This window comes from Hyaena hyaena, unplaced genomic scaffold (genome assembly GCF_003009895.1).
Source record: "Hyaena hyaena isolate Hyena2069 unplaced genomic scaffold, ASM300989v1 scaffold_579, whole genome shotgun sequence".
NCBI lineage: Eukaryota > Metazoa > Chordata > Mammalia > Carnivora > Hyaenidae > Hyaena > Hyaena hyaena.
This window is the reverse complement of record NW_024081207.1, coordinates 106,920-220,066: the sequence shown is the minus strand read 5'-3', so window position 1 is coordinate 220,066 and position 113,147 is coordinate 106,920. Positions and strand designations below refer to the sequence as shown.

General features: G+C 48.4%; 2 protein-coding genes across 11 annotated transcripts; one reads left to right on the top strand and one right to left on the bottom strand.

Annotated features, from left to right (window-relative positions):
* Nucleotides 1-4,059: 4,059 nt before the first annotated feature.
* Nucleotides 4,060-68,270, top strand: RRBP1 (ribosome binding protein 1). 8 transcript variants are annotated; one of them, XM_039256484.1, is made up of 24 exons: nt 4,060-4,306; nt 25,756-27,721; nt 41,906-42,054; nt 43,280-43,402; nt 46,894-47,046; nt 47,782-47,900; nt 50,459-50,612; nt 52,435-52,573; nt 54,177-54,355; nt 54,482-54,507; nt 57,534-57,624; nt 58,336-58,428; nt 60,306-60,398; nt 60,480-60,563; nt 60,715-60,804; nt 61,507-61,599; nt 62,035-62,106; nt 62,589-62,684; nt 63,261-63,344; nt 65,263-65,379; nt 66,113-66,196; nt 66,405-66,503; nt 66,979-67,122; nt 67,689-68,270. In XM_039256484.1, exons 2-24 carry the CDS (start codon nt 25,777-25,779, stop codon nt 67,722-67,724), a joined length of 4,263 nt encoding a protein of 1,420 aa, XP_039112415.1. In that variant the 5' UTR covers nt 4,060-4,306; nt 25,756-25,776; the 3' UTR covers nt 67,725-68,270. The 8 variants fall into 8 exon arrangements, with proteins under 8 accessions (XP_039112415.1, XP_039112419.1, XP_039112420.1 ...); XM_039256488.1 differs by lacking the exon at nt 4,060-4,306 and having other exon boundaries at nt 25,756-26,370; nt 26,521-27,721; XM_039256489.1 differs by lacking the exon at nt 4,060-4,306 and having other exon boundaries at nt 25,756-26,379; nt 26,680-27,721.
* Nucleotides 68,271-73,146: 4,876 nt separating this feature from the next.
* Nucleotides 73,147-107,637, bottom strand: DSTN (destrin, actin depolymerizing factor). 3 transcript variants are annotated; one of them, XM_039256515.1, is made up of 4 exons: nt 107,569-107,637; nt 80,116-80,423; nt 76,540-76,616; nt 73,147-74,383 (listed from the first exon to the last, which is right to left on the bottom strand). In XM_039256515.1, the coding sequence occupies exons 2-4, from the start codon at nt 80,373-80,375 to the stop codon at nt 74,274-74,276; spliced, it is 447 nt and encodes a 148-aa protein (XP_039112446.1). In that variant the 5' UTR covers nt 80,376-80,423; nt 107,569-107,637; the 3' UTR covers nt 73,147-74,273. The 3 variants fall into 3 exon arrangements, with proteins under 3 accessions (XP_039112446.1, XP_039112444.1, XP_039112443.1); XM_039256513.1 differs by lacking the exon at nt 107,569-107,637 and adding an exon at nt 107,111-107,249; XM_039256512.1 differs by lacking the exon at nt 107,569-107,637 and adding an exon at nt 106,849-107,042.
* Between the last annotated feature and the right edge of the window lie 5,510 nt (nt 107,638-113,147).

Here is a 113,147-nt window from a genome sequence, read left to right as displayed (position 1 = left end):
ACCTCTCTGTGCCTCAGTAAAATGGGCATAATATGGGGTGCCTGAGTGGCTATTTCAGTTAAGCCTCTGACTTTGGCTTAGGTCATGATCTCTCAGTTCATGGGTTTGAGCCCCATGTTGGGCTCTGTGCTGACAGCTCAGAGCCTGGAGCCTGCTTCAGATTCTGTGTCTCCCTTTCTCTGTGCCTCTTCCTGGCTTACACTCTGTCTCTCTCTCAAAAATAAACATTTAAAAAAATTAATAGAATGGAGATAATAACTGTACCACCTTTATTGAGTTGTTCCGAGGGTTAAATAATTTTACCTGCATGTAGGGCATCTCAAATAGTGTCTGGCACATGAGAAGATGTAAAAATGTGACGTATTGTCACAATGACTTTTTTTCCACATAGCATTTAATTGTTTGTCATTTATCATCCTTTCATAGATGTTGATAAAGCAAAAGCTCTTTTTTGCACTGAAAGATATTCTCATCTTTCTGTCTACTCATTTAAAATAATACTTGCAATTTAGTAATAGAAAGCCAAGAGCTGCCATGAGTTCATGGGCCATACTAGGTAATTATTCTTATATATTTAGGGTCTCCTATTAAGAGTGTTCTGTTTGTTTCTAACACACAACTAAAATCAATACATCCTCTTTTTGAGTCAGGTTGATTGAAATACAATTTTCCTTACAAACCAAATTCACCCTTTTCAAGAGCATATAATTTGATCATGTGACCATCACCATCACCAAGATATGAACCATTGACATCACCCAAAATGGTTCCCTTAGTGCTCGTTACGATCACATTTTGAGACTCATCTCTTCCTATTGTCATCCGCAAGCCTTGGGGCTTTGGCAAAACAAAACAGCTCAGAGTTGTCCCTAGTGCATCATGCTATCTTAGGTCACCAGGCCTGTGTCCTTTCTCTTCTCTCACCATGCAAACCCGTCACCCTCTTGCTGGCCTAGGTAACTGCCACTTCTCTTTCAAGCTCCTGCTGTCACCCGCTCTGCTTTCCTCAGTCTAGCTTACCGCCCTTGCCTGAGGGTCTTCCATTACCTTGGGCCTCTCTCACTGGCCCTTTCTTTTATAGGTGACAGCCCTCACTGCACTATCACCCAGGGGGATGGCAGGGACCTGTTTCCCAGGCTCCAGCCTCGTGCCTGGCACTGAGCAGACAGGACCTGGAGGCTGCACCGTGCCACGGGGTCTCTCTGCCGCCATGGAAGCTTGTGTGATTTGGCAGATAGAAGGCACAGCAGGGCCAGGGGCTCTGAGCCTGAGGGAAGCCCCTCCACCTCCCCACACGCACTTCTGCTACCTAATCCTGCTGTGGTTCCTCTTTTCCCCAGACACACCCCGGGAGAGCGCAAGGCCGAGATGCTGATGAGGCTGAGCCGGACCCTGGGGCCCCGTGGGCATGTGGTGGGAGTCAGGCTAGGCCAGGCAGCATGGGCTGTGTGGGACGGGGACTGCCCTGGCCTAAAGGAACCTGGCGGAGGGAGGACAAGGAGCAGGGAGGGAGGAAAGGCGAGGCTCAGGTCAGGACACCTCTCCACATTGAAACATACATTGGGTTGAAGCCAAAGCCAGCGTCAGATTAGAGGGAGGGAACAGAGAGCCCCTTTATGGTAAGTACCCCTCATTCGTAGGAACTTTGCAATCCTATAATTCACTTAACATATTTATGGAACATGTATTTACTGTGTAGGCGCTGTGTCAGGCTCTGCATCACAGCTGTATGGAAGACATAACGGTGACCCCTCCATACCCTACAGGCACGTGTCATTCAGCCAAGGGCTTCCTGTTGCAACCAGCTGCTTTTTTCTGCCAGAAGGCTTCTCTCTGGCTTCTCTGGGGCATGAGACCAAAGTCCTCCCAGAAGAAGCCCTCAATCAACGAGGAGTGGGAGTGGTGGGTAAATAACCCACTGCCTCAGTCTTCAGGTAGGACATCTCTGGGATGTGTTCCACACAGTTTCCTGGCATGTCCAGCAATATTGAGCCCTGGTTGCCTATTCCAGTCAGTAGCCTGATATGGTGCTACTTGCCTGATACAGCTCTCTCCCATTCTACTTCTCTACCAATGTGTCCTGTGATCACCCCTAAATGAGTCACTTGAATCCAAACCCCCCTGTCGGGATCTGCATCTGGGAAAACCTAAACAGTGAATAAGATGAAGGTCTCTGCCCACAGCAAGGTCCTCAAGGGCAGTTGAGTCTTCACTGGGTCTGCATATCACTCTCGGCTATGCCCAAAGTGGTATTCACTACCACTACCAGGCACTCAACAGACTCCAGTGAATGCATGCATGCATGAAGAATGAATGAATTTCTTCTCTAAAACTCAGATTGTCCTAGAGGGGTACAACCATGTTCAGAGAAGTTAACCAGTTTACCCATGGTCAGTTAGAACTAGTTGATGTGGGGCACTAGGGCGGCCCAGTCAAACATCTGACTCTTCATTTCAGCTTAGGTCATGATCTCACAGTCATAAGGTCGAGCCCTGCGTTGGGCTCTGGGCTGACATCCCAGAGCTTTCTTGGAATTCTCTCTCTCCCTCTCTCACTGCCCCTGCCCCACTCATGCTCTCTCTCTCTCTCATTCTTTCTCTCAAAACAAATAAACTTAAAAAAAGAAGAAGAAGAAGAAAGAGAACTACTTGATATGCTAGCCAGAGGCTGAGATTCTTGATTTTTATTTCAAGCGGGGGCTCACCACTGGAAAAAGACTGAGTGTTGAAAGTTAATCCAGGTTAATTCCCATGGATTAATCATTAATGTGTTAAGGAACTGCTGAGATTAAAAATAGGAATGAACGGTTTAATTTCAACTCCACCCCTCTATTCCCTTACCATGGCTTGTATTTTTCACATCTTTCTAACAACTAATACAGTACCAGTGACAGATCAAGGAGTAATGTGAAATTGTCCAACCAACAGATATTGGGAACAGGACTCTGGAGCCACAGGGGCCAGAGAAGTGGTATGTGGCAGATTACACTGCAGCAGCACTTTTGGGTTTTTGGAGACCTTAACTTAAAATAAGCTGGCTTTGGCTCACATTCAAAGAGTTGGCCTTAAAAGACCCTGATAGAATGGTTAAAAACCAGGCCTAAAATTATCTTAATTGAGAGACTTATTTGGTTATGAAGAGACAGTGTCAGCATATACTGAGGGGAGGAAAGTACATAATGAAGAAGTACTATTTGACCAGTTTTCAGAGAAATGGGTGAGTTTGCTTGGGTCAGACTCTCTCACTCTCTTCCTTACGTGGAGTAAAACGCCATAGGGTGGATTATATTTATTGCTCTGCCAGCTGTGCATTGTACGAGTAACTCAATTAGACTGTATTCAGTTGCACCACTCCTAAAAATGGGTGCAATCGCATCCATCCTGGATTCCTTGCACACCTTCTGGTCTTTCAATCCCAATTCCTCCATTTGCTCAAGAAAATCCTTTCCGGTACGGAATGCCATCTCTTTGAAGATTAGAACTTGTCCTCTCGGGGCTGACTCCCAGCTGAACTTGTCCTCACACCGTGGGCCCGGTGGAGCCGCTGCTTGGAGGAATTAGGTGGGTTTAAATAAGGCATTCCTCTCTGATGTTGGCGGGTTGCGCAACCGCGCTCAGGGAGACACCCACCGCCACCTCAGCCAGTGGAGATACAGGGACTGAGGCCTGGCATCTCCTGTATTCGAACCTTCTGCAGGACGCCAGGGCAGCGACCGCCCCAAGGCAGCGACTGCAAGAGGCGCCGCGGGCCTGGGGTGGGCGGGGCCGACCGGCGCCCCCTCCCCCTGTGGCGGGGCGTTTCGGCCCCGCCCCGCCCCAGCGCAGGGCAGAGCGCCGCACCGCACGACCCCGCCCCTCCCAGGCCCCGCCCCCGCGGCTCCCCGCAGCTCCTCCCCTCTCCCATTGGCCGAGGCAGAGACCCTCCTCTTTGCCCAATGGCCGCCGCCGCGGCTCGGCCGCCCGCGCTGTGACTGGCCAGTGACCCGCGGAGTGGCGGGGCGCGGACCAATGGGGAAAGGCGGCTCGATGAATGGCTGGCCCGGGTGGGGAAGGCAGGAGGCGGCGATCCCGGCGGAGGGGGCCGTTCGCCAGCTCCAAGGCAGAAAGTGCCACGACTCCACACGCGCGCACGCAGCCAGCGAGCGGCCGGAGCGGACGGCGGACGGGGCGGACGGTGTCGGGGTCGCGGCGCCTGCAGCTGCTTGGGGGCGGCTTCTTGGCGGAGGCTCAGCGGGCTCCTCTCTCCCGGTTCCGCGGCGGCGGCGGCTCCTGCCCTTTCGCTCTCCCTCCCGCGTCTCCGGCTGCAGGTAAGAAACTTGGCTGGGCCCTGCAGCGGCGGCGGCGGCGCGCGGGCCCGGCCGTCGGGGCGCCGGGGTTGGGGCCGGGGCCGGCCGCGCCGCGAGTGACACGTCTCCTTGGCGGCCCCTCCCCCGGCGGTGCCGCCCGCCGCCGGCCGTCGCTGCGGCCACCGACCCTCGGGGTCTTGGTCGGGCCCCGGGGGGGCGTGTGCCGTGCGAACCCCGTGCAGGGGCGGTGGCCGAGCGCGCCCCGCGGTGTGGACCCCACGCCCCTAAGCGGTCGGAGGGGACTTGCGGCCGCCTGGCGGCGCGACGTGGCGACCCCTCCCTCCCTGCGGGCCGTCGGGCCGGCCCGCACGCTCTGAAGTTGGGCGAAGAAAGTTGGCGGCGGGGCGGGGCGGCGCACAGCTGGCGGAGGAAGGGGTTAAGTTTCGGGAAGCGGCCGGATGACGTTGCCGGGCTGGAGTCCGGGCAGGAGGGGTGGGGGGGGCGGGCGGAAGGCGGCGGGGGCCGGCCGGGGGGGAGGAGGGCGGGATTGAATGGGGGGCTCGCGGGCCCAGCACGCCCGCCTGCCGGCTGCGGCCTGGAGGCGCTTGGCGGAAGGGGCGAGCGGCCCCCGACAGGGCGGGCCCGGGACGCGGGGCTGCAGGGGACGCCGTGAGAGCACCGGAGCCGTCCGGGGTCCGGACTCCCGGGCGGCCGCGATGGCAACTTCCCGGAGTCGGGCGGCGGCTCCCTGCTCCCCCTGGCGGCGGGGCCCGCGGCGCCGTTTTCCCGGCCGGGCCGCGCGGAGCCCAGCGCGAGGGCGCCCAGCGGGGTGACGGGGCCACCCGGGCCCTGCCCGGTCCGCCCCGCCCGCGCCACGATGAATGGCCCGGCGGTGCCATGCCCGGGCGGAAGCGGGCACCTCCGGCCCAGCCGGCCAAGCTCTCTGGCACCCGACCTGGCGCCCGCCCCGCGGGGCTCTCCAGTCCGCGCCCTGGGGCAAGGAAGACGGGCTGGGGTCCGCGCTTCCAGTAAGGCGTCCGGGAAGCGTCAAGGACCCTTCCCCAGCTTACAGAACATAAATTGTAGTTCATTGTGGTATAACGGTTAAGGGAATGGGCTTATGAAATCCCTGAAGCTCCGAGGGTGACTAGGGCCAGGCTCTCTCACTTCGGGTGTGCGGCTTTCCCGTCTGAGAAACGGGGCTGCCGGATCGTTTCTACTTTAGAGAAAAGCTGTGAAGACCCAGCACGCGCAGGGAATACCCAAGTGTTGCCTGTTAATGCTCGGATGAGTTTTTAGGGGGTTGCGGGGCACGAGAGGGAGGTGGAGTGTGGGGCTGCCTCCAGCCCGCCTGTCACGGATCGAGGGCTCGAAGAAGCCCCAGGATCCACCCCCACGCCTCGCTTACAGACCCTCTGCGTAAGCCGCTTAACCTCTCTGAACCCGGGTTTCCTTATCTGTAGCCTGGAAAGATACCACCTACTTACTCACCGCGTGGTCAGGGCCGTCTCCCCCGGCAAGTGCTGGGAAAAACTAGGACCTTGTGCAAACAGAAGGCGGTTTGGCAATACTCCTGGAGGTTGGAGGTCAGCAGAGACTGGGAAGCACCAAGGAAATGAAACTTGAAAGTGTGCTTGGGAGCTCCCACCACTGTTTGCTTATGTGCTGGAATCTGCAGGATGGGGGCATCTGGACTGTCTTTGGAGGTTGGGGAAGTGGGCCCACTAGGACCTTACATCCTAGGCTAGATACCTCCTTAGAAGTCTGGCTGCTGAGTGTTTCTGGGGACCCAGGTTTTAGGGACAGCTGCACAGTTGATGCCAGCTCTACACAGTTGGGGAGCGATCTACTGTCTCTGCCTCTCTCTTTGCACTTTCCTTCTGTGCTTGCTCTTCTTAACTTCCTCTGAATCTGACACCAGAGAGGTCTTGGTGATCCTGCAGCATGCTGCTTACGGTGGTGATGTCTCAATTACTTTATGAACTTTCTAAAGGTCAGCTCCACCATGGGCTGCCAACCTGTTTCCCTTCCAGAAAAGCAGCTTCCGGTTCTGAGGTCCTGGAGATGCCACTTCCTTTTCTATTTAAGCAAAGGAGAAAAAGTGGGGGCATACCTCCTACTAGGCTGAGTTTTCCCTTAACCAGGAGCAACACAAACGTGGCTTGTAGGGTGGCTGGGCTGGGGACAAGAGAGGTGTCTTGAGGTTCGGAAACAGGATGTCCAGTGGGTAGAGCCATAGGCACTATGCTATAACAGGACTCCTTTCTTTCATAGTTAGCAATCAGCCACTGAATGTCTATAAAGAGGTAAGAAGTTAGAGTGGAACCTTGGTGTATGAATATTTTTTTGGTGGTGGGAGAGTTTTAGATAAATCCTGAATCATTGAGTCACATTTGAGCAATTAAGATCTTTGCTGAAGAGCCAACAGGCTGCAATAATTATACAGTTCCAAATTCTAAGTGATTGAATGGGAATTATTTAATTGGAATATTGGCTTAGTATGTGACGGGGCACCTTTAAAAGTGTCAGGACCCCAGACTCTTCTTACTGTTCGTTTATCTCTGGGGACTTTAACTAATGAATGACACATAGGCAGAGGCTCAGAAGTTCTTTCCAGATAGCAGAGTTTTCTTTGCTAAAATCTTGTTTCAGGAGGGAAAAAATAACGGTCTAGTGGACTTCCAAAGGCAGTCTGTGCTATCCATCCATACATCCTGAGGCTACTGTAGTTAAGGCCTGGCCTGTAACATGATATATGTTGACCGGTAGACTGCCATACCTGTCAACATTCTCGTTAGTTATCCAACTACTTTATTGGGCGACTCAAGCTGAGCCCAGCTTGGTTTTTAAGGTTTACTGTTTAGAATCAGAGTCCACAACTTCAGCGTGTACCCAGGCCTTGCAGCAACCTCATACTATAGAAAAGGTGTCGTTCCCATTCTCTGGCTGGGAATGTGGAGGCCCAGCAGGTCAGTTGGTTGTCAGGCCAGTTCCTGTTGACCAGCTCCTGGGCAGTATGGGTGTGGCCTTTTGAATGTTCAGCCACAGGGCCCTATAATTCCATATTTACTGGGATAGTAACAACCCAAGGGAGGACATGGACCTAGAAGATCAGAATTAAGAACTTCAGAGGAAGACAAGCAGACAGCCAGTTGAAAATGTGGTCAGTGCAAGAAGGTATTTTTCATTCCTTTATCCAATGTCTCTTGTATGCTGGGCCTTTAAACGCTAAATGAGTGAGACCTGTTTCTTGTGTAAAGAAACTGTCATCTGAGGGCACCTGAGTGGCTCAGTCGGTTAAGCGTCCAGCATTAGCTCAGGTTATGATCTCGTGGTTAATGAGTTTAAGCCCCACATTGAGCTCCTTGCTGTCAGAGCAGAGCCCTCGTTGGATCCCCTGTCCCCCTCTCTCTGCCCCTCTCCTAGTGGTTCCTCTCTATCTCTCAAAATAAATAAACAACAAAAAAAAGAAAACTATTGTCTAAAACTGTGTCGTCCCATATAGTAGCCACTCAGAGTTGTTTAAGCTTAAAACAGTTGTAATCAGGCCAATAAACTATGGCTTAGTCACACTAGTCATATTTCAAATGTTTAGTAGCCAAACGTTTGCAATGCAGATTTAAATCCTTTCCATTATCATGCACAGTTCTCCTGGGCGGTGCTGTCTAGAGATAGCTGGAATTTTTTTTTAAGAGTTCAAGGTAGCTGGAATTCTTTAAACATTCAAATATTCTTGATCATTTAGGAATATTACCATGTCGAACCATATAAAATGCCCATTTTATACGTTAAAAACGATTGACTTAGTGGCAGTTCATGGGCTTCACCCTAATAAGATATCCCCTTTAGAAAACACTCATTCCCGCCTCCTTGTATGCATTGTAAATTGCATACCAAGAAAAAAACCAGGTGGGGGAGCAACACAGATAGTGGCCCTGCCCTGGGGAAACTCTTAACCTATTATCAGAAGCATCAAAATGGTCAAATGTACCAAGCCAAGTAGGCATTGGGCAGACAGCATATGGCTTGTAGGGAAAGTTAATATTTAATTCTAAGTGAGAGCCTGGGCAAGACGGCCATCAGCATTATAGAAAATTAACTCAGGGACTTCCTAGAAGTTTGTTCTTGGGCAGACAATTCCAATGAGTCTCCTGAAATTGGCACCCGGACTCCCACATCTTAAAAACCGGACACATCTAATATGTTTACCTTAAGTGCCTTGAGTGACATGTCTCCACCGTCTAGCAACGGGAAGCAACTTTGATTCGTGAAGAAAGTATTGTTAATTTCTAAGTTTGATTATTTTGGCAAGGTTGGAACAGCTGCTGGGTCCTGAACCTTCCACGTGACAGTGTATTGGTGCTTTAATAGTTGGCTGGCGTAAATTGTTTCCTGGGTCGTTTGCAGGGCTCTGTTATACTCTATATAACTTCAAAAGAATCTTTGGACAGTATTTGGGAAAACTTTGGAATTCTTGGCTGTATTAATGGGCTTGTCTTAGTGCTCCATGGAGAATAAGGTAAAGCCAAAGTTAAGAAAGAACCCAGAATGATGAGCATCTACGTATTCTCTTCTCAGTCTGATAGCAGGTCCACTGAGATTGGTTCAGAAGTTATCAGCTATTTATAGGGATAATGTGTGTCATCTGCTGGCTGAAAAGTTGGACCAAAAGACCATCTTAAATTGAAACCTTTAATTCCATGCCCTAACTCTGGTCAAGGTGTGAGTGAACCAGATCTGTTATAGGCTTCTTGAGACTGGTTCCAGGATGGTGCCCTGTGTGGACTGAACTTGGCCTGCACATGAGATTTGTTCGGCCAACCTCATGTTATTAAACAGCGGAGCCACCTTCTAAAGGGGACTTTTTTCATTAGAGTCTAGATTTTGGAGTTCTGGGAGAATGGGAATGTGTGAGCACAGCGGGTCTGCTCTCTTGCATGGCCACCGTGGGCTGTGGTCATTGTCTCTGGGCGGGGCATCTGGCTCTCCTTCACCAGCATCCTACCCTGGGTTACATTCCATGTGTGGTATTGGTGGTCTCGTAGGGGGTGCTGTCTACACTGCGTCATCTGGCTGTGACCCGAGTGGGCACTGCTGTCTCCTGCTGAGCTGCAGTGTAAGGCAGAGGGAGAAGTGCTATTTGGGTTTCTAGTCTAGGAATAAGCGACGTGAGCTTGAACATGACTTTGTGCTCCCCGGGCTTCCATTGCCTCTTCATGTAAAATGAAAGTAGGCCAGATGGCTCCATCTTTCAGGCCACAAACTTTGGTTTATCCTCAATTCCTTGCCTTCTCATTCTTGTATCCTATACAATAGCAAAGCTCCACCTTCGGAACAGAGCGGGAATGCATCCACCACCACCCCCCCTTTCTACAGGTACCATCCTGGTCCACACCCTTCCTCTCTTCCGTGGGTTACTTCACGAGCTTTCACCTCTGCCTTCTTACCACTTCTCTGCTGGAGACCCTCCTTGGCCAGAGTCTTTACCTCCGAGGGCCCTGCTTTCACTGTGGCTTCACTCCTGCCATCCCCCCGTGTCCTCTGCTCCAGTCACTGTTTATCCCATATGCTTTTGCCTCAGGGCCCTTCTGTGTGCCCTTGCCATCCACACAGCTGGCCACTGGCCAGCCACTGTTTCTTAGAAGGCCACGTGGCTTGCTCTCCCCCATCTTCTTCAGGTCTGTGAACTGTTACCTCCCTTACTACCCTCCTTAAGGTGACAGCCCCTAGTGATCACCACCCTCACCCCTGCTCCCTGGCCCACTTCTCCGTATTTCTTTCCCTTCATTATCACCAACCAGACACGGGACTGTCAAGCACGACACTGACTTTGTCTGCTCCTCCAGTGCCGGGATCTGGCTGCTTTCTTTCCCCAAGGTATCCCTAATGCCTGGGACAGTGACTGGCACCCAGTGGATGCCCATCCTTGGCGAGCTAATGGGGAGAGGGTTTTCTAGTGCTTGTGTTCTAGGAGTGTATTATTGTTTAGCCTGAAGTAGTCAGGATTCCTAGAGCATCAGATATAAAACACAAAAAACATAGAGCCAAGTGGTTTTCGGATTCCCTCCAGCCTGGCGGCAGTTGAAGGGTTGACAGTAACATTCATGGAGGAACACTTTTCGAGTGAGGATGCTGCTGCTCTGCCCGTAGAGCCCAGGGTTTTTTAAGTGACCCTTAGTGGAAGGCCTGGGCATTAGCTTTCTCCCAGGTGCCATAAGCTTCCAGGCCAGTTTTATATATACATATATATTTGTTCGTTTTGGTGTTAAGATTTTTTTTATGTTTATTTTTGAGAGAGAGAGAGAGCAAGTAGGGGAGGGGCAGAGAGCGAGAGAAACAACAGACTCTGAAGGAGGTTCCAGGCTCTCAGCCATCAGCACAGAGCCCGATGCAGGGCTCAAACCATGAACCGTGAGATCAGGACCTGAGCCAAGTTGGACGCCACCCAGGCACTCCCAGGCCAATTATATTAATCTCAGTACTCCCTGTGTCTCCATAGCCCAGCATCCATGTCAGGGTGCCTCACCAGCACTGGGTCCATCCCAGCTGCTCCGCAGTTCCAGGGGGAGGCTCCACAGTTCCGGGGGGAGAATCCGCAGCACAACCACCGTTGATTTGCTTCTGGAGCTGATGCGCATTGGTGGGGCTTTGGGGAGTAATGGAGTGTATTAGCGACAACACGGTCACCAGGAAAGAAAATGTTATTTTTGCTTTGAACAGCGTGCCGGTTCTGCTCTGAGAAGAGGTGGATTTTGTGTTTAGTGAGCAAGAATGTTCCTCAGTGGTAGGAGGAAAATTCTTTTCTTGTAGTTGGCATTTTATTCTCTCTTTTAGTCAGACTTCGAGGAGCACAGGAATTAATGAGGTTAACCTCCTGCCTGCTGCGTGGAGGTTACCAGCTTTGGAGGACTTGCACGTGGAAGCCAGGGGAGGTGGGAGAAGATGGTCTAGGCGGGTAGTCTGGTTGGTAAGAGTCTGTCCCAGGTCTACCCCCATCCTTTAGTTTCTCCCCTGCTCTTCTGCTTTTGCTTCTTGGCAAAGACAGGAAAAGTAGATCCTGGATTTCGTGCCCTTTCTTTTTTTAATGTTTGTTTGTTTTTGAGAGAGAGAGCATGTAAATGAGAGAGGGGGAGAGAGAGAAGGACCGAGTGGGCTGTCTGAAGTGGGCTCTGTGCTGACTCACGAATGTGAGATCATGACCTGAGCCAAAGTCTGACGCTTAACTGACTGAGCCCCCCAGGCGCCCCAGTTCCGCCCCCCCTTTTTTAAAAAAAATTTTAAATGTTTTCTTTATTTCTGAGAGAGAAAGAGAGAGAGATAGTGTGAGTAGGGGAGGGTCAGAGAGAGAGGGAGACACAGAATCCGAAACAGGCTCCAGGCTCTGAGCTGGCAGTCAGCACAGAGCCCGACGCGGGGCTCGAACCCACGAACCGTGAGATCATGACCTGAGCTGAAGCCGGACACTTAGCCGACTGAGCCACCCAGGCGCCCCAATTCCTCCCCCATTCTGATGGGAGCACCTGGACTACTCGTTTCACCTGGGACAGTGAAGGTGCTTGTTCTGCCCTAAGCCCAGGTGGGATGTGTTTCTGGAACACATTCAGTGGTTAAAATGTACCACTCAACTCCATCAAAACTGTTTTCTTTTCGATTAAGATTCAACCTGAGTAGGAATTCGATGTAGCCTTGATTTCTCTGCAGTACATATTCATTTCTTTCTGAGTTCTAGATGTTTGTAGTAAGGAGGAAAACAAACGAGTAATATTTGGAATTTAGTGGCAGTCCTCGTGATTGAGGAAAAGAAGGAGTCAGTGCTGAAGAATAAATGAATCATTGACACCTTTAATGAAGTCTTGCAAGGATGTGTCAACGGACATTGAAAAGGTCAACTTTCACTCCGGCTCTGAAGCCTAGCCACTGTTTTCTGTGTTAAGTTGCTTCCCTTGTAAGTTGGAAGCTTATTAAGTTGGAGACTTATTCTGAACAGTTTTATTTTATGTGTGTATTTATTTTTACATTTTTTTAAAATGTTTATCTTTGAGAGAGAATGTGCAGGTGAGCAGGGGAGAGCTGAGAGAGAGGAGGCCCGAGGATCCCAAGTGGGCTCTGCACTGACGGCAGAGAGCCTGATGTGGGGTTTGAACTCACGAACCGTGAGATCACAACCTGAGCCGAAACCAAGAGCCTGATGTTTAACCGACTGAGCCACCCCGGCACCCCTGAACAGTGTGATTTTTAGAAGTGGGTCTGGAGGCCTGCACGGTAGGCGTGGCCACAGACTAAGGTGACTGCCTTCCTGTCCCCTGGCCCCAGCCACCTGCTCCTTTGGTGGGAGCAACACCATCATGCCCGTGCGAGGGCTGGAGGTGGCAGCAGTGACAGTGTCACAGGTGCTCCAGGCACCAAGGATGCTCCTCCTTCAAGTTCCGGGTGATACAGTTGTTCCTACCAGAGTGGGCATATATATTTTTTAACTCTTTAGTAAAGCAAAATACCTACACAGAAAAGTGCTCTGTTGTGAGCCTACAGCCCAGTTTTAAACGTCCACAAACTGATCCCCCTGTTTAACCAGCAGATCAAGAAATACTATCCCCCAACACGTTCCTCTTCTGCCTCCCTCCAGCTGCTGCCGGTCCCCCAGGCTAGCTGTGCTGCTGGTTTCTGGCATGCAGATTCATTTCATCGAATTTGAACTCCAGGTAATCGGAATCACACAGCCCGTCCTGTGCTCTCTTGGGTCTTTCATTTGATGTGGTGTGTGGAAGTCCTCTGCACTGTCCTCCATGTAGTTCATTGTCATTGTTGTGTAGTACTCCAGCTTGCGAGTCTATCACCAGTGCCCATTTCATTCTGCATGGGTACTTGGACAGTTTCTAATTTGGGGGCTTAGAATATAGGAGAAATTATATTATGAAATACAAAGTCCTGTCCCTCACTGTGGTGACCGCTTATCTCCATAGCCATCAGGTCTGTTTCTAGGAGTGGGATTTTGAGCCACGAGGAGGCATATCTTCACCTTTAGAAGAGAGGCCAGACTTTTTCCCAAGGTGCAGGTATTCATTTATACTCCCACCAGAAGTACAGAGGGCTGGGAGTATATTATACAACGGCTGATTTTGAAAAGGAACCAGAATGAAGTTTGCTATTCCTAAGAGATAACTCGCTCATTCCGTACCTCCCCTTGGTCACAGAGATGGGAACATTTGGCCATGAAATTCGTTAATACACGATGGACCTTTGTAAAAGGCTTGTGGAAGGGGGTCATGTTTTGTTGCCAATGAGCAAGTGCTCTTAGCCACCAATCTGAGTGGAAAGGCAGCTCCTCTTGTCAGTAGTTAAATGAAGGGAGAGCCCTGAAGTGCGCTTGAGTTCTTTATCAGATCCACGCCCCCAGGTTAATGTAATGAGTGTTGGAGTATTAAGTGGATTTCTTAAAAACAAAAGAGCCACAGTTGAGTACCAGATGTCATTGGAGCCCTGATCCACACACATTTCTAATCTGAAAACCCTCCCAGCTTCTAGAATCTTTGGGCAGAGCCCTAGTTGGTGGTGGAAGTACACCCTTGAAGGCTCCCCTCTTCACAGAGTGGATGTCTGTCCGGCGCTGGATTTGGAAGTTTCTCTGGCACAACCAGCCCTCCTGTCCCGTAGCAGAGATGATCTCAGTTTTCTTTTAAGAGCCTGGTTGGCTGGGATTTCATTGGGTGAGGAGAGCCACATGTCAGTGTCTTTGGGTACAAGAGTACCAGGAGTCAGTAGCCCAAAGAAGTGAGGGATCCCTGTGCTCTGGCGATAGGGTGAACTGGGCAGAAGGGACCAGTCTAATGAACGGGGTGGGACAGGGCAGGTGCTACATAGCCAATAACAAACATCTTGTGAAAAGCAAGGAATGGCTTGGAAGATACTTTCTTTTTTTTTTGAGGTATAATCTACGATATTCTATTTCATGTGTACAGTAGTAATTTGTATACGTTGGGAATTTATCACCACGAGAAGTTTAATTCTGTCACCACACAAAGCTGATACTGTATTAATGGCTGACTGTATTCCCTGTGCTGTATATTACATCCCCATGACTTACTTACTTTACAACTGGAAGTTTGTACCTCTCGGTTCTCTTCACCCATTTCACCTCCTCCCACTTCCAGCCTCACTCCCCTCTGGTAACTACCACTCAGTTCTCCATAGCTGAACCTGGGTTTGGTTTGTTCATTTCTGGTTTTTAGATTACAACGTACAAGTGAAATCCTGTGGTATTATATAGGCTTTCTTTGACTTATTTCATTCAGTGTAATATCCTCAAGGTGCATCCATGTTGTGATAAATAGCAAGATTTCATTCTTTTCTTTGCCTGACTAATATTCCACTCTGTGTGTGTGTGCGAAATATACCACATCTTTTTTATCCATTCATCTAACGATGGACACTTAGGTTGTTTACTCTTAGAAGATAGTGAGGAGGCCAAAACCTCAATGAAAGGAGTAGCCTTGGACAGACGGTGAACACAGACAGCCCTGAGGGCATTTGGCAAATGGGGTAACCACTGAATTTTGTTGGCATCTCTGGGCACAGGAGGCAGTATGAGGGAGGACCCTGCCCCCTTAGAGCTGCAACCACAGAGGGCTGCTACACCTTCAGGGTGAAGGCAAACCCATTCCCCTCCTGAGGACTCCTCACGAGCGGTACCTCATGCATATCCCATGACCTAAGTGGGAGGAAATTCTCCAGCTGATTTTAAAATTCTTTATTTTAGAGTCGATGTAGACATAGTCCTCCTGGGCCATCCTGTGAGTGAGCAGATGAGCAGATCTTTGAAGGAGTGCCCCTTTATTCCAGCCTTAGTGAATCCCCATGTGTAATTTTCACAGGAAAGTGAGCAGTCCCTAGTTAAGAATAAGTAAACACAGAGAACGTGGAGCACCATGAAAGAGGACTGGCAGAAACAGATCTATGAAAATATGAGACAGTTGAGGGGTTGACTCAGATTTTGAACAAAGCCTCTCACAATACTTAAAGTAATAGACAAGATCAAAAATACCTACAAGGAAAGGAAACTATAAAACGACCTGGCAACTTTGAAAAAGGAATCAGGTACCACTTCTAGACATGAGCAGCTCAATAATTGTAATTAAAAACCCAGGACTGCTTTGGTGGCTCAGTCAGTTAAGCGTCCAACTTTGGCTCAGGTCACAATCTCGCAGTGGATGAGTTCGAGTCCCGCATCGGGCTCTGTGCTGCCAGCTCAGAGCCTGGAGCCTGCTTCAGATTCTGTGTTTCCCTCTCTCTCTCTCTCTCTCTGCCCTTCCCTCACTCATACTCTCTCTCTCTCTCATTAATAAGAAAAAACATTAAAAAATTGAAAAACAAACAGATTGAAGAGAATAAGTGAACTGAAAGGAGGTAAAGCGGAAGAAGATATATAGATTTCATCTTAGAGGACCAAATAGATGAATAATTTGTAAGACCAATTAATCGAGGAGGGTAGATGGAGACACGTGTCTAATTGGGATTCCAGGAGAGGAGAGAGATTGTGGGCCAGAGCAGTATTGGACGAGATACTGCCTGAGGGTTTTACAGAATGGATGAGGCACTCATCCAAAAAAGGAAAAAAAACACCCATACGTAGAGTGTAGTGATACAGGAACCAAAGGAACAAAAATAAAAAACTCAAGATAACTTTTAAGACAGAGACTCAGACAAGACAGGTGATTAGTGACAGGCCCTCACTGAAGGAGATTCTGGTGGATGTGCTTGGAAGGCAAGTAATGCCAAATGGAAAGAGTAAGCTGTACAAGCAAGGAAGAATAAAGAAGGTGGTAAATATTTGGGCCACTCTAAACAAACGTGGAAGAATAACAGTAACATTTGGCGTGGGGTTGGGGGGGTGGCTGAGAAAAGGATAGGATTAAATACAGGAAAACAGTAATACAGAAGACAAAAGGGGTAATGGAGTTAGCGGAGGGGTAAACTCATTTAACTTTGAACTTGATGAACCCTGCATGTTCTCTTTTAAAGGCGATTGCTAATAGAAACAGTGTATTCTATAATAGTAGAGGGGGGAAATAGAATGATTTAAAAACAAAAAGAACGGACAGGTGGGAAAATAGCACAGCATAAGATTATAGATTTAAACTCATATTATCAGCATTCATATTTAATATACGTTGATTAAATACTGCAGTTAAAACATAAAGATATCATACTGAATTTTTAAAGTCCACTGTCGTACTGTTTACAGGAGACAGGTTGAAAATAAAATAGAAGATACATTATAGAAATTCTATTAAAAGAAAGCTGGTGTTGGGGCACCTGGCTGGCTCAGACAGGTGAGCAAGGGACCGTTGGTTATGAGTTTGAGCATCATGTTTGGTGTAGAAATTCCTTAATACACACACACACACACACACACACACACAGGAAAACTGGTATTGTATTATTGGTATATAAAACAGACTTTAACACTCACAAAAAGTATTAAAGGGCACTTCATAATGATCAAAGTTTAATTCAGCTTAAAGCTATGGCCTGACTGGTTGTCAGTCACAGTAAGAATTTTGTCATGGGCCAGCACATCTTAACTGTTGTCACTTTGAGAAGTCAGGATTCTGGATTCCTACCTCGTAGGCATGCTGTCTTCATTGATGAGGTGAAACCTGTAGGCTTCCTGTGAGCTTTTGGAAGATTTAGGCCTTTTGAAGTACTTACTTTTCCAAAGACTGTTATTTCGGAGAAACACAAAAAGATGTCAATTCTTTATTTTTTCCTTAGGCATAGAAATTGAATCTGAAATAGCTGATGAATAAGCAAAGGCTTATAATAGAATACATTCCTATTTTTAGTGTTACATCTTTAAAACGAGTAACATTGTTTTTCTAAAGTGGGAATTCAGTTGTTTCCATTCTCTTAAAACATGAAATAAATTATTTCAGAATATTAGCAATCAAATTTTCTTTCTCTGGAAAAAAAATCAGAAATTACACTTAATATTTAGATGAGTTGATCTGAAAACCCTCTTCTCCAGACAGTTAGAAATGTTACAGTTAATAGGCATTCTCTGAAAAGCATAGCTGAGCTTACAAGGTAATAAAAGATATTGCCAGAGCTGTAAATCAAGGGTGAAGGGAATGGCTATCACCCAGAAGTAAACTGACCCTGGGATGTGGGTGGGGTCTTGTCAGCCAGAGTCACCTAGGTCTGTGGCTTTTGTGTCTAGGTGGGAATGGGGGTTCAGGCCTTCTACAGTTCTTCTGCTGTTGGGGAAGTGGCTGGAGACACTGGGGAAATCTGGTCAAGTATGTACGCTAGGAAAATGGAAGAATGAAAAACATTTTCATTAAAATTTCAGTACACATTAAAAAAAAATGGAAGTACCATGTATAACTTCTAAACACCATAGAGGAAAAGGAGATAAAACCTAAATAGTCCTATAGGATGCAGAAATAAAGAGAATGGGAGGAGAATAAGCAAAGAAGTATTATAAATAGGAATGACAAAATAAAGGTTTCAGTGAGTCCAATTATATAGGAAATCACAATAGGCGTTGACGAATTAAACCTACCAGTTAAAAAGACAAATTGCTACACTGGTCTTAAAATAAAATCCAGCTTTATGCTATTTTTAAGAGTTCTACTTAAAACATATGAACACAGAAAGGTTGAAAGTAAAGAGTAGAAAATGATTCTAGGCCAATATTAACCTCCCAGACATTGGTATAACCTTTTAAATAATCAGGCAAGCCAGACTTTAATGGTAAAAAAAAAAAAATTAATAGGGGTAAAGAAGGTCAGTATGTAATGGGAGAGGGTGGGGGAATAGCAGATACTTTATCAGGAAGATGTAACAATGCTGATCTGATGTTCACCTAATGAGATGGCCTTCAAATAAAGGCCAAATTGACAGATTCCCAGGAGAAACTGATAAATACATGATTGTGGTAGGAAATGTTAAAAGCTCTCAATAGCTGTTAGATTGAATTAGCCAGAAATGGTTCTATAGGTTACTAAGCAGAAACTAAGGATATACATAGAACCTCTCATAGAGTCTACATGTATTTATAAAAATTGACCACAGTCTAGCAAAACTCACTAAATATCATAATCTAAATCAGTAATTTAAAAATTTTAAATGTTTATTCTTACGGAGCAAGAGAGAGAGCATGAGCAGGGGAGGGACAGAGAGAGGAAGACACAGAATCTGAAGCAGGCTACAGGCTCTGATCTGTCAGCACAGAGGCCGACATGGGGCTCGAACTCGCGAGATCGTGACCTGACTGAAGTCAGACACTTAACTGAGGCACCCAGGCGCCCCTAAATTAGTATTTTTTAAAGTATAGGGCCCACACTCGAAAAACAAACAATCCAGTGAAGAAATGGGCAGAAGATATGAACAGACACTTCTCCAAAGAGGACATCCAGATAGCCAACAGACACATGAAACGATGCTCAGCATCCCTCCTCTTCAGGGAAATATAAATCAAAACCACACTGAGATACCACCTCACGCCAGTCAGAGTGGCTAAAATGAGCAAATCAGAGGACTCTGGATGCTGGCAAGGATGTGGAGAAACAGGCGCCCTCCTACACTGTTGGTGGGAATGTAAACTGGTGCAGCCCCTCTGGGAAACAGTGTGGAGATTCCTCAAAAAATTAACAGTAGAACTCCCCTATGACCCAGTAATAGCACTGCTAGGAATTTACCCAAGTGATATAGGAGTGCTGATGCATAGGGGCGCATGTATCCCAATGTTCATAGCAGCACTCTCAACAATAGCCAAAACATGGAAAGAGCCTAAGTGTCCATCAACTGACGAATGGACCAAGAAGATGTATATACAGTGGAATACTACATGGCAATGAGAAAGAATGAAATCTGGCCATGTGTAGCAACATGGATGGAACTTGAGGGTGTTATGCTGAGGGAAATAAGTCAGGCAGAGAAGGACAGATACCATGTTTGCGCATCTAGGAGAATTAGGAGGAACTTAACAGAGGACCATGGGTGAGAAGAAGGGGAAAAATAGTGGGGGAGAGGGAGGGAGGCAAACCATGAGAGACTCTTGAATGCGGAGAACAAACTGAGGGCAGATGGGGGGGAGGGGAAGAGGGGGTGATGGGCATGGAGGAGGGCAATTGTGGGGATGACCACTGGGTGTTACATGGAAACCAACTTGACAGTAAACTATTGAAAAATAAATAAAATAAAAATAAAGAATAGGCCCAACCTATTGTGAGCCTCAAAATCAATTTAATTTATTGTGAAAAACATTTCAAATGTTTTAATGGTATAGAAAATACTGATGCATCACATGTACTAGTATTGAGTTATTTCATGAAAGTTGTGTAGTTTATGTGTGTATATGTATATACTCCGTATGTTTCTTTGTCCTGGGTCATGTAAAAAGTTATTAATATCTCCAGATCCTGATTAAAAGTCGAAAAGCATTGTCCTATATCATTAAGAACAGATTCTCTGATGAAAGCACAGTTAAATAAGAACTATCAATGATAATTCAAAGCCCCCATGTGTTAGGGACATTAAAGACACTATCATCTCACGAGTCTAGGAGATCTTATGGGATTTAGAAAATACAACTAAACAATCATGAAAATTGTGTGCTGCAGCTACAACAGTAACTTAGAGGGAAATTTATTGCTTTAAATATTTGCTACAAGAAAAAATTAATAAATGTCCATGTTAGGAATTTAGAACAGAATAAACTGATAGAAATTAGAGGAAGGAATAATGAAAATTATGTATGCTGGGTCACAAACCCAAAAGCTGGTTCTGGAATCATCCTTGATACTGAATCAGCAATTTATAACAGCCAAGACATGGAAACAACCTAAGTGTCCATTGGCAGATGAGTGGATAAGGAAGTTTGTGCTACAGACACATACTCGCACACACAATAGATTATTACTCAGCTATAAAAGAGAAAACCTTGCCGTTAGCAACAACATGGATGGACCTTGAGGGCATTGTGCTAAGTGAAACAAGTCAGAGGAAGACACATTTTGTGTTATCTCACTTACATATGGAATCTAAAAACAACCCCAAACCAGTCTCCTAGAAAAAGGGATGACCTGTGGTCACCCAGGGCAAGGGTAGGAGGAATCTCACAGGCAGGTGGTCAGAAGGTGCAGACGCCCAGTTAACAACATAAGTGAGTGCTAGGGAGGTCCCAGACAGCTAATATCTATCTCTGTGTGGGACGTCTGAAAGTTGTTAAGAGAGTTAAGAGTTCTCCTCCCAAGGGATAAAATTGTTTTTCCTTTTTTTTCCCTCCTGCCTTGTTTTGGTCTCTGTATGAAATGATGGAGGTTCACTAAACTCAGTGTGGTAGCCATTTCACAATATATGCATAAGTCATTATGCTGTATACCTTCAGCTCACACTCTTCTGTATGGCAGTTCTATCTCCATAAAACTGAGTGGAAAAATGAAATTAAATTAGCAGTTAAAAATCAGCTGTCTACCCCCTCACCCCACCGCCAAGAACAGATCTGAAAACACCAGGTCTTGACAATTTTACAGGCAAGTTCTTCTAAACCCACAGAGAAGAGAGAGGAAAGGGACCATCCTTAGCTCATTTTGTAAGGCTTTGAGTGCCCTTGCTACTAAGATCACATAAAAAACAGGGTCATGAGAATGATCCCTAGGAGCACTCTTGCAAATCTCACATAAAAAAAGTGAACAAACCAAACTAGCGATACATTAAAAAAGAAAGGACCCAACATCAAGAAGCTTTTATACCATATGAACCATCTGTGAGTTAACATTAGAATATATATTATTGTGATTCAACCCATTTCAGATTAGAGAAAATGTCAAGGGATAAAGAAAAAGCATTTGCTAAAATTCAGTGCCCAATTGTTAAAAAAAGAAGAAAAGAAGAGGTGACTAGGAATACAAGAGAGCTTAACCTCATAAAATGTTTCTACTATAAACCTACAGTCAACACAGCATCTAATACAAGTGGAGACTCAGAGATGAGACCAGTCAGCCCCCCTCCCACCCTGCTCAGCACTGCTTCAGAGTCCCTGTGAGACAAGAGCGTGGGTGGGAGGAAATGAATGGTCACAGTATTTTTTACAATATTGAAACAAATTAGGAGATGGTGGTCCTGATGCAGCCATATCTGCTAGGGCCTCTGACTTATTGTCGTTCTGTTTTAGTTTTGTACCTCCCTGGCTGGTCCCCTTGTGCCCAGGAAGGGCATCTGGAGGCTTGATCTCTTTGACATTCGCCGGGCACATCCCTGCCCCACGTTTCTCTGTGCACCTGCACGTGGCCCACGGCAGAGCAGATGGTTAGTGATGAGATCCAGCCCCAGAGGTGCTGTTGAGGGTATCTTCACGAAACCTGCCCAAGTCCCACTTACCAAATTGACTTGAACTGACCAAACTGGACCGCATTGGTTGGGCCACATGAATTGGCAAATATGTTCCACGTCTAAAGAATTCAGGGCTTTCGCTGACTTTTGTTCCCTGAATCCTTACCCGCTAGGAACAGAAGAAAGGCCATTGTCTCTGGTCCCTCAAGGTGGGTCAGTGAGGTTCCGCCACCCAAGCCTGGTGGCGGTCTCCTGCTTCCTTATGGGGCCTTTATCTTTCTGCTCGACACACTCTCTCTCTCTCTCCCCCCCTCTCTCTCTTTTTTTTTTTTTTTTAATGTGAATTGATTTTAGAGATAGGTCAGGAGAGGAGAAGAGAGAGAGGGACAAAGGATGTAAAGTGGGCTCTTAGCTGATGGCACAGAGCTGGATACAGGGCTTGAATTCATGAACCAGAGCCAAAGTTGAGTCGGATGCTCCACCAACTGAGTCACCCAGATGTCCCTCTGCTCCACACTGTTAAGTGCACTAGTAATAGTAAGCAAAAGCACATATTTCACAGAAGTCTCTGGTATTGACAGAACACAGGTTCTTTGTGGTCAGTCCATACAAGACGTGGGTGGTCACACATCTGGCCTAATTCTTTGACCGCCTGGGCCTGGCCCCGTGGGAAAACCCAGGGGACATTCCTGCTGGGGGTCCTTTTAGGACAGTGGGGATTTCAGAAGCAAACCACCCAGAATGCTGGTCTTGAGAGCACAGTTGGGAGGCATCGCTGGCATTATCGCCCCTGTGAGTGGGGGATCTCCCCATGGCGGTTCTGCCGAGCTGCGGGCCCGGCTGGCTTTCACGGAGATTCCTTTGCCGTTCATGGCGATATGGCCTGAGCCATAAATGTTTCAGTGTATTACTTCTCAAGACTGGGGCTTTTCATTTTCCTGTGAAAGATTTCTTGTAAAGAAATTCTAACTCAGGAATTAGCGGTGGGGATGTAATTTCTTTTTAGAGCAACCCGTTCCGCACAACTTGGACGACACATTTGTGCTCCTCTCAAACACACATTTGTATGTGCCGCAGAGAGAAAATATTCTCCCCAGCTAGTGTTTCTCAAGTCTGTGCTCCCAACAGAGGGTATATTTTTGTATCCCCTGTTTGCCTAGCTTGAGTAAGATTCAAGGCACATTTTTCAACCCTGGCTTTTCTGCCTACACCGCAAGGCCGCCCTGATCCCACTGTGCTCAGCGGGGAACAGACCCGGCTTTGTGGGAGCCTGGTGACTGTGTTGGCGTGGTGACCCTGCAGCAGCTCCATGGCAGACTGTCCTTTGAGTGCACAGTTGTTGAGAAGCCACTTGGGGCTTCTGGAGTGACCCAGGCCCGGGCGGCCTAGGCCCCAGGTCTTGCGGTGCCTCAGAAGATGGAAAGTGTTTCAGAGGGTTTTTGTCATCTGAATAAAGTACAGTTGATGACAATGTGATTTTTGTACCTGAATGTGCCCATGTTGGCAAAGTTTTGAGAGCTCCTCGTGAGGACCTAAAGTTTTTGGTTGGTGGATGCCCACCAAGAAATGGAAGTTGATGGTGAAACGTTCCAAGCCTTCATGTCCCTGCCCTCCCACCCCGTGGATTCCCTCCAGGGCTGAGCAGGGTGCAGTTTCCTTTTTAATACCTTGCTTGCAAGTGTGTTCCTGGAAAGGCTAATTTGGGACAGTCTCTCTCGAGGGTGCCTGGCTGTGGCTCACACCGTCAGAACCCATGGCCAGAGGTCAGAATCCACTTGCCCAGGATTCCAAGGCTCCATGAGCCCACCTCAGACTTCACTTGTGGAGGTGACAGCTGTGATAGAGGTAATAGTCTGGGAGAAGTAAATGTCAGAGCTGCAGCTGGTGTGGTGACCATGGGGGGAGCACGTGCTGTGGAGTTTTTGTCATGAGGACCTTAAACCTTGCTCCTGCAAAGGGCGTATTTACATAAAGCCACAGTGGAATTGTGTGTGTGTTCGGTGATTCTTTTTTTTCCCCTCAAACTTGTGAGGCATTTAAAACAATCTCTCCTCAACCTCTTCTTTAATGGGGCGCCTGGGTGGCTTAGTCAGTTGAGCGTCCGACTTTCGCTTAGGTCATGATCTCACGGTTCGTGGGTTCGAGCCCCGCGTCGGGCTCTGTGCTGACTGCCAGCTCAGAGACTGGAGCCTGTTTCAGTCTGTGACTCCCTCTCTCTCTGACCCTCCCCTGCTCACGCTCGCTCGCTCTCTCCTAGAAATAAATAAAAAACATTTAAAAAAAAAAACAACTTTAAAAAAATAAATAAATAAAATAAAATGCTCTAATGTTGGGGTGCCTGGGTGGCTCAGTCAGTTAAGTGTCCGACTTCAGCTCAGGTCATTATCTCACAGTTTGTGGGTTCAGGCTCTGTGCTGACAGCTCAGAGTCTTGAGCCTGCTTCGGGTTCTGTGTCTCCCTCTCTCTCTCTCTCTCTGCCCCTCCCCCATTTGCCTGCCTTTGCTCTCACTGTCTGTCTGTCTGTCTCTCTCTCCCTCTCAAAAATAAACATTAAAAAACAATAAAATACCCTAATGTCAAAGTTTGGATTTCATGATTGTTGAGAAATCTCTTGTCCTCCCCTGCTCTCAGTGGAAGAGGAATCTCTACTTCTAAGCCCCTGGCAAGCCTGGACCCGGCCTACCCCCAAGGTCTAGAGACTTGGGGAGCAGAGGTCATGCCAAGGAGCAGGACCCACTGACCTCTCTCCTTCTGTTCCCTCCTTCCTCTTGTCCCACCTTCCCCAAGTTGCCTTTTTTTTTTTTAAGTTATTTATTTATCTTTGAGAGGTAGGGGAGGGATGAGAGAGGGGGGAGACAGAATTCCAAGCAGGCTCCATGCTGTCAGCTCAGAGCCCAAGCTCATAAACCGTGAGGTTGTGACCTGAACTGAGATCGAGTCGGACACTTAACTGACTGAGCCACCCAGGCGCCCTGTATCTGCCTGCCTTCTTATACTTGCATTCTGTTCACTGATTCCATTGCCGCTCCTCTGAAGGAGGGCTAGGACCTGTTCAGGGGACTGGGAATATGATAGTAGCATCAAAATTCATTGATAAAAGTTGAATGCATCCAAATAAGTAACTCTCTTGGGGTTCCCCACTGAAGTTGGACCCAGCCAGGGCTGGCAGCCAGAGAACCATGGACTCTAGTCCAGGGGCAACGAGAAGAAGTGGCTCATCCTCTCGGTTTGGAGAGTGTCATCAGGCAAAAGGCTGCCTCCCGGAGTGAGGATTGGGTCTGCTGACACCATTTCCCCCCATTCTTTGCAGCCTGCAGACGTGAATTCCAAACATGAGGTCCCTTATTTGGTGGGCTTTCCAAGACTTCCTGTTGTGCAAATGGCAAGTTCAGCAACTCTTTAGGAGCTTATTCTCAAGGCCATTTTTTCCTCAACAGTTTCTCGATCACTTTTCAGGAGCGTGAAGGCTTTCGTCTCTGACACTCGGTCATTGTGTCTGTCAGCACTGGGGAAGAGGGAAAGGAAGGCAGCAAAGCAGAGCTAGCGGGCCAGGGGGCTGCTGGCCAGAACACATGCAGCCGAAAGCCTGCAGAAGTAGTTGATTTGGTTCACATGGTACTTGTTTACATCAGTCGATTTCATTTTGAGAAAAAAATGATTTCTGGCCTAGTGTGATCTCTCAACACAGCACTCACATTTCTACACCAAATGGCCATGGCTGGGTGACACTGTCCCCCTAGTTGACTGTGGCATTCTTGCCCCAGTCCTCACCACTCCCCGTTGTCTCACACCTGGCCTGTGCTTGTGCTTATGTGCATCTTTGACCCCCGTGGTGGAGAATCTCTTGAGTTGTGATTGTGGCTTCTGAGTCTCCAGGGTATTATGTGTCCACACCTGCCTTCTGCCATTTCTGTGGTGCTTCCTATCCTAGCACTGGTAGGGGCTGCTCATATCTTACGTAGAAACTCACTTCTGAAGAGGAGCAGGAAGGGATGCATGACATCAGAGATTGCCTGGATTTGTTTCTTCGACTTTATCATAGTCTGAAGGATTAGCAAAAGCTTAAGTTTGGGTGAGGATGGAAACTGTCAAGTGCCTTTGTTCCTACAGAAAGTAACCTATGTGTATGTATTTGGCAGGTTAAAGGAAAGCAAGCCAGGATGGATATTTACGACACTCAGACCTTGGGGGTTATGGTCTTTGGTGGATTCATGGTTGTTTCTGCCATCGGCATCTTCCTGGTGTCCACCTTCTCCATGAAGGAAACGTCATATGAAGAAGCCCTAGCCAACCAGCGCAAGGAGATGGCGAAAACTCACCACCAGAAAGTGGAGAAGAAAAAGAAGGAGAAAACAGTGGAGAAGAAAGGAAAGACGAAGAAAAGGGAAGAGAAACCCAATGGGAAGATACCTGACCATGAGCCAGCCCCCAACGTGACCATCCTTCTCAAAGATCCTGTGCGGGCACCCGCAGTGGCCGTGGCTCCAACCCCAGTCCAGCCCCCCATGGTCATTGCCCCTGTAGCCCCAGTACCAGCTGTGCCCCAAGAGAAGCTGGCCTCCTCCCCTAAGGACAAAAAGAAAAAGGAGAAAAAAGTGGCAAAGGTGGAGCCAGCAGTTAGTTCTGTAGTGAATTCTGTCCAAGTTCTTACCTCCAAGGCTGCCATCTTGGAAACTGCTCCCAAGGAGGTACCCATGGTGGTCGTGCCCCCAGTGGGTGCCAAGACCAGTACTCCAGCCACTGGCACTGCACAGGGCAAAAAGGCAGAGGGAGCCCCTAACCAGGGCAGAAAAGCAGAAGGTGCTCCCAACCCAGGCAAAAAGCCAGAGGGGGCCCCCAACCAAGGCAGAAAGGCAGAGGGAGCCCAGAATCAGGGCAAAAAGGTAGAAGTGGTTCCAAACCAGGGCAAAAAGGCAGAGGGGGCCCAGAATCAGGGCAAAAAGGGAGAAGGAACCCCAAACCAAGGCAAAAAGACAGAAGCGGCCCCCAACCAGGGCAAAAAGACAGAAGCGGTTCCCAACCAGGGCAAAAAGACAGATGGGACCCCCAACCAGGGCAAAAAGGCAGAGGGGGCCCAGAATCAGAGCAAAAAGGCAGAGGGGGCCCAGAATCAGGGCAAAAAAGCAGAAGGGGGCTCCAGCCAGGGTAAAAAAGAGGAGGGGACCCCAAACCAGAGTAAAAAGGCAGAGGCGAGCTCCAATCAGGGAAAAAAGGTGGAAGTGGTTCAGAACCAGAGCAAAAAGGCAGAGGGAACCCCCAACCAGGGCAAAAAGGCAGAGGGGGCCCAGAGCCAGGGCAAAAAAGTAGAGGGGGCCCAGAACCAGGGCAAAAAGGCCGAGGGTGCCCCCAACCAGGGCAAAAAAGTAGAGGGGGCCCAGAACCAAGGCAAAAAGGTGGAAGGGGTCCCCAACCAGGGAAAAAAGGAGGGAACCCCAAACCAGGGGAAAAAGGCAGAGGGGGCCCCCAACCAGGGTAAAAAGGCTGAGGGGCCCCCCAACCAGGGCAGAAGGGCTGAGGGGACCCCCAACCAGGGCAAAAAGGCAGAGGGGGCCCCCAACCAGGGCAAAAAGGCAGAGGGGGCCCCCAACCAGGGCAAAAAGGCAGAGGGGACCCCCAACCAGGGCAAAAAAGCCGAAGGGGCTCCCAACCAGGGCAAAAAGGCCGAGGGGACTCCTAACCAGGGCAAAAAGGCCGAGGGGGCCCAGAATCAGGGCAAAAAGGCCGAGGGGCCCCAGAATCAGGGCAAAAAGGCTGAGGGGGCCCAGAATCAGGGCAAAAAGGCCGATGGGGCCCAGAATCAGGGCAAAAAGGCAGATTCGGTTGGTAATCAGAGCACAAAGGCAGAGGCTGTTGCAAACCAGGGGAAAAAAGCAGAGGGGGCCCCCAATCAAGGCAAAAAGGCAGAGGGAACCCCGAACCAGGGCAAAAAGTCCGAAGGGTCCCCCAACCAGGGCAAAAAGGCAGATGCATCTGCCAATCAGGGTAAAAGGACAGAGCCCGCTCCTATCCAAGGCAAAAATGCAGATATGGTCCAGAGCCAAGAGGCACCAAAGCAAGAGGCTCCTGCAAAGAAGAAGTCTGGTTCAAAGAAGAAAGGTGAGCCTGGTAAGTAGTTCTGACTTCTCTGTGAACTTGGAGGGAAAAGCGATCTTTTATTAACTTATGGATTCCCTTTGTGGGAGCCATATGTATCAGCTAGCTGTTGCCACAAGGCTGGGTAACAAACACCACAGAATTCAGTGGCTTACACCAGCAGTCGTTTATTCTTTTTCAGGCTTCTGTTGAATTGGCTGAAGGTTAACTGATCTGGGTTATCTCAGCTGAGTGGCTCTGCTTCACACTGCAGTTTAGTTGGGTTTTTGCTGCAGATTGAGCATAGGTCTGTTCCTCACGTGTTCTGGGGCCCAGGCTGAGGCTTCAGGGAACCTGGCGGTTAGAGGCCCTTCTGGTGACGGCAGAGCTGTAAAAGGGCACATGTCCAACCAGCAAGCATCCTATTGGCCAGAGCAAGCCATGTGACTGAGCTAGAGTCAAGGGGTAGGAAGTCCACTGTCTCCGGTGGGAGGGACTGCCAAGGGATGTTGCAATAGGTGTGAGTATGTGAGTACAAGGGAAGAGGAGGAACTAGGGCTAGTATTCCATCCCCCATGCAATCTGGAACCTTCTGTCCTGGCAGATCTTTCTTAGATGTCTGAGTGCATTCTGCCGGCCTGTTTTGTTGCTTACCTCCCCTGGTACTGTATGTTTGTTGAATGAATAATGGTAGGATGTTTTTAAGGAACAATGGCATCCACTCCTACCCCACCCCCCAGTTTTTCCTCTCCCCCACCCTCTATCCCAGTTACTTAGTGGGCCATTTTATATACATACAATACAGAACAGTAATTTTCTGTTATCTTTTTGGTTTGTATTATTATAGAAACGGGGCCAGTGAGTTCCTGTTTCCAGTTCATCACTCGTTTGATATGGCAGTCTTTGGTTTTCTTTCTTTCTTCTTTTTTTTTAACATCTTTGACTAGCCTTTAGTTGATTTGGATAATTAATTGCATTTGTCTTAACGAGGTATCTAAAGGGGTCTGAGATGTTTGGACCTTGTGCTGGATAGCACAAGGCCCTATGTTCTTAGCCGAGTTTCCCTTTCTTGCCCCTTTGTGAAGATGCATTTCCTTTTCTCAGGTTTCTTCCTCCCCCAACTTTTTAGGGGGGCATTTGTTCAGGTAGTACCCTGTTCCTTGTGAGGGGACCCATGCTGTGTGAGCAGTTCAGGCTCTTGCTGAGGGTCAAGGATGAGCCCACCTGGCCTCACAAGTGAGGCCAGCCTCTCAAAGCCCTTTGAAAATCCAAATGTTCAGCCTCAGTCTGCCTCCGCAGGCCGGAGGGAAGGTGTGCTGCCTTGTCTTTAAGTTGGTGTTCCACTTGACCCAGGGACAGGGTGTTTGAGACATGAGGACAGGGATGGAACTGAGAAGTGGCCTGTTTTCTGTAGAGCATCAGGTGTGTTCAGAAAAGACCTTCTGGTGGCTGCTGTTACCACATTTGGCTTTAGGCATCTGAAATAAGGCATGGAATAGAAATGTGATATTTTAGGAAGGAAAGCAAATGGTACTAATCTGGTAATAGAGAACCTTGTTGGGAGGAAGCCCTAACTTTCTGACCTGTGTGAACCCGCACAGCAGATTGCTGGCATAAGACAAAATTTGAACAGAGAAAAGAAATGACAGAGATTAAATATTATGAATAGAATGACAGTTATTACTAAGTTAACTCAGGGTTTATTATTCTAGCCAATATTTTAGTGGGATTCTTGCCCCCTCCCCCAACTCCCACCTTTAACTTGACAAAACTATTCTAAAAGTCCCATCTGGAGGGGAAAATAGGTTGGAATATTGGATAGATTTTTAAGTGGCCTTTGGAAGGCCAGGTGTGTCTGATCTGTGGATGTATTTCCATACCATTGTAATTACAGGGAAGGCACTGGCCTAAGGACAGATAGGTCAGAGAATAAAATGGTCCTGAAGCAGACTGTCAGGCCTGAGAACTTCAGTGAGGGGAGGGAGACTCGGTTCAGTGGGGAAGAAGAAATGTTCTGATCTTGGGCAACATGTTCAAGATTTGGAAGAGTCTGCTTAGACTGGATCCTTCTAAAAATGCATGGTCTGGATGAATTAGATTTAATTAAAAAAATCAAATTCTATAAAATATCAAAAACAGCCAAAATTAATATTAATCAGCCCAGATGACACAAGGCCTGACATCACTCCAAGGTTGCAATGAGAAAATCACAAAGGCCAGAAAGGGGCGCCTGGCCACAAAAGCAGCCATGCGGGATCGTCAGACCCAGAATGAAAACCCACCCGTGCAGGGTATTATGTGCAGCTGAGAGGCCACCTGAAAGGTGAATTTCCTGATTCTTCAGAGGGTCTGAGAGCCTAGAGACCTGGGGGAAAATCTGTCTTGTAATTTGTCATTTTCCTGAATGTGCATTGTGTGATCTCCACCTGCCATGGTTGGAGGGGTGGGTAAAGCCATCTTCAAGCCCCACCCCCACCCCCAGGGTGGATGCAGGCCGCTCCCCGCGCCAATGCCATGAAGATCCTGAAATGTCTGTGTTTTCAGAAGTAGTGGAGATACACCCACATGCAATGCTTCTCCAGCTCTCCATGTAGATGGATCCCCTGGGGGTCTTGTTAAGGTAAAGAGTCTGACTTGTAGTTCTGGGTGGAGCCTGAGACCCTGCATGTCTCGCCAGCTCCCAGGAGATGCTGATGCTATTGTTTCCAGGATCACACCTGGTGTGGAGTGTGGGTAGTAAGGACTCCTGAGTCACTGCCAGGATGGCACAGGGTAAGGTGGGTGTCCCCATGATGCCTGGCTTCCAACAGCTTTGCAGCTCTTGCCTGTAAGGGACCGTGGGCCCCGAGGGTGGAGTAAGTGAAGTGTGTGCTTTTGTCCTGTTTGGATGTTTGGTGTTCTCAAATACGGACATGCGGTTCAGGGCTTGCTCCGAAGACAACTCCGAAGTCAGATGTCAGTGACGAGCCATCAAGGCCCTTCTCCGCCCTGGGAGCCAGCAGTCATTTTCAGCCATATTCCTGCTGTCCAGCAGTCCAATTTCTTTCCGTGTTTTCATTTAGCCTCGACCTGTGGAGATCGAGGGTCTGAGGCACAAGTCTATGGACGGCCTGGATTTTCCCAGTGGAATATGGAATGGGGCTCACTCACCCTTCTGTTATGATGACATCTCGTACATGTTTAGCATTCCAGATTTGATCTGACTCACATTTAGCATTTGTGGTGGTGATCTTGTGGCCATGACCGTGTTGCTGAATGGGAAGCAGGCCACTTTCCTCTTCATGCAATCATATCGCATGTCCCGTGTTCCTCCCTTTGCTTGAGAGGGTGCATTCAGCCCTGGCTGCCTGCCTGCCTGCATTTGACCTCCTTGCCCGCTAGCTGGGGTGGAGCTTCTGTATGTCTGTCCAGGGCTACTCGAGGGCACAGCTCGGGCTAGGCTGGGCAGCCCTGGGCATCCAGAAACTGGGGGGCGTGAAGATGTGAGCGGCCTCGGCTAGGGGAGACATTGCCTGGTGACTAGGGGAGATGCCTGGAGGGTAGGTTGCGGGTCAGTGTTGTGGAGCAGGGCAGGAAAGGAGTTCCTTCTCCGAATAGCGGAGACTTGAACTTGGATCAGGGCTGTGATCTCTAGGGCTGTGAAGTTTTAACTGTGGCCACCAGAGAGCTAGAGTCTAGGGCTGGTCACATGGAGGCTACCTCAGGTAGCATTCAGATCAATCAGAAGTCAAAGGACTGGTTCAGTTGTGCCTGCCACACTCCGAGTGCTCAGTAGGCGCCTGTGGCCAGTGGCTGCCTTTGCTGGACGGTGCAGGGAAGAATGTCCCCATCAGTGCAGTTAGGACAGTGCTGTTCTAAACCAGAGCCACCAGAAGGGAGGTGAGGCAGCCTGTGAAAATGAGTATGTCTGCAGCTCTGTGCTGGCACCTCACAGCTCACCCCGTGCTTTGTTCCGTCTGTCTGCGTCCTGAGTGCGGCGGGGGTGAGCTCCCCGTCGTCCTCCGTTTCCCAGTGCGATGTGACAAGTGAGGCCATGGAGGCTGTGGCTGGCCCATGACACCTGACAGATCAGCAACAGAACCTACCCCGGAGCTGGAGGGCACCACAGACAGGGTTGTGTCCTCAACTGTCACCAGGTGGGCCCAGCAGGGTCCTCGCTGACAGACGCCTCAGAAGGAGACAGACCAGGCAGGTGTGGAGGCGGGCACAGGACATGCTTCTGCAGGCCCCAGTTGGAACCCTTCCAGGACTTCTGATCTGTTTTTCCTACGAGAGCAAATCAGGGCCGTGTGGCAGGTTTTTACCACTTGTCCATGGCTGGATTTGACAGTAAACACCTGCCTTCCTCCTCCATGCTTTTAAAATTTATTATCGTATAAGTGTGTGCGTCTGGCAAACAATGTAGACGGGTGGAGGGTGAAAACCAAAAGTCTTTCCACTCTATCCCCTCACCACCCAGTCCCAGGGGAGCCTTGGAGATGTCCCACTCGTCACATTGGCATACACCAGCGAGGCCAGCGGTGACACAGCCTTGGAGCTTGTTTGCTTCACCAGTACCAGAGTACTGGTGATATCTTTCCATGTTGTGCCTGCGGGGCTGCTGCTGCTGTCTGCTGTCCCATAGCATGAATGTATCACATATTTAAATGGTATTAAGCAGTGTGCAGGTTTTTTTGCTGCTAAAAGTAATGCCACAGTGATGCATGTATACTGTAGTGTATCTCTGCAAAGTAAATACATCAGTACGCAATTGCTAAGTGAAAAGGCAGGTACATGCTTAATTTAAGAACACAGGGCTGCATCGCTCCCCAAAGACTTCACGGTTTACAATTTGCTCGGAGAGCCCCACATGAGCGTTTTCCAGAACCTTCCACTGGACTTGACTGTTGACGTGGTGCTATCAAGATGATGACCACTTGAGGGGAGCATTAGAAACCCAAGTGTGGACTAAGGAGAAGACGCTTGCTCATGAAATAGAAGGCGCAGATTCCTTTATCAATGTTTGCAGAAGAGGGACCGCAGGGAATCACAGAGAAGTGGAAGTTTCCCCGGAACTAAAGCTGCCACTATATGCTGCCTGGTTGCAGGCCTCCACTGGTTTGTGCTCAGATAGTTCCCTCAGGACTCGTGCACGGAGTTTATTAGGAAAGCTGCAGCCCTCTCACAGGAAGTGTGTTATGTACATGATGGTGGTTTCTTGAAAATCTGTTTTTGCCTGTGGATTCAGTCTTTGCTGGCATCCTTTGGCCCGCCTGCGCCATGCTACGCGTGTGCTCATGGCCATGTGAGGTTATGCTTTGAGGAGAGCCCATTTGTCCCAGCACCTAGAGGGGAGTCCAGATTCACACGGTGCGGGCCTGGCCCCCAGATAAACCAAGGACTGACAGGGGGCACAAGATGCCCGTTTGCACACGCTCCAGAACGTTGTGCTTCCTCTGGAACTTGGTGTGTGCACTGCCGCCACTAAGCGTGGCCCTTCCTCCTTGCACTGGCGTCACACCGGACCCCCTTCCTCATCTGTGGCCTGTTTGCCCTGGGGCCAGAAGACCATCATGTCAGGGCTTGGGGCACCCAGCCAACCTGTAGGAGATAGCAAACACTCTGACATCCCACGATGACCTTGTGACGCACACATAAGTCTGGGTGGGAGAAAGGCCCTCTTGAGGTACACCGTATGGGTAAATGTTAATACCTTTCTTTCGCCCTTCTGTACTTCCCAGTTTTTTTCGTGACCTGCACTATTTTTTTTTTTTAATTTAAATTTTAGTTCCCAGTGCAATATGGGTTTCAGGAGTAGAATTCAGTGATTCATCACTTACATACAACCCCCAGTGTTCATCCTAACAAGTGCCTTCCTCAATGCCCATCACCCGTCTAGCCCATCCCTCACCCACCTCGCTCCCTCCGTCAACCCATAGTTTGTTCTCTATCATCAAGAGTCTCTTCTGGTTTGTTTCCCTCTCTTCTCTTTTTTCCCTCCTTCCCATATGTTCATCAGTTTTGTTTCTTAAATTTCACAGATGAGTGAAGTCATGCAGTATTTGTCTCTCTCTGATTGACATACTTTGCTTAGCATAACATACTCTAGCTCCTTCCACATCATTGCAAGTGGCGAGCTTTCATTCTTTTTGATGACTGAGTAATGTTCCATTGTAGATGTAAACCACATCTTCTATATCTGTTCATCAATCAGTGGACATTTGGGCTCTCTCCATAGTTTGGCTATTGTTGATAATGCTGCTATAAACAGTGGGGGTGCACGTACCTCTTCAAATCAGTAATTTTGTATCTGTTGGGTAAATACATGCATTATTTTTTAAATGGAAAAGAAAAACTCCATTATTTGACTGCAAGTCATTGTACATAGTGGAGTTAACCTTTCGGGCTTTGGGAGGTGCCCAGCCCTGACCATAGGTGCCCTGAGCATTCTCTGAGCAGCAGAAGGCCCCCCTTCTCCTTCAGGAGGCCAGGTTGAGGGAAGAAAGTAGCCAGTTCTTCTCAAGTGTGTCCCAGCCTTTGGGTGCCCAGTATATGATCACACACTGAGCTAAGATGGGAAGTTAGTGTCACATCTGTGCATCTTGCAGTGTCCGGGGTGGGGGGCGCTTAGCTCCATATTGTGCAAGACCTCCCGGCCCACTCCTTCCTCTGCCAGAGCAGGTGAAAATGAACAAATAGGATCATTCTCTGTACCCTCCTGGGGCAGGGGTCATCAGAGGTCAGGGGATATAGGGAAGAATCTTCAGACCTACTAGAAAGACTTTGCTGAAGGTGTCTGTATCTTAACATGTGACTTAATCTAATCCGAAGGCATGCGAGTTGGTAGTAGCAACACCCCTTTCTTCCTGCTGTCCCATCCCCTCCCCCCACCTCCCAGTGTCCTCCTTGACTGCATGCTTGCTGGATCACCCCCAGGCGCGTGACACTGTTATTCTCAACCAGATGTTTGGTGAGGTGTGTGGTTTACAAAGGTCCTTTCCATGCATTTGTCCTCCTGAAGGTCTGTAACATGGATGGTATGTTTACCTACTTTTGCAAAAGCAGAAACCACAGCCCAGCTCTTGTTTTGAGACTTCCCAGAAGTCATGTGGCCAGAAGATGGTCAGGGACCTCAGCCTCCAGCCGTGGTCCCTCCGTCTCTGCAGGGCCCTCAGGCCAGGTGCAGCCCACCTCAGCAGCTACTCTCCAGCCCCTTAGGACTGAGGTACAGGCAGGTGTGTCTTGAAATCAGGTTTGATATTCTTTTCTTTCAAACCTAGGTTTTGAGGGGGATGAAGCTCTGAAATCTCTGTAGGATCTTTGAGCCTTCATTCCCTTTCTCTGTAAGTTCGAGCCCAACTTCTCCTTTTTTTTTTTTTAATGTTTGTGTATTTTTGAGAGAGAATGAGTGAGACAGTATGAGAGGGGGAGAGGTAGAGAGAGAAGGGGACAGAGGGTCCAAAGCAGGCCCTATGCTGACAGCAGTGAACCCGATGGCGGGGCTTGAACTCATGAACTATGAGATCATGACCTGAGCCAAAGTTGGACACTTAACTGACCAAGTCACCCAGGTGCCCCAACTTTGCCTTTTTGAAAGAAGAACAAACACATGCCCTAGGGAAGGAGCTGAATCAGTATGGCGCCCCATGTCTTAGAGAAGCTGCTGGATGCCATTCTTCCAGAAGTTTTCATTCAGTCATGTTAAAGCATGGCAGTGCTGGGGCTCCAGTCATTGTCCTCAGGCAGCTGTGGTCAGGAAGCCCATAGTTGGACAGATCTTACCTTTTCTGCGGCATGAGCTAAAATCTTCATCACCATCACTTAAGGAGGGCGTGTTCTCCTTGGACCAGCCTGTGTGCCTGAGGAAGCAATGGAAAGTTCTCACCCAGAGGTCCTGCAGGGCTTATCTTTCTTTAAGAAATACTGTGATGTTTCTTTTTCTTTCTTCTTTTTTTCTTCCAGATATAAACTTGGTTTTGTTGAAATTTAGGGGAAAAGTATAATGAGAAAAATAAAGTCGTTTAATCTAGAGGATATTTTTTTAATGTTTATTTATTTATTTTGAGAGAGAGAGCTGGGAAGGGGCAGAAAGAGTGGGAAAGAGAGCATCCCAAGTAGGCCCTGTTCTGTCAGCGCCGAGCCCAATGTGGGGCTCGATCCCATGAAGCGTGAGATCACGACCTGAGCTAAAATCAAGAGTTGGATGCTTAACCTACTGAGCCACCCAGGTGCCCCTCACCTATAGGATTGTTAAATTCCATGAGACATTATTAATGCACAGCCTCACGATTTATTAACAGATCACTTTCTTCTCCAAAGGAAAAGGCTTTATTTTTATTCAAAGGCCCCAAATAGGGCTGCTCTTAACATTATTTGTACTTCACTCCATGCAGTTAAAACACCAGATGTTAGCGTCTGGGGCAGTCAGGGGTCACATGTGGCTGCCCCTCTGGGCCCTTTAGCTGACTGAGGGGTCCGGGCAGCCCTGGGCTGTGCTGGGTGCTGCAGCCCGCAGCCAGAGTCGGCAGCCTGTGCGCTGCCCAGGAGCTGCACCTCCAGCCTCTGATGCATTCCATGACTCTTTCCTCAAGAACCTCGAGGGGACTGCTTTCCTGCAAACTCAGGAGGGTGCTTCGCGGCCTCCGTCCCCCAGCATGAAGCTAGTGGGAAGACCAGCCATGATACTGGCCAGTGCCGTGTCTCTAGAGACCAGCGTTGGAGGGGAGGGGGTGCCCTCTGGAGTCGGGGGCTTGTCTTGTCTCTAAGCCAGAGGGCTTGCTTGTGTAGTGGCAGTCTTCAGGGAGGTGTAGGGGAGCCCTTCCTGGGGCCTTGGGGCCTTCCACCCAAGTTTGGCTCAGGTGATCAGGGATGTCAGGGCCTGGGAGTCTCCCTGAGGTTGGGGACTGGCTTCCTGTCGTGAGAGCCATTTAGGGTCCCCCAACCTACACTGTTGGGGTGGCACACGTGCAGGGTCCAGAGGCAGCAGCCGTTCTGCCAGCGTCTGTGTGTCCGAGACAGGCTCGCAGAACTGCTTGGATGTTCCTTGAGCAGGGAGGGCTTTGGTCTCCCTCAGCTCCCAAGAGGACACCTCTGGGGCACGTGCCGCTGCCAGAGTCCCTGGATGGACACCTGGGCCTCTGGCCCCCCAGCCCAGCTTCCTCGGTGCCCTTGGGTCTGGCCCCTGACCCTGGGCTCTTCCCTCATCTGCCCCCCACCCCAGCCTTGTCTCCTGAAATAACATTTCCTCCTTGCAAACCTTGCTCCCTGCTGGCATTGTTTCTAGCCTGTAAGATAGAATCCAGATCCTTGGGGCCTGGGAAGTCCCCCTTCCCTCTGCCCGGAGCAGCAAGGCCCCACCGAGCCCCGCCCCTCGCTGCCTGTCCCTACTGCTCCCCTTCTCGCAGCCCAATCCCCCCAGCCCTCGCCATCCTTACCCAGTAGCACTAGGGCCAGAGCTCCCCTGCCACTGTGGCCACTGTGCTTCCTGGCACTTCCTTGGCGGCACGCCCTCCCCAGGCTCCCTCCCTGTGGCTCTACCTGGTTGTTGCCGTGGGTCCTGCCTCTTCTCTGCCTCTCAGCTGGCGGTTCTGCCTCTAACTCCCACCTTGCCAGGCCCTGCGGGGTGCCGCCTGCCGGTGACCGTACAAGCATACTCTGTGTCTCTAGACACTATTGGGACCTGCCTGCCCCGTGCAGGGCTGCGCGCCACCTGTACCGGCTGAGCTGTGAGCCCCCATGGCTGAGCAGCCCTCAGCACCATCCTTTGCTTTGTCGGTCAAGTCCGCTAGAGCCCCGCAAGAGCGTTACAGGGACTGGGGTCTGGAGGCTCTCTGACCCAGAGCTGGGCTGTGGAGTTCCCCAACGCAGCAGCCTGGCCCCTGGGATGGTGTCGTTTATGCAAAGACAGAACCCTCCCAAAAGGGTTCTGCAGTTGACAGTAAGAAAGGGACTCCAGAGTGCCTCTGGGCAGGACAAGTTTGATTTTATTTTTTTTTTTATTTTATTTTTTTTTAATATTTTTATTTATTTCTAGGAGAGAGAGAGACAGCGTGAGCAGGGGAGAGCGTGAGCAGGGGAGAGAGAGAGAGGGAGACACAGACTCTGAAACAGGCTCCAGGCTCTGAGCTGGCAGTCAGCACAGAGCCCGATGCGGGGCTCGAACCCACGAACCGCGAGATCATGACCTAAGCGAAAGTCGGACGCTTAACCGACTAAGCCACCCAGGTGCCCCTGATTTTAAGTGACTGTACCCCCGGCATGGTCACAAAGGGGTGCATGGTTTTGGAACCTGAGGTGTGATGGGTATTGCCCAGTGCTGCACTCTCCCTGTCTGGGAGCTAAGGGAGGCAGAGGGCTCCTTGCTTTATCTAACCCTGTTGCCCTTTTAGCCTCATGAGAGGGTGTAGACAGGGTCCAGAGGGCACATGGGCTGTGCTGCTCTACTCAGGGCTGGCCCCTGGGCACCATCGTTGCGTGACTCCTCCATTCCAGTGGTGCGATTGGGGGAAGGGGCAGAGTCATATTAGCCCCACTGAGTCCCTCCCTCTGTGCCCTGTCTGTTCGGCGGGGGGTCAGGGCCTGTGACTGTCCCGTGGCTGGGGCTTGCTTGAAGGTGGCCCCGTTGTTTGATTCTGCAGTGCATTTTGTGCCGGGCATTGTTCCAAACATGTTGGGATTTAATCTTTGTAGTGAGGCCGTGAAGGAGGAAAGATGATTAGCCCTATGTCGCCCATGAGGAAACCGAGGCCAGGAGAGGTGAGGCAGCTTGCCCAAGGATGGACAGGCAGGAAGGAGCTGAGCCAGAATTTGAGCCCAGACCACCTGACTCAGGGACCTTGTTCTGATCCTGATGCCCATTGCCCAAGGTCAGAGGTGACCTGCAGGCCGCACTGGGCCCACTGACATGTTTGTTCAGCCCCACAGAGGTTTTTATGTATTTCTTTTTTCATGGAGTTCGCTGTCAGCACTAAAGGTCAGGAGATGACACACGTCTCCTTTCCGGTTCTCCTCGGCATCTCCACAGCTCCCAGAGTTCTGGGCCAGACCCCACAGGACCCATCCCCTGGAGGTGAAAGAACATGTCCAGAGACTGCCCCCTGAGCCAGACCCGTGCCATTTTGCGGGGCCCGGCCCTGGAGGTGTTTACTGTGTCCCCTGCCAGGCGGGTCTGGATTAATCCAGAGCAGGGAGGTACTGGTTCTATCTGTCCACTCTTTGCTCTCCTGCTACGAACTTCCTCCAGGCCTTCCTGCTCGTCCATTCCTGGCACTTCACACCCACCAAGGTGGGCACAGCACGGACTGTAGGAGCAGGCTCTCAGGTTGCTGATCTCACTAGGATTCACCACCTCCTGGTCTTTGTGAAGTTGGTGGCTTAGACGATTAGATGTTAGTGTTTGACAAAATTAGTTAAGTGCCGTATGATTTCACAGTGCCAGGAATTATTCCATTTTCAGGTATTTGCTGGAGATGTGTAACATGGCAGCACGAGTTAGCTCCCGTTAGCACATGATTTGTTGATGAGAGTCTGGGTGCCCATCTCCCAGGAACGGGCATCCGAGTGAGCTCAGTGCCACTGGTTTGGTGAGAGGATCTTGAAACCCAGAAGTAAATGCAGTTCACACGGAAGTCCAGAAGTTCTGGGGCCTAGTTCCAAGTGCTTTTTTCTTTCATTTTTACTTCCCCTGATTTGGGGAAAATAAAAATGGCACCATTCTTACCTAAAAGACGTAATAAAAAAGCATAACGCTGGGGCTGTCTAAAAATACTTTACAAGATAGTGTTCACATGAGCACAGAGAAGGCCACGGAAGTTTGTGTGGGGAGATTGGGCGACAGGCAGGGGAGAGTTAAATTTTGCTGTACGTAACTTTGGATTGTTTCACCTGCTCAAGTTTTCATTACTTTGTTTACTAAAACATCTAATAAAATGTAATATAATTAGATGAGAAAGCTTGAATAACGGTGTATTAGAATGACACTCACATAGAATACTCTCGGAAAGGTTCTGGCCATCCAAGAGGGAACGCAGTCTGTCAAGACCACTGGGGTGACATCTGCGGGGAAACAGAACTCCATAGCAAAGCATAGTTCCATTATCTAGATGTCCCGCATCCCCCACCCCCTGCAGTGTGGTAGGGACTACAGGGGCCTATAAGGATGGTTTAGGAGAGGCTTCAAGAGAGGCCTGAGGGCTCTGCAGGGACAAGGGCCATACTTTTGGGGGGATTTGGGGGCCCCCAGGGCTTGAAAGCAGTGGACCAGCCTGCCCAGTAGAAATACAGTGTGAGCCACGCATGTGAGCCTCTGTGTAATTCAGACTTTCCTAGGAGCCACCTGAAAAAAAAAAAAAGGCAAGGAATTAAATTTTTTTTTTTTCCAACCCTCTCATTTTATTTTTTTTTTTCTGTTAAATACATCTATTTCTTTTTTTTTTTTTTTTTTTTTTTGGAATTAAATTTTAATGATATATTTTATTCAATCCCATTTTCCCCAAATATCATTTCAACATGCAGTCGATACAGAAAATTATTAGAGATATTTTACTAAGTCCTCAAACCGAGGTGTACTTGTACCTGCGGCCCAGCTCGGTTCACGCCGGCTGCATTTCAAGTGCCCGGTGGCCACACGTGGCTGGTGGCCAGCATATTGGGACAGCACAGAAGTGGACCTTTCCTGACTCAGGAAAGGAAAACGTTTGTCCATTTGAGTTCCAGCTATGTCTTTGAAATAGTGGACCTCTGTCTTCTGGAAAACCTGGGCAGTAAACTTATCTGCCTGCAGGCTGAGCGGGGAAAGCAGGGAGCCCATAAACCAAAATGTTCCCGGCGGGGTCTTCTTCCAGTAGTGAACTTGAGAGTGGTCCTTGCTTCATTTTTGGCTTAGCTGTGCCCAGAGTATTTTTTCCAAGTGTATAAATTTGCCATCAAGATGATTTTATGTTTTATATATATATATATATATATATATATATCAATGAAAAGAAGAAAGGCTGAAGGGAGTGTACATTCCACCCCCACTTCATTTTCGTGACACCCTTGAGCTCTTAGGCCTCTAACGTCAGCGTGGTTATTTTTAATCTCCCGAGCCTCACCAAGGCAAGAAGTTCTAGAATGAAGGTGCTCATAGCAACCAGCTCGCCCACATCCCACCTTCCCCTTATTAAGGTATCATGCTAAATGCTTTGACTTGCGATGAAAATATTGTGACTAGCAAGTGAAAATATTGTGACAGGCCAGAGAATTTGGGGTTGCTATGGAAACCTTCCCCATGCTTCGTTGTCCTCAATGAGGTGGGCTTAGCTGAGGGCGCTGCTGAGGACCTCTTGCCTTTACTTCACTCATTTGGGGCCTGGTCATTCGGCTGCGGGGCAGGTCTGGGCCTCAGCATAAGGAATTCCCAGGGGCATTTCAGACGGGGTTGCTGCCAGTTGGGGTGTCTCAGTTCACCCCTTCCTGCATTCAGGACTGCTCAAGAGCTGCCTGAAGTGAGCGTGCTGCGTGTGCATGTGGCAAGGGGCCCCAGGAGCACTGCAGAAGGCACAGGTCACTCCTGGGCTGACAAGTGGGCAGGCCCGTTGTGAAAGAACCTGGCCTGGCCTCCCCTCCCCTCAAACCTGCCTTGGGCTTCATGAAGCCGGAACCGGTGTTTGCACCTAGATGTGTGGCATGAGCCTCCTTTTCCCTGGGACCACAGGGAAGCATCCTTAGGGACGCGGGCCTTTGCTTTCCATCCTTCTCTGGTGACCACGGGATTGTGGCTGGGGGTCCGTGTTCATGAGGAGCCACAGGGCTTGGTCACAGCAGGCGGGTGGACCCTGCTGCACTGTGCGGGGCTAGAACTGGACCAAGCGGTTTGCTGGAAAAAAGGAAGGAAAAGCATTTTTGGGAAGGTATGCCTTGCTTAATTCTCATTTTGATAATAAAAAGGCGGGGGGGGGGGGAGTGCATAGTGCATATCTCCCCCAACCCAGAGAAACAGCCTTTCTTTACTTAGAGACCTCGCCCCTCTGCTCTCTTTGGGCAGTTGGGACGACTGTGCAGGGGCTCGAAGTCTGGTCCATTTCTCAGTACTCTGAAAGAGCTCAGTACCCAGGCCAGGCTCTGCACTCAGCTCGTACACCGCAGGCAGCTGGACAGAGTTCTCGGTCGGCTTTTTGGCCCCTGCTGCTTTGAAGTGTGACCAGCTTGATTGCTAGGATCGGAGGGTAAGTTCCCGCTCCTTTCTGTCTCCCTGCACAGTGCCCCCAGACTCCGACAGCCCTCTCTACCTCCCCTACAAGACTCTGGTCTCCACAGTCGGAAGCATGGTGTTCAACGAGGGTGAGGCCCAGCGGCTCATTGAGATCCTGTCTGAGAAGGCTGGAGTCATTCAGGACACCTGGCATAAGGTAGACCCGGCCTCCCCGCTCTCCCCTTAAGGACCGGCCCTGGGGCCCCAGCCTCCCCTACTAGATCCCCATCAGGCTGGCCACATACCCAGGGTTCCTGAAACAGTCTCCACTGGCCTCTCTCTAGGCAGCACCCTGCCTCCCCTTCCCAGACACAAATTGCATGAATCACCCCGCGGACGCTTTGCCTTCTGCCTCAGCCCAGCCACAGCCCAGCCACGGAAACAGGAAGACCGTTATGGGTCAGGGCAGGGCTGTGTTTTGTGAGCTGGGGGGTGAACACAGGAGCTGGGGCCCTGCTGGCCTGTGGCCAGAACCCGGGTGCAGGAAAGAAGGTGGAGGGGCACACCGCGTGGTGGGGAGCTCCATGACAAGCCTGGAAGCACCTTTCTCTGATGTCCCTCCTGCTGTGGGGGCCAGTGCAGAGGCTGGCCCTTGCCCTCTGCCGATTGTGGCAAAGGAGCTGCCCGTAGGAGGTGCTGCCTGGCATGTTTGTTCCTCATCCGGAGTTGGAACTGTAGGGATTTTGCTGGAGAATTCTGTGGCACGCTAGTGGTTAGTGATGCCGCGGGGTGTCCTGAGAGCCGAGCCAGTGACTCCTGACCTGAGGCCACTAGGGCTTACTCCCTTCCTGGCCCTCGCCAAGGTGTCGCATGTCCCGCAGTCACAGGAAGCTTCATGCTCAGTGAGCTTGGGGGAGCAAAGGGCGTCTCTTGGCGGGCGAGTGACTAGAGGAGGTCAGGAGGACCACTCCTCCAAGAAAGAAGACAGGCCCGGACTCACTGCAGGCCCCTGTTCCCAGAGTATGCCTCCCCTCCTGAGGCATCTCACAGGCTGTACACAGCAGCTAAAGGGTGGCACCAAGCCAGAAACAATGACTAATTGCCCCTCAGTGGGGTAGGAGGAGGCCCTGGCCAGCACTGGCCCAAGTTAGTGGGAAGCACCATGCTCCTAAAACTACCGCAGAGATCCAGAGCTTTTGGACCACACAGCTCCCGTGTACACGAGGCCTAAAGGCCTGGCCGACTGGGTGGCTGCTGCATGGGGGCCCATCCCCAGAAGTGTGTGGAGTCGGGCTAGGACCCACTCGCCCAGAAGCCCCATCCCATGTGATCCAACTCCTGCTCTGGTCGCAGGTCAGGGTCAGATTGCTGGGGGGGGTGGGGAGGGCGTGCCAAATATCTGTGCACCCCCTCTGTTAACGCTGCTCTACGGGCACTTCCAGGCCACTCAGAAGGGTGACCCTGTGGCGATTCTGAAACGCCAGCTGGAAGAGAAGGAAAAGCTGCTGGCCACAGAGCAGGAAGACGCAGCCGCTGCCAAGAGCAAACTGAGGGAGCTCAATAAGGTACGGCTGAGTGCACACGCTGTCCCGAGCACCCCCAGCGCCGCCTCCACATCGTGGGCCGCCCTTCCCCCCCCGGACTCCTTGCTCGCACTTGCTGGCCTGAGACTGCCTCTCACGCCAGGGAATCTGTGGCCGCGGGAAGGCCTTTGGCTGTCTGCAGGCTGACCACCAGGGGCTGGCTTACCAGTCGTGGCCCTGTGTGTCTGTAGGGCTCCCCTCCCATGACAAGAGCACATGCATGGACGTTAAGTAAAGGGTCAGGGCCCTCATCCTCTGATGGGACGGGCCAGAACCTCACTGCCGGTCCCAGTGATGGGCCATCTTTTTAGGGTACTCGGCTGGAAAGCAGCCTGGGCACACTTGATCCAAGGCGGTTTTGTTGTGAAATGTAGTAAAAACTCTGGAGGGCAGTGGAGGAGCTGTTTTCCTCCCTTTTCTGGGGTCTGTGGGGCAGACCTGCAGAGAAATGGCAGGCCCCTTAGTATCCGCGCATGGCTGGCCGTCCGTGTAACATTGGCACTTTGTGAATAATAGCCATGGGTGTGTGCTGCCACGGCAGGCTGGGGACGGCATTCAGGGTATGTCAGGACACATGGGACAAGGGATCAGCCCACGCCCCTGCCTACCACCCCCGCCTGAACTCCCTGTGCCCTGTCCCTTGCCTCTCTCCTAAGGAGTAAGTCCTGGTGCCACGGCCCTACGGGGCTGGTTCCACCCGACTTTCAAGCTGTCTTTTTTCAGCAGAATTCCATGGCTCGCTCTCACCCTCCTGCTGCTTACCTCCCTCTCTCCCTTTTCTGTCTGGGCAACGGGCCCAGGGAGATGGCCCGGGACTGGGGATGCTCCACGTGGTCTGGGCCACAGCCCTTCCTCAGGGCACCTCCATCTGCTCATTCGAGAATAGACAGAAACGAGGCAGCCTGAGTTTCTGGCCACAGTCGGAGGGACACGGCCCTGAGCCAAACAGTGAAGTTCATTTGGTGGAGATGGCAAGAGCAGATGAGCTTTTGGGTGCTTCCTCTTGGTTAATGGTCCACCCAGGAGAAGGACCTTCCCTAGAGCTCAGTAGCTTTCTGCCCGGTCGGTCTCATCCTCTGTCAAGACCGTCCACGTGCGGCCTTCACGTGAGCCCATCTTGAGCTGGTGGTGAAATGCAGGGTGGCTGGAGCCACTCGCCCTGCTCCCGGGAGCCGGCTGCGCAGCCTCTTTCTGCCTCTGCTGATGGTGCACCAAGGCCGCGAGCGTCTGCACCACAGGAAAGGGCCAGTACTGCGAATCGGTGCCCTCCCACCCCCTGGGAGCCAGCTGGCCGGCACTGTCAAGTCTGTGCTTTGGGGAGCCGTCCTCCGGTATCCTTTTTCTGGACAGACTGAGCAGTCTCTGTGAGATCTGTCTACCCCCAGAATTAAGCTCAGGTGAGAGGACACGGGAGCAAGTGTCCCCGTGGCTGGTTGGGTTGGCTGCGTGGGTGTCTGGCTAGCTCCTTGTGCCTGCCCCCTTGATTGTAGGGTGGGCTGGCGGTGTGAGGAGAGAAGAGGTACGACCTCTCACAGTCACAGTGGCCTGTTTCTTCCCCATGACCGGGGTCCCTGGCCACCGTGAGCAGGGCAGCAGGTGCAAGGGGGCGTGCATCCTGCACAAGGCCCCTTAACGCTGCCCCTCGTGCTGGACGCTTACTGCTCACTCTCAGTGGTGGCCACTTGATATAGCCCTCGGTTTGTTACCCATCTCGCTCCAAGGTGTCCAGCCAGGCCCCCCTCCCCTGACCACACCCTCCCTGCAGCCTGAGGAGGCCTTCGTGGGCTCCCAGGTACGACCGTGGACATGTGAGGTCCCTCTTTAAGCTCTGCCAGTGGGTCCTAATCTTCAGACCTGAGCCTGCATCCCTGTGCTGCTCCCCTGTCTGCTCCCCTGACGTGCTGACCCTTCGTGGCGGCCCCGGGCCTCTCTTCCCGCTCTTCCCTTCTCCTCAAATGCCGAAGACCACTTCCAGAATGGCTGGCTGGAAATTTCCTCCTTATCCTTGAACACTCCTTTGGCCTCCTTCCCTCCCTCAAGAAGCCTTCCACAACAGCCATTTTCCTCTCCCGACGCCACAGTGGTCATCACCAATGCAGTTATATGTCATTGTAGCTGTCCCCTGTGATTCTGGCCACCTTGCGTGGCTCAGCCTAGCAGGCTGCCTGTTAGCAAGTGGCCACCAAGTCCCAAGGCCAGCACAGAGCTAAGAGAAAGCCTTCTCAGCCTTAGACATCATATTTCCCCAGGGCTCAGTGAGCTCAGCTTTAAAATGGGGTCGTGATCCCCATCTTACTGAGAGAATTGAGGGAGACACCTGCATGCATCAGAGTGGGTGCGCAGTGTTGGTCACCTCTCCCGTTCCTGTAGATAATCAGCGAAGGGCCCCTTAGCGTGGACCTCATGCTCCTGTGGGCTCTCACCCTGGGCAGAGCCAGGACGTGGATTGTGTGAAGAGTGAGGCGGGGAGTCCCAGATGGGCTCAGGGAAGGCCAGGCACACAGGCAGCACTGGCACCCAGCGGCCACCCAGTCACTGGCTCCTCCTCTCGCCTCTGATTTGCTCCCAGCCTGGGGGGTGGGGGGGGGGCACTCTGACCCTTCAGGGTGGGTCTCCCTGGCAGCCCGCCCGGAGAAGGAGAGGATTTCCCACTTCCCTGGTCTCCTGCCCAGCACAGGGATGGGACAGGGCTTGTGAGATACTTGCACTGTGGTCACGCAGGCCGGCTGGGCCCACACCAGGTTGTTGCCAGTCCAGCTGGAGGCTCCCAGGACAGGGAGCATCCTCACCCCAGGGACTTGTTTGCATCATCCTTTCTCGAATAGTCACTCTCAGCTTCCCTGTGGCTTCCATCCATTGCCCTTCTTCCAGGAATAACACAGACCCCACCCGCCTCCTCTCCCATGACCAGCCCTTCCCACCCTGTGCTCTGCCCATCCCTGAGGCTGTGGGTCCCCAGGCCCAGCATCCTGTGTTCATCGTGGGCATCTGACACTGACCAGAGCAGATGATCCCTGGGCTGCACAGGGAGGACTGGGCCCTCCATGTGGCCCAGCCATCAAGGCTCACTGTTTCTTCCGTCCTGACACAAAGCACTCGAGTAGAAGTGGGCATTCCAAGGCCTGGATGTCAGGGACCCAGCCAGGCCAGGCTGTTGTAGGCGCAGCAGGCCCGAGCCAATAGTCCTGGAGAGCACAAGACAGTGTATCCTGTTTACATAGCTCCTTCCTGTGTCCACCGCTTTCACATGGCCAAGTCCTGACATCCAGCCCCTACTGGTCAGGTCAGCAGGGCTTTCCAGAGACCCCTCATTGCCTCCTGTGGGCTCTCTGCTGTGGCTGGCTTGGTCTGTCCCGGAACTCAGGGGGAGGGGTCTCAGGCTCCCAGCCCCAGGTGATGTCTGCACTGGGAGGACTTGGGTCCCATCTGACAAGCTCCTGCCCTGGCCTGACCGCCTCTCTGTTCTCTCCTAGGAACTGGCAGCAGAAAAGGCTAAGGCAACAGCTGGGGAGGCCCAGGTGAAGAAGCAGCTCGTGGCCCGGGAGCAGGAGATCACGGCCGTGCAGGCACGCATGCAGGCCAGCTACCGGGAGCACGTGAAGGAGGTGCAGCAGCTGCAGGGCAAGGTGGGCAGGGGCTCAGGGGCACGATTGGGGGCCCGGGGACATGCGCAGCTCCCCACAGGGTGGGGGAACTGTTTTCGGAATCTGCTTTGGTTTTGGAGGGCGGGGCCGTTTCATCTGGCCAGATGTTGTCAGCCAGCCCACCACTCGTGTGTGAATGTCAGCAACCAGCAAGATGTAAACTAGATTTTAGAGAGCACTTTTTGAAAACAGCCTGGTCCCAGGTGGCCAGTGCCATGTCCCGTCTCCTCGGTTCCCGTGGGTTAAGTTCGCAGCCTCTGTGTGACTCCCCAGGAATGCTGGCTCTGCCCTCTCCACTCGAGTTTGGGTGGGCCCCACAAAACAAGCATGAGCTGCCCCCAAGGCCAGCGGGGTCCAGTCACCTGCCCAGCCTGGCCCGTGGAGCCAGAGCCCTGAGCCTTCTCCCCTGCCTTGTTCGTAGTGGGCCGCGCCCTCCTCCCTGCTGCTTGGCTTGGGATGTGCCACGGGAGGTCAGAGAGCAGGAAACAGGCTTCCTCGGGGTAATTGTAGGCTATGGCTGTGTGCTTGGTGTCATAGCAGTTAACACAGTGCCTGGAGGCTACAAACAGTGAGGCGGGGAATGGGGGGAGCGTGTGCAGGCAGTCACCCTGCCTCTGGTGCATTTGTCTGTGGGCTGGAGCCTCGCCGACCTCACTCCCAAAGCCAGCTCCCTGTGAGGCCAAGAGGCACTCTGATGCCCCTTCGCTGCTTTTGCAGATCCGAACTCTTCAGGAGCAGCTGGAGAATGGCCCTAACACACAGCTGGCCCGTTTGCAGCAAGAGAACTCCATCCTGAGGGATGCCTTGAACCAGGCCACGAGCCAGGTGGAAAGCAAGTAAGCTCAGTGCCCCCGTTCAGACACCACGAGGGTGCACTGCCAGAGGCCCTGGAGCTGGGGAGGGTCTCTGAGCCTCAAGGCTTTGCGGGTAAATCCTAGATTTTTACTGGCTGTGGGGCTGGCATGGCAGCCTTGCATGGGCCCCACATGTGAGCCTGTGGGGCTGGCTGTGCACTTGTGACCCTTCCTGTTTGGGGCTCTGTCCTAACTCTCCATCCCCCTGTCTGGTTGTGAGTGGCCAAGCCTTCGGATGCATGGCCATCATCCTCACATGTGGTCAAGGCCCTGGGGAGAGCCAGCTAACCCCAGTCTGGTCTGTCCGTGCCCACTGTCCACAGGATCAGGTGCCTCTTGGATCCTGGCTGTGCCGGCACCTTGCCTTCCTGGGGGAATAGATACTTTTTCCATGTCTGTCTTCAACATCTCGATGTGGCCTTTAAAAATTTCTCATGGTGGCCCAGAATTTCAGGGACTAGCAGATTGTCCATGATCAGAGTTTGATGGTAGTGGGGGGACCTACCGTGGACCTAAGCTCCTGGATTCTCCACCGGGGATGAGGTCTTCTGTGCTGGAAGGGACATTTGCAGTAGTAAGTACTGCCTCACAGCATTCGGCCCGGCCCACTTAGCGGGGCTCTTGCTCTCAGCATTGCCTGTCAGGAGCTCAAGTGCTAGCGAGTCCGATGAGGGGGCCACGTGGCTTTCTTCTGACTTCCTGATCTGAGCAGTACAGTCTCAACAGGCTGGCCCAGAGGAAGCCTGAACCACATTTTCTTTTGATGCACATTTCTTGGCCCTCTCTTGGCCTAAAGCATCCTGAAGGGACTTTCTGGGGTTCTGCATGATCCTCAGAGCATCCCGTCTTGCCAGGAGAACCAACAAAGGTAGAGGGTGCTAGCACCCTCTGTCCTTTAGCTGCAAGTCACGTTGGGAGAAGGCCATCCCAGGAGCTGAACCAGGGAGGGGAGCCTGTGCCCACGTGTCTGGTCTTGCTGGTGGCCCCCTGGGGCAGTGATCTGGAGGCTACCTTTCCCAGGCTGGTGCTTTGTGTATGGAGGCCTCCTCTGGGCGTACACGTGCACACATCTTCATCTGCCCTGGCCTATAGGCTGGAGGTTCAGTGGCTGTGATTTCCTCGGCAGCTACAAGCAGAATGGAGGAACACTCTGGTTTACCCGCCTGTGTCATATCCATTGCAGCCTCTGTCCTGGGGAAAGCCAGCAAGCTATAGACCTGTCACTCCGAGGGGGTGGCCACTGATTCCCTTTGTGGAAGTTCTGCCCCACGTGGGGTCGGGGTCCTGGGGCCCTGCCCAGAGCTCCAGAGTGGTCCCAAGGGGCCACCACTGAGCTCTCCGTCTCCATCCCAGAGCACTGGCGTTTAGCCTTTCCTGGAAGCTCTCCAGTCTTTTTTCTTTTTCTTAAATGTTTATTTTTGAGAGAGTGCAGGCAGGGAAGGGGGCAGAGAGAGAGAGAGAATCAGAAGCACGCTCCAGGCTCTGAGCTGTCAGCACAGAGCTAGATACAGGGCTCAAACTCACAAGCCCTTGAGCCAGGAGATCATGACCTGAGCTGAAGTCGGCCGCTCAACCATCTGAGCCACCGAGGCGCCCCGGAAGTCCTCCAGTCTTGAATCTTGGCCTTAGACAGTGTGAGCTGATGGCCCCGCAGAGACTTTGGGACGGCCACCCGGGTGCCAGTGGGAGAAGCCAAGTGCGGAGAGGTGGGACCCGCCTATCCCTCAGCCAGCAGACTAGCTGGTCTCAACCAGGTTTCTGTCTCCACGTGGTCTGACACCACCATGCAGGGTTGTGGGTGGTCTTGTCTGTCTCCTTAGTCTTGCCTATGACTGTCCCTTGGCTGGATGGCCGGTCCTGCCTCGAAGAGGTGTCTTTTGAACTGGGGAAGGAGGCTGGCGAGCCGATCACCTCCCCGCATGGGGGAAGGCAGGTCTTCAGCTGCCTTTCTTTTCCTTTCAGTTGAGTCTCCTTCCTTCACTTCTGTGCTTGTTGCTGGTCCTGAGATCCAACTTTTGTGCGGTGTTGAACAGTCTGTTTTGTAAAAGTGCCTCAGCCTCCCACCCCTCGTGGCCTCCAGGCCCAGCCATGGTCCAGTCTGCCGAGGAAGTGGGGCGCGGGGACTCCAGCCCTGCAGTGGTGTCGAGGCCAGTCAGCCTGCTTCTGGGGCTTGTCTGGGCCTAGATCAGCGATGGGGAGAAGGGTGTCTTGCCTCTCCTCTGACTTTCCCGCTGTTTCTAGGCGGGCCTCCTGTGGGATACTACAGTGCGCGTTTTGCTCTTTGCTCCCTATGGTCCACATACCATGCCGGCAAAAAGAACGTCTTCACCAACACACATCAAAGTCTGTAGGACTGACTGTGAGAGGCTTTGGTAGTGGCCCCGGGATATGGGGGGTCACTTGTAAGAGAACTCGTGCCCCAGAGCAAAGCCTCGCCTGCCAGGCCCTGTGACCCAGGGGTGGGGGGGCCCTCAGGGCTGGTGAGAGTTCACCCGGTCCCTCTTCTGTCCATCAGTTGGGGGCTGGTGACTGTCTTACAGGCAGAATGCTGAGCTGGCCAAGCTCCGGCAGGAGCTGGGCAAGGTCAGCAAGGAGCTGGTGGAGAAGTCCGAGGCCGCACGGCAGGAGGAGCAGCAGCGGAAGGCTCTGGAGACCAAGGCAGCTGCCTTTGAGAAGCAGGTCCTCCAGCTGCAGGTGAGCCAACCTCAGCGCCCGCATCCGCTCTAGCCCCTAGGCCTATTTATGTAGCAGAGACAGGCTAGAGCTTGCCTGGCCACAGGGGGTCACCTCTTCCCGGTGATCATGAGGGTGGCCTGGGCTCGTCAGTAACCATGAATGCTAGTAGTGTGGAGTGGGTGCGTTCGCTGTGGTAAGCATTGTCCCGAGCGCACTTAGGCATTGACTCCGCTAATTCTCATCAGAACCCTAGGAGGCAGGTGCTGTTATCTGTCGTTACCCATTAGGGGATCTGAAGAACAGAGAACATAAGTAACCAGTCCCAGGTTCTCATGGACGTGGGATTTGAACCCCTAGGTCTAGCCCCAGAGTTGTTTGTTCTTCCACATTTGCCACCACCTGTAGTCCCGCAGCCTCGGGCTTCAAGGCTGGGCTGGAATTCTTCCTTTTCAGCCTCCAGCCATGGGCTGGGGACTGGCATTTTCCCCCGGAGACTGGCTGTTCTCCTTCAGAGGGGGAAGATTGTCCCCATCCCAAAGTGCACTGGGCAACATCCAGTGTGGCCTCCGCCTAGAGGCTTTGCTTCTGGGTGCCCCCATCGGCCTGTTTGGGGACCACACGTGGGGAGCCTTGCTAGCATGTCTACTGTGTGCTTAATGTTTCTGGAGAAGGAAATCCTGGTGGTCTGAGGGCTCTAGGCCCTTCTGCGGCTCAGCCATTGAAGTTAGGCTGTAGCACGTCTCATGGAAGGTACTAGAACGACAGATGTGAGATTGTAAGACCCATGTTTCGGTGTGTGTGAGGAACTAAAAAGGACTGTGGACAGGTGAACACAGTTTGGATTGGAGGATTTGGTGTTTGCTGACTTGTACGTAAAGCAGGCCCGCCCATACCAATGAGATCGGAACCCCTGGAGTGGGCCTGGCCGTTGTTTTGTGTTAAAGGTTTCGGGATAGTCCGGGTGCGTCGGGGGCTGGAACCTCCCCTCTGGTGCCCAGCTCGTCATTGTTATGTGTGCCATTTCTAAGGAGTCAAACCCTGGGGCTGGCTCTCACCGGTAAGCCCCAGACTCTTGAGCATCTCCTGCCATCTCAGGCTTTGGGCTCTCATCCCCTGCCTGGGGCTGCAGAGAGTCCTCTCTCTCGTCTCCAATGCCAGGGATTCTGGGAGTAGATGATCACAGGTGGTGAGGGAGGCAGGGGGCGTGTGGCTGCCTTCTCTGCTGTCCTGGTGTTGACCGTGAAGCCCCTGGTATCCGCTGGGGATTTCAGAGCCTCTCTCTCTCCATCTGTAACATGGGCATGACAGTAGTACCTGTCCCACGGGCTGGCTGGGGATTTGCCACGCTGATGCTCACAGAGTGCCTAGAACAGTGCTTCACTCAGAACAAGAACTCGACAGGTGCAAACCTTAGAAGGGCCCTCTCAGGAGCTCTCCAGATTTTTCTGGAGGGTTAGGTTGCGGGAAGCACCTCTCTGTCTCACTGAAGTCAGAACGGGGCTTTTCCCATTTCTTTAAGTTTATTTATTTATTTTGAGAGAGAAGGGGAGGGGCAGAGAGAGAGAGAATGAATCCCAAACAGGCTCTGCACTGTCAACACAGAGCCCTCCTCTGGGCTCAAGCTCACGGACCGTGAGATTGTGGCCTGGGCCGAAATTAAGAGTCAGGCACTTAACCCGACCGAGCCACCCAGGCGCCCCTCCAGGAGTATTTTATAAAGGCTGTTGGGGTAGGTTGGCGGGATGTCAAGAGTTCTCTGTCATCTGCAGCGTCAGAGCCCGCTGAGGGTGTAGCCTCATCCGGCAGCCTCACGGCCCCCTTCCTTGTGCCCGGTCCCCAGGCGTCTCACAAGGAGAGCGAGGAGGCTTTGCAGAAGCGACTGGACGAGGTCAGCCGAGAACTGTGCCGCTCACAGACCAGCCATGCCAGCCTGCGGGCCGACGCCGAGAAGGCCCAGGAGCAGCAGCAGCAGATGGCCGGTAAGCATGGCCTGTTGGCTCCGAGGCTCCCATCTGGCCTGTGCCAGATGTGTGCCGCCCTGGCCCCGCTGCCGGCAGGAGCCCAGAAGATGGGCCAGGCCTGTTGGTGAGTGAGGGCAGCATGGGAACCCTGCCCCTGCCCTTCAGGGAGTCATGAGGTGGCGGTCTCAGCAGGAGGCAGGCAGAGCCTGAGAGCTGGGCTGGGGGGCTGGGGGAGGGTGGTGCCACCACCTGCAGCCTGCCTTGCCATGGGGCCCGCCGGAGTGTTGGGCCGTGGGTGGGCCAAGCAACCCTGAGGCCTTTGCTGACCTCTGGTCCTTCCTGGCCCACTCAGCCCAAAAGCCAGGTTTGGAAGGTGGGCCTGTGGTCCCCCTAGGCCTACATACAGGTCACCTTCGTAATCAGAAGGATGTGACCAAATGAGGGTGCTGAGGGCCCCTGGAGAAATGGCAGACGGGGCCAGGGACCACTCCATAGTCACTTGCTCACGAGTGTTCCCTGAGCGATTGCTGTAGGCACCCAGAGCTCGCCCAGGAGTGGCAGCAGGGCCACATTCTAGCAGCGGCGACGGCAGGCAGGTGGGGGGCCGTGCATCCACCAGGTCACACACAGCCCTGTGCTCTACAGACATCTGACAGCCAGCGTGACCTAATGCAGGGCTGGTATGTGGTTACTCTGAAGAGCCAGATAGTAAACAGCTTTGGCCTTGTGGGCCAGACCCGGGGCCTGTCACAGCTGCCCGGGCCATAAGGTAGCCTACCCCTAGGCCATAATGCAAAGGCAGCCCTAGACAGCACATAAACAGACACACCTGGCTGTGCTTCAATAAAGCTGTACTTACAAAAACAGGCAGTGGGCCAGACCTCGTTTGCTGACCTTACTCTAATGGGCCAGGTGTGGCTTCAGATTGGGTGGTCAGGGAGGCCTCTATGAGGCGGAAGGAATGTTCAAGCCAAATCTGGATAACGGGAAAGGGCTGGTCTCACAAAGACCAGGAAGAGGCAAAAACGCCAGCCCAGGGCCCCTGAGAATGGGAATGAACTTGAACTTGGCCCATACAAGAAACAGAGGCCTAAGATCAGCAAGCATGACTAGAATAAGAGGGCAAAGAGGGCAGTTGGCCAGTGTGGGGCCAGATGGGCAGGCCCCAGGTGGCCCTCCCTGTGAGGTGTCACATCGGAGCACTCGGGGCATCTGGGGACAGGGATGGCATGAGCTCATTGTACGTTTGGATGCTCTGGTACTGGGTGGAGACTGGATCAGAGGAGCAGTAGTAGCCCGGGGGACCAGGCATGAAGCTCCTGCAGTCATTCTGGCCAAAGGCAACAGGCCGGGCCCAGGTGGCCCCAGAGTGCTGGTGAGCTGGGGAGGGACTTGGCAGATGGCAGAAGGGGAACCCACAGGCCTCGCCAGCCTATGAGAAGTGAGGACGCAGGGAAGCAGAGTAGCCAGACGACGAGACCAGGCTGGTTGGTGGCGGTGCTGGGTTCGAGGTGCCTAAGCAGAACTCAGTTGATACAAGCCAGTTTCCCAGAGAACAGATGCGGGGGTGTCCATGCCAGTGTCTCCCGCCCCTGCCCACTCTTGCTCACCTTCTCCTCAGAGCTGCGTGGCAAACTGCAGTCCTCCGAGGCAGAGATGAAGAGCAAGTGCGAGGAGCTGAGTGGCCTCCATGGGCAGCTCAAGGAGGCCAGGGCCGAGAACTCGCAGCTCACTGAGAGAATCCGGTCTATTGAGGCCCTGCTGGAGGCGGGCCAGGCCCGAGACACCCAGGACGCCCAGGTCAGCCTGCGGGACGGGAGGGAGGAGGCTGCTGGGTCCCATCCCACCCAGTAGAGAGCCATCCTGACTAGTCACTACACGGGGCCCATCTCATGGTGACATGGCGCTTTCTGTCTCTTGTTCCAGGCCATCCAAGAGGAGCAGCAGGCCCGGTGAGTGGACGCGGAGGCCTACAGCCTCAGCGCATGGTGGCCAGGACCCCAGGAGCCAGGGCTTTCAGCAGGGCTCATGGACCCCTGGGCAAGAGCCCCTTCAGAGGCCCTTCCTTTCGCTGCTCCCTCCAGTGGCTCTGAGGATGAGGAACAGGCCTAGCCAGAAAATAAGGCTTCCTTGCCAAGAGCTCCTTGCCTCCTCTCGAGGCGCGAGACTGGCAGGTGCCTCGGTGGGGGCTTCTGGACCTTCTCCCCCTCCTGTCCATCCATCCATCTGTGACTCAGATGAAGCGCTAGCTGGTCAGAGGGTCTCCATGTCTACACGGTGAGGGTTTTTAGAGGGACTGAGATCGGAAATTAGCAGCCATGATCACACACCCAGATAGAGAACCCAGGAGGTCTCCCAGCTTTTTGCACAGATTTGCGACGTCAGTGCAGTTGAGAGCTGACCAAGTCACAGGACTGTCAGCGAGGCAGCGTCACTACTGCAGACCTTGTTTTCTCTCGGTATTGGTGGCCCGGCATGAAGCTGTGCAAGGGGACTGTGTGTTTGCTGTTGCAAAGGCTGGAGCCGACTCTTGGGTGGGGTGGCTTGAGTTAGTGGACTTGGAGTCCTTGGGACCGTCCCCTCTGGAGCGTGCGTCCCTGCACAGATGCCCACAGGCTTGTGAGGGGAGTCCTGGCTGCCGTGGCCGGGGCTCTACGGGACAGCCAGGGGAGTGAGGCATGAAGGGGGTGCTCCGTCCCATGCAGATGGTAAGATGTGTCCCAGACCATCAACTGACACGGTTCCCTTGTTCTGGCTGCTTCCAGTGAGTCACCTCCCTTGCACCTCCTCAGGCCATGGCCCATGTTTCTTAGCCTCAGGCTTTGTGGTTTGGGAGCTGAGGAAAGAAGCCAGAGGGCCCAAAATGCCTTGCAGGAGACACAGCCAGACCCCCCCATTGTGTTCCTTTCCCAGGCTGCTGCTTTGCAGAGAGCTCGGGTGAATTTTGTTTCTCTTGGTGTTTATTGAAGTAGAGAGGTTGCATCTGATGAGGGGTGTTTTGGGGTTTTTTTTGTTTTTGTTTTTGTTTTGCTTTTGTTTTCTAAGATCATATTCTTGGATCACAGAGCAAATCATTGGGGCGCTAAAGTTACACTGCAAAGATGGTTCATTCTGATTTTTTTGCATCGTGCAGATGTGTTTGGCAGAAGTTGGTTTTTTAAAATTTCCTTCTGAATTTGTCTGGAAGTTGTGTCTAAGTCAGGCTGTCCTGTTCTGAGTGGAGATGAGTAACCCACCCTAGATGGTGCTGGGACCCGGGCAGCGGCTGCCGGGGGCTATCTATCAGTGTGTCCTTGCCGGCTGCCTGCCCACCCTTCCTCCTCGGGCATCTTGTTCTTTTGGATTTGCTCATGTGGTGGTTTGCTGTAGGCAGGCTCTTGCATAATGCAGGGGGCGGAGGGCGGGGGGCTTGAGGGAAGAGCTGTGAGGGGTCCCAGTAGAGCTTTAAGGGTGAGGTCGGGGTTCCTTGGGCCTAAAACCAACCCCCAAGAAGTCAACAACTGACTTCAAGGCCTTGAGCACTGTTTTTAGAGTAACAAGGTGAGGCGGCACCACAGTGGGAGTCCATTCCCAGGTAGGGTGGGTGGGTGGGGCAGCGAGCATGCTCAGCCCACGCTTACTGTTGTTGCATTCAGTCCTGAGATGTGTTAGAATGGTGTGTTTCAAACACGCTGCTGACGCCCATGGAAAGTAAAGCAGATGTGTATGTCCTCATGTGGCTGGCAGTGGCCAGAGACCCACCCACCTCCCCCCAGACGGCTGGCAGCCCTTTCTGGCAGGCACACCCATGGGTGGGGACTCCTTTCCTGACTTCAAGTCCAAGTTCATCACTTCTGGACTTCAGCTTTCACCTGTTCCTGCTGTTCCTGTGGTCTTCCCTGTCCTAAAGTTGTTTTGTTGTTGTTGTTGTTGTTGTTTTAATGTTTTATTTCTGAGAGAGAGAGAGAGAGAGAGAGACAGCATGAGCAGGGGAGGGTCAGAGAGAGAGGGAGACACAGAATCCGAAACAAGCTCCAGACTCTGAGCTGGCAGTCAGCACAGAGCCCGACGCAGGGCTCAAACCCACGAACCGCGAGATCATGACCTGAGCCAAAGTCGGACGCTTAACCAACTGAGCCACCCAGGTGCCCCTCCCTGTTTAATGCAGAACCTGACATATTAAAACCCCTGTTTGAGGCCTGTGGCTCAGAACAGCTAGTCTGTCTCTAGCAGTGTCAGCCTCTCACTTTCTGGAAAATGAGGCTCTTGAATGTGGAGACAGGACTGACGTCTTGCTAACGCCATGACAGCGGGGGGGTCATCTGGGGCAAGGCCTGAGGGAGGAGCCTTGGGGTCTCAGCAGAGTTAGGTTTTGGACAGAGGATGTTTCTGCCATACCCAGAGGAGGCTTGTAATGAGCTGCTGAAAGCACTGGCGTCCAGACTCTCAGTGGGTGTGCAGGTGACCACTGAGCCTCTAGCTCAGTCGACCTCTGAGAAGGCCCAGCCCATGTCTTCAGAGGGCCAGATGTGGCTGTGGCCACAGGCAAGGGCCAGCTGCCATGTTTTGTGGGGACTGATCAGGGCCAGGCTGAACAGGAGCCACATACCAGGTGGTAGGGCTCAGTTCTCTAGAAGAAAAAGCATCCCCCAAACCCGACTGTCTGGGGCACTCCCACTGACTGGCCACCGCAGCTGCTCTGACCTCTTCAGTCCCAGCGGCCGGTGTCACCAGGCATAATTGTGGTGGCCTTCTGGTTCTGCACCCGGCCCCATGGGCACTCGGGATGAGCGGAGAGGGATGCGGCTGAGGCGGTTTCTTGGGCTCCCCTTGAAAGCTCGCGCCCTGTTGAGGCGGTAAGCAGCGGTGAGAGGGGACTGACCCTTAGCTGAGTGGCTCCCGGTGGGTGTCCGGGCAGCAGAAGGGGCACTACCGAGACAGGCCCTGGGGGCGCCGTGGCCCTTGTAGGCCCAGCAGTGACATCACTGTCTCCCTTCAGCCTCAAGGAGCTGGAGTCCCAGGTGCGGTGTCTGGAGAAGGAGGCCACCGAGCTCCAGGAGGCGGTAGAGCAGCAGAAGGCAAAGAACAATGTGAGTGCTGAGGGCGTGGGTGTGAGGCCAGGCTTGTGGGAATCCCACCCCAGGACAGGGCATGGCTACCCCTTTATGTCCCACTGTCATGGGCAGCTTGGGTGAGGCCTCCTTTCCCCTTGGGTCCCTCAGAAGGCTCAGAGCTGACTCCCATTCCATCAGCTTGGGGCATGTGCTTAAGCAGGGAGCCCCCCCAGCCTCCACTCCCACCTCATGGTGGGGTCTGAATGTATCAGTGGGTCTGGTGTGGGCCATATGGTCACCTCGGCGTGGGCAGGCAGGTGTCAGGAGAAGGGGATATGGAGGTCCCTTTCCCCTGCAGGGATGCGGAGCCTCTCCTACATCCTCCTTGCTGGGCTGACCCTCACTGCTCCTCACGTGGGCTGCCCTTCCCCGGGGAGCCCTGCCTGGCCCTTCCTGTGCCCTGCACGGCCACAGCCAGCTGAGGGGCTGCTGGTGGCAGGAGCTGCTTCTCTCTCTTTCCCACTGGAGCCTCCTGACGGCCCTGTGCCGCAGCCGCTCCCCGGTGGGCTGCCCCCGATGGGCCTGGCAGATGTGGGCCAAGAGAAAGCACATGTTGTCCCTTTGCAGTCTCCCCGTGGCGTCCCAGGTAGGGTTGGGAGGGTCCTGAGCCCGGCCAAGGCGTCTCGTGGGGGATGTGTGGGCAGTCGACCCTCCCTGGCCACTGACCTCTCCTGTGTCTGCCCCCAGGACCTCCGAGAGAAGAACTGGAAGGCCATGGAGGCTCTGGCCTCAGCCGAGAGAACCTGCGAGGAGAAGCTGCGCTCCCTGACCCAGGCCAAGGTCAGAGTCCTACACGCACAGACTCACCTGCTGGTCCAGACTTGGTCAGCAGCAACTTTGTGGTTTAGCAAACCACGCAAACTGCATGCAGAATAGCCTTGGCCTCGGAGCCTCGGAGATCTGTGCCGGCGGGCCCCGCGGCCAGCGGCCAGGGTGCCCTGTGCCCCTGCATCTCCATCCCTGCCCTCCTCGTCCCGCTCTTCCTTTGCCTCCTTTCTCCATAAGATGAAGAGGGAACACACCCTTGGTGCTTTTTCTCATCTGGGCCCTTTGCCGTTAGGGCACAGAGATGGAGTGGCCGTGGAGGCTGTGAGCCTGTCTGGCCTCACTGCCTTTGAGCCTGAGGTTGGGCTGTCCTCGAGTTGTTTTTCTCCCAGGCTGCTTTCTCGGGGGCCCCCGAGAATCTGGCCCAGTAGGTTCTGTGCTTGATCTTTACTGTAATTAACAGAAGGAAAGCTGTCTTTAGCAGCAAGCTGTCTCTAGGTCCTGTGCTCTGTGCTACCCGGGTCGGGGAACGTGGGGCCCGTGTTGCCTCTGGAGCCCTGGGCCAGGAGCCAGTGCTGAGCTCTGGTCAGGGGACGTAGCCTATAGTGGCAGCCGGGGGAGGCCTCACCTACCCCCTCTTGCCACACGTTTCCGTCCTTGATGAAAGGCCCTGGGAAGCCAGCCCTCCCCTCTCAGCCTCGCTCATGCAGAAGGAATGTCTGTCCTGTTATCATGAGCTCTGCAGCAACTTTCATGAGCCTCCCAGGAAACCTGAGGGTTGTATCAGACACGGTCCCAAGACGAGGCAGGAGGGGGAGGGCCAGCCTCAGGTCAACAGCTGTACTCAGACTCCTCAGAGGTGACCTGGGAGCCTGTGTGGCCTTTCTGCGGCAGACACAGGAGCTGTGACAGCAGATGTCACCTGCTTTGCTCACAGTCATGCAGCCAGATAGATAGGAGCTGGCCTCTGGGTCCTCTGGCCCTCGCCTTGGACTCACATGGCCAGGGGGCCTGAAGAGGGTCGCGAGGTCAAGGATCCACAGCAGGCCACCAGCATCAGGCAGCAGCTCTGTTTGCATTGGTGGTGAGCCGAGAAGGCTCCGCTTCTGAGACTGGAGGCCAGATCACATGGGTGCCGTGGGCAGGCGGGGCATATGTTTGTCATGCACATCCCAGAGCAGCATTCAAAGGCTCTGATCCAGTCGGAGTTCTAGTGTCACCCTCAGGTCTCCAGTCAAGCCACTGTCGACAGCAGGTTCAGCCTGCTGGGGACAGGTTACTAGATAGACTTAGTCAGAAACCTCCCCAGGGTCTTCCTCGCACTTTGCATGGGAGCCTTGAGGAGGGCGGACAGGGGACCACGACCAAGCCTTTAGCCCTCCTGGGTAGGTGCTCCCTTTGGAGAGTGAGGGCCCTGATCCTCGCCCCTCCTGGCTGGCAGTAGCCCCTAAGTGGTGGCTGCTGGGAAATGCACCTCTCCTTTGCCTCCCCCTTAGCGCCCCCAGCAGGTTGGCTGTCTGCACACACGGATGAGCACACACATGCTCACGTGAACAGTCAAAACCAAGATCCGATGGTGGTGGTGGTGGCGGGGGGTCCTGCTGGGAGGTGTCAGAGCAGCCTGCATCTGGCACGTGGGCAGCTTGCCGTCTCCCCATTGGTGCAGAGATCTGTCAAGACTGACCCCGCGCGGGCCGAGGTGGCCAGAGCCTGGCTGCTGAGGTTGAGCACCCCCCCACCACTGGTCCCATCCCTTCCATGGAGCCACCTGTCTTCTCCTCTGGTCCTGTCCCTCCCCTGAAGAGCTGAGGTGGGGCCCAGGCATCTCCAGGAATGCTCCCCGGGGTCGCCCTAAATGTTACGGCTGACTGCTGCCCTCCCCCCTGCTCTAGGAGGAATCAGAGAGGCAGCTCAGCTCGACCCAGGCGCAGACCAAGGAGGCCCTGCTGGCTCTCCTGCCAGCACTCGCGGACTCGGCTCACCAGGTAGGAGGCGAAGTGGCGCCCTTGGGGCCCTGCCGCCCATAGGAAACGTCCCCGGGCCCTACCTTGTGTGTCTTGTCGCAGAGTTACACCGAGTGGCTGCAGGAACTCCGAGAGAAGGGCCCCGAGCTGCTGAGGCCGCCGCCGGCCAGCACAGAACCCTCCCCGGTGAGCATGGGTGCCGCGACATGGCCCGCCAGGGCCACCACTCACTCTTGCTCTCCCCTGTCCCCGGGAAGGGAGGGGGCCTGGAGCTGTCTCATCAGGCAGCTGGGTGAAGCCTTTGTGCTCGGCTAACCGGAGCCCGGTTTGCCCTCAGGACCTGGCGTCCAAGCTGCGAGAGGCCGAGGAGACCCAGAGCAGTCTGCAGGCCGAGTGTGACCAGTACCGCACCATCTTGGCGGAGACGGTAGGGTGTGAGAGGCACAGCCTTCGCCAAGGCTCTGGGCTGGGCGTCCCTTGGGGTGCTGCTGGGAGAGAGCTCACATAGCCTCCAGTTAGTGGGCAAGTCAGTGGCCCCGGGGGAAAGAGCCCTGGGTTTGGATGCTGGCTCTGTGTGCCCTTGGGCGAGTCCTTGCCCCTCCCTGGGCCCCAAGGGGATGAAGGAGGTGCTCAGGCCTTCCCCTGCTTCTGAGCAGGGGAGAGGGCCGGGCCGCAGGTTTGGGGCTGGGGGTGCAGAGAGAGTCATGACACAGACCAGTCTGGGAAAGGAAGAGGGGAGCATTTGGCAGGTGGCGGGCTTGAAGCCACTGTGTGACTTCAGGGGCCACCTAGGTCCAGCCCTCCTGTCTGACCCCGTCCTGGACCTGAGATCAGCTGGTGGCAAACCCAGCAGAGTTGAGAGTCCTGATGGCGTCCTTCAGGTCACAGACCTCATTCCGCTGCATGGCCCACACACAGCCTTCGTTCGCACACTGGCCAGAGACCCCCGCTCTAGGACTGTGGCCACCTTCCTCTCCGTGTGACAGCTATGACGAACTCAGAGATGGGCCGCACCGACAGCCAGGCAGCCATCTGAGAGGAGCCAGGGGGGGGCAGGAGGCTGCAGCTGTGCTCATGGGGGTGGGGTCTGCGGGGAGAGGGGCCCTGCCTCAGTGGCCCTTTCCCCTAGGAGGGCATGCTCAAGGACCTACAGAAGAGCGTGGAGGAGGAGGAGCAGGTGTGGAAGGCCAAAGTCAACGCCACAGAGGAGGAGCTCCAGAAGGTACAGGAGGGGCCCCGAGACCCTGGGGCGAGTGACATGGGAGTCGCTCCAGCAGGTCCACCTTCCCTAGGAATTGAAACATAACTTCCCAGAGGCCAACAGCTAGATCAGAACTCATCAAAACCAGGGCCAAAGCTGACGGGGTCATGTGGGTCTCCTGGGAGGCACAAGGCGAGTTTGCTGGGTTTCGGTAATGCTGCATAAAGTGTGATTATGGAGTGACCGCCGCCTCCTCAGTCTCCAGAGCCCCCACCCATTCCCACCCCAGGACAAGGCTGCTGGTCATGTGTGGGGTGGGCACCGTTGGGCTTCCTGGGAGAGGCGGCCTGTCCTGCTCCAGTCCAAGGGCCGTCTATAAGGACACCTGGTGCCACATCCCGGGACTGTCCCCTTCCAGGGGCTGGCATTTGATGGGACCTTCCCCTTATTTTGCAGTCGCGGGTCACAGTGACACATCTCGAAGAGATTGTAGAGAAGCTGAGAGCAGAACTTGAAAGTTCAGATCAGGTAGGCATGGGGGCTGCTTTCCTGGTTACGGAGGCCACCATAGTTCTTTTTCCCCCGGGGGCCACATGTGTTGAGAGGGGCAAAGGGATCTTGTCTGTCCTGTGAGCCACCTGCAGCCTCAGAGCGGCCTGAGACAGCCATGGGCTGTGCAAAGTGCCCAGCCCAGCACATGGTGGCATCTGTGGCATGCGAGCGGTGCAAGGGGCCCCCTGGCATGCAGCAAGTAAATCTAAAAGCTCTCCTCCAGGGCGGAGTGTGGACCACGTCTGGGCCCAGAGATGCTGGAGTCCAGGCCGGTGTTTTGCTGCCAGGGATTCACTCCTGCCTGTTCTGGGTTGGCCCACTGCCAGCAGGCCACGGGCCATCTCCCAGCCCTTAACCCAGGGCAGCCAGCCTTGTTGCGGCCTGTCACCCTGTCCCCTGTGGTCAGAGCCTCCTGCTGGCCCCCTTGGGGCCTGTGACGTGGGCACGTGTGTATGCAGGTGAGGGAACACACGTCACATCTGGAAGCGGAGCTGGAGAAGCACATGGCGGCCGCCAGCGCCGAGTGCCAGAGCTACGCCAAGGAGGTAGCAGGGGTGAGTCTGCCCAGCGGGGTCTCCAGGCCCCCACCAACACACACAGCGCTCATTAATATAAACTCAAAGCCTGGATTCACAGCTTAGGGCCCTGCTGTGGGTCGGCTGAGCTGAGGAGGGGTGTCACGGGGCACACAGCAGGAAGATCGTGCCGGTGACAGGAAAGCACACAGCCCAGACCGCCTCCTGAGGCCAGTTCTCTCCCTGGCCCCGGGGCCACCATTTCAGGGGCAGATGGGCTTAAATCTGATCCTGTTTTCTGACCATTCAGAAGTGGAAAGACAAGCTCAGCCCCCACAGTTCTGGTTTAATCTTGAACTTTCGGCCTTATTTTATAAGATAGCCTATAAACGAAGATCCAGGACGGGCCTGTGATGGCATCTGTCTTCTCCGGGTCTTCAGAAAGAAGCAGTAGTTTGGGGAGGCTGGGGAGCCCCTGCCTGGCCCGCTAGGCTTTGCGATGCCCTTGGCTGGGAGGGTGGGGGTTTAGATCGGCATGTACGAGTAGGTGTTAACTCCCAGGAACTGGTTTTCTTCTCCTTTTCCCCCATCGCTTGGATCTGCTTTCTCTCCAAGTTGAGGCAGCTTTTATTAGAATCTCAATCTCAGCTGGAGGCAGCCAAGAGTGAAGCCCAGAAACAGAGCAATGAGCTCGCCCTGGTGAGTGAGCGCGCGGGCAGGAGCGGGGCCTGTGCCAGGGTGTGAGTACGTGTGCATGTGTGTGTCGTGGTTCTCCACCCCGCCCAAGGCCACACTCACGGCAGAGTGGGGTGTGCCCCGGTGTAGTGTGGGGGCAGGCTTCAATCAGTCGCACTGAAGGGGCTCCTCACGTGTTGGCCCAAAACCCCGAGCTGAGCAGGTGGCTTCTGGGGCCAGCACTCCCGCACCACTCACACATCCTCTACTGCGACCTGGCCCTGTGAAGGCGCTTGCAGCTCAGGGCAGGGGTTCTGGGAGGTCAAATCTCTATGAGCCCCGTGGCCCAACACTGCCCCGCCCTCAGGGCCCTTGGGTGTTTCCCCATGTCAGCAGGGGCTCAGACCAGGTCAGTCAGACCTGTGGGTGGGCACCAAGGCCCATGGACCCGGGGCAGGGAGTCAGCCCTGGGTGCCCATTTGCTACTGTGCAGGGCTCCCACCGTGCAGGTGGCCTCGGGTCCTCCTGGATGTCTGTTTTGGTGGCTGCCCGCTCCATGCCACCCAGGGAGATCAGTGAGGCCCCACAGAGCCAGGCCTCCCCTGTCCCGGTCCCAGCTATGGGGCTACAGCGGCGAGCCGCGGCCTAGAAGGCTGGTCTGTCCAGGTGGATTTGCGGTCTTTCTTCAAATCCTGAATTGGTTGTTAACAGTTAGAAATTGGCAGGTTTTGGATACAAACCCATACGCCTGGTTTTTTGAGGCGACAGAAGGTCTGGTCCATGGTGCTGGCTTTCCCACAGCAGCATCTGCACTGGGGCACGAACTCCTGGCTCCATGGGGGCCCCTCGGGTTATTCGGGCCTCACATGGGACTGTCACACCAGAGGGCGGGTGCCATCCACGCTGACTCACCTGAGCCCGAGGGCCACTCACCAAAGCTGTGGCCTAAGCCGGGTCTGAGTGACGAGCCCTAGGGGTGCTGCCCAGGTTGAGGTCAGTGTGCAGAGAAAACCCCCAAAGTCCTCATCCTCAAAAGCCTGCACATTTTGGGGTCACCTTTGGGGGGCTGCTGTTGGGAAGGTAGCAGAACAGGGTGCCCTCACACTGGGGTACCCTTTGGAGCAGTGCCTTTTGCAGGGGGCCCGAGACCAGCCATGCCCTCTGGGGAGCACGTACTGGGGGCCCACCCGGATCTCCCGACAAGAACCTTTAACAGGGCTTCATGATGTTGCTTCTGCTTCAGATTTGAGGCCCAGTGCCTGGGGGGCCACCACAAGTGTCACCTGCTCCCTGCGGTGGAGCTCTGGTGTGAGGGGATCTTGTTAGGCAAGTGTCCTCTTGTGACTTTTTTTTTAATGTTTATTTTTGAGAGAGAGAGAGAGACACAGAATCTGAAGCAGGCTCCAGGCTCTGAGCTGTCAGCACAGAGCCCAACGCGGGGCTCAAACTCCTAAACCGTGAGATCATGACCTGAGCTGAAGTCGTAAACTTAACCGACTGAGCCACCCAGGTGCCCCTCTTGTGACCTTTTTAAGGCCCTAAATAGTGGGCCTGCACCTGGAAGGAATCTGGGACAGCGACATAGGCGGTGTTTGTGTCGAGCCTGCCCGCTGCCTCTCACTCTTTTGGATTCAGTAGCTCAGTGTGCCGTGTCCATCAGGGGTCACCTTGCCACCGGGGAGGGCGCCACGGCTAGCCTTGGAGCAAAGCACATGGGGCCAGCGTGGGCCTCAGTTTGGCTCTGGTGAGGGGTCATGGCACTGGCCCCCCACCCCCATGAACCTGCATGGGGACTCTGACACAGGTCATAGTTACCAAACCAGGCCCCCCACAGGGGCTTCAGCCACTGGGAGCCTGTGCCAGCCTCCTGAGGGGCCTGTGCGTGTGTGCGTGACACTGTGTCTGGCTGTGTATTTGCACAAATCCACCCTCCCTGTTTCAGGTAAGGCAGCAGCTGAGTGAGATGCAGAGCCACGTAGAGGATGGTGACGTAGCTGGGTCCCCGGCTGTCCCTCCTGAGGTCCCCCCAGCAGAGCAGGACCCCGTCGAGGTTAGGGCGGTGAGCTGGTCCCCAGATGTCTGTCACTCACAGCCCGTGTGGGCCCCCTCGAGCCCGGTTGGAGAGCAAAGGCGGCAGGCCTCTGTTTTGGCCGAACACGGGCAACTTGTGGCCCCCACCACCTGCTCTGCCCACCCCACTCTGCCCAGAGATGGGCCTCCAGGTTATGAAGAAGTCCCAGAGCAGAGGAAGGGGCCAGGTGGAGAGGGGCCAGGCGCTGGGTCCTAACAATTGTGTGCAGGAGGGGTGAAAGGGGGAGTCCGGGCGGCTGGGCCCCAGCTAGGGAGTGGCCTCCCCCTCTGGCCCTAGCTGCCACGTCACAGCAGGGTGCTTGCTCTCCAGACTTCGGACCTGAGCAGCTGTGGTCGGGAGCCCTCAGCGGGAGGCAGGGGCCTGTCACCAGCATAGCAGTGGTGGGCGCGGCCCCAAGGGGCTGGGACTTGCACAGTGGCTCTGAGGCGTCCCAGTCCCGTGGGTCTCATGAAAGATGTCTGAGGTCGGCAGAGGTTCTAGCAGCATCTGCTTTTAATCCCCCAGGCTCTGGACCTGAGGGTGAGGCGCCAGCTCCCCAAAGGGGGAGTCTGGGAGTGACTGTCAGCTGGCTGGGGGGCAGGGAGAGGCCGAGGGAGCGCCAGGAGCAACTAGGAGGCAGAGCCAGCCCCGGAGCCCTGGTTCCCCGGGGGGGGGGGTGTCTCTCCCAGGTTCCCACAGTCTGTGCGCTGTTTCCACACAGCTGAAGACACAGCTGGAGCAGACAGAAGCCCTCCTGGGGGACGAGCAGGCACTACGGCAGAAGCTCACCACCGAGTTTGAAGAGGTCAGGCCCTGCCTGTGCAGCCCTCGAGTTGCTGGGGACAGTGGGGGGCGCGGGTCAGGGGTCTGCTGGACGGTCTGGCCTTGTCCCTCCCAGTGGGGGATGTTGCTGCACATGTGGGTCCCGCCTCCGCTCCCCGGCCTCAGCCACAGGTGGGCCTGCCGCTTGTGGGGCATCCCGCCCATGCCCCACTGCCCTCTCTCCCCCCAAGGCTCAGAGCTCGGCGTGGCGGCTCCAGGCAGAGCTGGAGAAGCTCCGCAGCACGGGGCCCCTCGAGTCCTCAGAAGCAGAGGAGGCCACACAGCTGAAGGTAAAGGGGGGCGGGGGCATCTGTTCAAGGCTCAGGTGGGGTCAGGAAAGGAGCACCTCTCCCACCCCACCCCGACCTGGCTCTTGCCACCATCCATTGTCGCTCTTTGCGGTGGGAGGGGGAGACCCTTGAGCAGGGGCCAACCTCGTTTGGCGGTGATGGGGGTGGAAAGGTGTCTAAACCTCCCCTGTCATACTCAGCAGTCACCAGTCAGTGGGGCTGTTTACATTAAAGTGGAAGTTCAGTTCCTCTGTCACCCTGGCCACAGTGCACTGTAGGACATCCCCGGTGTCACAGGAAGCTCTCCTGGTAGCTGGGTCATAGACCTAACTGTCCCTGGGTGACCAGGAGACCACACCCTCCCGCTACCTTTGGAGGACTCCGGGTTCCCTGGCATTGGGGTGTGTAGCCAGGCGGTCTTTCTGCTGTGTGCCATGTGACAGCTGATCCCCTTTGATCCTGTGACCACCCGCAGGAGAGACTAGAAAAAGAGAAGAAGTTAACCAGTGACCTGGGACGCGCTGCCACCAAATTACAGGAGCTTTTGAAGACGACCCAGGAGCAGCTGGCAAAGGAGAAAGACACAGTGAAGAAATTGCAGGAGCAGCTGGACAAAACAGTGAGTGTCCGGCCCCGCCCATGGCCTTGCCCCCCACCCCCCCATCCCCGGAACTGGGCCCTGGCCCACAGCGGGGCTGAGAGTCAGGGTGCGGAGGGCCGGGGGAGGGGGTGGGGTTGTGGGAGCCCCAGGACTCCTGGGACACAGAACAGATGGGAGACCCAGGCCTGAGGGCCGGAGGTGGTGGGGATAGACTCCTGAAAGCAGGCAGCAGGACACTTGGCCTGCTCGGCCCAGCACCCACCTTTCTGTGGCTCCCCTTGTGGGAAGTACGTCTCTGACACCCACTGGCAGCTAGGTCCTCGCTTTGCAGCCTGGGGGACCGGGGTCCTCACCTAATCAGGGCCCTCCCTCTCCTGTGTCCTTGGCTCCTGTCAGTCCCCGGGGTCTACTCTGGTTTTCCAGATTTGCTAGGCTGGGTGTTCTCTGAAGGGACTGGAGGGGGGGGCGGGGGGCGGGGTGTGAATCCCAAGGCAGGACTGGAGGTCCCTAGGAGTTACGGGTGAGTGCTCGCCTTGGCCCTTTAGCCCCAGCCTCTCCCTCCCTCTGCCCACCTTTGTTCGCAGGACAGTAGCAGCTCAAAGGAGGGCACTTCTGTCTGAGTCTCCTCTGCAGGAAAAGAAGTTACTGTTCAACTTACCAAAATGCCTTACACATTCCTTACAAATAAATAAACCAACCGACACAGCGTTATCCAGGCCCAACTTCCAGTAGCTCTGAGAGAAGCCATTAGAGACGAAGAGTCTCTTAGAGTCACAGAACTAGATCTTCCAGACCCCCGTTTGTAAAAGAACCTTTGTCACATTTGATAAACACTATTCCCCAGGACCAGCCCTGGACCACCACCGAGCAGACACCAAAGCCCTTATCAAGCTCCGTGACAGACCCCAGGGTGTGTGCTGGGGAGGCCGGGGCCTCTGGGGACCCGTGTGTCAATCAGTGCAATTGTTTTCTCTCACTGGGCTGGGGGCCGGGAGGCAGGCGGGCGGGGCTGGGTGGGGAGTCTCAAAGGCTGTGGAACAGACTGGAGGGTCACAGCCCAGCCTGGCGAGGCAGCAGCCCCTCAGCTCTGGGAGAAGTTGCCAGCAAGAACTGAAGTATGACCTCCTGGATGTTAATGCCATTAAAACCAACATTGTCGCCCGGCACTTCTGTCTCATCTGGTCTCCTGGGGCTCCCTGACCTGGCCGCTAGGCCCAGGGTGAGGAACAAGGAGGGGCTGGCCCGCTCAGGGGAAGAGCAGGTGTGCTGGTTTCCCTGAAGTCAGGAGAGTTGCAGCTGTCTTGGGGCTATGAGGCTCGCTATTTCGGGGCTCTGCCCAGCACCTCTGGTCGTACCACCCAGGGCCCATGGCACCAGATGTGACCACTGCCCCCAACCCTTGAGGATCTGACGTTACCTAAGCAGGCCCCAGGCAGCCTAGGCCGCGGTCACCGTGGTGACCTTGGTGAATGGTCAAGGAGTCTCTGTCCTGGCTGAGGCATGGACACTCATCTGTTCCCTGGGGTGGGGGGCGGAGATAGTCCAGAGCCGGAGTGGCCAGCCCAGACTTGCCAAGATCCTCAGACCCACTGTGTCTGTGGCGGCTGGAGGCAGCGTGGGCGTGGAGTAAGCAGTGGGACTCGAGCTTCAGCAACACCCAGATTTGAGGGGTCGAGTCCCAGGACGGATGGGACCAGGCCAGGAGCAAGCAGAAGGTGAATCTGCACAGACTCGGGGTTTGGTGGCCGGCACCAGCCAGTCCTGTTAAGGGGCCGCCTTGAGCAAGCGCTGGCCCCTTTCATCACCCTCCTAAGCCTCAGTCCTGGGACAGGAGCTGGACTGGCTGGGGGAAGGGTGCTGGGGACAGAGAAGGACAACCCAAGAACTAGTCTCTACTGCCTGCTAAGGGACCTCCGCATGGCAGGAGTCAAATCCAGCAGAGGGCACCTCTGTGGGTGGCTGTCTTGGGACCCTCGAGACCCAGGCAGCATATTCTCGAGCCTGCAGCCTATCTGCTGAGCAACACCCCCGAGGCCAGGCATGACACAGACCTGGACCTGGCTTCTGGAGGGCGCCTTGCCTGTGGGCCACCTAATCGTGCTGTGTGGCACCTACATGTTGCAACATATTGGGATAACGGTGCTGGGAACTGGGGGATGGCTCCCCAGAAAAGTGAGCTTAAGCTGGAGTTCACCAGAGCAGGAGACGTTTGTCAGGGGAGGGAAGGAAGGCCCAAGGCCAAGGGGACAGCAGGTGCAGGGACAGGAAGAAGCCAGGTTTCGAAGGACAAGGTATGGGTAAAGCAGTAGGAGCTACAAGATTTTTAAGCAAGAAGAGACCACCCTGTTCTAGAACTCTGGTGGGGGCTAAAGTGGAGAGAGAAAGCCCACAGGACTCAGGGCTCCAATGGCATGCTTTCTGGCAGGAGACTGAATGGGAGAAGTGACTGACAATTCCCGATGCTGGCCAGGTGCCCAGCCCTGTCCTTGGTTCTCACGTAGAACCTTCCAGTACCCCACCCTACAGACATTTTTACCAAGAATCTCCACAGAACGGAAAGCTCACCTGGTAAAAGGCAAGGCAGGTTTCAGACCCACCTCCTTACTATCCATGCCTATCCATGCATCACACAGCCTGGAGGACCAGCTGGGAGACAACAGAGTTGTGGAGTCTGTGGACGCCATGAATAGCGGCCACCGAACACCCCCCCCCCCAATTAATTCTGTGGTCCCTCACTGTACCTTCCGTTTCTCCTATGCACGAGGAGCAGGGATTCCGTGCTAGAGGACTGGCCATGGTGGAGGGGTCACAACCCTCCTCCCACTGACACAGTGGCCTTAACCAAGGCCAGTGGTTTGGGGCCCTGGTCAGTCTCCTGTTGGGAAACTGAGGCTAGACCTGGCCCTGCACCAGGACTCCTGCCTCAGAATCGTCACCATGGTCCTGTGAGCCTACATTTCTAGTAAGTTCCATCCCCTTGCCATGCTATTCTGGGCAGATGCCCTCTGAAGGCACAGGAAGGGGGGCCTTGGGGCAAGAAAGGCGTGGGAGAGAGACCTGGGAGGTACCAAGCTGCTGCCTTTGGGTGCTACACGGTGGCAGCTGCTCCCTGGGTTGCAGCTCCAGCTCTACCCCCTACTCAGACCACGTGGTGGAGGCCCAGTATCCACCTATGAGGAGGAGGTAGAACAAGGCAGGGTGTGGGGCCCCTGGGGGCTCTGAAAATGCCACCTTGGAGACCACCTGCCATTCGTCAGTCCTCTGCTCTATGCAGCCCCAAGGCCAGCAGAAGGAAACCCAAGTTCACCAAGCACACTGCTAGGGTCCGCCTGCCTCTGCCTGGCCGGTTGACAGGCACCCTGGGGTGCCGGTGCAGCACAGGGCAACTGGCTTTTGCAGTCACTTGTTAAGTTTAATGTGGAGGTAGGAGCCCCCCTGGCTAGGCTACAGCCTGGCTGACCCGCTAGCCTGCCCACAGGAAGCACTGCTCTTCCCTAGGCCTGGCTTCACAGAGGCCACAGCCTGGGCTCAGCACTGCTGCTGCCATCTGAGACCCCGACAGCGCAAGTGGGAGAGTCCTGAGAACATCCAGTCTACACCATACCCTTCCCAGGCTCCAGGAATCGACCAGAAGCTGGAGGGTCATGCAGCCCATAAACAGCGTCTCCAGACCTGGAGCCCCACCATGCCAGCAGCGACTCTTCTGACTTCCTCTGGTCATCTCAGCGTGGTACTTAGTAAAATGTACAAACACCAGGATGCCTGGCCTGTAGGCAGCAAAAACAAGATTCTAGAAACCACCAGACATCTTCCATAAATGCCTTCTAAGCTTCCTTCAGGTTCGGGTCTCACAGGACTCAATGCCCAAAAGAACTCTTGCCCTTTCCTGCCCCAGTTCCAGTCTCATCCCTGGCAGTGACCAAGACCTAACCTTAGAATTCCAGATGTTAGAAATGAGGAACTCTCCTGGAGTACAATGAGATTAGCTTAAGGACAGAAAACGAGAGGTCCAAATTGTAGTCCCAGTGCTGCCCAGTAGGAGTTAGGTGACTACTTCCCTACCAAGGGCACACTGGCTATGGGCTGGGGAAGTCTCAAGGACAGGCCTGGCCGGCCAGACACAGCTCAAGTTACACAAGCCTGCCTTCCACCAAAACGCTGGCTCCTTGGAACTTCACCCTCTTGCAGCCACAATGCAATTATGGGTGACCCCTGAATAACTCAGGGGCTAGGGGCAGGATACCCCTACCCTGCACAGTGAAAAATCTGTGTTATTACTTTTTCTTAAAGTAGGCTCCACGCCCAGCACAGAGCCTAATGTGGGGCTCGAACTCACAACTCTTAGATCAAGACCTGAGCTACCCAGGCAGTCCTGTGTATTACTTTGACTCCTCCGAAACCTTTACTAATAGCCTACTGATGATGTGAGGCCTTACCAATAACAGATTAACACATTTTGCAAATTACACTACATTCTTACAGTAAAGCTAATGTTAAGAAAATCATAAGGAAAATCCACAAATAAATGGACCTACACAGTTCAAACCTGTGTTGTTCCAGTGTCAACCATAAGGACCCTTCTAGCTGCAGCTCAGCCGGAACTCGGTCTGGAGACCGTTACCGCGTTTCAGAAATGCCCAGATCACAGGAAGGTGATGTGTCCTTGGGCATATCCAATCTGTGAATCCCAAGAGCAACAAACCAGTCAAGAAACAGAAGCTGCCCTTCCTGTGTAGGGGCCAGCCAGCACTCCGGCCAGTTCTGCAAAAAGGAAACCACTCGACTGGGCCTAATTCTATTATCTGAGTCGCTGCGCTGTTTTCTCAGGGATTAATATTCCCTGAAATAACAAACTTCACAGTCAAGCTCTGAATTTGTTAGCAATGGCTTTATTTGCTTCTTTCCCAGGGCAAGAGAGTTATCGCTAAATGAACCTTTAGTCAGCTTTCCACAAACACATTTTTGTAATGTGTCTACACTTGTAAAAACGTAAGTGTGTCTGCGGAGAGCAGAGTGTACCCGCAGTTTTCTCACCAGTGTTGGCTGAGGTCTCAAACTCCAATTCTGCATCAGAATTACCTGGAGTCCCTGTTAGCAGGATTCTTGGGCCCCAACCTCAGGAATCCAGTAAGAATCTCTCAAAAGTTCCCCTAGGTAGAGATAATAACTATTAGCATCTTCCAGTTTCTGGTGTATGAGTGGAGTGTTGGGAAATGTTTACGTTCTCTTAACATCCCTGTACCTGGTTTGAAATCCTTTCCTTCCCACAGCCATGCATCCCTCTCACACACCCCCAACACACACACACAAATGTACACACACCATCAGGAAAGGGTGGTTACACAAGTAGTTCCACATGTCACAAGCTAAAATCACAGAAAAAGGCTTCCTCCTTTTAAAACTCCTTGACCAAATACCTGGCTGCATCTACCTGCCTGATTCTTGAGTGGGGCAGCCCTGGCCTGTGCCGCTTCTTGGGAGGGCTGTTAATATACATGGTCCCTGAAAGCACTGCTTTGCCATAGAGAAACAAACTCAGGAAGAATGAGTGACAAGCAGCCCATCAGTAAATCATTAGCCAGCACTGTCTTGTAGTCTTTTTTTTTTTTTTTCCTTGAGAGAGCAAGCAAGCAAGAGCGGAGGAGGGAGCAGGGAGTGAGAGGGAGAGAGGGAGACAGGGAGACAGGGAGAGAGAGAGAGAGAACCCTGGGATCACAACCTGAGCTGAAATCAAGAGTTGGATGTTCTTCAACTGACTGAAATACCCATGTGCCCCTAGACAATTCTGAAAGTACTGTGACTGAAGTGTTAACTTTTTTGCCTCCCAAGTAAATCAGAGAGGAGGCAGAAGCCTGGTATTTGAATACATGTTTGGAGTAAGAAAAGGATTCCCAACTTTTACACCAACTTCCTCATTCAATAAGAGGAGGAACTGTGATCTTAATTCTAATGGTCTGAAATACTCAAACCGCCATGCCTTACCCATTATACAGAAGGCAAAGTCCTTCACCCCCAATTCACTGTGAATAATTACACGAGAGGTAAGTTAAAAATGCTTCCTTTATTACATAAAGCCAATACTGCTACTTCTAAGTCCAACTGTGTGCATCTCTACATTGTTCAAAGTGTTATGCCTATGATGGTAAAGACAATCACTTCCAAGTGTCATCAGGCAGTGGCTTCCTGTGTGTCCTCCATTATACCTGCTCCCCATCTCACATACAATCAACAGACTGCTCTAGGACATTTGGAAGTTCTCCCAGGCCCCAGCAGAAACATATACCTAATGTTCTTCTATACTTTAATGTACCAGAAGCAACACAATATTGAAGGAGACACAGTTAAAGACGTCACAAGTGTCCCAGCTTGTCAATACACCATTTTATCATTTTCATTAGCAAGGTGTTTTACAATGGAGCCTGAATTTGCATTAGAATGAAGTTGTTACAAGGTATTGCACATTCTCCTGAGGACACACCATGATTTTATTTCCAAGATACGAGGTCACTCTCAGAGCAGTCTCCGACCTAGGGAATGGAGAGCTCACTGCAGGTGCAGAGAGCTGCTTCCTGCATTCCAACTGCGTGCTCAAAATAGTGCTTTGCAAAATCAGCGCTGGTTAGAAATGTGCACAATTCTGAGGCAGTCTCCATCACACATCTGCTAGAATTAAAAGACTGCCTGACTTAGTCTTACTGTAGTTAGTATATTAGTGCTGTTACATATGGTGAGGAGATTTACTTTCTATTATGGAGTTTAGCTCAAGAGAGAATAAAAGAATTTGGGCCAAAATTATAACCAGATTATGACCAATTCTCTAAGCAAAGAAACAAAGTAACTGCTGAGGTTACAAAGATGCAATAATTCTCTTCATATGGCCTTGTACTGTTTCGTGAACTGCATTATTAAAAATCATGAGTTTAACAAAAATCTTTACAAGCCAACTCATCAAAACAGGCATCTGGCCAATAAGAATTTAATTTCACACCAATAAAACTTTAGACTTTAGATTTATTTAAAGGGCCACCTGCACATGTGTATAGAAGATTTAATTTACTCTAACAGATGACAAGACAGCTCCCCCTCAGTGAGACCCTGGCCTAACATTTATATAGCAAGAGGCTAACATTACACATGGAAGCTTTCGATTTGTGGCACTGAATGGTGGTCTACACAGGGCATCCTTCAAAAGCTACAATTAAGGATCCACCTAGCTTTTCAGCAATACAAGCCCGATTGAGGTCTTCTGGCCCATTTGCTTGACATTCGTGTTTTATGCCTAGGGAGGAAAAACAACAATTCTGTTTAAGAATTATGGCAGTAATGTAACCTATTTCTCTAAGACAGAAACTGTTTTAAAGGACCAGCTCTAACATGGACAGACAAGCTGTGGTATGTACAAACACCAGAACACTCCACAGTACGGAGAATCAATAATCTCTAACTACATGCATCAAAATGAAGAACAGAACGCTGACTAAAGGAAGCCAAACTTTATAAAAACATACATTCTAGATGATTCTTTATGTATAACAGAAAATCAGCCAAGCTATTTACGCTGCTAGAAGCAAGGGTGCTGGTTCCACGTGGAGGAAGGAGTAAGAGAAAGTGGTGTGACTGCAACACAAGGGAGACTTTTGGGGTGCTGGTTGTTAAATCAAGAAACCACCATTTTGTTCAGCTTGTGAAAACTGAGTTCTACAATAATTTATGATGTATACTTTTCTATAGCTATGTTGTACTTTAATAAAAACTTAAAAAGCAGGTCTAGTAATTTTCTTGTTTTTTAAAATGCAAGTAAAAAATATGAATTCAGTGTTTTGATTGCACAGTTGATTTTAGTCAACTACATTGAAGAGTAAGAGTATTTACAACCAGCATCTCCTTTGCTCTAGAAAAGTTAGCTCTCCAATGGTATTTATACTATACGTGTGAGAAATCAATCACAATAAAAACTATGTAAAATGTGTTACTGATTGCTTTCTCAGAAAAATTACATCACCACACTGCAGAAGGAGCTCACTTAGGGAATTACATACAGTAGCTTCTCTGTAAACAGCTGCTATCTTTCAAACAGCTGCATGGTTTCTGATTGTTCATAATTGTAAGACCATTTCTTAAGCTGCAGAAAGTACAGCAGGTCAGCCTTTGGACCATTTAGACTGAGTGGAGAAAGCCAGTGATGGTTTCACTAGGGAAGAAAAGCAACAAGGTGACCATCTTTAACATCACCAGGTCAAGCCTATATAGCAACTCCATTTCCTTTATTGAAAGACAACAGAGAATACGGATGGTGAGAAATCCACTGTCAATCTTTTTCAGTTGCATTGTGGAATATTAAGGAGTCGTGTTAAAACATCAGTTAACCAATCAGTGAACACACTTCCGGGAGTGGCCCAACATCAACCCTAATGCCTGTAGAATCTGACAGGCCTGAACTATGCAGCAGCAGGTTTCAAGAAAAGGGTGAGAATTTTGTTTTTCTAAGTAAAACAAGCTAGAGCAAATCAGTTCTACTACAAGAATACAGAAGCCAGCCATGGTCAAACAAAAACAAAAACCACACTGGGCCAAGCCCTATGACCTTGGCTCACCCAGCTATTTGGAGCTAGCCACAGCAAGGAAGGTGGTGGGGCAACCTCTTAAACTGAGCTTACACAATCCAGACCAAGCTTCCCATTCTACCGCGGAGAGAATCAAGGTCAAAGGAGGTTAAGCGTTTTGGGCCAGGGTCACACAGCAGTTAGATTACAAGCTTAGCCCTCATTGCAGGCCTTTGGGCATTTGCCCCATGCTCTTCGCATCATACCAACATTTCCTCCTGGCTGGAGGTAGTAAGTATGGTCAGGCCATCTCATCAGGATCCCAATCACCCAGTGGCAAGTCAAAGATAACTGGCCAGTTCAAGAAGGGTACTTTCCTTTGGACACAGATAAGACAATTACCTAAAATCATACCATTCCAAAGTAAAGCTAAAGAGTATCCTTTCTCATTTATGAATGTTTCTTTTATGCAACTTCATGATGTCAACACATTCAAAGGCAATAAATTCATTACTTAGTATGACCCAACATAAACCATGCCATGTGAGAGACTCAGCAGCATCCCAAACTGGTTTAAAACCAGCCTAAACAAGTCCTATGTGTGCAATGTCCAGAGAATAAGGTGTTTTGGTTTTTTTGTGTGCTCCCTTCCTCCCTCCCCGAGAATAAGGCTTTTAAGACAGGCTGTTCAGACCCGGAATGACCAGCATAAGGCAGAAGACATGCTGAGAGCAGGGTTCAATCTTCCAGGCTTTTTCTCAAAACAGGCAGCACTTGTCTTCTTTGTCACCAAGACTCTCCAAAGGAAACAAGGTGCTTCTTAGAAACGATGTAGCCCCCCATTCCAGGACTACGAAACCTCTAAATATTTGGAAGTAAATCTAATCCATACCTTGAAATTTCTTTTTGATTGCATCCTTGGAGCTTGCATAGATCATTTTACTTTTCAGTGGAGCTAGTTCCGGTGCCCTAGATAAAAAGATGCCAAGAATGAAAAAAGGTTTAGAGAAAGTACAATTTACACTGTGTTAAACATTTGCATCAGTGATGGGGGAACATCCTCAGAATCTCCTGGAGAGTTTTACTAACTACCCAATTTTTCTGTGTCCCCAACTCCTTCAAGATTGTCACAAACAGGCATACACAGAATGGCTCAGGCTGAGTAAGGTGGGAAAAAAATCAGAACCACTGATTCAAGATCAGATTAACAGTCCATAATAATAATTAAAAAAACCCAACACTGGATAATTGACTGTATTACCCAATTTGTTTTCTTTAAAATTTTTCCCACATTTTTATCAGTAAGTTCAGGCTAATTACAACCATCTTTATGCAAGGTTTTAACTCCTTCTGGTTAGAAAAAAGTTTCAAAATACAGAAAAGTAGAGAGAATAATGTGTAAATCAAGTATTTGCCACCCCGAATTAAGAAATGCTAGCAATTCTAGCATTTTTGCTTCAGATTATTTGTAATCTATGCTTTTTCAGAAAACAAAGGAAAAGTTCCCTTTTTACCCCTTGCCAGTCTCTTCATTCATGTCTATTCCAACAGCAAGTTATGACCAAACAAAAGTACTTGCTTTCCATCTTAGTCTCACATAATAAAAGAGGTCACAAGGATTTTTGTAAAGCATAAGCAATTCAGCATTAATATGCCTTAATTGTTAATATTACTATTATCTTGTATTTACAAAAATGTTAGTGTCTCCCTCCTCTTGAATGAATTCTGGAAAGCACAGCATATGCTTCACTACTTTCTTGGCTAGCAATATTGAAAAATAACAGAAATATGAACAGACAGAAAACTCTCATCCTATCCAAACTGCTTGTTCATGAACGCATCATTTCCCACTTCACCATCAAGCCCCAGGCCCGCCTCCACTCCACACCACCCACATACACTCCTAGATGGGAGTATAGTTAAATACTTTTAAATACCCAATGCTTGCATTCAGCTGCCATATTTCTAGGCCATTCCACAGTCATTAGCAATAAAGGCTGGTGTGGACCTCACCTAATCTACTCCTACATAGGGCAGTTTCTATTCTTGGGAACCAGGAAAAGCAGTTTCTGTGTCTCTCAGGTGCTTATTACTCCCAACCTGAAGTTCCAAGGAGGGAGGCAGAGCCATAACCACCACCTTAGGTCTGGAAATTGCTTGAGCTGCAAACTTACATGGGTTCTTTCTTCATGCAAAATAGGTCAGGGACAGGAAAAGGCATTGGCTGTTCTGATTTTACTCTAACCAGACATATATTTAGTTAATTTTGAGAAAGCGGAGGCACGCATGGGGTAGGGGCAGAGAGAGAGGGAGAGAGAATCTCAAGTAGTGGCTCAATCCCACGATCGGCAGGATCCTGACGAGTGCTGAAATCAAGAGTCTCACACTTCACCGACTGAGCCACACAGGTGCCCTCTAATGAGGTTTTTAAAACGCCTTAAGGGGCGCCTGGGTGGCTCAGTCGGCTAAGTGTCTGACTTCAGCTCAGGTCATGATCTCACCATTAGAGTTCGAGCCCTGCGTCGGGCTCTGTGCTGACAGCTCAGAGCCTGGAGCCTGTTTCAGATTCTGTGTCTCCCTCTCTGTCTCTGCCCCACTCCTGCTTGTGCTCTCTTGTGAAAATGAATAAACATTAAAAAAATAAAAAATAAAATGCCTTAACAGCCATTTCCTAAACAGAGCCTGCTATGGGAAACTCCTATACAGTTTTACATTTTCTTAAAGTAGCAGTGCAAAACAAAACACTGCATTAACAATGAATTTCCTTTTCTTCTTTCCAAATATTTCCCAAATGTTCTTTAATAAGGATGTATTATTTTCACAGTGGGGTAAAAAAGTATAAAAACCAAAGAAAAAGTAGTGCAAATGAAGGAAATGGTCACCAATTTAAAAGCCTAATCCTTTAGCGACCATCTCTACCACTCAGCTGTAAATCTTAGAAGGGCAGAGGCTTGACCTGTTTTCCTCACAGCTGTTTTCCCAGGCCCTAACACAATACCTGGAATGTAGTAGAAATAAAATTCCAAATCAGGAATGTGCTCACCTGAAGTCTAATTAGCTACTATCCTTATGTATCTATGTATATCCGTGGCTGTCAGGCTTACAGAACAAAAAGCTGCCCCCAAACAAGCACCGTGACCCTGTATTTATATACCACAAAGCATCTTGGTTTAATCAAGTTCAATAAAGGCTTGCTGAAGTGTGTACCTGAGGAGCAATCTAGAGTTAGATTCCTTTAAATCAGAACTCTTTTTCCTTCCTAGCTCCATATCTGAAGCCATTGGTGGCACACAGTTAGGAGCTAAGTCCCTCCTCGCCTTGCCCCGGCTCAGGCAAAAGTATCAAGAGGATCCTCACTCCCCCACAATCAAAGGCTGTCACCATTCTCCTTTCCAACGGAAGCTAAGGAATATTCTGTGGAAGAATTCCTTACCAAGGAATGTGGTATAATACAACTAAATGTGTGACTTTTAATTCAAGCTTAACCTAAAACTTACTTGAAAAGACCTGAATAACAAATTTAAACAGGCTTTCAAGAAAAAGGCCACATAAATCATCTTATGACACTTTTTCAGCATTTAGAACAATGTGCAATGAAACTTTCTGAAATGATGGAAATGTTCTGTGCTACCCAGTAGAGTGACCATTAGCCGGCTAACTATGTGGCTACTGAGCATTTGGAATGTGGCAATTTAACGACAAAATAGAATTTTAAAATGTATTTGATTTTAATTATTTTAAATTTAAATAGCCACAGTGGCTAGTGGCTACCCTACTGAGCTAATTACAGTTGTAAGAATAGTACCAACTGTAAAAGTAGCAAACCACAGAGGCACAGGGATGGGTGATTTAACGAGTAGCTGGTTCCTGGTAAGGCATGTTGCAGAAGGATTTCTGTGGGGTAAACTGTCTCCTCAGGATTCTAAGATTTTTAGAGAAATTTTAGCTTATAAGAAGTGAGTTCAGGGGCACCTGGGTGGCTCAGTCAGTCAGTTAAATGTCTGACTTCAGCTCAGGTCATGATTTCATGGATCATGAGTTCGAGCTCCACATCCGGCTCTCTGGTGTCAGTGCAGAGTCTGCTTTGGATCCTCTGTCTCCTCCTCTCTGTGTCCCTTCCTTGCACTCTTTCTCTCTCTCTCAAAAGTAAATAAACATTTAAAATATTTTTTAAAAAATGAGGTCAGAGAATACATAAAATCTAATTCCTGTCCCCTCTCCTACCAAAAAAAATCAACTACTAAAAGTCATCTTCTTACAAATACACAAAGAGTTGTTAAAATTTAGTTTTCATCCCACAAACATCAATCCAGCTAAGACATTATGAAACCCTATAAATAAAAATTAAATGAGAATGACTGCAGATAGCTTGACTGAAAGTCATTTTGGCCCTGGGAACTGGTTCTCCAAGCGCTAACAATGAGATTAACTCTGAGTTTTATAGAGCCTTGATATTTCTGATGCTTACCACAAAAAAAACATCAACTCCTCTTTCCTGGATTCCTTGGTTTCAAAGCTTGCATCATACAAAGCATAGCGACAATCTTTTTCAGGAAGCATTCCCACAAAATGCTTGAAAGGATCAGTTATGGTTACCCCAACATCTCCAACCAAGATCTCTTTCCCTTCTTCTACAATGATGCACTTTTTGTCTGCACTGAGACAAAAAATGACAGCCTTCTTTCTTTTCTTGATTTCTTCTGGTGTGGAGCACTTCCGAACTTTCATGTCATAAAAAATGCGACATACTTCATCTGCAACTTGTACTCCTGAGGCCTATAATGGGAGTAAAAAATCAGAAGAAAAGCTTACAACTTTTATTGTGACAAACATAAAAACACTATGTAACTTTTTGTTATAGATCAGTACACACTTCAAATTTTTAAGAACTCATCATCCAAGAGAAAAGCAAAATCTAAGCTGTAATCACTAATTTCAGGCATTAAACTTTTAAAAAGATTACATAAACTATTCATCACTATTATACGGTAGTAAGAGAAGACTGAACAACCACAGTCCTTCCAACCCTAAAACCTAGAAAAAGATGCTTCCTGGAGGTGCTGGGTTCTCTTCTTTTTAAAGAGGTTGTTCAGTCGGTTAAGTGTCCAACTTCGGCTCAGGTCATGATCTCACGGTTAGTGGGTTCGAGCCCCGCATTGGGCTCTGTGCTGACAACTAGCTCAGAGCCTGGACACTGTTTCAGATTCTGTGTCTCCCTCCCTCTCTGACCCTTCCCTGCTCATGCTATCTTTCAGAAATAAATAAAACATTAAAAAAGTATTTTTAATAAAAAAAAAAATAAAGAGGTTGTTCAGAGCCCTGACTGGGAGTTGTCATCTCCCCAGTTTGGGTATTAATGATACCCAAAATTCTTTTCATAATGCAAATTAGATAGAGTAGCTGAGTTGGGAAAGTTCCATCCCTCCAGCATATCTTTCTCTAATAAAAGAGGAATTAAAAAGTCTTCGTTCTACTCACATTTCAAAATCATGTGATTAATAAATCAGTAACATATTAGTCATATGCTTTTAAGATTTCACTCACAAAATCTTCAAGTTTAAGTTTTATTTATTTATTTGAGAGAGAAAGGGCAAGTGAGCACACTCGCAGGGAAAGGACAGAGAGAGATGGAGAGAGAAACTCAAGTAGGCTCTGCGCTGTCAGCACAGAGTGTAACAGGGCTCAATCCCACCAACCGTGAGATCCTGACCTGAGCCGAAATCAAGAGCTAGATGCTTGAGTGAATAAACCACCCAGGCACCCCTAAAATCTTCAAGTTTTAAATTAAGATCAGAATAACTAAAACTAAGAAACTAGACCTTAATTGTTTTGATTCCAGAAAAGAAACAATAATTAAGCAACAAGATAACGGTATTAATGTAATCATCAGACTGCAATACATAAATGTATCAAATCAATACCTTGTAGATGTTAAGCTTCCACAATGTTGTATGTCTTTTATGTCTCAATTTTTAAAAAGGTTAAGAAAATGTTAACTGCTATAGAAAAAAGATAGTTTAAGATCATACTGACCAGAAAAATAAACCTTTTACCATGTTATACTTACTATTCTGAAATGAGGAAGCAGTGACACATAATCTTCAGAGCAGAAGATCTAAACCCACTTCTTAATCTTTTTATCTTCTTTAAGAAATGTTCTATTTATGTTAACTTCACTAGAGCCATAATTTTTAATGCGTAATTAACTACCTTGGTTTGCATGTTAGCTTTTCTAAAGCAAGATTTATAACTTAACAATTTAAAAACTAAACAATGCAAAAAACATTAATGACACCCAAAATTAATGTCAAGTAATATGATTAATAAAACTGCATATAAGATGAAAGGACAGCCCACATATGGGGAGAAAAATATTTGCAACTCATATATCCAGTAAGGAACTTGTATCCAGAATATTATAAAGGTCCCTTATAACTCAAAAATTAAAAGACAACCCAAATTAAAAATAGTTAAGGGATCTGAATAGACCTTGCCAGAAAGATACAAAAATGGTCAGTAAGCACTTGGAGAAAGTGTGCAACATCATTAGCCATTAGGGAAATACATATCAAAACCACAAGGAACTACTACTTCACACCCATTAAGATGACTATAAAAGAGAGCGGTAACAAACGCTGGTGAGGCTGTTGAACACTAGGACACTTCTATGTTGCTGACAGAATTGTGAAACAGTGTAGCTGTTTCAGGAAACGGTTTGGAAGTTTCTCAAGAACTTAAACATAGAGTTAATACCTATCAATGCCACTCCTAGGTAGGTATATGTACAACAGAAATGAAAACATATGTCTATATAAAAACCCGTACACTGGGGCAACCTGGGTGGCTCAGTAGATTAAGTGTCTGACTCTTGGTTTCAGCTCAGGTCATCATTTCATGGTCCTGAGATGTAGCTGGGCATGGAAGATTCTCTCTCTCTTCCTCTCTGCCTCTACCCCAATTGTGCACATATATTTTCATACAAAATTTTTAAAAAATAAAATATAAAAAACTTTTACATAGATGTTCAGATTAGCATGATTCATAATAGCTAAAAGGTAGAAAGAACCCAAATGTTAATCAACTGATGGACAAAATGTGGTACTATCCATATAGTGGAGGAGTATTCAGCCATAAAAAAATAAGGTAGCATTACATGCTATATAACATGGATAATCCTTGAAAAACATTATGCTAAGTGAAAGAAACCAGATATAGAATGCCACATATTGAATGATTCTACTTCTATGAAATGTCCAAAATAGACATATCCACAGACAGGAAGCAGATCAGTAGTTTCCAGGGGTTTAAGAGGAAAAATGAATGAGGAGTGACCACTAACAGGCACGGGGGTCTCTTTGTGATGTGATGAAATGCTCTGGGATTTGACAGTGATGATGGATGCATAACTCTAAATATACTAAAAATAACTGAATTATATTTTATGATATGTGAATTATATCTTAGTAATAAAGATATTACTAAAAACTGTACACAGGAATTCTGGGGATTAAAATACACTAAGATTCTAGCATTTACTTAATAATGGAGTAATTGAGCCATTTAGTCATCTCATTTTTTAAAAAAGGTCTAACACACTTCAAGCCTATCTAATCTGTATCTAATCATAATCTATTTCAATCCTATCTAATCTAATCCATTTTGTTTATAAACATTTCACTCTAAATTAATGAAGCTGTAGATATAGAAAATTAAGACTACAAAACTACCTCAAAAACTATACAATTTTATCACTTTCTGACTTTTAAAAAGCAATTTTCCTAAACTTTCTTTTATGCTTTAAAAGTAGTATGGTTCTGATCTTCAACACTTCGTCTCAGTTAAAAAAGAAACTTTATTTTGCTTTTTTGAACAGAGATGAATAAAATGTTCAAAGTAATAAAGATTAATGAATATCAGAAAGAGCCTCCAATTCCTCTAACTCCCTAATCCATATGTTGATCCGTAAATCACAACTGACCAACCCATATTTAAAAGCATGAAGGAAACACTGGCAGTCTTGTGTACAACTAATCATTGGAATGTACTTATCAATATCTAAGTGAATTACCTCAAACAACACTTTAAATTCTGACTTGGAAATAAATCATTAATCACGTACCGGTAATTGAAAACAAAGTAAATATGTATTCTGCAATTATAATGCAACTAATCTCAGCCAAATCCAGCTATAGAGGAACTTTTAAATGCCTCAGTAAGGAGAAAGTTGAGCTTTTCTCTATCAGAAAGGAGGTTTATGGAAGGTTTCTGATGAAAGGAATTCTACAGACACTTCTGCTTAAGGAAATTAACATCGAAGACTGTAAAGGAAAATTGGCAAACACACTGAAAACAGGAAGATCACTTCTGAGGCAATTACAACTATCCAGGGAAGTTAATTTTAAAGACATCTAGGTGGAGATGACCAGTTAGCAACTGGAAACATGAGCATGGATCTAACAGGTATTTTGGACTATAACCAGTATTTAGAGGTACCACCATTAAATAGCAAAAGAGTACCAAGTCAAGGGAACTAAGAAGAAATGATCAGAAAACTAGAAAGAAAAAGTTAGAAGGGACAAAACAGCATCCTAGAAGCCAAGGGAGAGCAGGTGGGAGGAGTCAACACCACCAAAGACTGCAAAAGTTTAAGAATGACTGAAACAGACCACCAAGCTCGGCAATTGAGTTTCTATGCGTTTCAGGAGATTGGAGGAATGGGGCAGAAGTCCAGGGTAATGGGCTGAAGATTTACAGGGGTAAACTGAGGAGGTAAAGACAGAAAGCATAAGGTGGTCAATGGCAAAGGAAAGATAGTGTGCTAAGTTTACATAAATTGTCTTAGGACTGGGGATATCTGATCATGCTAAAAGTTTAAGAGTTTGTGGGAACAAGAGGAGGAAAACCAAAACACCAAAAGGGGGAAGTGTGTGTGTGTGTGTGTGTGTGTGTGTGTACACACACGTACATACAGTACTTACAATTATCAGACACTTACAAATCAGAAAAATTCTATGACAGTTATTATTTGCATTTTGCAAATGGTGAAATTGAAACATAGAAAGATTAAGTAACTTGGCCAGTAACCTATAGCAGAACTGAGATCTGAATTCAGGCAATTTGGTTCCAAGGGATACTCTCAATCACTCATAATTAAGAGACAGAACTCTAAAGAGACTGATGAGATCCAGGCACAGATAAGGGGATCAGTCTTAGAAAAGGATATACAAATATCCCTTGATTTTCAAAAGTTCAAGTTACACCACTTTACTTTTATGAAAGACCTGCTATTAGTACCTGTTTTGGCAGACCAAAAGAAATCTAAAGATTTTCACCTTTACAAAAAAAGGCAAAAAGCAAAAATAGCGTTCAGCATTTGTATGGAACAGTGCGCACTCCAAGCAGGGAGTGGCCCTGTCAAGCTCCTTCCCCAGATCTACACTCAGCATCTCATCAAGACACCATAGCTTTAAACTGTGTCTGTGAGCATGTGTATCTCTTGATTTATTCTGTTTATCTGTTATCAAGATATGTCCTAGGTATCAGAAGAGCCTAAGAAAAAGGTTATGTTTGGGGTCTGGAAATGCTCAAAAGTTTTTCCATGTGAGTTAATGGTAATTGCTACACTATTCTGGCTTATGAAAGGTTTCACAGGATCACTCTACTTTTGGATAGTTGGGGAAACCTATACATTTTTCCCTCTAAAATAGTAAAAGGGAGGGTTAACTGTTTAGAGATGGAAGATACACACTGCTAAAACTATACTCAATTTTCTCTGTGAAGTTTAAGCTAGAAGAAGTAGAGCAGGAGTTTGAGGGCATATTAGGTAAAGATTTAGAGAAACTGCTATGAGGAGTTCCAAAGGGAATCACCTGAGGACAAGCAAAGGGGCTCTGAGGCCATGTAATGCTTCAGCTGAGGTCAGAGAAGGTGACGGTAGAGCAACGTGGCAGTGCTCAGATGCTGATGGCAGTTAGGTGGATAGGAAGGGCTCTGCATTCTCCCCAGGAGATTTTATCATGCTTAACGTTTCAATCATCTAATCCAAATGATTCACACATTGTTCAGATTTCTGCCTGAGCTCAAAGCCTTTACACCCAATTTCCTATCTAACATCTCCAGCTGGATGTCTCAAAGAGATCTGATGCTCAGCATGTCCAAAGTCCTTTTCCAGCCAGTTTTCCTTTCCATCCTGGTTACACTGGCTCCAAACCTAAGAGATATCCTCAACAGTTCTTTCTCCCTTACCACACTTAGCGCTTTCATTTGTTGTATCTTTCCCAAGACATTCAGCTCTCTCCATCTCTGTTGCCACTCTCCCAGCCCAAGACAGCACTGCCTGTTATCTGACTGCTACAATAACCTCCTAAGTGGTTGCAGGGGAGAGAGATCAAGATTCAAGATTATGTGTACACCACACTGCTTCCTCCTCATGAGCACACAGGAAGACTACATTCCCCAGCCTTCCTTGCAAGTTCAGCTGGGAGCCATGGAGTTCTGCTTAGCAAGAAGTACACACAGTGACAAATGACTTCTAGCCCTGGCTCTTTAACAGTGATCTTCAAGCCCTGTCTTCCCGACAAGATGACCTTGGTGGTCACACTTCAAGACAGAAGAAGGGTGCCTGACTCCCCTCAGCTCTGCATGACAGAGAGTAGTATTTTCTGTGTCAAGTCACTGAGATTTTGGGTTTAATACATTATTGCAGTCATTCAAATACAACAGACTTCCCATGCCCATACCTGATCCCCTCCACCCTCCAATTCATCCTCTACATTGCAGCCAGAGATCTGAAACACAACTCCAATCTCCATGCTTAAAACATTTCGATGGCTTTCCATTGATCTGAGGGTAAAAGCTGTAATAATTCTTTAACATGTGTTGGTCCTACCCACCTCTCCAGCCTTATCTTATACCCCATGAACTCTGTAATCACCACCCTGGCCTTCTTTCAGTGGTTTATATTGGCCATGCTCCCTCCCACCTTTACTCTTACCTTACACTCTAATAGTACTTTCCTACCCTTCTCTGCCTAATACCCTCAGCTCAATTCTCACTTTGCAAAAAAGCTGTCTGGGTCAAAACGACTATAACATATTTCCATGACATCATGAATCTCAATCCCACAGAACTTAACACAATTTCAATGTTTTATTTATTTTTTATTGTTGTTGTTTTTTTAAGTTTATTTACCTATTTTGAGAGCAAGTGAGTGCATGCGTGAAAGGGGGAAAGAGAGGGAGAGAGAATCCCATGGAGCAAAACTCAGGGCTCAAACCAACAAACCGTGAGGTCATGACCTGAGCCAAAATCAAGACTCAGGTGCTTAACTGACTGAGCCACCCAGACACCTTTTTTTATTAAGTTTTTAATTTTAATTCCAGGATAGTTAACATGCAGTGTTATATTACTTTTAGGTGTACAATTAGTTATTCAACAATTCTATACATTACTCAGTGCTCATCAGAAGAGTATTCTTTAATCCTCATTACTTACTGCACCCATTCCCCCACCCAACACCCCTCTGTGACTGACTTATTTCACCTAGCATTATACTCTCTAGCTCCATCCATATTGTTGCAAATGGCAAGGTTTCATTCCTTTTTATGGCTGAATATTCCAGGGTGTGTATGTGTACATGCCACACCTTTATCCTTTATCTATCAATGGACACTGAGGTTGCTTCCATATCTTGGCTGTTGTAAATAATGCTGCAACAAACACAGGAGTGCATATATTCCCTTGAGTTAGTATTTTTGTATTTTTTGAGTAAATACCCTCAGTGTTCTCTCTTTAAGATTATTAAATAATGACTGTCTCCCCAAACAGGCTGTAAGTTCCTTAAGATAGATTGTCTGCTATTGTTCACTGCTGCATTCCTCTGAGGAAATCAAAGATTTCGCAAGACCTCCAAGGAAGCTTACTTGACCACTGAAGAAGATAAAGACAGCATACATAAAGCTTCAATACTTGGCAAAACGTACATTTTTCCTTGATAGACTCCAATGAAAAGAGGTTTAAAGAAAGCAGAGATTCAATGAGGGGTCAGAGGGATGCAGGTAGTCAGGGAGGATTTAAGCTTACTTAAAACACTCCAAAATAAGGATGAAAGAAAGAAGATGACAGTTCCTGACAAAGCAAACCTGGCACAAACAATATGAGAGGAGGACACAGGAGGAAAAAATGGGACATGTGGACTGGCTTCAGATGAAGAGGCCACTAATGGTAGGCTGAGTTTGGAGACAATGGATATTTTTAAAGAGAAAAGAGGATCAGCTAAAAGGCTAATTCAGTAAGCAAGGCAAGAGGTGCTCAAGGCCTTCATTAGGGTAGTGGGAGCAGTACGAGGAGGAGGCTGGGTGCTGGTACTGTGAAGGTACAAACAATTGTACTTAACAACTAGCTGGGAAAGGGAAGGTAGAAAGGAAGGAGTCAGAATAAAGTGTATAGTTCGGTGATTAGCATTTCATCAAATGCTTACTTTCTCACATCTTTCCATATGGTGGCTTTAGAGGCTTTGATATTAAAAAAAAAAAAAAAGTATGGTCTTCTACAACTAGTAGTATTATAATATTAAATTCTGCCCATGAAAATAATAGAAAATCCACCAGGTAAAGTGTATACTTTTAATACTATGAACTATACACTATTCAACTGCAATAAATAAATATGCTTGAATTTATTATACCTTGATTTGCCTAGTATACCCTTGAAATAGCACTGATCTGGAAGATGAAACAACTGGCCTCTTGATTCATGATAATGATTTTATAAAGTATAACTAAAACCATCAGATCAGACAGGGCAAGCAGGGAGGGCTGGTCTTACAGCCCAGGGCTCCTCTTAAACTCTACCCAGTACAGCTCTTCTCAACAAGTTGGGAGCTCTTTTACCCTTGATTCAGGGAGAGGAGGGTGTACTGAAAAGCTGGGGTAAAACATTAGCAAGAGGGAAAAATATGAAATAATCTTTAAGTAACTATAATTTATTAACATCTTGAGACCAAGTGAAGATAACTTGAGGGATGCCTGGGTGGCTCAGTCAGTTGAGCATCCAACTCTTAATTTGAGCTCAGGTCATTATCTCACAGTTCACAAGCTCAAGCCCCATGTTGGATGCTGCAGTGACAGTGAGGAACCTGCCTGGGATTGATTCTCTCTCTCTTTCTCTCTCTCTCTGCCCTGCACCCCCACTCATGCCCTCTTTCTCTCAAAATACACTTTAAAAAAAAAAAAAAAAAGAAGATAACTTGAAATTAAAGCACCAGGATTATGAAATAATGAATTTAGATTACAAACTGTTTTAATGTTTATTTTTGAGAGAGAGAGAACAAACACAAGCAGGGGAAGGACAAAGAATCTTAGAAGATGTTTTAAACAGAGGAGAAAGCATACTGAATCTATTTTACTCACATCTTGTAACATGAGCAAGTGAGCTGACTTCTCTAAAGCTCTTTCATCATCTGTAAAATAGGAGTTATGATAATCCTACCTCAAGAGGACAGAAAACACAATACAAGTAAATCACCTAAATACAGTGCCTGTCAATGGTACCATTCAGTAACTGAAGACTCATATTATTATTAACCAGAAAACCTAGTTAGAGCTTATAATTACCAATGTGGCTAATTTTTAATGAAGCCTTTCGGGGGTGGATGACTACAGATAAAAGAAATCCAGACAGCTTAAAACTTATATTTGAAACAGTAATTTCTCTGTTCCCTGATAACCAGAACCACAAATTAAACCATACCGACATGTGACATATATCTCCTCTTTCGTCCCCTAACTACTGAATCGTTGCAGAGCAAAGACATGCAAGAGCGAACAGCTTAACAGTCCTCTCAAACACAGTCAAGATTCAGTTACACTACCTCTTACTAGTCTTCTAGGCAGAGCTATCACTTACATGCCTAAGTCAAAAAAAAAAAATCTACAATGATGAAAACTGGGGCCTATGGGGCAAGCTAATAAGCTTTTTTCTAAAATTTGTCCCTACCTAGTATACATCAGTCAAGCAAGCACAAAGCAATCTTCAATCCCTTGATAAATTCAAAAAATCTATAGTTTTATAGATTGTACCTTGCTTAAGGGTGCAAGACAAGAGCTAAATTCAAGTTCAAGTTCCACTAGCCAAGGGATGTGCCTGCATTGCTTCAATTGTTTGAAGGAGTGCCATCTACCTGTCTCCTGAGGCCACATCACCAGCAGGAGCACCATTCTGTAACTTGCACAAAGTCACTACATAAACTATCAGTAATCCAGAAAATGTTCCATGTTAACTCTCTGCCTTAATACACTCCTTCATTCACCTCACAGCAAAGCAGAGTCCTTGAGAGAGCCTATGCAGACCAAACAGCAATTCTACTAGCTATATGTTAATTTTAAAGAGTTCTACTAAAACAAATTTTATGTTTATACTTTACTTAGTAGGGACAAAATTCAACCAATATCCTAAACTCTATGAAACACTACCCACAACCCCACCAAAAGGAAAAAAAAAAAACAAAAAAACCCTTACAGAAAAGTCATCTCAACAGTTAAAGTGGATTAGATACAATAATGTCCAGCTGCTAAAAGTAATCCATCTCATTCATATTGTGTGCAATTGTATAGACAATCCTAACCAGATCTGTTAACACATTTCCCGCCTCAACTGGGAAGCCGAAAGTCAGAAGGGGAGGGTAGAAATAGTGGGAACAATAAGGTTCATAAGCTTAGTAGAGAATATAACACTCCCCACTTCTCACAAAAAAAACTAAACAGAAAAATGGGAAGGGAGGCAAGCCAGAGATAGAAAACACACTGCCAAACAGTCCTATGCTTCCACTGTTTTCTTTTTCGTGTTTCCAATTTTCTTCAGGATAAAATCCATGCCATATCAAGCCCTTTATGGCCTATCTCTGCAGCCTCTTTTCCCACTTGTTCCTGACACATCCCCCTTTAATTCAGCCATGTACAATTCTCGGCGATTCTCTGAATATACCATGTTCTTTTGAGATGCTTCATCATCCTTCTCTTCACCTGGTTAAATCCTTCAGGGTTCAGCTCAGGCATCAATCACCTCCTCTGGACAGGCAACTCTTACTTGGTCCTTCAATCACCACCTCTAATTTAAATCACACGATCCTTCCATGTACTGACATGAAATACAACTATTTCTATCAAAGTATTATCTACTACTGTGATTAACTGTCTACTGTTTGTGTGATTTCTCACTAGGCAGTGCTCCTTAAGTGCAAGAACTCAGTATCTTTTTTTTTCAACCCTACTTCAACCTCAGAACCATCATCTACTTTAACAGGTTTTGAAAAACAATTATCCCATAAAATTTTTATGAAATGTACTATTGACTTCAAAATATTGTTTCCCATCCTTTATAGTACAATTCTTCAATTTACACCAAGGAAAATCATCCCTCTCAAAACTTTAGTATTTTCAGGAAAAAATAAAGAAAAAAAAACCTCTAAGTAATTTTTATTGATCTGTATTGGAATATTTTGGTCTTGATGAGATCTGCTATTACGGTCTTTTTCCTAAAGATACAGAACTTTATATGTGAAGTAGTTTGCAAAAATCCTCATAACTGACTGATAAAAAACTTGTAAAGATGGAAATATTTTACATTATTTGATTTATAAGTGACAACTCATTGCCTATGCACATTATGAAAACATGAAGGTCCTCACGATAACATTGAAAGAGTTGTTTTGAGCTATAAATTGGCGTATAACATATTAATTTCAAGAGTACAGCATGATTCAATACTTGTGTGCATTGTGAAATAATCACCACAATAAGTCTAGTCAACATCCATCACCAGTTACAATTTTTGTCTTATAAGAACTTTGAAGATTTACTTTTCTAGCAACTCTCAAATCTATAATACAACATTATTAACTACAGACACCATGCTGTACATTACATCCCCATGACTTACTTGATAACTGGGAAGTTTGTACCTTTTGACCACCTTCAACCATTTCACCATCTTTGGCAACCACCAATCTGTTTTCTGCATCTAGGAGTTAAGGGTTGGGGGGTGTTTTGTTTTAGATTCCACATAAGTGAGATCATCCAGTATTTGTCTTTTTTCTTTTTTTTAATTTTTTTTAAGGTTTTTATTTATTTCTAAGAGAGAGAGAGACAGCATGAGCAGGAGAGGGTCAGAGAGAGAGGGAGCCACAGACTGAAACAGGCTCCAGGCTCTGAGCCGGCAGCCAGCACAGAGCCCGACGCGGGGCCCGAACCCACGAACCGTGAGATCATGACCCAAGCGAAAGTCGGACGCCCAACCGACTAAGCCACCCAGGCGCCCCTTCTCTTTTTTCACTGAGCATAATGCCCTCAAAAGTTCCACCCACATTGTTGCAAATTACAAGATCTTTTTCTATGGTTGAATAATACAGAATAATTTGTGTGTGTGCGCACACGCATGCGCACACATGCCACATTTTCTTATCCATTCATCCACCCATGGACATTTAGGTTGCTTTCATGCCTTGACTACTGTAAATAATGCCACAATGAACATGGGGGTGCATTTATCCTTTCAAATGTTTTTGTTTCCTTTCGACAAATACCCAGAAGTAGAATTGCTGGTAGTTTTAATTTTTTTGAGGAATCTCCATATTGTTTTCCATAATACCGTACCAATGTACATTCCCACCAACAGTGCACAGGGGTTCCCTTTCTTCCACATCCTCATCAACACTTGTTATTTCTGGTCTTTTTGATAACAGCCATTCAACACATATATGGTCAATTCATTTACAACAATGAAGCCAAGAACATACACTGGAAAAAGGACAGCCTCTTCAATAAATGATGTTTTAAACTGGACAGCCAGATACAAAAGAATGAAACTGGACCACTGTCTTACACCATACACAGAAATTAACTCAAAATGGATTAAAGACTTGAATGTTAAGACCTGAAGCAGTAACACTAGAATTAAAAAACAAGAAGTAAGCTCCTTCACAGAGGTCTTTGTGATTATTTTTTCTTCATTTAACACCAAAAGGAAAGGCAACAAAAGCAAAAATGAACAAGTGGAACTACATCAAACTAAAATGCTTCTGCACAGCAAACGAAACCATCAACAAAATGAAAAGGCAACCTACCAAATGGGAGAAAATTTTGGCAAATCATATATCTGATAACGGGTTAATATTCAAAACATATAAGTAACTTATATAATTCAATAACAAAAAGGCAAAGAATCCAATTTAAAAATGGGCAGAGAATCTGAATAGACATTTTTCCAAAGACATGTGGATGGCCAACAGATAAACGAGAAAGTGCTCAACATTAGTAATTATCATAGAAATGCATATCAAGACCACAATGAGATCTCACCCTAACTCTACTCTTAGCATCTTTATCAATTCCCTCTGTCCAACATATACACACAATCTCCCATCTACCCAGAATTGTGAAGTTGCTAAATAAATGTTTACTTAATCAGTACAAGTTCTCTCCTTAGTATTGTTTTAAAAGTCACAAATTATCATTTTTTAAACCTGTCTGATATATAAGTATCATTTCATTTCTGAATGCTGGGACATTAATGTGTACAATGATCAATATGCAAAAACCATAACCTTTAAGATATCAATAAAAGCACACTAACACATTTCAAAAGTTGTGCAGTCTACACCCTTGTTAAATAGGCGTTTGATTCCACAACTGAAAAAATAAGGACACTTTTTAATAATAAGGTGTGTATCTATTCAGTAGTAGCTTTACCAAGGTGGAGAGAAGAACCGTTTCAAGCCATTTATCAATATTAGGAAAAGAAAAAGATCTCTTCTGTCTTACTCTTCACTAAGACAGGAAACAAAAAGGACTCTATTCCTCAACTGGGGGACAGAATACTACCCATAATAAAAAGGAAGAAACTGCTGATGCACAAATGCTTATTCTAAGTGAAATTAGGCCTGACTCAAAGTGTCTGACTGGATAGTTCCACATTCATAAGACATTCTTGCAAAGGTGAAATTGTAGGGACAAAAAACTAATTAGTGGTTGTTGGTGGGAAGAAAGATTAACAGGAGAAAATTTTTTGGAATGAAGGAACTATTCTATATTTTGATTGTGATGGTAATTACACAACTGTATACATATGCAAAAACTGTAAAACTTACACTAAACATGGTGAATTTTACTTAAATTATCCTGAATGGAAAAAATTACACATCACTTCTAGTCTTTACTTCATGTAACAATATAAAAATATTCTACTCCCATTTGAGAAAGATCATTTTGAACACATAATAAGCTAAAGGCAAAAGATTTCCCTTTGGTTTAACAATTTGCCTTCTCTCTGGATAATCAGTGAGTACATCAATGAACCTGAGAGAGGAAACAGATTTAATGTTGTTGGTTAACCTTTTTCTCCATGGTTACACTCCATTTCTAACCCTACCAACTCCTCCTTAAAAGTGTATTTCAAATCTATTCCTTCTCTTCTACTCTTTACATCTCCTATCACTATCAGGATTTAAAATATTCACCAATTCCGGAGCACCTGGGTTGGCTCAGTGGGTTGAGTGTCTGACTTCGGCTCAGGTCATGATCTCCCAGTTCGTGGGTTAAAGCCCCACATCAGGCTCTGTGATAACAGCTAGCTCAGAGCCTGGAGCCTGTTTCAGATTCTGTATCTCCCTCTCTCTCTCTGACCCTCCCCTGCTCACGCTGTCTCTCTCTCTCAGAAATAAATAAAACATTAAAATAAATAAATAAAATTTTAAAAATAAAAATATTCACCGATTCCAAAGAACCTACAAGGTAAAGTCCGTATTCATTAACAGAGCATACAGGCCCTTTATTATCAGAACAAACCTACTTTTCCAGAGTCATCTTCCACCATAAATAACTGTTTAAGTCACTCTTAGCTTTCAGAAAGCAATTTGGCCATTTAAATTAAGAGCCTTAAAATAATCCAAACCCTTTGACACTTTAACCTAGTAATAACTTCAAGAAACTTATTCTAGGGGAATAATCTGAATACTAAAACCCAGACAGTTCAAATAAATAGAAACAGAATTCCAAAGAAAAGTATAGTATATCCACAACACAGTTTCAAATGCAACTATCAAAATCACAGTTATTTAAAAACATGGGGGAAACATTATTTGCTTTAAGTGAAAAAAGAAAATGGATATAAACTTTTATGTACAGTGTTTCTCAACTATGTAAAATGTATAGAGAAAAGGAAAGGAATTTTATCTCTAACAGTAGGAATGTAAGTGATTTTTATGTTCTCTCTAGCTTTCTATATTTTCCAAGTTTTCTAAGAACTTATTTTTAAAATTGGAAATATATATACACATACCCAAACTTTTCTGATTCACTGATTGCATAACTAGAACTCTATTTTAAAGAATAACGCAGGGGTGCCTGGGTGGCTGTCAGTTACAGTCCGACTTCAACTAAGGTCATGACCTCACAGTTGGAGCTGTGCTGACAGCTCAGAGCCTGGAGTCTGCTTCAGATTCTGGGTCTCCTTCTCTCTCTGCCCCTCCCCTACTTGTGTTGTCTCTCTCTCAAAAATAAAAATAAATAAACATTAAATAATGCAAATGCAGGCAAAGGTTAATGGCAAAGATGTCAGAGCATTCTCTTTTCCACGCCATCATGGTTTGTGCAGTTGACTGTTTGATGTCATGTCCTCAGAAGACTTGCAGAATCCAGCGATTCCTGGCCAAGAAACAAACGCAAAATCCTCCCATTCTTTTCTTCAGTGGATTTGGATGAAAACTGGTAATAAAATCAGGTACAACTCCAAGAGGAGGCCTTAGAGAAGAACCAAGCTGGTCTATAAAGGACTGTACAAGAGATGGCACACATATTATGCTGCATGAGGTCCTGTGTTCTTATCCTATCACTCTGTAAAACATCACTACCTGAACAATAGGCATGTTTTATGGGGGAAATGATTTTTTTCTGTTACTATGCTTTTGCACCAGTAGATTGGTTCAGTAATAAATGAGACCTTTTGTTTGAAACAAACAAAAACCAACGCATCAGTTACCAGCATGGATCTAAATTTAACAGGGGATGATTTACTCCAGAGAGAGAGAAAGGAAGGTAAAGAGGGCGCAGAACATGTATGAAGAGGATGGATGAAACACGTCTGTTTAGGCACGCCTATAACCACAACACCCAGCCCGGTGGAGGGGAGAGGTAAGAATGAGACAAGGGAGAATGTATCTAAATAGCAAGAATTGAGCTAGAGTTAATCACGGCATGCAGCAGTGCTGGTCTTTTGGGGGGGGGGGGGGGGCGCGTCTGTTTCCGCAGCATCTATCCAGCTCCCATAGATGAGCAGCTACCCAGAGCAGATGGGCGTGGCTTGGGGTAGGCAGGTCCCGCCTCCACCATGGGCCCCCAGGGATCCTTCAGGCCCCGCCTTGGTGGTTGTGGGTGGGAAATGGCGACCCCCCAGGCCCTTCTCCTCGAACCAAGTGTCCCAATTCACTCCTTTGGATCCGTTCTCACTGTGCCAGGGGCACAGCCAAGGTGGGCAGTCTCCTATGCCCCATGCCCAGCCACATTCCAAGCTCTCACTCCACTCATATTAATGATGCCACCGGAAATGTAACCCCATGAACCAGGACACTTCTGAGCAGGGGACCAGTGGGATGATTTAATACCATCACTGTACATGCATGATACCATTAAAAAATTTAAAGTTTTGGGGAGCCTACGTGGTTCAGTCTACTAAGCCTCTGGCTCTTGGTTTCAGCTCAGGTCATGATCTTACAATTTGTGAGATCAAGCCTTTGATGGGGCTCTGCGCTGACACTGCAGAGCCTGCTTGGGATATTCTCCCCTCTCTCTGCCCCTCCCCCACATGTATGTGCACTCTTACTCAAAATAAAGAAACTATAAAAAAATATTTTAAAGTTTTGGGGTGCCTGGGTGGCTCAGTCAGTTGAGCATCTGATTCTTAACTTAGGCTCAGGTCATGATCCTAGAGTTGTGAGATCAAACCTCACTTTGGGCTCCATGCCGAATGTGGAGCCTGCTTAAGATTCTCTCTCTGAAGCACCTGGGTGGCTCAGTCTGTTAAGGGTCCAACTTCAGCTCAGGTCATGACCTCAAGCACTGGGCTCTCTGCTGTCAGCACTGAGCCCCCTTCAAAAAAAAAAATTCTTGGGGAACCTGGGTGGCTCAGTGGGTTGGGTAGCCGACTGTGGCTCAGGTCATGATCTTGCAGTTCGTGGGTTCGAGTCCCACATCAGGCTCTGTGCTGACAGCTCAGAGCCTGAAGCCTGCTTCGGATTCTGTGTTTCCATCTTTCTCTGCTGCTCCCCTGCTCATGTTCTCTCTCTCTCTCAAAATTGAAAGTAAGCTTAAAATTTTAAATAAAAAAAGATTGTCTCTCAAAAAAATAAAAGTAAAGTGAAATCTAAAGTCATTTTTAAAAATTTCAAAGTTTTGGGACGTCTGGGTGGATCGGTCGGTTAAATGTCCGACTTTGGCTCCAGTCATGATCTCATGGTTGGTGGGTTAGAGCCCCGCGTTGGGCTCTGTGCTGAATGCTTGCTCAGAGCCTGGAGCCTGCTTGGGATTCTGTGTCTCCTTCTCTCTCTGCCCCTCCCCCGCTCACGTTCTCATTGTCTCTAATTTTTTTTTAATGTAAAAAAAATTTTAATTCAAAGTCTTTAAAGATATATTTAATATGCCATAAAATTTCACCCATTTAAATGCATAAGTTCAGGGGCACCTGGGTGGCTCAGTCGGTTGAGTGTCCGATTTATTTATTATTTACTTAAATAACAAGGATACACTTAAAATGATCTGGAAGAAAATGCACCAAATGTTAATACTTGAGTTGGAATTGTCATTACAACTAAACTTTTCTCAATGTTTTACAATGTACATAATTATAATAACCAGATATGAAATTAAAGTATTCTAAAAATGTATATCATCTCTGGATCAATTTGTCATTCCTCAAAGTTCTAAGAACCTCACTCTTCGTCAAACTACCTTATTTTAGTTTCTTTTATAGTCCCCAGCACAATGACTGACACCATCAACTACCTAACAACTCTGGTCTTAAGAGAAAGTTATCCTTGACGTCTTTATCTTAAACCACACACCCAAATTATCAGTAAGTCCTGTCAGCTCTACCTTCAAAATATTTATCTAATGTAATCATTGCTCATTTCCCCACTAACAATCCTAATCCAAGCCACCACCATCAACTGGATGAATAATATCAAGTCTGTTAATTAGTCTTTGTTCCCACTTGCACATCCCCACAGGAGTAAATTGTATCTTATTCCACTACTTAACACCTTAACACGTCCCCACATACGCAATAGCTTCCTAGTGCAATGAGAATAAAATTCAAATTCCTGACATTGGCCTATAAACTCTTCCTGTTCCAGCTCTTGCCTACAATCCATTTCCTACTTTTCTATCTCCCTTTTACTGAATTCCAGCTACACAAACCTTTTTTGTCCTTGGCATGCCAAGTTCATTCTCTTCTCAAGGCCTTTCTACTTATAGAGTTCCTTTGCCCTGAACTGCTCTTTACATGGTTATTTTTTGCCATGCAAGTTTTAGCTGAAATGTCACCTCCTAAGAGGACTTCCCTAACAATCTGACTAAAAGCAGCTGACTCTTCTAGCACTGCCTATAGATTACCCTATTTCCTTCATTCCACTTAACAATTCTCTGACATGGTCTTGCCATTTTTTTTTTGTCTTTCTCCCTCCGCCCCCTCCCCCCATTAGAATGTAACTTCTACAAGGAAAGGACTGTTTTAGTACTATATCCCTAGTACCTGGATCAGTTCTTAGCATATAATAATTTCTTTCTCAATTATTATTGAATAAATGATTGCTATTCTAAATCTTGAGGGTGATGAAAAACTGTTTGATTATACATTAATTTCTTTGGGAAAAATACAAAGAGTAGAAGACAAGATATTTTTACATTAAGAATTAAATCACCTATGACACCACCTCACATCAGTAAGAATGGTTAATATCAAAAAAACCAGGAATAACCAGTGTTGGTCAGGCACTATTGGCGGGAATACAAATTGGTCAAACCACTGTGGAAAACACTACGGAGGCTCTTCAAAAAATTAAACATACAACCCAGTAATTCCACTTCTGGGTACTGACCAGAAGAACAAAAACACCACTTCATTAAAAGACACATGTACCTCTATATTTACTGCAACATTATTTACAATAGCCAACATATGGAAACAACCTAAGTATCTACTGATAGATAAATGGATAAAATGATGTGGTATATATACACACACAGAATATGACTCCACCCTACAAAAAAAAATGAAACCTTGCCAATGGCAACAACATGGATGGTCCCAGAGGGTATTATGCTAAGTGAAATAAGTGAGGAAAGGACAAATACCATATGATTTCACTTATATGTGGAATCTAAAAAACAAAACAAAAACAGAAACAGACTCATAAATACAGAAAACAAACTGGTGGCTGCCAGAGAGGGGAGGGGATAAGAGATGGGTGAGATAAGTAAAGGTAATTAAGAGGCACAAATGTCCAGTTATAGAATTTTTAAAAAATTAGTCACAGAGATATAAAGTACAGCATAGTGAATATAGTCAATAGCTTTGTATAACAGATGGTAACCACTTACAGTGAATATTTCCTAACATATGTAATTGTCACATCATTACATTATATACCTTAAACTAACATAAATTGTATGTTAACTATACTTCAATTTTTAAAGTCAAGTTACCTGAAAAATAAAATTTAAAAGTAGATCATAAAAAGATTTAAAAGTTGATCATATATAATCTAAATAAAATTAGTTTTAAAAAAGAACAATTGGAAACATGTTCTAATGCACTCCCTTCCACCTTTTTCATTTTATCTACAACTACTGAAGCATGTGATGGTATAATCAGAATATGAAGAAAAAAAGATTGTTAATCTAATTAGGATATAACTTTGTTTAATGTCATTTCATCCAACACTGATCAGCACTTTATTATATACCAGGCACTGCTTTTGAATTAGTTATATGGATCACCCAAACTGCTTTGTTGGTAGGTACTCCCGTTTGGAGGAATGATGAAACTGAGGCATAGGATAATCAGTAACTTAACCTAAGGTCTTACAGTTAGTAGGTGGCAGAGCCAAGATTCAAAACCCTAGGTAGCCCCACTCTGAGCCCAGGCTCTTAACCACTTCTTAGTATAGTTTAACAGAAATGATAACAATACCTACCTCACTGGGTTACTATAAAGACTGAACGAGAGAAGGTATAACACAATGCCTGTCACATATTAAATACTTAGTTTTCTAAGACATTATTTCTTATTCTTTCATTTGTTACACTTTCAAGTGCTTTTCTATGGTTCAGGATGCCTCAATGAGCATCAAATGCCATTCAGTTTCATTTCCAAGGGAAGAAAGGGAACTGGCATTTATTGAAGGGCTTCTGTATGCAAGAATTATTTTAAAGGTACTACTCTAATAATACTTGCCTTATCTCAAAGGATTTTCACTTGTAAGACTCAGAAGTGTAAATGCAGTAATACAAAGGGGAGGTACTATTCAATTAATTTAGTACTTAAAACTTAATTTCTGGAGCACCTTGGTGGCTCAGTCAGTTAAGCATCTGACTTCAGCTCAGGTCATGATCTTGCAGTCTGTGGGTTTGAGCAAAGCATCAGGCTCGGTGCTGACATCTCAGAGCCTGGAACCTGCTTCGGATTCTGGATGTCTCCTTTTCTTTCTGTCCTCATCCCACTTATGCTGTCTCTCTCTCTTTCAAAAATAAACATAAAAATTTTTTAATAAAGAAAACCTTAATTTCCGTTGTAAAAAAAAAAAGTATGTGGGAATAGAAAGTATAAAAAAGAATCCATATCCATTGGAACCTACCCATTATAATTACAAATGCCCTCTCACTCACTCATGTTCTTTCAGGACCATCTGTTGTAGGCCTACTATGAGAGAGGCATCTTGATACTGAAATATACAAACCTTTTCTTAAGGAGATCAACTGTCTAGTTCTACAAATAATCTTAATAAGTACCATAAAATGAGAAGTAATGAAATCTGGCCATTTGTAGCAACGTGGATGGAACTCAAGAGTGTTATGCTAAGTGAAATAAGTCAGGCAGAGAACAGATACCATATGTTTTCACTCATATGTGGATCAGGAGAAACTTAACAGAGGACCATGGGGGAGGAGAAGGAGAAAGAAATAGTTAAGGAGAGGGAGGGAGGCAAACCATAAGAGACTCTTAAATACCAAGAACAAACTGAGGGTTGATGGCGGTGGAGGAGAGAGGAAAAGGGATGATGGGCATGAAGGAGGGCAGTTGCTGGGATGAGCACTGGGTGTTATATGGAAACCAACTTGACAATAAACTATAAAAAAAAAAAAGTGCCATAAAAGGAATTCATATGCTATCTTAGCCCTGCTTCTTAGACATGTGCAGAAATGCAGAGAATTAACAAAGTATTGATACCCATATTAATTTCCCTTTACAAATTAAATAGGCTAATCCACAAAGTCTGAGGCTTGTCCATTAAATTGGCCACTAACCACATGTGGTTTAGGGAGTCCATTAAATGTGGCTAGTATGACTGAGGAACTGCATGTTTAAATGATATTTTATTTTAATTAACTAAAATTTTAAATTGATTACCAATACCATTGCCAGAAAACTTTTAAGTATGCTTTGAACAACTTAGGTATGTGAATCTACTTTTTCAACTATAAAATGCATATCTAAATACATATCAAATGCTTCCAGTGAACATTGAGTATTTGAATTAAAATGTGCTGGGGTGCCTGGGTGGTTCAGTCAGTTAAGCGTCCAACTTCAGCTCAGGTCATGATCTCATGGTCCGTGGGTTCAAGCCCCATGTCGGGCTCTGTGCTGACAGCTAACTCAGAGCCTGGAGCCTGTTTCAGATTCAGTGTCTCTCTCTCTCTCTCTCTGACCCTCCCCTTCTCATGCTGTATCTCTCTCAGAAATAAATAAAATGTTTTAAAAAATGCGCTGTAATTGTAAAATATATACAGGATTTCAAAGAATTTGTATGAAAAAATAATATGAAATGTCTCATTTTTTATATTGATTAAATGTTGATATGACATACTAGGTTAAATAAATTTCACCCTTTTTTGTAAGTTTTTAATAGGGCTACTAGACTATTTAAAAGTACACATTAACTTACATTTTATTTCTATTCAACAACACTGGTCTAAAGTTTACTTACAACATTCTTAAAACAAGTTTTCAATGAATTGAGGATTCCTCAGAGCTCTGAACTTCAAAAATTGACTTAACAGATTGCTTCCTAACAAGCTGAAGGAGTCCTACCTGTACTGGCCTGCACTTTAGTTTTAGCTCTAGCACTACATGAAAATTCTACCATCAAAAATGTACCACATGAAACCATTAAAATAAACACTAATTAAATTTAGAGGTTGGCAGTTTTCTGACAATATGCCAATATAGGAATACAAGTAGGAAATTCATCTTTGTTTTCTGTGATAAGGCAAACAGAAGTAACAATCTATAAAGTAACGCAAAAATGTTGAAAAGGTCTTCCCTTGACATATTCTAAAAGCACACACAAATTAGCTTCAAATATAGAGTTCCTGCTATAGTATGCACTGAAGTGTCTCTGAAGTGCTCATCCCATGCTCGGCTGCACCAGAACAAGAGTTCTTTGATGCTCCTCTCTCATGTTAACCAAAAGCCAAACTCTCAGCTTTTCCTACGCTTTTTCATACTTTCAAATACCTACTAAAACCTGAATTTTAGGGGCACCTGGGTGGCTCAGTCAGTTGAGCGACTGACTTCAGTTCAGGTCATGCTCTCACGGTGAGTTCAAGACCCCCATCAGGCTCAGTGCTGAGAGCTCAGAGCCTTGGAGCCTGCTTTGGATTCTGTCTCCCTTGCTCCCTCTCACTCTCTGCTCTCCGCTCTCGCAAATAAATAAACATTAAAAAAATTTTAAACCTGAATTTTAAACGCATTAAAATTTTTTTTATGTTTATTCATTTCTGAGAGAGAGAGAGAGAGAGTGGGGAAGAGACAGAGAGTGAGACACAGAATCTGAAGCAGCCTCCAGGCTCTGATCTGTCAGCGCAGAGCCCAACACGGGGCTCAAACCCACAAACCATGAGATCGGGACCTGAGCAGAAATCAAGAGTCAGATGTCTGACTGACTGAGCTACCTAGGTGCCCCTTGTATATTTTCTTTTAATACCTGATTTACTTTATGGCTCCACAAATAAGCGTAGGTAAAGATGTGATGAGTATTTACATAATGTCAGGTTCACCAGAAGTGCATGCATGTTTATGCAAAAACATAAAGACATTTTACTACTAATTAAAGAAATACAAGTTAAAAGAGTAAGAAGGCATTTCACACCCTTTAGACTGGCAAAGGTTTTAAGTCTCATAATACCAAGAGGTGAAAAGAAATGGAGTAAACAGGCTGATAAATGTAGCTAATGTAGAATACCTGTAGGACAAAAAAAAAATACACATGCATACCCTCTAATCCAGGGCTTCCATTTCTAGATCTATACGGAGAACACACTCACTGGGCCTACAGAAGTAACATAAAACATGGAAACCATCTACCGCAAAACTCTTTAAGTAGACCCAAAAAAAAAAAAAAAAGAGAGAAAAGAATGAAAACTTGGGGAAATGTTCATCAATAGGGAAATGGATGGTCATAAAATGGAACCTATTAAGCAGTTAATATAAAGAATCACAGCTACAGCTAAACCCACAAATCACCCCCCCACCCTGAAAAACTCACCAAGTTTAATTTTTTTAAGTTGCAAAAGGCTACATAAACCATAGCACTTACATGAAATTTAAAAACACATCAAAACAATATATACTACTACAGATGCACATGTGTATAGCTAATGTATGGAAATATCAAGGAGAAAGAAATACATTAATTTCAGTTGACTATGTTAAACTTTACCTAAGCCCTGGGCTCCTGGAAAGGAGAATGGGTTAAGAAATCCACCCCCATCATTTTGTGTTTGGGGAAGCTGGGAACCAAAAGATCCTGCTTTTGCTCACTGGGATAAGACCTGTCCTCATGGTTCCTCAAAACTCTCTGTTTTACCTGCCCCAAGTCCCTGTCCTTTTTTTTGAGACATTCCTCCTTAATTAATGTTCTCCTAATTGCAATAGCCTGAAAAAAACATCTCCTTAATTCGCCAGCACATTAGGTCTTTGACACAGGAGTGTTTATCTCTGGGGAAGGAAGAGAATGGGTTGAGGAAGAAGACATTTAGTTACCATTACTAATGGTAACACAGAAACCTGAAATACGGCAAAAAGTTAACCTTTCTTTTTCGTACAAAGAGACCGGTTATTCTGTGTACCTTTCTGATTAAAATGTTTCAAAATTAATTTGTAAAGTATGTTAAAACTTGATGTGGACACATAAAAGGTCACAAGTAAATACTTTAGTCTGTTTTTTTCATGTTAAAAAATTCTTTTAATGTTTATTTATTTTTGAGAGAGAGAGAATAGGGGAGGAACAGAGAGAGAAGGAGACACTGAATGCAAAACAGGCTCCAGGCTCTGAGCTGTCAGCACAGAGCCCAATGAGGGGCTTGAACTCAGGAACTGTGAGATCATGACCTGAGCCCAAGTCGGATGCTTACCCGACTGAGCCATCCAGGCACCCATGTTTTTTTCATGTTAAATAGGCACATGAACACATGCTCAACCTGTTTCACTAAGCTGTTGTGAGTAAAAGTGTTTTTCTTAATCATCAAGTGGTAAAATACATCTGTAATTTATTCTGAGTCAATTAGCTCTTTGTTATAGCAGAGCTGTGACGGGGGCAAGGTTAGATTATCATGTATACTTTTACTGTTTCAGAGGCAAGACTACACTCCTACTTCCCAGAGAGCCATATGGCTATGCTGTAAATGTCATACACCATTGGTTACAAGAGGCACTAGGCAAGTCAACATGTAAGGTCTCGATCCACACCCAACAGAAAGAACTACTAAGCAGATAACTCTAAGAACTTGACTGTAGACTAGTAAATGAGCTTTCTAAGAGGAAGTTGGCACACCCAGGACACACACCAAAGTTGTGTGTGGTTCCTGTGTAGGATAGGCTGAAAACATGAAATTCTGAAATTTCAGATTCTGAAAACATGAAATCTCATCTTAAAGTGCCCAAGGTGATCTTTTGAGTTGGTTTCAAATTGCTTTTATTCCCAAGTGCTTCCAGAAGGCTTGGTGAGTACCAGGAAGTGATTTTGTTAAAGGAGAACAAACCCATCAAAAGCTAAAATTTATTCTTAACAAACAAACAAACAAAAAAAAAAACCCTTAGAAACATGGAACCTCAATTTCAAATATAGAGACAAAGTGCTAAAATCTGGGAGAATACAAGAACGTCCAATCTTCACAATACTGTCTAACAGCTAACTCTGAAAGGGGATGTTCTGTGCTTGTAAGGCTAAATACACGAACAATCTTTACAACTGGTCAGTCTATATATTCTGAGCCCTATTTGCAAACATCCAAACAAGAACTTGTAAGGTCTTCTTGATCTCCCTAAGGCCAACAAGTTTGAAATGTATCTGGAATCCACTCATCCTGATTATTTTTTATTCCCCCCTCCTCCCCCAGGAACCAGTAAATAAAATATTTAATGCATACAAATATGAAAGGCTTGAACTAAAACTTAACTGAAGTTAAAATGCCTGGTCCTCTTTTCAAATAGAAAATAAAATTTGTATTAAAGAAATTCAAAAAAGAATGTCAATCTAGAGGAACTTAAAGAAGCCTCCAGCCCACTTCAAAGCACTGTCATCAGAGTGGATACTCTTAATTTTTATGAGAACTCAAAACTCTTAAAGTCTTTTAGTATAAAGTAGTATATACACTGATAATCTTACAGAGGTTTAAAAGTCTTAAGATGCTTCTCTTAGCTTCCAGATTTAAACCAAAGAAGAACTGAAAACTGAACAATACCAAATTCCTACATCTCCTTAGTCATCAAGAAACTACCAGTTAATCTCTTTTTCTTCCTCGCACTACCTTAGGAAAACCAAAATTGTTATTCAGCAAAAAACATTCTGTACCCCCAGTAAACTAGTACCAACTGCTTCCAGGCAGACAGATGGAATAACAGTGTAATAGTTCTAGCAAAGTCTGGTAAGCCTTTGCCTGCAAATCATTGACCAAAAATGGTAACAGCCAGTGCAAGACTAAAGAAAATGACAAAATGTTCTACTTGATCGTCCAGTTAAGAATACTGTTGTGCTGCAAATTAGAGAGACGGTTTATTGACGGAAATATGTAAATTAAGCCAAGCGTCCGTTCACCACCGAGAATACAAGGGGCATGTTTCACTTTTTCGTGACTATGATAATCTGATGGGCTTTTAAAAACCTTTTTCACTCGCTTGTATTAGCATCCCAGCACTATGCCCACTCCAGACACGCTAAGTCCTGGCAGAGCCAAACTGTCCCCAGATAAAAGAAATGTTCTAACCGTGCATGGAGAGATCGGGTAGGGAAGGGTTAAAAGGGCCACTGCCAAGCTTGACAAGCACGACAAGAGTGCTGCTGGAAGCTGATTGCCAGATACGACAAACAAAGCGGCTGCGAGGCCACCCGGTTCTTAATCATACCAGGGTCATGCTCGCGATAATCATTCCGCCCTCTAGGGTTGTTCAATAAAAGCCTTATTTTCTTTAATGAGATGGACAGACCTCAGGGACCGAAACTCGCACGAATCACTGACCACCTTGGTGCCCGGCTTTGGGGAAACCTGCGCCAACGAGGCCCGCGCCGGACTGCAACGCCCCGCACCCGGGAAAGGCGGACTCCCGGGCGATTTCAGCGAGGGGTTGGCGCTGCTCTACCCCGGCAGGTCGTCCCCAGGCTGGGGCGGGAGGAACCTGGGGACGAAGCTCCCGGCGGCGGCCTCGCAGCAGCAGCGACAGACGCAGCGGCCAGGAGCCGCCCGGAGGCGCGGGGGTCCCAGCGGGTCCGCAGGCGGCGAAGCCCAGAGACCCTCCCCCGCCTGGGGGCCGCAGCAAGGCCCCGCGTCCCTCCCCCGCCGCGGGCGCGCCTGTCGCCCCTCAGCTCCGACCCCCGCGGCGCCCCAGCGCCCTGCCGCGCAGGCCCCGGCAGCCCACGCCTCGGGCTCCCTCCCCTCACCATCTTCGCCGCGGCGGTCTCAGAGACGCTAGAGGAGTAGCCGGTCGGCGCCGAGGCTGCGTAGCGTCCTCTTCACCGCAGAAGGAAGGAGCGACCTAGAGAGCTGCCTACGCGAGGCGCGAGCCTACCAGGGGATGGGTGCGCGGGCGCGCGCCTCGGGCCCAAACGCGGCTGCGCACGTCACGCGCGGCCCGTCGTTGCTGCGCAACCGGCTCTCCAGGCAGCGCCCCGCCCAGAGGACGCGCGGAGGGTGCCGCCTCACCTTCCAGACCCTGGGGGACCAGGTCCCGCTGTCACCAGCTCGGGTCCGTGGGGTGGGGCTTTCCTCATCTACTAGCAATGAGGAGGCCCGGCTCGGGCTGGCACCTGCCGGCGAGGGGCGGGCAAAGGATGAAACGGGGCTGGGAGTCCTATCCCCCAGTTTGGGGCGCGGGGGAAGGGGGAGGGAAGGGCCAGGGTCACGTGGCGCCCCGCCCACTGCGCTGCTGTTGCCCTAACATGGAAGTAGCCACCTGGCCAGGTGTGTGCCGCCGCTGGGGGCGGGGCCTGGCAAGCGGAGGAAGGAGGAGGAAGGAGGGAGGACGAGGTAGAGCGAGGTAGACTGGGGAAGGGGGAGAACGACGGTGGGCGGCTTCCCCGAGCAGGAGTCCAGAGGGGGGACCCGGGGGAGCTGAGGCGCGGACTGCGGCGCGGAGAACGCGTTCCGCATATTTTACCTACTTTGGTGCGATTCCCGCGGTCCTCCCCTGATTGGCCCAGGCCGGCACCGTCGGGCCCTCGCGTGAGGGAAAAATCTGCACATTCTTCCTTCTTCCCGAGGCGACTGTGGCCATTCAGAGTGCTCTGTGAGTCACCGCTAATTTCAGGTCTGGAAAAAAACAAGGAGTGATTTGTTTATCTTTGGGAACAGCCCGGGGAAGGAGGCCCGGCTGCCCGCAGGGGTGTGGCTGGGAAACGGCAGAGTTGTACTGGGACTATGGCGCCAGCCCCGCAGCTCCGTTTTGGGGGCTTTTAATTTGGGGTTGGGTTGTTGTTTTTTTAATGGGTGGTTACATCAGAAACACAGTTTTGAGAGAGCCTGAAGGAATCCTAGTGTTTTTCCTGAGGGTGCTTTGTGGAGAGTAAAGGGAACAGAGGGAATTTACAACCGGGATGATAGTCTAACTTTAAGTTTTACTTAATTTAGCCTACCGAGAACATCACGGCCTCCACCAAAAATTTTTTTAATGTGAGGCTTTGGGACAAGACTTTTTTGGCTTTTTGTTTCTTCTGGGCACTATATGAAACCTAGACTGTCGTGTGGCTTTTGTTCTGCCCACTCAACATAGAAACTTGTTTCTCATTACCTCTTCCTGGTTTTTTTGTTGTGCTTTTCCAGAAAAAAAAAGTAAGTTGGGATAATTCTAAGCCTTTACCACCTGGTACAAGACTTTTGCAGGCTAGAGCAGTGGTCTCAACTTGAAAGAGAACTTGTTGATGTCAGATTTGTGTGTCCCGTCCCCAGAGTTTGAGTATAATAGGAGTTAAAACGCAATAGTTTGCATTTCTAACGATTTCCAGGTGATGCTACTGGCTGCTACGCGGCTGTTTGGACACCACACTTTAAGAAGAAAGAACTGTATCCCACTGCAGCTGGAATCTTTGTTTCTCTGCCTGGGACTCAGGGGCTTCTCCACCTGTAAAGTCTTCAGAAGGACTCCTAGGTGGCTGAGTCAGCTAAGCTCTTGGTTTCAGCTCAGATCAATCTCTCACAGTTTGTGAGCTCCAACTCTTGTGGAGCCTGCTTGGGATTCTCTCTCTCCCTCTCTCTCTCTCCCCCTCCCCTGCTCAAGTTCTCTCTCTCTTCTAAAAATAAATAAATGAACTTTAAAAAATAAAGTCTTCAAAGACTTCCTGTCTAGTCCCAAATAGAATCTTGCTCATGTAAGGATACAAGCCTGCCTGCTCTAGCCTGTCTTCTGCATTCATCCCCATCCTGCCACCAGTGTTATATCCAAACATAAGAATCTGATCTTGTCAATTTCCTGTGTAAAATTTTCTAAAGTTTCAGGGAAGCCTGGGTGGCTCAGTTAGTTAATTGCCAGCTTCAGCTCAGGTCGTGATCTCATGGCTCAAAGGCTTGTGAATTCAAGCCCTACAACAGGCTCTATGCTGACAGCTCAGAGCCTGGAGCCTGCTTCAGATTCTGTGTCTCCCTTTTCTCTCTCTGCTCCCCCACTGCTCGAACACGCTCACGTGCTCCCTCTCTCTCTCTCTCAAAAATAAGTATTAATTTTTTTTTCCCCTAAGGCTTCATCAGCAGGTCATTCTGACCCTTCCTTCTGCCTCTGGCCTCTCAGCCTACCTTTTATGCCCTGTCTGCCATGTCTTCCAGAGTGCCCAATTTCCTTCCAGACTAAACTTCTCATTCCAGAGCCCTTCTTACTCTTTCTAACTGCCATAATTATGGACCTGTTAGTTTCTCAGGCCGGAATGTTTCTATTACCCTTCCATCCTGAAAACCTCTGACCACTAACCAAGGGATCATTAGTGGTTTCTTCTTTAATCCCACACTTCATCACTTCTCAAATCTTTATAAGCATCCAGATCACCTGAGGATCTTGTTAAAATGCAAATGCAGAGGCTTAGAGGGTGAGGTCTCTGATGACCCCAAGTGATTCAGATGCTTCTGGTCCTCCCCCCCTACTGTGACTAATAAGGTCTTATAGTTTTTCCCTAATGTTAATGTAGATCTGTAATTGTTTCTATAAATTTGCCACCACCACCAGTTTAGACTGAGTTCTTCGGGGACAGGAGCTGTTTAGGGTATACCTTTTATGGACCGGCACCATCCCTGATACTATGATAGGTGTGTAATACATGTTTGTTCAGTATGTGAACTAATATCTAAAGATGTTTTACAATTCATCAGGCAAACTTCTGTATTGGTTCGTCATAACCTAAGATGAGCCCCCATTTTTAAGAGCCCCTTAAATTTTAACCTCTGCCTTTACACATAGATTTTCTAGATCTTTCTATTCTCATACCACAGAAGAAAACATTTTGACATAAAGTCCCTCCTTAAATATGGATGTATCCCGTTGCAAATTAGAAAACACTTTTCTTACTTAATCTGAACATATAGGCATTTTCATTTAAAAGCAATAATATGAGTGGAAGAATAAAATATATGTTAATGAAAGCTTAAAGAGAGTATATTAATAGCCTGGAAAAAGCTTTTTTTTTTTTTTTTTTTTTTTTTTGCAGGTGGACATAACCCTGTCCGTAAACAGTATAGGAAAATTATTTTTAGTTTCTACCCTGCATCCCTACATATTCACCTGTTCCTCTCCCCTTGAACACCCCTACTGTCTGTGATATAGTCTCTGTTCCCTCCTCTCAAGAAAAGTTATTAATTCTTTATTCTTCTCTATGTAAGATGTTTTTTCCCACTTCTTTCGATTTTTTTTTTAAATCCTCGATTGTCTGTAATTTGAAAACGATAGACCTAGGTGTAGTGTTTTATTCTGCGTTTATTCTGCTTGGTGTTCTCTTAGTTTTCTGGGTCTGTGGTTTGGTGTCTGACAATAATTTGGTTAAATTCTTAGTCACAGTGGTTTCAAATATTTCTTCTGTTCTTTTTCTCTTCTCCTAGTATTCCCATTTTGTGTATGTTATACCTTTTGTAGCTGTCCTACATTCCTTGGATATTCTGGGGTTTTTTCAGTCTTCGTTGTCTTTCCTTTTTGATTTTGAGGATTCTATTGACCATATCCTCTAGTTCAGGGATTCCTTTCCCCTCTGTGCCCAATCTACTAATAACACATCAAAGGCATTCTTCATTTCTGTGGGTTTTGTTTGTTTTGCCTTTTGGTATGCTTTCCAATTTTTTCTTGATAACTGGACATGATGCACTGGGTGAAAGGAACAGCAGTAAGTAGGCCTTTAGTGATGTGGTGAGGTTGGGGGTGAGGGGAAGACCATTCTATAGTCCTATGATTTGGTCTCATTTTTACTAAATCCATGCCTCTGGACTGTGAACTTCACAAGGATTCCTGAAAAACAGCCCCCCCCCCCCAATCCTCCCCACCCCAACTTCTGCCCTTCAGTGGAACAGGATAGCTGGAGTGGGCTGTAGGGGAGTGTCTTTCCCCAGATCAGGTTGGCTTTGGTAACTAGTTTCCTCTCAGGGCAGGCCTTGTTAGAACTGAGGTCTCTGGTGAATTTCAAAATGGTTCCTTTTCCTTTTCTCCTCCCCCTAATGACAGAGGAGAGAAGGGGATTTTTCTTTGTCATTTACTGTGGGAACCCAGTAGAGCTTGGGGGTGGGGGGGGACTCCTATGACTGAGTCTCCCCAGAGTTTCTAACTGGCAGACTTACCCACATTAAGCCTCCTCCAGCAATTTGTCAGTTACAGCTCAGGTTTTCTTACCCTGCAGATTCCCAGGGTGATTTCTACTGGGGTCTCTGGGAAGCCATGACTCCCTGTATTTGCCTGTCTTGTCTACAGTTTTGGGTGCAGCAGTCTGCCCTGTGTACTCCTCTATCTTATGGATCCAAGAAGAGTTGTCAGTTCAGCTTTTTATTTATTGTTAGGACAGAGTAGCAACTTCCAAGCACTTGACATGCAGACCAGGAAACCTGAAGTCTGCCCCTTTCCTTTTAAAGAAACTTCCCAGAAGTACCAGACACCGCTCCCACTTTTATCTCATTAACCAGAATGTAGTTTATAGCTACAAGGGGCACTGGGAAATGTGGTCTCTTCTCTGAGCAGCAATGTGCTCAGCTAACAAATTGGGGTTCCTTTACCAAGGAAGGGGGGGAAGTGGGTACTGGGAAGTAACCAGCAGTGACTGCCATGGGTAGATATTATTACTCTCATTCTGCAGATAAGCTAAGGTGAAGAAATGTTCCTTAGGAACCCAGAGGAATAAGTGATCTGCTCCCAAGCCCATGACCTTTACTGTCAGGCCATGTGATACATCAGTGGTGCTGAACAAAAGAACTGAGGTACCTCTTCTTGCTTCCTTAACACTACAGAGGGGGGGTTATACAAAATGAAGCAAATGGAAGCTGTAGAAAATACATTCTGGACATTCCTTTATTGTAGCCATGTCCTCTTGGATCGGCTGCCCCAAGGGCCTAGACATCTATTTTAAGAAAGAGCTAAATATATTTAAGTATATTCATGGGAACAACACAGTACTACATGGTAACACTTGATTTCTCTATTAGTCTTCATGGTAAAGTAAAAGTTATATACACTTTTTATAACAACATTTTATAACATTATAAACTGAATCACTGATACATGTTTTTCAGTCACTGGCGTACTACTTGAATTAAACAAGGAGAAAATGGAGTGGAAGGTAGCACAACACTCTTGACCAATGGCTATTCCCCCTCTTGGGCTTTATGTTCCCTCTGAAGTTCTGATGAAGAGTATAGGCCCTTTCTCTAGAAAAATAGATACTTGCTCCTTCTCACAAAGCTTGGCTTCCATTTTCAGGGAACTCATGGACCTCCCTGAAGCCCATCTGTTAAACTACATATTTCAGGAAAGATTGGGGGGGGGAACATTCTAAAATGGAAACCCAAGGTATGGGTGACTGGACAGACCTGCGGTTCCTCCCCCACCATCCACATGCCAAGGTTGGTTTGCTGTCACACTGGTTGTCAGTGCAGCATGAACCCTTCCAGACCCTTACAATATAGAGCATTACAAAAAACATAAATGGCCTCCAAAATGCATAGATGACTGTAGCTTGTTTTTATTCACTCATTCAGCAGTGTATCTTGGGGATCTATCCTAATGTCTTCCCATTTTCCAGAAGTAATGGAGCACCCTACAGTTCTGATCAGGTTGCTATACTTCTAAAGAAAGATAAAGGAGCCACAAAAGATTCAGAAAGAGGCAAATAAAGGAGTCTAGAATCCGGTATTGGATTTATTTGGTTTAAGGATAGGCGAAATGACTTCAAACTCTCCAGATATAAAGAAGCTCAAAGGTTGAATGTGGTCACAAAATAAAATAAATCATGAAAGGTAGGAACGAAGTGAATAGAAAATTTCAGCAAATTATAAAAATAAGAGGGCATCTCTTAAAAGCTCAAAGCATGTACTTTTAGGAAAAACAGGAAGGCTCTTTTACATGGGTAAGGACAAGAAGAAGATTGGGAGATGGAGGGAACAGAAGACATGTGTCATAGGCAGTAACAGACTGGTAGTGGTGAGCTCTCCAGTTAGGACCCATTTTCCCCCCACCCCATTTTTCTCTGCAGACCTCTGCCTCTCCCATGACTACCAGAGAGCAAGATAA

Excerpts from the sequence above, each read along its gene's own strand:
- RRBP1 (XM_039256484.1), top strand. The coding sequence starts at position 25,777 with ATGGATATTTACGACACTCAGACCTTGGGGGTTATGGTCTTTGGTGGA. Across the intron at positions 57,625-58,335 it reads AGCAGAAGGCAAAGAACAAT|GACCTCCGAGAGAAGAACTG; the intron begins GTGAGTGCTGAG and ends GTCTGCCCCCAG. Across the intron at positions 62,685-63,260 it reads ACGCCAAGGAGGTAGCAGGG|TTGAGGCAGCTTTTATTAGA; the intron begins GTGAGTCTGCCC and ends TTTCTCTCCAAG.
- DSTN (XM_039256512.1), bottom strand. Across the intron at positions 76,617-80,115 it reads GAGTTGATGTTTTTTTTGTG|GGCACCGGAACTAGCTCCAC; the intron begins GTAAGCATCAGA and ends CTTTTTATCTAG. Across the intron at positions 74,384-76,539 it reads AATCAAAAAGAAATTTCAAG|GCATAAAACACGAATGTCAA; the intron begins GTATGGATTAGA and ends TTTCCTCCCTAG.